Source organism: Triturus cristatus, chromosome 6 (genome assembly GCF_964204655.1).
Source record: "Triturus cristatus chromosome 6, aTriCri1.1, whole genome shotgun sequence".
Taxonomy (NCBI): Eukaryota; Metazoa; Chordata; class Amphibia; order Caudata; family Salamandridae; genus Triturus; species Triturus cristatus.
The window spans coordinates 336,662,672-336,806,850 of record NC_140589.1 but is presented as its reverse complement, the minus strand read 5'-3'; the positions used below and the strand labels follow the sequence as shown (position 1 = coordinate 336,806,850).

The 144,179-nt window shown below is 44.6% G+C and overlaps 1 protein-coding gene across 1 annotated transcript; it reads right to left on the bottom strand.

Annotated features, from left to right (window-relative positions):
* Positions 1-35,789: 35,789 nt before the first annotated feature.
* Positions 35,790-99,724, bottom strand: LOC146817143 (phospholipase A2 inhibitor and Ly6/PLAUR domain-containing protein-like). Its single transcript, XM_085609584.1, has 5 exons — positions 99,682-99,724; positions 94,749-94,868; positions 87,150-87,299; positions 61,379-61,525; positions 35,790-35,914 (listed from the first exon to the last, which is right to left on the bottom strand). Exons 1-5 carry the CDS (start codon positions 99,722-99,724, stop codon positions 35,790-35,792), a joined length of 585 nt encoding a protein of 194 aa, XP_085465710.1.
* Between the last annotated feature and the right edge of the window lie 44,455 nt (positions 99,725-144,179).

The following is a 144,179-nucleotide window of genomic DNA, read 5'->3' as shown; positions in this document are numbered from 1 at the left end:
ATCCAGTTATCTATGGTCGTTCACATATCAATGTATTAGGTTTTGTAGTCATGAAAGTTGAGTTTAAGGATAGACAAACCTTTGGAAAAATGCATGTAGCAGAGAGAGGTTACAATCGTTTGGGGTGGAGGTCCCAACGTGATTTGGGAATCATTTTAAATCCCACTGCTTGCAATCCTAGAGACCAAGTTGTGCTTGTTGACAACTTGGATTATGGGGAACATTTTTCAAAGAGTTTCCTGGGCTGTTTTGTGACAAATTAGGTCCGCTTAGAAATTTTGAGCATAGTATTACATTGAAGAGTGGAGTGAAACCATGTGTGCATAAAGTGCGGATAGTACCTAACCTGATGATTGAACCATTGAAAGAGGAAAGAAAGAGACTTTTAGACATGGAAATAATAGAGGAAATCGAGGCATCCGAGTGGTTGGTGCCTGTGGTTTTGTCACTTAAGGATGGGGGTAAAGCTATCAGGATGTGTGTGGACTTGCGTAGTCTCAATCAATGGATCTGGGTAGAAAGACAACTGCTCCCCAACATTTTGGAATCTATCAGCATGCTGAATGGGGCTAAGATTGTTTGTGTCTTGGATCTCTCATCTGCCTATCACCAGGTGAAGTTACATCGAGATTCATGACAATTGACCTCCTCTGTGACTGCCTTGGGTGCCTACTGTTTTATAAGGATGCCGTTAGGTTTGGCCTCAGTGGCAGCCTGTTTCCACCCAATAACGATGCTAGAGCTTGGTGACAAAGTAAATGTCATTTTCTTCCAAGATGACATAATAGTTTATGGCAAGGATGAATGTGAGCATGAGAATGTATTGAGAAGTGTGTTGAAGAGACTGGGAGAGAAAGGACTCACTATAAAGAAGCTGAAATGTCGCATTGGGGTGACGTCTCTTACTTACCTTGGACATGTGCTTTCTGGTGAGGGTGTACATCCTAAATTAGAGTTGGCTCAGTGTATTGTACAAGCTTCCACTCCTGGTTATAAAGAGCAGGTCAGATCGTTCCTGAGACTTGCTGAGTTTTACTCAAAGTTTGTAAAGAATTTTGTAAGTGTGGTGGAGCCCCTCAGATCGTTACTTAAAAAAAGAGTGCATTTTAATTGGACAAATGAGTGTAATGCAGCGTTTGCAATTATAAAGATATAGATTGGTAAAATGCATACAGTGGGGCATTTTGACACTAAGTTTAAGACAATTCTCACTACAGATGCCAGTATCACAAGTTTAGCGGCTGTTTTGTCTCAGATGGGAGAGGGTGAAGAAAGAGTGGTTGTGTTCGCTTCAAGAGCACTCAAAGGTGCAGAGGAATACTATTCTTGCATACAAAGAGAGGCTTTGAGGATATTTTAGGCCGTGAGACATTTTAACTTCTATTTATGGGATATTCCCTTTTTAGTGAGAACTGATGAACAACCTTTGATGCAAGTTTTCTCATGTCAACCGAGCGAGCGCCTTACTCCCAGACTCCAGCATTGGTCGGAGGGTCTTGAGGAATTCACCTTTCAGGTGCAGTACCTTCAAGATCAGTGAATAAATGAGCCAACTGCTTGTCACGTTTACCATTGGAGTATACAAATTTTGACATAGGGGCTGAAGTGGTCAGTTGGGATATAGGACCCACACTATTGGAAGAAGAGTGGCCCAAGAGTATGGAGGAGGATGTTTTGTTTCCCATGCTAAAGTCTTTGGAGCTGAAAGGTTGGCCAGGGTACAAGTCATCAGATCAGGATTTGAAGCCATACTGGCCAGTATGAGATGAGCTTACTTGTGCTATGGGAACCTCATGAGAAGAGACAGGATCATTCCCCCATGCGAGTTAGGAAACAGATTGGTTAACAATGGACATGAAGGACATCTTGGGAGGAGTCTCACGAAAGGTTGAGTGAGGGAAAGGTATTGGTGGCCAGGCATGGACAGGATGATGGAAGGGAAGGTCATGGAGTGTCATCTCTGTGCTGTCAATGACAAGACATGTGTAACCGGTTCAGCCCATCTTTCACCAGTTGCAGTACCAGATGAACCTTGGTTTAAGCTATGACTGGATATTATGGGTCCTTTCAAGTTACTGTCATCGACTGAGAGATTTGTAATTCTCTTAGTTGATTACACATGTAAGTGGGTGCAGACCAAGTGTGTGAGTACAGTCAGTACTGGAACATTGTTGGAGGTTCTTACGGATGTATTTGTGAGTGAAGGGGTGCCCAAGAATCTTGCTACTAACAATGGGGTAAAGTGTGCTTCACAGGGGATGCCAGAATTTCTGGAGGAACTGGGAATTGTGCATCAAAGGACAGCTTCTATGTCCCACTGGCCAACGGTTTGGCATAGAGGATGAAAAGAGTATTGAAGGCATTGGAAACCAGAGTTTCTTTTAGGAGCATTCTTAGAGAGACATGGTGTGAACACTGTGTGACTCCTAATTCCATAAAGCAGAGGCCCCCTTTTGAGACACTGAGGGGCAGAGTAGCTAACGTTGAACCATGTTTGGTTGCCATTCAGAAAACTCAAGGTTCTGGATGAGAACAAGAGAAGAGCAAATTTCAGGTCTTACCAGCAGAAATATAAGGAGAGGTATGATGAGAAGATTTCAGTCAGATATAAGAAATGGGTCTGGTGAAAAACCAGGGTGGGGGAAAAGGGGATGTCCAAGTGTATGGGCCCTTTCATCGTTACTGCTATTAAGAGAAATGTAGTGATGTTGAATTCTGGTGGCACGTGGAGTATGCCCAGATACGTGAAATACTCCAAGGGCACCCAGGAAACCATATGCCCAGTGTTGGGACATCTGATAATTGTTCCTTAGAGAATGCCACCAAGAATGAGTCCCTGAGACCTTGTTCGACAAGACCTTAAAAAGTACCTGCACATTTCCATGATTATGTTTACGTCAATGATCCCTTGTTTTTGTTAATATTTTCAACACCTTCATTTATTGTTAATAAGTTTGCTATTTTATTTTTAAGTAGAGGTGGATTTGTTGTGTTCCTCTCTTTCTTTTACTTTTAAGATACAAGCAGCACCCTCCAAGAATGTTAAGAGACTTCCAAAAATGGTAAGAGTCTTCTGGTTGAGAACTTGTGGTGGGTCAGTTGTGGTCCCTGTACTATTCTGGTATGTCATTGATGTTGATGGTGCTTAGTGTAGAACAATAAACAATTTTGACTACAAGAAGACTGGCAATTTGATAGCCCTGTTGTTCGATGTGCAGGGCTGCCTGCCTGCTTGCTTTTGGCTGGCATCAGACTTGGGCATTAAGACATGACACTATTGCCCTTGGCCAAGGTCAAAACAATGTTATATGAAAGGCTAGAGGTACAGACATGGCCTTAGACATGGCTGTAGGGAACAGAGTATGGAGGCAGTAGGTAAGGCCAAATGGACCTAATAGGGTGGTCGGAAGACCATCACAGCTGCCCCCCTGCCAGTCTGTCGATCCGTGGATCGGCAAACTCATAAAAAGACCCTTAGACATTACTGACCCCATTCCCTTGAATCATAACAAATCTAAAGTTTTTTCACAGAACTGCAATGGATACTTGTGAGAAAGAAATGCCCTTTTTGCAGTGCAGTGCAGGTGCGAACTATCCATGTTGGTGTAGCAGAGTTGCACTTTCTGTCAGTGGCCTCAGAGTGTTCATCTTTTTATGGATCCTATTTTCAATTTTTAATTGTGCTATTATGACTTTATCCAATGTGCTATTCTTCACTTTAGTGTGCATACTTTGATCCTAAAATGGCACTAGTTTTACCCAATTGGTCTATTTAACATTCCTGTAAGATGGCATAGATGTTGCACTAGTAGAGTTAAGTTTGATATCTGAGCTGCAGAGTGTATATATATGGCCTCCAAGCATTAAAATCAACTGTCCCTGCTGCAATTCACCACGAAAACACAAAGAAACTGAAAAGTGTATTTTCTGTGTAGGTAAAACTAATTTATATATTAATAAGCCAGACCAAAGTGAGACTTGTAAGATAACAGGCCTGGTTACCTTATGTATATATAGATAAGTGCCACTTGACATATATGTAATAATGTGCTCTCAGAGTTACTAAGTGCCTGATTACAATGCCGGTCGTCTGACTTCTGTGGTCCTGTCGTAGGTGTTCGTACTGCTGTTGTCTTGTTGCCGAGATTCTGCGGAGTCACAGAACTATGCTTGGGATCATGGAAGAGGAAGAACTGTTCGAAGAAAAAGTGTCTTGATCAAATTAGTAACCAGAAGAGCTCAGCTGAAACAATGGAGGTTGAGAGTCTGGACCCAGAACAACTGCTTGCAGGTCCTCAGGGCTCTCAACAAGTGAATCAGAAGCAATTTACATTGTAGAATGCGTGGGAGGTAAAACTGACAATTGGTCAACCAAGGACTCGATATCCCCCTCTGGCAGCCAGGGAGAATCAGAACGAGGCTTACATGTTGTAAAGAGGTATCCTGTTGTGGGACACTCCTAGGCATACTATTTAGAATTGGCCATATGGTGCAACTTTACATGTTCAATAGAGACGAAGCGATACTCTTTGTATCCTGGTAGGAAAGGTAAAATCACAGTTTCGTGCCCTAAAGACCAAGCACTGGGACAGGAGCACAATACGAGGGACCGATTTATTTCTTGATCGCCACCTTTTCACGAACCAGATCACCAACTTTAGGGAGCCAGTCAGAACTGCTACATCCACCAGTGAAGTTGAAGTCAAGTGGGTTTTTGCCAGAGCGTCACAACTCTTTTATAGATCTTTTTATACAGAACTGTGGTTATCTACATCATATGTTGTGGCAGCTGCCACAACGTCTAGAACATCAAGGTCAGGTGCAAACATCTTAATGCCAAAGAGCATTTCATATGGGGAGATTATTAAGAGCATGTTGAACCATATAAAGGTGAACTAACCAGCCACTGCCCGTACCTAATACCCTTGCTGTTAAAGACTGCTATTAGTCACGGTTCATCCGCTTCATTAAAGAATTGCTCACAGCCCTACATAAGGACAATAAATGCACCTTCACTCCTATGAACTTCATTGAATTACAGTACGTCTAAGAGGCAAATGCCAGACCTTGATCTGAATGAAAAGTGCCATAGGCATAAGCCCAGACAAAGACATGCAAATCCTTTATAACAGTACGAACGTCAGCAGAGCGTTGTGGCCAAACCCAGAGGAACCTAGTGCATGAATCCACTGCAACCAAAATATATGTGAAAGCATTATCAGATGTTATTGGACCTCATTGATCAAGATCAATACACCCAAATGGATGGATACAAATGAAAAGATGAGTCTGAGGTGGATACAACACAGTAGAACTCTTAATTTGTTGACAAACATCACAACAAATCACATATTCACAAGTCTACTGGTATAAATCGCACCACCAGTAGCGTTGTTGTTAAAGGGAAGCTGTAGCCGTCACTCCTGTATGAGCAGAAGCCAAACCTTCATGGGCGGCCACAATGAGCGATAGTTTGTGATCATCATTGGGAATCAAATGATCACCCACGGTAGAAATTGTCACAAAAGATATTTTCTCAGTAGTCATTTGATAAGTATAACGGGAAGGGAAACCCTGAAGTAAAGGAGTACCGTCCCTAGCTGCGGCTATAGCTGCTAGAATGTAATCGTCAGTGATTGCTGCTACTTCAACTGTGGCCGCTGCAGATTTGGCTGCTTCATCAGCCATTGAATTACAAGCAGCGCGCGCTCTCGAACGTTGAAGTCCTAATGTATGGACAACATGTGTAAGTGGCAAACAGTCTTTCAGAGCTGCCACTCAGATCCAAAGCATTTTATGCTTGATTGTGCTACCTTCAGAATCCCGAAAATCATTGTGTTTCAAGAAAAACAAATTGTCATTAAAAGACTGTACATAATAAAAAGAGTCACTCACAACTAGGGTGGGTAACTCTGGATCAGCAAACTCAAGGGCTAAGAGCTCGTAACTCAGCCAACTGGGCCCTGCAGTCCCCAAGGGACTGTGAGTGAACCAACGTAGAACAAAAAACTCCATTGCACCTACTACAATAGAACAAGCTGATGAATTAGCTTGTTTAGAGCCAATAGCCTGTTAAGCTGACCCATCCTTGTAAATGATGCATTGATACTGATCAAGAGGAAGAACCAACAAAGGGAGAGGGTGAACATGTTCATACTGAAGAAACTCTTGAGTTTGTAACAAGGGGTCAAAAACAAAATTGAAATCAGCCAATGTCAGGGACTTAGCCCATTGCATCCAATGAGGATGTAGGGCTTTAGAGTTAGGAACACTAGCTTTTGTGACTGCCTGTAAGGAAGGCACTGGAGAAACAACAAATTTGTGTTTGCCTTGTGCAAGAAGATGCTCTCTCAGAATCGCCATCTGCACAGCAGAAAGAATTTCCTCAGTGGAAGAAAAATGCAACTCTACAATAGTATACAGATGCGATTTGTAGGCAATAAGAACTGGGTCACCCTCATAAAAAAGTCAAGTAAGTGAAACTGATTGCTCCGGGTAGAATCCGGATGACCAATTTGGTAATATTCAACCTAGTTTGCAAATATTGTGTCACAAGTAAGTCTGATTGTAATGTGCACAACACTATGGTGTGCTCCTAAAGCCAAGAGCAAACAGTAAAGGAAGAGTGTATCAATGCATAGAGTGGCTTGATACGCTGAGCATAGTCAGCAATGTAAGTTCTGCCGAAATTTAAAAAAATGAGCAGAGACTGTGATTTCTCAAGGATAGATGTAGGTTGCAATCGAGCACACATCTCTAGAAAGTGGGATGCCAAACCCCTACCCTCATTTTGAAGTTTATAGCCTAGAAAAAGAATGGCAAAAAAGGTTGGATGTGATTTCGCAAAATTGAATTTGTTCCCTAAGGTTGCAAAACGAGTGTTTATGTGATCCACTCACGTAAAATGTGGATTTAATTCATCATCTGTCAGGTAAATGTCATCGACATATGAGAAAGCATCAGAGTCAATTTCATTTGAAAGGGACACTATACGTGCCGCAAAAACCCCGGGGCTATTCTTATACCCTATGGGCAATCTCGCATAGCGCTTCTGAGAGCCGAGGGTGCGGAATGCGGATAAGTCATGGCTCTCGGGAGCCAAATTGTGACTAAAATCCATTTGAAATATCCAAAGTAGTTTTAGACGTTTTACGCACAAACTTATTGATTACTGCTTTACCGCATGTTTTCTGTATGGCAAAGATACGTGTATGACTATTCAAATGTCTATAATCCAAAACAATGTGATACAAACCATCTGGTTTTAAAATCGGAAAAAGAGGATCATTCATCGCAGAAAGACAGGGTTCAATCACACACTGATTTTCCAATTGAGTGGAAATTTCGTTAACAGATGCTTTCATGTCACGCTTAATTGGATATTGAGATTGGGGCTGAGGAGTAGAGCAAGCAGGCTCAACATGAAAAGGTGAATCCTTATCCCAACCTGCCTGGTTGTGGTATAAGGCAAGAGCCCACTCTGAAGCATTTGCATGCTTAGTTTCATCAGGGTCATATTGCGAAAAACGAAGGAATTATCACCTCCTCGCCACGAGGACAAGCACGAGGAGGCTAGTCCACCTCCGCTAGTAAAATGTCATAAGAAGATGTTAAGTTGTCCCAAAAAATAGCATTTATAGTGCGCTTAATGTCACCCTCAATCTGAAGGTCTACATGATAAAATCTATCACGGGGAGCTGCGCGGGTATTTGCGGTTTTGACAGTTACAAATGTTTTAGTTTCTTTCGCCTCCAGAAACTGGTGCAGTGTCTGCTGCACTACAGTAATGTCTGCCGCGCTGTCGAGGAGAGTCAACACCCAACACTTGTCCAGGAGGAGGGTTCTCACCATCTGGAGCAACTTTTATCTACTGAAATGGGGCTCGATACAAAGGTGGTTCCTCCCATTTGACTTTCAAGTCAAACAAGCGCTGCGGGTCCCTCCAAGGTTGCGCAGACTTTCCATGTCTGCGATCCTTTAATCTTTCTCTGCCAAATTGTTGATCCGACAATTCCTGAAAGGAACGAGGAGAAAGAGGATCAGGAATCTGAAACTTCTCAGGAGTTTTAATTTTAGAGTGATCACGTAAATCATATCTAAGTTCAGAATCATCAGGTGGTGGTAAACCAACACGAGACATAGGCTTCTCGGTGCTGTTTATTTTTGTCGTCTTAGGAAAAACAGGATGCCCCTCCTTTTCAGGGGGTGGTTTTCCCTGGAACTGAGTAGAAGGTCTGAATCCCAAATTATTGCAAACCAAGGATGTATAAACATCAGCAATAATAATCTGTAACTGATGTTCCTGATCAATGTTAGCCACCGCCGAAAGGCGTGGGCGAACTTGAAGGCAAACTGCCTCACCCTTAATATTAGAAAGAATCATTTCAGAGACAGCTGGAAAAAAAACCACAAGTTTCATCCCCAAATCCAGGACAGGACCTGCCCTGTGTTCATTCTGTACTTGTTTTAAAATGCTCAGAAGACACTCATGGAGGGGGTGCCAAAACAAGTGTATACACCAAAGCAAACACCGTCCCCCAGGTGTTGCATTCTGCCAAAGGAGGAATCAGACCACTTAGTAAACACATAGTAAGGATCCTGTGTTTCTCAACATGACCAGTGTGAGGGAAAACAACATCAAGCTGTTCAATCTTCAGAGAAATTCAAAGCGGAAGGTCCTCACAAGCCTGAGGATGTTAGTCCATTACAGAATTAATAAGAACAGGGCTAATCACAAGACCCCCACCATGCGCCTGCACCAGAGGTGGAGCTCCAGGCTGAACCACCAAAAAGGCACATAAAATAAACTGAATCAGGCGTCTATACAGCAGACATATCTTTCCATGCAGTAAACAAACCTCCGCTAAATTAGCATTAAGATAATTGGGATGCAGAGTAAGCCGGGCCAATACAGGCCATGTGGCCCAGTCAATACTTAAGAGGCCCATTTGAATGAAGAAAGAGTGTGTGGAAGGGTGCCATTACACCAAATCTGGTATTCCCAGGCCGTAAGAGCAACTTCAACCACTGCGTAAGGACATATGCTGCTGGAACCTCAGCAGCGTATAAGCATGAAAGGAATTGTCATTCGCATCCACTGCAGGAAACGTAACCCAGGAATAAAAAACCTCAAAGCCATAAGCTAAATCCGCTTTATCTACAAAAACAACAGGGCACCCAGTATTGGGAACTCCATTGTGTAACATATGTTGTGTAACCACAGCATGGCATTGTGCTGGAATTGCAACCGGTTGTGCCATAATGAAAACCAAAAAAGGGATCTATCGGTAGCACAAAAGCGGTTCAAAAATCTTTACAGAATTCAAACTTGAATAACCTACAGCAATACGTGTACCATACCGACTGAGGAGGCAAAGCCCTCTCACAACAGACATCTCCGGGAACCGGTGTGAGGGTAATGTGGACCAGCACAAGCAATGCTCACTACTCAGGGGTCCCATGAACAAGTACCATACCAAACGTTGGCAATGCCATGTTGCAGGGCTTCTGGAACCTTAGTAGGCAGGGAGTCATCCTACCACCTGAGTATCCATGAGCCCGGGGGCCGACTAGCTATAGTCTCTCTTGCCCTTCTACTCACTCACAGAAGAACCAGTGATTAATCACCCCAGAACAGAACACACCTGACCCTCCCAGGATTTGCGATTGTAGGTCACACCCTTTTGCTCTCACTCTCATACCAGTCCACATTAAGATTTGACAGACACGAGAAAAGTTTAAAATGTTAATTTTAACTAACGTGGTCTAGTATTTAGTATTTGTGTTAAAACAAGTAGAAAAATGACTAACACAAATACGGTTAGCATAGCAAGTAGTCCGTAACTCATAAAAGGTGCTGTCATTGTACAGTGTAGCCTAACCTCCCTGCCCTTCTACGAAGCAAAATTATTATATATTAGAAGATCTGTGGGTGTTCGTAGCAGACCCCATACCTCAGTATATACAAGGAAGATCTATATCACAGATGCTGTCACACTCCCTTCTCTGGAAAGATCCCTCTCCAAGTGAGTGTCACCCAACTATGTATATCTATATAACCAAAGAACATGTTCCCAAACAGCTGCATCTGCATGTTTTGTGTAGGTGCTAGGGCCGTACCAGAACAAAAAATAACAAGGGGCATTGTTGTTCAACATTGTCAGCAATTTTCAGACTAAATCCCAGGAGAGAGCAGAACGCAGTAACAACAGTATGTTCTGTGTGAAAGTTGCAGAATGGCACAAAGCATAATACGTTAGTATAGTAACGTGTGCAAAGCAGTCTGCCACAGGCTCATGCTAACATAGGGAAAACGACAATGGCCACCTGAACCACATGACAGTCTTGTTGGAAGCAGCCAGTCTGACCACTGGATCACGATGCATGCATCCTGTATTCCGACCAACTGCTGAAAGACCACTGACCCCGAGATCCTTTCTCCGACTGCCAATATGGCAGTCGGTGAAAAACAGCATCCATAGAGCATTGCAGGGATCTCCGACCACCATCCTGATTACAATGTTGGTTTCTAATGACCTGACTGGAGCGGGTCAACCGACTGCCACGAGTCATCTGAAACAATGGATATGGGGTGCAGATTCACCCAAATCCACTTCTCTCCAGCAGTCTGCACCATGGATCCCTCCCTACAGGACTCCCTACACCTAAGTAGCTGCACCCTGAGGACTACGATCCTGTGAGGGCTGGAATCAGGTAAATCCTTATACGGTATGTATCCCCATTGACTGGACTGTGCACATTCCACCACACTCTAGAAACGGGGTACATGGTGCACAAGGCATATCCCCACAAATGTAATGCATGCATGTACAATTCTCATGATTTCTGTGATTTTGTATGCATTTGCAATGTCATATTCAGGAATATATGCTTTGCTGTAGATACGAAAGCTGCGGTAGCACAGTAATACAGTGGGGGAAACCTTCCCAGCCTCAGGGGTCGGAAAGGGCCTGCAAAGACAACGGTTGGACGGTCGGTCCAGCAGGCATGGTAATCAGGCTCTAAATGTTAAAAAAAACTGTAGGTTCAATTAGATTATCAATGAACAGGCTTGTCTAAGAATAAGAACCCTAAATTATTATTTTCATCAGGGAAACCACTAGGAAAAAATATTCAAACTTATTTTTTTTTTAATTGATAAAGAAGATTTTATCTAACTTTTATGGAAAAGTAATCTGAGACACAACAGGCGTAAAACAAGGGCTGCGCAGAACTTGTGGAGTTTGAGTATGCAGAATTCCAGAGTTACTAAAACATTAGTTAAATTCCATGGAGTTCCACCAACGGGCAGAAAGTATGCAGCTTGCGCTACAATTTAGCACCGATAGCATAAGCAGCGCTGAAAATAAGCAAAAACTGCACCATGCATTGAGCAAGAGCGTAAGGCCATTTGTACTGATTTTGCTGCTGCTAGAGTATAAGATTGACTCAAGCAGCAGCAAATCTATTCAAACTGCAGCCCTCTGACCACAATTGCCAGCGACCGCCTGTGACCGACCACGTTAGAAAATTGCGCTAGGAGATGCCAAATCTCACTCACGCTCACCAGCTTGCATTTTCTGGAGCCTTGTGGGAGAAAAATTGTGTCATGCGGCGATTGGCAGAATTTGTCCAGAACTTAGTATTAAAGAGTAACGCAGAATGACCAAAAGTCTGCCAATTCCACAGGTGGAATACATTTTTTTCCACCCCTTTTACCTCACTTCCAGATGCTCCATACTCCTGGCTGGAGGTAACATCTGTGCACTAACAATGACAATGAATTTGCCTCTAGGCTCTGGAACGCAAGAGTGTTGTCACCAACCGGTCAATCAACAGGGTTTAGCAATCTGAGAAGGGGAGAGGATCAGCTGACAGGACCTAGAATGGCCCAAACACTACAACTTTTAACTCTGAAAAGATAAGTGGAGTTTTTAGGATCAGATCCCTTTCGACATTCTTGCTTCAGTCGCAGCAAAGGGAAAACCAGTTCTTTACCTCTGAAAAAGGAAGAAGACCTCTTTTAAATAGGGGAGTGGTTTAGGGGGCTACAGATCCACTCCAGATGGGTGAACAGTTAATTTTTTTGTATATAGGGCTGCTAGCATGTTTTACAGTGAAGCAACTAGGAAGTGCTGCAAAAAAGGAGGTCATAGTGCGAGGAAGTACAAAGGCTGGGGTAGGGAAAATCTGCAGTCACTGGCTAGTGTAATAGATAAGAAGCCATCTCACCACCACTTGCTCATAAGAAACCTAGACCATGGAAAACTACAGTTAAAAAGACTCTGTGTTATGATGCTGGGACACAGCAGGCATGGTTTGCTTACCCGAAGGTGAAAGATCTGTCAGAGGGGCAGAATGAGAATGCATCAAGAATGGAGACTGATGGAGTGAAGCTGGGTCTTCCAGGTGAGACTGAGGTCTCTTCATGTTTATGAGGTTTAGTTACACCTTTACTTTTTCTACCATTCACTCTTGTGTTTCTTTTATTCTTCCTTTGTATGCCTCAGAAGATCTACCTCCATTAACTTTCATCAGCTACAACCACTTCTCAGCATCTCATGGTACTACCTAGCTCAAGGAACGTAACAGGGACTTCCTGGGTTGATTATCAGATTTTCTCACGGAACATCGGGTAAGAGCAAGAGGGTTGGGGACTGTTATATGTAGTGTACTTTTATCACTACTATTACTTATCATCTGCCTGTTTCAATTGAGAAATACAATCTATTAGAGTTGAAGAACGAGTGTCTATTCAGGATAAGATATCACAACTTCCAAGCCACATCTCCTGACAGAATCAGTAGTGGCAGTTGAACTGTCCAAAGACAATGGAACATGCTAGCAATCAGGGAAGAGAATGGGGATCAGGTAAGGGGAAAGGGACCATGGAATAATAATAAAAGTACTTAAATGTATATATATAATTATTGCAGTGTATGCAGATACATAGAATAAAATGATATGCCATATTTACAACACTTCTCCATACTATATATATTTTAACGAATTGTGGGCCCGATTCACAGAACAAACTTAAGACAAAATCCTAAACTTACTACTATTTTGGTAGTCACAGAAGGCACTTTCTCATTTTGGTTTTCACAGAAGGCACATACTCATTGATGAGTAAGTGCCTTCTATGAATACCAAAATGAGTAACTTCCTCATTTTGGATAACTTACTCCAATCCAATCAGCTTTATTCGACAAAAGTCATAAAAGCGATACAGAACAGCACAGGTACAAAATACACAATAAAACAATCTAAAAATGTTACTATTAAAATATGTACATATTTTTAAAAAGCAATTAATATACACAGAAATCATTAAGGGTAACATCCAAGGTATCTAACGCTACTAGCTAGAGCGCTTAAATCTAATTACCCATGCCCACCCCAGGAATTTGGCCAAGGCCACAACAATGACTGGGTCTGTGCAGGTGCGAAGGAGTCTTAAAGCTTCTACACTCCGTCTTGTGCCCAGTAATTTGCAAACGGGTCTCAACCATATGCGCCTCGGGGCCGCATAAGCAGGGCAGGCAAAAAACATATGTGCAAGGGTTTCTACCTGAGATTCACAATAAGAACATAGATTGGTACTTATAGGCTTCCATCTGGCTGAAAAGCACTTTAAGGGCAACACTCCCACCCGCATCTGAAAAAATAATTTTCTATCGAGCACTTTAGTAATAAGATCCCAAAAGTGTTCTAACCTTGGGACTGGTTTAATACTCAGAAATTCATCAGTTAATGAGAGGGATTTAGTTTCATGGAAAACCTTGGCATTTACCAACTCCCAATATTTTTCTTTCATGTGGACTTTAGATGGAAAGGTAGCAGCCAGGGGGTTCTCCCAGAGATCACTCATCCCAAGTGCCACGAGGGATTTTCTAGTCTCGTTGAGCCAAACAATCTTCCGGGAGCCCACCAAAGACATTATATCCAGAAAACCCTCCGCATAATGGGCTAACTCCGGAGTAGTCCACAGGCGACGCCAATATAAAATAGGACGAAGCCTGGCTATATCGGCTATTGAATTTTTCCCAAGGTCGTATCTTAAAGGAACAATGGGCGTGCTCTGGGGGAGGGAGGTAATGCTACGCAAGAACCTGTTTTCCGAGGTAACTAAAGGAGACAGGTTCTCGTAGCCCCACAGCTCAGCTCCGTAGAGGGCCGAGCTCACCGCTTTTGCACTATACACCTGGAGCACTGGTCGGATAGGCTTCGAGGGGGACTTTTTAAATTCGCCAACAAGAGCTCCAGCAATTTGCCTGAGTTTTAAGGTAGACATATCACGCTGTAGTTTCCACGAAAAGTTATTTTGGATGTTAACACCTAAGTAGTTAAAAGCCTGTACTTGTTCAAGTGGATTTTTAGATAAAACAAAACTATTTTTAAAAAGTTTGTGAGGCCTGAATACCATAAGCTTGGTTTTTTTAATGTTCACCTCAAGGCCTCGATCAACACAAAAGGTCTCGAATATATCCAATGAACGCTGAAGGCCGCAGGGTGTTTTAGCAATTAAAAGCGTGTCGTCAGCGAACATTAGGATAGGGACCTTAGTGTTGCCAAGAATGGGTGCGTCTACATGGGCCTCCAAAAGTCGTTCCGCTATGTTGTTAATAAATAATGAAAATAGCGTTGGGGCCATAGCACAACCTTGCCTGACGCCTCTTTGAACGGGGAAATCCTCAGTGGTTATACCCTGCCCTCCCCATCTGATTCTGGCAGAGTTGTCCGCGTGGAGCCTCTGGATCAAGGACAACAAGCCGCCATGTATCCCTAAATCTTTTAATGTCAACCAAAGTTTGGGACGCGGTACCAGATCGAAGGCAGCCCTGAGATCCACAAACACCGCATACAAACTCCCCTTGCCCAGAACAACCGTCTTCCAATAGAGGAGTACAAAGCGGAATACTTGGTCGATAGTACTAGTGTACTGACGGAAACCCGCCTGAAAAGAAGATAAGATATTGTTTGACGCCATCCAGAGATGGACACGGTTAAGGATCAACCTACCCGTGATCTTCTGGATGGCGTCAATCAAACTAATAGGCCGGTAATTCTCCGGGAGTGAGCGATCCCCCTTTTTGTACACCGGGATTATTTCCGCGGCTTTCCAAGAATTAGGGATAGGGGCACCGTGAGCCAGCGCATTAGCAATCAGCTGGATGTATCTCCCCCATCTAGGCTTATCATACAGGAAGATAACTTACTCATTTTGGTATTCACAGAAGGCACTTACTTATTGATGAGTAAGTGCCTTCTGTGAATACCAAAATGAGTAAGTGCCTTCTGTGAATACCAAAATGGAAGTAAGTTTAGGATTTTGTCTTAAGTTAGTTCTGTGAATCTGGCCCATCGTCTCTGAGATTTGAGATCTGACTCTAATGTTAAAGGATTTTCAAGTCTATATCTTCCCTCCATGACAGCATTATTGCAATAAGATATCTTGGGCCCGATTCACAGAACTAACTTAAGACAAAATCCTAAACTTACTACCATTTTGGTATTCACAGAAGGCACTTACTCATTTCGGTATTCACAGAAGTTAGAATTTTTCTCAGTTTAGGAGTCCTAAAGTTAGGAGTCCTAACTTTGCTACTCCTAAACTGAGAAAAATCCTAATTTCAAGACTTTCGGTATTCACAGAAGGCATTTAGGAGTCCTAACCAAAATGAGTAAGTGCCTTCTGTGAATACCAAAATGGTAGTAAGTTTAGGATTTTGTCTTAAGTTAGTTCTGTTTACCCTAGTTACTCTGAAAGGTTTTAAAAATCTGTGAAACCTCCTTTGTGGGAATCAGGAACTTTAACAACTAACCAAACTTTCACCTTCCATTTTCTGATTTTGACACCATGTTTACTATCACACTTTCATTTCTAGTTTTTCTGATAACATTTGACCAGTTCACTCACACTGTGTTGGTGCACCCCTCTTGGTTCACCAACGCGCAACCAATTAGGGAATAACTTAGTACCAGGAAGTCTGCCTTTAAGTATTAAGAAAGGAGGTATCCCGGAGAAAGAATTGGGAGCTGTATGATATGACCATAACAATATTTTGATGGCTATGTCAAATGGTACACCAGACACTTGTGCCGATTGTATGCATTCTTTTATAATCCAATTTCCTCTCTCTACTAACCCATTTTCCTTGGTATAGTATAAAGCAGTGTGGAATAGACATATCCTTTAATAACTCTTTCATTTTCTCAGAGGTAAACTGGACTTTATTGTCAGTTATGACAGAACTGGAAACACCGTCCGACATAAATGTGTCCGAAAGGAAGTTTATTAGGTCTTGTGCTGTAATGTCATTCACTACTGGAAATGATAATCCACCAACACAATTATGAATTTTCTTGCGCACAGGGACACGTTCAAAGGACCTATAATGTCTAAACCTACTTTAACCCATGGCTTGGATGGAACACTCACTGGGAATAATAGGATTCTTTTTGTCCTTTTGCTTTTATCACTCATGAAACATATTAGGCACTCTTTGACTTTGGTCTTCACAATGCTGTCCAACCCTGGGAACCAATATGTGGCTCTAAACTTGGATTTGGTGACACTACCCCCTGTGTCACCTGCATGGACTAACTCAACAATTGTCTTCCATAGGTCCTTGGGAGGCATTAATTTATCTCCTCTTATTACCATGCAACTATATATGCACATTTGATGTCTAACTTTCCAAAAAACTTCACATTTTGTTTTGTACTCCATCGGGTTTAGCTAACCTACCCTGGACTATCTTGTCTGTTATCACATTGATGATTGCATCTTTACCTGAACCTTTCAACCACTCCTCTTTTGTAATGCCTGGGAGAGTAACCTGCAGAATGGGGTCTTCTTGCTTAAACACCTCTAAGGCATCCCCCTTTTCCAAGGTAGCTTGGAAAAGCAGTCCTCATCAATATTTATGTTACCTGGGAAAAATTCAATTTTGAAGTTATATCCCTCCAAACCCATGACCCATTTAGCTATGCGAGAAGTGGATTGTTCTATCCCTTTAGTAGTAAATTGACCTCTGCATTTTTTGAAGTCCTTGATGCAAAAACTGCAATTCTCTCCTGACTATGCACAATCTATGCTAAAGAGGCTCCAAATCCCTTCCTATGAAGGGAAAGAATGACCTTTCATTCGGTATCAACATTGGTGAAGATGACTCTGCAGTACCTTGTTTTACCAGTTCAAACAACTTTTTGCATATTTCATTCCATTCAATAGATGCTTTGTGATCGGTAAAATTCTTCACAAATTTTGCCATATATTCCACTATACCAAAAAAGGATGTCAATTCTTACTTTGTTGTGGGCGGAGGTGCCTCACTGACTACAATTACTAGATATAGTTTTGCCTTTACATTGTCCCTGGAAATGGCGTGACCCAGATAACAATCTGATTCTACACAAAAATTGCATTTTTCTTATTTGATTGTTAACCCTACATCTTTAAGGACTGTGAGGACTACTTTAATGCATCATCATTTCTATCAACAGAGTTAGCATATATCAGGATATTATATCATCTTGGAAATACAGTATGTCTTTTATCCCCTTTCATACTTGATGCATTACTCTTTGAAATACAGCTGCAGCAGACACCAGACTAAAAGGCTTCCTGGGGAACCTGAAGGCTCCAAAATTGGTGATGAATGAGGAAAGAGATTTGGAATCCGGGTGTAACTTGATTTGGTGGTGTTCCAAAAAAAGTCTATAAAGCTAAAATACTAAAATAGCCTGCATATCCAATCAGGCTAATCATTTATTTTGTCCTTGGTAGGGTGTCAACCCAAATGTTATTTTTAAGGTCTCTCAAATCTACACATAAGCGTAGACCCCTTCTTCCAGGTGTTTAGGCAACTACAATTGGAGCAAGCCAAAGTGAACTTTCAATAGGTTCTATGACCCATTGGCTTACTAACTTATCCATTTCTTGTTTCAATGGTCCTCGCATTAAGTGGGGAATTGGACTCATTCTATGTACATCAGGTACCGCATTGGCCTTTAATTTGATCTTATGCTTGAAATTCCTCAAACGACCTAAGTCTTCAGTGAACACTTCTTCAAATTTACACAAGATTGTTGTATTGCCATAACTAGTTCAATGCTAGATTTAATTTTATACCCAATTCTCTTTGATGGTTCTAACCCAGCAGACTTGAACCCTTTACAGCAATATCCTTAACATTCACACTAAAGATATGAGTTCTTGGTTATACCCTTGAGGTTTATGTCTGCACATTGTACAGTTTAATCTTTGTTCTCAAACATTTCTTTGAATGTATTGCAATCAATAAGAGTATAGGGCGAACAAGAACCTCCAACTCATCTCGCAAAATATTGCATGTGGGATAATCATATCAGGCTTCTAACTCTTTGGTCATGACTTGGAAAACAAATTTGCTTGTGTTGCCTTCAGTATCTTCTACTACATGTCCTTGTTTGTTCTCTGCTTCTCCATTTCTGCATGTACGAGCATGGTTTCCTCTTTTGTTACACTTCCTACGTGCACATAAATGTGCAGGACAATTGGGACTGTTTGCTAAGTGATTATAATTACCACAATGATAACATTTGCCTCTCTCCTTGCCTTTTCCAGTATCTAAATTTCTTTTTTTGCTTTGTGCTGTATGACCTCCATTGGTATTACCCACCTCTTTGTTCAGATCTTCACTGTTGGAATGATTTTCACACTACATGTATAGATTCCGATACATTTCTCTGTTTCATTTCTTTCATACCCTGTGACGTGTGTTTAATACTCTCAGCCAAACCAAAAGATTCCGTCAGGTGTGGATTGTGTGCTAATTTTTCTTGAACGGGGGATTATTTGTGCATTTCACAAATTAGTCCCTAATGAGGGTGTCACATAAAGGACCAAGGGGCATATTTACAAGCCCCTATCGCCATAGGAACATCACTTTTTTAGACGTTCCAGTGGCGATAGGAGTCATGCCTTATTCACACGTCACCCTGTGAATAAGGCACAGTTTCATGCTATTCTTTGCGTGAAAAGGGTGGACAATGGGTGTTGTGGTGGGTGTTCCACCGCAATACCCATTGATTTTGATGCTGCCCCATATTTACAAGGGTGGCGTAAATATGGGGCAGAGCCAAAATTAAGATCATGGAAAACCTGATCATAAACAGGCGAAATGAGGAGAAATGCTTTAATTCTCCTCGTTTTGCTCTTTCTCTGTGTTCCGCAAATTGCCATGATTGATTGTTTATGTGCAGGAAGGTCCTTCTTGCACATAAACAATCATTTGGAAAATGGCGAGTTGCACAAGCAGCACACATAGCAGTTGCAAATAGCCATTTATGATTGTTTATGAGCAGGAAGGGATACCTTCCTGCACTTAAACAATCCTTCCCAAAACACAGACACCCTTGACTATGGTGCAAGTGTGTGTGCATTGGCACTAGGCAGCAACATTTAGCGCTAGCACAGGGAGAAACACAGGGCTCCACCGTATTGTTGTAAATGCGGCGCAACTCTGCGTTTCTATTGTGATGGAGTGAGGCATTACCCTTCTTGGCTTAACGCGGCGTTCTGCCTCTTTAGTTATAAACATGCCCCCAAAATCGCACGCCCTGGCCATTCCTTTCAAACAATCTATATAACTTGTGACCTTTTCATCATTACCCTAAACCCTGCAAAATAATTTATGGCTTTCAAGAACTATATTAACTTGTTTAACAAATGCTCTTTGAGCTTGCGAAAAGTCATTGTGTCAAAATCTTCATGGCCTTCATCTTCCTCACCTTATACCGCTGTAGGAGTTATATTTTCACACACCCTCCTGCCATTGAGCCCCTAATTATGTAGCAATATGTGCTGTTTTCTCAATGAGGAAAACCTTTCCCTCCAATTGCAGTTAAATAAGACTGAAATGATTTTCTATCTCCTTCCAAGGCAGAAAAAGTTCTTCCACCTCATTAAGAAAGGGTGGTGGCTGTGTCATACTAGATGCTGCCATGGTATATAAGAACAATGGGGCATATCAACAACAACCGGCGATAATTATCTCTAAGCGCACTTAGCGCTAGGATAATTATCGCCGGCTAGCGTGAATTTTTATCGCTGAGATAGCGTGCTATTAGCAACGCTTATCTCAATAGCGATAAAAATTCTCACGCTAACAGGCTAACGTGAGATCATCGCTGGAAACCCAGCGATAATCTCACGTTACCTTGTTGATAGGGACAGGCAAACTTAGTCATGATATCCTCCTGCCATAGGATATCATGGCTAAGTCAGAAAAATACCAGACGTAAAAAAGCAGCGTTAACCGCGGTTAGCGCTGCTTTTTTTTGTCTCTAACAGGGTTAGCGACATTCTTGATAATAGGAGAAATGTCGCTAAGCGACATTTCTCCTATTTTTTTACTCTGGGACGCCCCCTTTGCATCTCATTAGAGATGCAAGGGGAAGTGTAGAATAAAAGGGTGCTAACATGCAAATTTGCATGTTAGCACCCTGTTGTTGATAGGGCTCTAGTTTTATCTCTCCTTTTTTGGCTTTTAAAGCCAAAAAAGCAGAGATAAAGCCCTTGTTGATATGCCCCAATTATATCACAAAAAGAAATCAAAAAGTGTCTGATGTGACAATTGGTGAACTAGACAACAACATGTCAAATTCAAACGAAAAAAGTCAATGACATAAATGTCTCTGTCCTTTTCTGGGTTTCCACTATAACTCACAGTGGGGCATATTATCAAGCCAGGCGATAAAATTATCGCTGCTTTACCGCCAGAAAACTGCCGCTAAAACGGCGATAATGGGCTTGATAATATGCTCTATGGAATTCCAATTGAAGTTCAGGTTAGACGTCCTTCACATTTAACATGGGCTTCAATTGGAATTCCATAGACCATATTACCAAGCCCATTATCGCCGTTTTAGCGGCAGTTTTCTGCCGCTAAAGCGGCGATAATTTTATCGCCTGGCTTGATAATATGCCCCAGTGTCTTTTCATTCTATGGTTATAGTGGACCTGGAAACATAGAAAGAAAAAACACTGCGAGTTATAGTGGAAACCCAGAAAAGGACAGATACATTTATGTCATTGTCTTTTCATTTCTTCTTGTGACAGCTCATGTGATTCACTAAATTATTACATGAAATCGAATATTCGTTCATTGTATACTTTATTGTGTGTGCTCCATATGTTTATGGCAACTATTGTAAATAATTGCATTCAATAACCTTTGTCTCCACAAAATAATTATTGCTTCTAAAAAACGTATTTTTTTGGCTTTACCCAACAGAACCATTTGTAGTTCTTTATCATTATTACCAAAGTTCTGAGGGACACAGGGTCGCCCCATTGTTCTTAATGGTGCCATGGTGTATAATAGCAGATCAATGTGTATATAAATCACCAGAACACAGACAATCAGGGTTATTTAACTATTGCAGTAAGGAATAACAAGAAACAGCACAAAATATTGCAGTAAGGACTAATCATTAAAAGCTGAATCAATACTAGTTTTACTTGTAACGCAATTCTGTCCTGTATAATAAATAGTTTCCCTGCATAAGACACAAGAAGCCCTTCCTATAGCAGGCTGAATACTATGCTTTCATTGATACGATCAGCCTAGACAGTGAAAGCACCTCATGTGCAGCAAGAGTATGTCTAATCAGGGTTGTCGGCGTCAATGTGGTCCTGGCTCAGCTTCATTGATGACCTTGCCTCGAGTAGGTAACCCTGCCTAGAGGCATAGCTGTTCCTGTTGCCAGCAATGAGAATGCCAGTAGGCCCCCGAGGGGCATCTTGCCCTGACGAAGCCTCCAGTGAAGAAAGGAAACCTAGCCTGGGCTACGTCACAGGACAGCACGGAGTACGGGGCAGAAGATTAAACTGCTCACAGTGCAGCGTCCCAGTCAGGCTGACTGCCCCAGGCAGCAGAGATGACCATGGCTGATGGTCGATAGGGCAGCACAATTGATGCTCTCCTTCACAATGGTGCTAGCAGAAAAAGAGGAGCGGTGCAGCGCAGCCCGGCGCTTCCAGTGTCCTGCTGGCTGCCAATGCCTAGATAGGTGCGAGGGGAGAGTGACTGAAGCAGCTCTCGAGGAACACCTGCACAGAACAGCAGCCCTGCGCTGCTGGTACCCTGGAAATGGAGGCTGCCTGAGTGTAAACTGTAACTACCTCACCTCAAGTGTACAATACCAAGGGTAAGAATCTGGCCTAAGTCACCATCAGATGGTGAAGAGAGCCACTGCCTTTGGTTCCGACAGAGCTTGGGCACTAGCTCATATCATAGGTGTGACGAGCTGGAGATCAAGATATGGCTGGTCTTCCTGCTTTACGGCTATGAGGAGAGCAACAGTCATTTCATGTGTGCTCTCCACCCCCCTCGCTGCTCACCGAATACATCAGAAGCAATGGTAGAGATGAGCTATGACGGTAGAAAAGGCACAGTGACTGGAGAAGGAGTCACCTCAGGTAGGCTCTTCCCGGCACCCCATTCCCCACAGGAGCTGAAGCAGGAAAGCTAGAGGGTCGGCAGGTAGGTCACTCTTCTTAGTAATGTGGTGAGGCTTTAGCCACATAATTAGATGTGGCAGAAACCGTAATTACTCAAGTGACCAAGAAGAGCTTGTCATGCAGACACAAGTCCCAGGGTGGAAGGTGCTGCTCTACTGTGGCTATCAGATATACACAGGAGAGAGGTTGTTATGGCTGTCCCCTGCACAGGTTAAACAGATCCTATCCTCGACACCAGTATTTCAATGAAGAAAAACGTTCTGTTACAGTTGGAGAACGAGTGTTTATTCAGGATAAGCTATCACAACCTCCAAGTCACAGCACCTGACAGAATCAGAAGTGGCAGTTGAACTGTCCAAAGACAATGGAATGCACAATCAATCAGGGAAGGGAGGGGGGTCAGGTGAGGGAGAAGGGAACATAGAATAATATTAAAGGTACTTAAATATATATATATTCACTGTAAGGGATGCAGATACATACCATAAAATGATATGTCATATTTACAATACTGTCTTTGTCATTAAAGTTAATCAATCAATCAAGGGTTTGTTGAGCATGACTACTCACCCGTAAGGGTCTCAAGGCGCTGGGGGGCGGGGGGAGGAGCCGAATCCAGTTCATCAAGGAGGAGGTCTAACGAAGAGCCATGTTTTGAGGTTTCTCGTGAAAATGGGGAGTGATGTCGTCTGTCTGAGGTGGAGCGGTAGGGTGTTCCAGGCTCTGGCCGCCAGGAAGAAGAAGGAGCGGCCTTCCGATCTGGACTTCCTGGTGCGGGGGACCACGGTGTAGGAGAGCTGGGCTGATCGAAGGGTCCTTTGGGGTGTGTGGAACTCGAGTCGGCTGTTCAGGTATGCTGGTCGGGTGTTATGGAGGGCTTTCTGTGCATGGGTGAGAATCTTGAAAGTGATTCTAGCCTCGCTGGGGAGCCAGTGGAGTATGCGCAGGTGCTTTGAGATTTGGCAGTGTCTTGACAGGTTGAGGACCAGTCTTGCGGCGGCGTTCTGGATGTTTTGTAGCTTGCGGGTGAGGTTTTTGATTATTCCGGCGTAGAGTGCGTTGCCGTAGTTAAGTCTGCTGGTGTCGAGGGCGTGGGTGATGGTCTTTCTGTGTTTGAGGAGGATCCATTTGAAGATCTTGCGTAGGAGGCAGAGGGTGTGGAATGAGGAGGCTGCGATGGAGTTGATCTGGCTGTCCATTTTGAGTTCGGGTCCAGGATGATTCTGAGGTTGCGTGTGTGGTCCGTGGGGGTGGGCGGGCTCCGAGGGCGGGAAGCCACCAGGTGTCGTTTCAGGCATTGGGGTGTGGGCCCATGATGAGTACTTCTGTTTTGTCTGTATTGAGTTGTAGGCAGCTGCTTTTCATCCATTTGGCGACTGCTTCCATGCCTTCTTGAAAGTTGTGTTTGGCTGTGTTCGGTTCGTTTGATAGGGAGAGGATGAGTTGGGTGTCGCCTGCGTACGAAACAATGTTGAGACTGTGGGTTTTGACGATGGGGGTGAGCGGAGCCATGTAGACGTTGAACAGCATGGGGCTGAGGGAGGATCCCTGGGGGATTCCGCAGGTGGTTGGTGTAGGGTCCGAGAGGAAAGGAGGGAGTCCAGTCCAGGGCCTTGTCCCGGATCCCTGCTTTGTGAAGTCTGCGAGTTAGGGTGTGGTGAGAGACTTTGTCAGAGGCCGCTGAGAGGTCGAGGAGGATGAGGGCTACTGTCTCTCCTCTGTCCAGGAGGGAGCAGATATTGTCAGTTTTGGTGAGGAGGGCGGTTTCTCTGCTGTGGTTTTTTATGAAGCCATATTGGGAGGAGTCGAGGATGTTGAGGGCTTTGACCCTGTCTCCAGGCAGGTCGCTCCCCACGCCGCGCAGCTCCACTTGACTGCGCACTGTGTCTCTGCCCAGCTGCTGCTGTGAGTTCGAGGCTCACCTCCACCCGCAGGCTCCCACCTGCGCCCCATTCCTGGTGGCCAGTGGTAGGCCTTAGGTTTGCTTTTTCACTGTGCCACTGTTGTTTGTTTTTTACTCTGTTGCCTGTATTTCATTGTGATTTCTTTAGGTGCCTTTTTCATTCCCCCTGACTGCCCATTTTTTGCTTGTTGCCTGCACTGTACTGTTGTTTCCTCCGTGCCTCTCCCATTCCCCCCTGACTGTTATGCCTGTTTTTTGCTTTGTGTCCTGCACTGTACCAGTATTTCCTCTATGCCTCTTATTCCCCCCCCTGACTGCTTGTCTGCTTTTGCCTCCTGTCCCTCGCCGATCCCACTTTCCTGCCGCTGTGTCCCCTGTGGCCCTGCCCCCCGCTCCCATTCGTCCATTACCCCCCTCAAAGCTGCTACTCCCTCCCACCTCCCCTTCTTATGGTGACCGCTGTGCGGCCGAGCCACTGGCATGCCAAAGGCGCGCCTAAGGCAAGACCGTCTGCGCCCGTCCGCGCCCAGCACCAGAACCCCATGGCCCCTGCGAACGCCACACCGCCCGACTCCACTACGATGCCAGCACACCTGCTACCTTGCCACCCCGAAGCGCACCCAAGGCCCCTTCACCTGCTGGAACTACAGCTTCATCAGCATCCGGCCCGCCAAACCTCCTACCAAAGAACCCAACCACCTCAGATGCATCCTCCTCAACACCCACTCCGCCCGCAAACATGCCGTCGAACTCTGGGACCTTCTCAACTCAACCTCCCCAGACGTTGCCTTCCTGATGGAGACCTGGCTGAACCCCACCTCAGCACCCGACATCGCCATTGCCAGCCCGGAAGGCTACAAACTTTCTTGCAGAGACCGTACCAATGGAGTAGGAGGAGGAATCACCATCATCCACAGGAACACCCTCAGAGTCTCGACTAACACCGACAACACCCTCAGCACCGCCGAACACATGCACTTCCAGATCCACACCGACCCCAACACCACCCTCAGAGGAACCCTCATCGACAGACCACCCTGACCGCAGTTCAGCGACTCCATCGCTGACTTTGTCAGCAAACACACCCTCGCCTCCATGGACTACATCCTCCTTGGGGACCTGAACTTCCACCTCGAGAACAACAATGACACCAACTCCACCACCCTGATCGCCAACCTCACCAACCTCGGACTTAGACAGATCGTGACAGCGCCCACCCACGCCGCCGGCCACACGCTTGACCCCATCTTCTCCGCAAGCCCCCATGTCTCCTTCAACCACACCACCGAACCCCACTGGACCGACCACCACTGCATCCACTTCACCTTCAGGAAGCCCACCACGCATCACCGCACCCAACAGATGCCTCGGCACTGCTGGAGCAAAGTCACCGTAGACCAGCTAACCACCACCCTCGCCCTGAGCCTACCTGCTGACCGGACCGACCCTGACACCACCACCCGCAACCTCAGACAGTTGATCGATGACTGCGCTAACACCCTCGCACCGCTCAAGAAACCCTCCAACAGCCACACCAGCAAGAAAGCCACCTCGTTCACCGAAGACCTCCAGGCCTCCAAACGAACATGTCGAAAACTGGAGAAGAACTGGCTCCGCGAACGAACACCTGACAGCTACGCCGCCCACAAGAACACCACCCGCAGACACCATCACCTCATCAGATCCGCTAAAAGGGCCTAATTCAAAAACCACCTAGATAACAACGCATACAACAGCAAAGAGCTCTTCAGCATCGTGAAGGAACTCTTCAACCCCAGCTCCAACAACATCCCGCCTTCACAAGACCTGTGCGACTCACTGGCCACCTTCTTTCACCGCATGATAACCGACATCCACGACAGCTTCAACACCATGACCACCCTGACAACCACCGAGACCACCACCCCCACGACCACCACCCGCACCAACCACCTGCTGTCCTGGACCAACATCAACGATGAGGACACCAGCGTGATCATGAACACCATCCACTCCGGATCACCGCTAGACCCAGGCCATCACCACATCTTCAACAAAGCCAGCACAGCCATTGCACCCCATCTCCGGAAAGTAATCAATACCTCCTTCGAGACAGCAACCTTCCCGGAAAGCTGGAAGCATGCCGAGATCAAGGTCTTACTCAAGAAACCCAAGGCGGACCCTAAGAACCTCAAGAACTTCCGACCCATCTCCCTGCTCCCGTTCCCGGCGAAGGTCACTGAGAAAATCGTCAACAAACAACTGACCCGCTACCTCGAGGAGAACAGCATCCAGGACCCTTCCCAATCCAGATTCTGCAGCAACCACAGCACCGAAACCGCCATCATCGCCGCCACTGATAACATCAGGGCCCTGCTGGACAACGGAGAAACAGCAGCCCTGATCCTCCTGGACCTGTCAGCCGCCTTCGACACGGTCTGCCACCGCACACTACGAACACGCCTACACGACGCCGGGATCCAAGAGAAGGCCCTGGACTGGACCACATCCTTCCTCTCCGGCAGAACTCAGAGCGTCCGCCTCCCCCCTTCCGCTCCAATGCCCCCAAGATCATCTGTGGTGTACCTCAGGGCTCCTCCCTCAGCCCGACGCTGTTCAACATCTACATGGCACCCCTCGCCCACGTCGCCCGACAGCACGACCTCAACATCATCTCCTACGTCGACGACACCCAGCTGATCCTCTCCCTCACCAAAGACCCTCACACCACCAAAACCAACCTCCACGAAGGAATGAAGGACGTCTCCGACTGGATGAGGAACAGCCGACTGAAGCTGAACTCGGACAAGGTCCTCATCCTCGGTTCCACCCCCTCAGCCTGGGACGACTCCTGGTGGCCGCCAACACTGGGAACAGCCCCAACACCCACCGACCACGCACACAACCTAGGGGTCATCCTCGACTCCACCCTTTCCATGACTAAGCAGGTCAACGCCGTCTCCTCATCCTGTTTCAACACCCTCCGAATGCTCCGCAGGATCTTCAAGTGGATCCCCACCGAAACGAGAAGAACAGTCACCCAGGCCCTTGTCACCAGCAGGATGGACTGCGAAAACGCCCTCTACGCAGGAACGTCGGCCAAGCTCCTGAGACAGCTGCAACGCATCCAGAACGCCTCTGCACATCTCATCCTCGACATCCCCTGCCGCAGCCACATCACACCCCACCTGAGAGACCTGCACTGGCTCCCGGTCAACAAGAGAATAACGTTCAAGCTCCTCATCCACGCACACAAAGCACTCCACAACACCGGACCAGCATACCTCAACAGACAAATCAGCTTCTACACCCCCACCCACCACCTCCGCTCCACCGGCCTCGCCCTCGCCACAGTCCACCGCATCCGGAAAATGACAGCCGGCGGCCGATCTTTCTCCCACCTCACCGCCAAGACCTGGAACACCCTCCCCACCAACCTACGGCAGACCCAAGACCTACTGGCCTTCAGAAGACTCCTCAAGACTTGGCTCTTCGATCAGTAGCAGCACCCCCTCCCCCCAGAGCCTTGGGACCCTCACAGGTATGTAGTGCGCTCTACAAATGACTTGATTGATTGATTGATTGATTGATTGATTGTGCTCTCCTATATGAAGGTGGCGAGTTGGCTGTTGATGGCTCGCTCGATGACATTTGCTGGGAACAGGAGCAGGGAGATAGGTCTGTAGTTTTTGAGGTCCGCTGAGGGCTTCTTAAGGAGGGGGTTGATCTCGGCGTACTTCCAGTCGTCGGGGAAGGAGGCGTTCGCTAGAGAGAAGTTGATGGTGTGGCGAAGCATGGGTGCAATGGTGTCGGCGGCTCTGTTCCGTGGGGGCCCCAGAGTGGATTGACTTCATTGTCTTCAGTGTGTCTTCAGTGGCGAGGGCTGTCCAGCTGTCGATCGTTGGCTTCAGGGGGTTGGGGGTGGTTGGTGAGGGTTCAGTGTGTTGGCTGTTTTTGTCAAAGTTGTAGTAAATGTTCTTGATTTTGTGGGGGAACAAGGTGGTGAGTTTGTCACAGAGGTCTTGTGAGGGAGGGATGTCTGTAGACTCGCTGGTGGGTTAGGGGAACTCCTTAATGATGCTAAAGAGTTCTTTGCTGTTGTGCGCATGTGTGGAGATTCTGTCTTTGATCGCTGTTTTTCTCATGGTTTTGATGAGTTGGTGGTGGGCGTTGGTGGCGACTCTGAAGTTGTTGTGGGCTTCAGTAGATTTGGAGTTCCTCCAGGCCTTTTTGATGTGGCGGCATGTAGGTATGGACTCTCAAAGTTCCGGTTTATGTTCCCTTTGGGTTCTTTTTCACTTGGGAGATTTTATATTGTGTATATGTCTTTTAACAATATATATGAAGTATCATAGCAACAATTTTTTTTGTATCATTATTTCAGGGTGTTCTCAGTGTTAAGTCTTTTTTGTCCGAATCATCCTAATGTCTATTTTCATTCATACGATTGTGCTTTTGTTTATTCAAGTATACAAGAATTTTCCTGAAAGGAACTATGTGTTATGTTAAAACAAAAATGGCCAAACCCAAACATGTCATGTCTGGCCCAAGCATGGTAAATTAGGATGCTGTGGAGTGTAGTCATGTCTTGCATAGTCCTTGCGTGGCAAAATGGGACGCTGCAGAGAGCAAACATTTCATGCGTGGCCATTGCATTGTAAAATAGGATGCTGCAGAGCACAAACATGTCTTGCAAGGTAAAAAAATGATGATGCTACAAGCAAACATGTCTTGCTTGGTAAAATATGAAGCGACGATGCACAAATTGGGTCGAAACCCCAGGGAATGACACAACGGCTGTGACTACATTCCAGAAAGAGTTTTACTTTCTCTTTGCCCTAGGTGCTTGCTGGAGATGTGGATACTTGCTTGGTTATATTGAGAGTATTGTATATTATGTGGCTTGTTGGATTTCTTTAGTTTGTGATAAGTATTGTCTGTTTGCTTTCCTGTGTGATATGTGTGGGTCTATAGGGGTTTGTCTTGTTAAACATCGGTTTGGGGTAACTTAGGGCTTTAGTTGTTTAGAAGTGGTCAGCGGTGTTTGGGATTATTTAATTTCTAGTTAGGTATAGTGTGGCTTATTTACAAGCCCCTTGCGTCACAGGTCAAATTTTGTGGTGCACCGGTGGCGCATTTTGCTGCCCCATATTTACGAGGACAGAAAATCCTGCCCTTGTAAATACAGCCCCTTTACACTCAGCACTTTGCGTGAAAGGGGCGTTCCATGGGTTTTGCACTGGGTGTTTCCGTGCAACACCCATGGAACCTGACACATTTCCAGATTTCATTTTGTGTGGACGAAGCACCTTGAAACAAGAAAAACAGAATCCACTGCCACCACCCTCTGATATCACTCAATTATAAAAAGTAGAAACCTGCCAAAAGTTTCCATCATGAACCCAGAGAGAGAAAAGAATTACAAGTTTATGGATCCTGAGCAGGTGGTCCTGGCCAAAGGGGTGGTAAGACACCATGACTATATGGTGTGCCATTTAAGGATGAAGATGCCATGAAGAAAAAAAAACGCACATGTTGAAGGCGATATTGGCCGAAATCAATACTAAATCAACATATCGATTTGATGTTGAGTACATTAAAACAGATTCTAAACCTTGAACCACCAGCTCCCCCTGCTGGAGCTCCTTGAGACACTGCACTGCCTATTCCTGACTCCTGTGTGTAACTCATTGCACTCAGAAATGGCTTACCTTATTGTTTCAGTCTGATTGTTATGTGCCCTGCATATTCTGCTTGATTGTTTTGTTCCCCACATACTCGTGCTATTGCTGCCGAATTGTTACAGTTTTCCTCTGTTTTACATTGTTGTTACAGTTTTCCACTGTTTTGCCTTGTTTTTTTCCTCATTTGCCGCTGTATTTTCCTGCCGTCTCTTGTGTCTCCTCCTGCCTGCCCCGCCCTCTGCCTTAGTGCATCTCCCATAAGAGTAACATATGAACCAAACAGTTGAACTCCACCGTCACTTGTCAATTCATGGAAGCAAAACACAACATTAGCCAATTGAAATTCCTCATCTTGGAAATTGGTGAGAAAATTGAAGGAAGAGACAATCATAATCACCTATTACAAGGCAAACATTTTTGGATAAGACATCTTGAAGCGCTCAAGCCATTTGGAATGAATGAGAGAATGGAATTCCTGTGCTATTTATGATCGAGAGTTGGATTTCACCTTGGTTGACAAACTGACAGACTCTTAATTAATGCTTAATGTTCATGTTCTTACATCATTTTTTATCTCATTTCTGTGAATCTTTACACTTTAGCTGTCACATGCCTGTTTACTTGTTTGTTTCTTTACCATATACTTTAAACAGCCTGTTGTTTTTCTCTTTTTGTATGCATTTATCTTCACAGCTTGTTGTTGAACTTTATTTGCACATGAGAAGATGTCCGCTATCCTGTCTTTGATACACCTAACATGCATCCATAAGAAAGTCTCTTCTTTACTTTTACTTCTGGTTCTTCCGGGCGATCGTTGATAACTCACGTATTCTCAAACTTGGTGTGAACGCTTACGGAGCTGTGATTATGACCACACGCCTGTTCCTGAACTAACCTACACGACTATCCGAGTGTGTATGCACTATCGGCTTAATTAATTGTATACGCAGCATGACTTTACGCAAGGTGTACTCTCTCTCTTACGGGTTGTTCAGTCTTTGTGTACCATTTGTTCGAGATTCTTTGGGTCTTTAGTCCCCACCTAATCTTTCTTCTACATCACCCGGGATTATTGAGATGACGCACACATCACCGCATTTAACAATGATCACCCAGCATGTTTTTTTCACAGCACGTGTTATTTACTTTGTCACTTCATTGTTGACACATTGAGACCGTTCCGTGAAATCTATTTTCGATCACGTATTTATCCGTATCCAACTATTCTAAGTGATTTTCTATCATTCACCTCACATCGCCTTTTTTATTGTAGCACATTTCTTTTTTATCGCCTTGATTTAAGAATTGATACTCTACAACAGTGTTACGCATGAACGAATTTCACTTATAGGTTTCTCCAGATAACCACTCAGGTTTCCTCACTGTATGTTCTTTAACAATTGCAGATTTATCCCCTGATGAAGAGGGTTATGCTCGAAATGCATAGAGATATGTAAAAAACTCAGATAATTCAATCCATGCTTCAAACAGAGGATCGTGCTGCAATGCATTTTGGATATTGTAGTCGTTTGGTTTGATACCATGATTTGAAATGAAAATCATTTGATTTAAGATGAAAATAAATTCAAGAATTCATTGAATGAAGAACCCAAGATCACTGTTATCATTAATAACCTACAACAAACACCATCCTTGATTTTATCAAGGGTCTTATTTTGTGCCTGTGGGGACACATCCCTATTTCAGGGGGTGCTACAGATTTCACTATTCATTTATGCTCTGGTCCGGAGGGCGATTCCCGTGGAGCACAATATACATGAATTAACGTATACATTTTGAGTTTAAATTGATTTACTCTCAGCTGTGCACGTACTCCAATCCATCATAATGCATTGCAAATTCAGGCCCGTCCATGCCCAGCTCCAGGAACCCTGGATCTCCCACCCCCGCAGTTACTTCTCTACTGAGCTCTGAGCCCTGGACCCCAGACTCCGCAACAACAACTGCTACTGCACCTCTTCCCAGTCGATGGTGGGACCATTCACCTTCAGGTACTACATCTGCTCGTGTAACACTGAAGCTACCACATGCTCCACATGCACCACCACAAGATCATGACCACCTCTGAATAACTCCACTGCTCCTGCTCAATGGACAATCTTTCTACAAATATGACACCGAAATCTAGGATGCCATACCCTCTCTTACCCCCCATGTCATGTTCCTCACCAAGACCTGGCTCATCACAGCATCTGCGCACAATATCACCTCTGCTACGCCCGTTGGCTACAAGAAAAACACACCATGACCGCATCAACAAACATAGAGGTGGAATACTCATCATCCACAAGGAAACCAACCACTGCACCACCATCGCAGACGAGGCCACCCTGATCATGGAACACCTCAACTTCCAACTTGAGGAAAACCTTCACCTACAGACCTCCAGGACCTCACCCCTGTTTCTGCGAGGCCATCCCCAAATTAATTGCACCACTCACCATTGACTCCAAATGCTACATCTTCTTCGGCGACCTAAATTTTCACCTCATTGACCTCAATGATACCGATACTGCCTTCCTTAACAGCATGGACAACATCTGTCTTACCTAACTAGACCCCAACTTCACGACCAGTGACATAGTCAGGTACATCCACATCACTGAGTTCACCTGGACGGACCCTCCATCATCTATTTCACAATCTTGGGAGCTTCCAACACCACCCCCAAGCTGCCCAGCACTTCCCACTGCAGCTGGACAACGTCTCAGAGAGCCAGTGGACCGACACCCTCAACACCTCCTGCCCACACACCATAACCAACGTAGAACAAGCTCTCAATATCTACCTGGATAACTAACTGTGCTGACAGGGTCTCCCATGTAAAGCCCTCCAAACTCAAGAGGTCACCACAGAACTAAAAACCATAAAAGGCAACTGCAAATGACTTGAAAGGAGATGGCACACTAGCAAGGAGCCCACAGACCGAGCCACATTCAAAACATCTCTTAACCAATACCACCATCTCCTGAAGGAGATGAAAAAGAGCGCCCATGTTGAACGCATCGAAGACGTTCCAACCACAGCAAAGAAATCTTCAACATCATCAGAGAGTTCTCCAACCTCTTTAGCCACCAGAAATATCATCAACCCCTCCCAGGAACTCTGAAAAACCCTAGCAGACTTCTTCAAAGACAAGATCTCCACCAAATACAGAAACGTTGAACCCCCAACCCAACATCACCAGCAACATTCTCAGCCTTCTCGCTCCCAAGAATGATAAACCTGACAACCGCCTCACTACCTGGGACTCAGCTCACCACACGCGACACTACAGCCATCATAAACTCTGTCCACTCAGGAGCACCTATGAACCCATGTCCCCACCTCACCTTCAACCTTGGGAGCAAGATGATCAGCAACAAACTCACCACCACTTTCAGCACACCCATCACTGCAGCCACCTTCCCTGAAAAATGAAAACATGAAGAAGTGAAACCCCTATGCAAGAAGCCTTCCGCCGACCCCATCAAACTCAAGAACTACCTTCCCATCTCACTGCTGCCCTTCCCTGCCAAGTTTCTCAAAAAGGCCATCAACCACCAACTCACAGAACACTTGGAGAACAAAAATCTTCTGGACAATTCTAAATCCGGTTTTCACACCAACCACAGCACCAAAACCACCCTCATTGCAACCATAGACTAAATCAGATCTCTTCTTAACCAGGAAAAATCGGCATCCCTGATCCCCCTCAGCTTCTCAGCAGTGTTTGACACAACATCTCACCACATCCTCATCAAAAGGCATCACTATATTGGCATCCAAGGAGACACCCTCAAATGGATTACATCCTTCATCATCAGAAGAACCCAGAGAATCTACCTACCTTCATCTCTCTTCGGAAATCATGAACACTTGTGGCGTCCCTCAAGGCTCATCCTTCAAACTTACCTTGTTCAACACCGACATGACTCACTTGGGCAACTTCGTCAAAGCACATGAAGTTAACATCATCTCCTACTCCAACGACACCAAGCTCATCCTCCCGCTATTAGAAGACCCCTTCACCATACTGACCAACTTCTGAAGGTGCATGATTAGCGTCGCCGACGGGATGAAAGACAACTGCCAAAAACTCAACACAGAAAAGACAGATGTGCTGATCTTCAGGAATTACACCTTTCAATGGAAAGACTTCTGGTAGCCTCTCAAACTAGGAGCCTCGCCCACTCTGACTGACCATGTCCACAACCTTGGCATCATCCTGGACAGTAAGCTCACCATGAAAAGGCACATCAGTGCAGGCTCATCCACCTTCTTCCTCACCCTTGGCATGCTCCGTAAGACATTTAAGTGGCTCCCCATCGACACCAGATGGGCCATCACCCAACCCCTTGTCACTAGCCGACTGGACTATGGCAAAACACTCCACAAGAGATTGCAGACCATACAGAATTCAGTGTCAAGACTCATTGTTGACTTCCCAAAGCAGTCCCACATCACCCCCCACCTCATTATGCTCCACTGGTTCCTTTTTCAGAAGGGAAGTCAGTTGATCCACACCTTCAAAGCTCTATACAACCAGGGGTCAGCATACATCTATCACAGCCTGAATTTCCACCAGAAGCGCACAGTAACGTTTAGACTTGGGCAAATAAGAGATCAAATTTTTCGAGGGCTTGCATTGTCTACGCTTCACCTTGCGCGGCTCTGCCTGGCATATTAGATCTGGAAAGCAAGTTGCCGTCTTGTGTTAATCTACACGGGGAGTCAATTTATTGGTGAAACGTAGGTGTTCCTACACATTCAGCCATGGTTTTTGCCACGTTCCGAGATATACTAACACTAGTAAACCTGAGAATGCGCAGAAATGGTGCGCCTTGCCAGAGAAGGCGTAACACTCCTTCCATTTTCGTTCTTCTATTCTGTAGCACACGCAGAAAGAGGAAAAAACCCTATAGGATTGTTTTTGTGCAGGAAGGTGTCTCTTCCTGCACAGAAACAACTCTGGCTGTCACGCAGACAGCCTTGCACCATGGAGGAAAGGTGGCTGCGTTGGCGCCTGGCACCCACAAGTGTGCACAGAGGGACAGCAGAAGTGCATCATATCTTTTTAGATATGTCACATTCCTGCCATTCTATGTGACGCAGCACAGGAAGTTGTCTTGCTGTGTTAAGTATTGGCAAATATTAGTAATTCTGCCCCTCTATATATTGCTGTAACTCCTTACGTGGTACTGAGGGCACCTCCAGAAGCGAACAGAAAGGCAGATTGGAATTTTTCAAGAAGATAGTTTTTTTATGCAAGAATATCGGATTTACCACACCCTGACTTCTTTTACCCTTTTGTAGACTTTGAAATTTGGCCGTCCTTTACCTCACAATTACTGCGGTTTGGCTCATTTATTGTGCAAGTTCTCAGTTTTGCCAGTTTGGGCACCAAGGCTGTTCTGTGCCACTCTTAGTCTAGGACAGAGACAATAACAGATAACGACAACTTTCAAGAAGTGAATAAGTTTATTTTGTACTTTGGAATGCATAAAAAGAAAAATTGATTGTGGGAAATCAAACGAGATAAAAAAAAAACTGCAGCACACATGCCAAACATTGTTTGTTGAACCCTGTAAAGAAGCTTTTTAGGTAAGGGTAGAGAGGTTTTTCAGGATTAGGAGCAAAATGGATCCTTGTTTAAGAGCCTTGTTGTCAAAACGGATCCTTGTTTAAGAGCCTTGTTGTCGAAACGTCTTCTTCAAAGGCCTTTGCTGACTATCGCTATCACAGCGTCTCGAATTGTGTCTGCGGGAGGCACGGGGAGCTGTTCCCTAGTCCCTGCGCTGGTGCAGCCACGGAATGCACCCGGGATCCCAGGCGCCTCTGTGGAAAGGAGATGGAGAGGTCACAGGCATGTGTGAAGTTTCATATGTGAATTTTCAGACTCAAGACAAGGTGACAAGCCCCGCCGCTAAGGTCACTCACAGAAGAATACATCACATGTCAAACAGATTGAGATCGTGACTTTACAGTCAACCAGGACGTGGTGCACATTTGGTTCAAAGAGATCACACAAGGGCAGACCAAGGGCTCCCAGAATCCCCAAGGTGCTCAGTTTGTGGCTGCATAGTAAACTCAAGACTTAAGGCTTTAGTGGAGATCAAAGGCCAGATGTGCAACGTTTTTTTTGCGTGCGCAAATGGGTTTTAGACCCGTTCGCGCACGCAAAAAAACTGTGGCAAATGAACTAACCCTATTTTGTGAGTCGCAAATTAAAGAGCGACTCACAAAATAGGGTTAGCGACTCGCTATTAGGAAGGGGCGTTCCAAGGGCGTCCCTTCCTGAAAGCGAGTCCTACACCCATGTAAGAATGTTTTGCAACCGCAATTTCGGTCGCAAAACACTAGCAGTTTACCACCCTCTTCAAGAGGGTGGTAAACCATTCCAAACAGGAAAGGGTCCCCAGAGGACCCCTTCCCGTTTGTGAATGCATGCACAAACATTTTTTTCAGAGCAGGCAGGGGTCACAGGGACCACTACCTGCCTTTAAAAAATTAAACAAAAACGTTCTTTTTTTTTTAAATGCATCCCGTTTTCTTTTAAGGAAAACAGGCTGCAAAAAAAACTGCTTTATTTAAAAGCAGTAGCAGACATGGTGGTCTGCTGACCCCAGAAGGCCAACATCCCTGGGAGTGCTAGCTAAAGGAGTCGCAAATTGCGATATCCTCATTAATATGCATGAGGCATGCAATTTGCGACCCCATTGGAAATCGCACAGTGTCTCAGTCATTGTTGTACATTGGAAATTGCGACTCGCAATGTGATTTGCAATTTCTAATGGTCGAAGATCTTGCCCCAAGTGTTAAACTTTGTGGAAAATAAGAATGGAAATCATTCTTTAACTGCTCCACCTGAAAAATTGAAAATTTACAACTACTGTTTTAAATTATGTTTATTACTATATACGAACATATGAGTATGAGATGTGGGGGGGGGCAGGTCTTTTTGCATGCCTAACTGTAACAGTTCGTATGCACAGAATGGGAGCCAGGACGAACAAAGACTAGGGCCGAGAATTACGACGGTGTCACTCAACAAAGTTCCTCAGCCAAAAATGCTGAGCTGTGTTGGTTGATAGGGAGGGAGCAACCAAGCAGCACATCAACAGAAATATGGTATTCTCCTCTCCCTTCCGCTGGTACAGAAAATGTTACTTCCAAGCCTCACGCACACACATTTGTGCCATAGTGCAAGAGTATGTGCATGTGTCTACCATAGAATTTGTATTGAAAGGATATCCTTTGAGTACAAAATACTATGCCTAGACAACTTTTACAACTTTTCCCGCTTTGCATGTGTGCTGTACAGTGCAAAGTCAGAAAAAAGAGATATCAAAACCTTTTAAAGCCTGCTTTCAAGTGGTGTTAATTTTTGATGCATAACCCTGTCTACTATTGTTAGTACATAGGTATTTTCGTCAAAAACCATCCCCATAAGATGTTTGTCCTCATATGAGAATACATTTAACAGGTAGTTTATAATGTCAGTGGTGCATGCAATAAATATACAGTTTTTTTTAGGTCTGGCAAGACAATGCATCAGTCACCAGACTTAAGGTGATGACCAGAAAAAGAGCATTAGGATGCAGTGCCCACATAATAATCTTCCCATCTATAGCCTTCTAATTGGGCAGAAGAATGGCTTCTGAAAAAATAGTGCTTGTATTGTACTTTTTGTATGAGGAAAGGTTATACTCAATACAGTAAGCCTGAGTTTGTTACAGAGTGAACAATGCTAGAAACTTGATTGGTTCATTGCAAGTTTCCATGGGTCTAATCTGTTTATTAGGAAAAGGTATGGCAAATGCAGTATCCCTATGTCTCCAACAAATGTATTCTGAAGAATATATTTAAAAGCTAATACTCAATGAAGGGTGGATTGTTAGTATAACGACTGCATACCTGATGGTTGCCTTGTGGCAAAGGTTATACTGAATACTGTAGGCCTAAATTGGTTATGATGACACGTAAAAGAAAAAAAGGTGAATGGCCTGATTGGTCACTTATGAAAATTTATGACAAAACTAATAGGCCTAAATTACTTATTGAGAAAAACTATGTTGAATCAACTAGGTGTTTGATGGTGGTTAGAACAATGTGTTAAAGACTGTGGGCAAATATTTTGTTAAATCGATTCTCACATATTACCATAGTAGTCAACAGTTTTGGAGTTAGTTCCACTCTTACAAACTCTGCGGGTAGAAGATTTGCACCTTTAAAATCCTTGCTATACCCTCTCATGAGTAGTTAGTCGTCTATTGTTTTGCTAACTGTGCGTTTGTGGATATTTGTAATCATTTGCATAGTATTTATGTTTTTTTATTAACCTTGTTTTTAGGTCATACATGACATGTTTAGCTACCAACTAAGGGGCATATTATCAAGGTCCGGCGTTAAAATTATCGCCGCTTTATCGGCAGAAAACTGCAGAGAATTCCCATAGAAGCCCATGTTCTTGGTGTGAACATGGGCTTCTATTGGAATTCTCAAGGGCATATTATCAAGCCCGTTATCGCCGTTTAAGTTTTCTGATAATTTTATCGCCTGGCTTGATAATATGCCCCCAAGGTTTTGTGATAAAAAAAGAAAAACAAAAGAATCATAAAGTAATACCATCTATGGCAGTACAAAGCTTGAGGCAATGGGTTAGCCCACTTCCTACTCTGTTATCCTGAATAACGGCATTTCATATGTGCATATTTACCCGACATTATCTGTGCTTTTATTTGGTTGCTTTCTTTAGAATGCCCGTTATATCACAATGGGGTCGCCCAAAAGTAACCCAAAGGATGTCGGTGAATTGCGATACATAACCACAGTGGTCCAATCGGAGACACCAGCAGAAAGCAACAAAAAAAAATTAACTTATCCTACTTTCATTTATCCAACCACCCTTCTCTTACTCTGAGGAAGGGGGTGAAAAATAGCTTTTATCGATCTGGGAGATCATATGTAACATTAGGACTTCTTAGCACATATAAAGAAGTCAGTGCAATAATTTTTAATATGTGTGAAAACTAACGGTATAAATATGATATTTACACATGGTCTCTCCAAAGAAAAAATAAGAAAATATTGTCCTCAAAATGAGTGCCCGTGTGTGGAATTTCAGCAGTGAAAAGAAGGAGGAAATAGATCTTTTACATATATCATAACTTTTACAGAGAGGTCTGGCAGTTACATTTATTATAAAGCATTAAACGGGATCTCGTTGATTAAAGGGTAATTGTTTCAAGCATAATTACCCCTTTGTGGACCAAATATCCAGTACAGGCAGTGTAAAGTGTCGACTTTTTTACTCGGCAAAAGGGAGAAGGGCCAATTTAAGCCTCACCAGGAGGCCGTCCTCACGACTGGGTGGCTAAATAGAAGGGGAGCAACCTGGAGATATCAATCATCCAATGAGTGATCTGCAGAATTAATCATATAAATGACGGAGGCCAGCAGGCTCCCCATCTGCAGAGAATTAAATCATTGCCCTTATATAAAGAGGCCCCAGTGAATAATCCTGCCGATTATCACAGTAGGTCTACATGCACATGGTATAGGTAGATGCCTCTTAATACAAAAAATCCCTCCAGTTTTACGTCTACTGGCAAGTACTATTCTGACTGAAGGGGGATGCGGCAAAAAAAAAAAGTAGGATAAAAATAGGATAAGTTAACTTTGTCCTTTCTGTACTCTTCCGATTGGACCACGGTTCTTTAGAGAACCCATCATCTCTTCAGATAGTGTTTCTGGCCACTCATTTCATCTCCAGTGCACCACATACTACTTGGCCCCTGTTTAATAACTGTGGACCTATCTTGGAATGGTTTTGCCCACATTGCATCATTGTTTTGGCATTCAAAAATGGCAAATAGATTAGATTTAACATGTTGGTCATTTTGGATCAGTAAAAGGATGACACATTATGCATAATGACACACCAGATGGTCACCCATTATGATGTTTACAGAGCAAGCCACAATCCATTTGCATTGTGCTTATTATGTTATTGTTTTCACAGTTCCATGGTGGCTGACCCATTGCTTCTAAAAGTGCTACCCAGCCTTGCTCTTCCACGCAGTCTACCATTATGCACAATAACATTCCACTATGACTGCTCCCCGCGATCTTTAATTATTTTACAAATTTCTTCTTGCAAACATATGCCCAACACCTATAGGTCTTGTTTTTTCTATTTTTATACTTTGAATTTATTTTATATATGCTTACCAAATGTGTGTGTGGTTGCATGTGTGTGTAAGTGTTTTATTGCCGTTGGTTGGGTGGATGCATTATCAGTTACATAGGGGCATATCAACAACAACCGGCGATAATTATCTCTAAGCGCACTTAGCGCTAGGATAATTATCGCCAGCTAGCGTGAATTTTTATCGCTGAGATAGCGTGCTATTAGCAACGCTTATCTCAATAGCGATAAAAATCCTCACGCTAACAGGCTAACGTGAGATTATCGCTGGAAACCCAGCGATTATCTCACGTTACCTTGTTGATAGGGACAGGCAAACTTAGCCATGATATCCTCCTTCCATGGCTAAGTCTGAAAAATACCAGACGTAAAAAAGCAGCGTTAACCGCGGTTAGCGCTGCTTTTTTTGTCTCTAACAGGGTTAGCGACATTCTTGATAATAGGAGAAATGTCACTTAGCGACATTTCTCCTATTATTTTACTCTGGAACGCCCCCTTTGCATCTCATTAGAGATGCAAGGGGAAGCGTAGAGTAAAAGGGTGCTAACATGCAAATTTGCATGTTAGCACCCTGTTGTTGATAGGGCGCTAGTTTTATCTCTCCTTTTTTGGCTTTTAAAGCCAAAAAAGCAGAGATAAAGCCCTTGTTGATATACCCCTAAGTGCCTAAACGCATCAACTACTAAACAGGCAATTTCAGGTTGTCACATTGTTAACAACAAAGGGGCATATTAACAAGCATGGCGTCAAAATTAATGCCGCTTTAGTGGCAGAAAACTGCCGCTAAAGCGGCGATAATGGGCTTGATAATATGCCGCAGAGAATTCCAATAGAAGCCGATGTTGACACCAGAACATGGGCTTCTATTGGAATTCTCAAGAGCATGTTATCAAGCCCATTATCGCGGCTTTAGCGGCAGTTTTTTGCCGCTAAAGCGGCAATAATTTTAATGCCGTTTCTTGATCATTTGCCCCCAAGTATTTTCATCTCTTCTGTCTCAGAAATTGTATAAGCTACTTAAGAGTTGAGTGACTGTAAGAAATATCCTATTCAATCTTCAAAGTGGAGGTTGATCATGAAATCATGATCAATCTTTATATAGACATAAGTATTGCTCCTGAAGTTTTGCCTTGTTGGGAGGGCAGGTACTGCTTCTTCTGTTTGCAGCAAAATGCATCCCGTCTGTCCTTCTTTGAATTTTTTGTTGAGTTCAGATTTTGTTAATAGATGATCTACTTAGTCGAGGTATTTCTACATTAAATATTTAGAGCCTTAAGAAGTAAGGGGCATATTATCAAGAAACAGTGTTAAAATTATCGCCGCTTTAGCGGCAGAAAACTGCCGTTAAAGCGGCGATAATGGGCTTGATAATATGCCGCAGAGAATTCCAATAGAAGCCTTTGTTGACACCAGAACATGGGCTTCTATAGGAATTCTCAAGGGCATATTATCAAGCCCATTATCGCCGCTTTAGCAGCAGTTTTGTGCCACTAAAGCGGCGATAATTTTAACGCCGTTTCTTGATAATATGCCCCATAGGGGCATATTACAGCGTTAAAATTATCGCCGCTTTAGGGGCAGAAAACTGCTGCTAAAGCGGCGATAATGGGCTTGATAATATGCCGCAGAGAATGCCCATAGAAGCCCAGGTTCACACCAGAACATGGACTTCTATAGGAATTCTCAAGGGCATATTATCAAGCCCCTTATCGGCGCTTTAGCGGCAGTTTTCTGTCGCTAAAGTGGCGATAATTTTAACGCCGTTTCTTGATAATATGCCCCATAGGGGCATATTACAGCGTTAAAATTATCGCCGCTTTAGCGGCAGAAAATTGCCGCTAAACGGCGATAATTTTAATGCTGTGCTTGATAATATGCACCTAAATTCTTCTGATCCAGCTAGTTTTCATTTTTCAGCCACAATGTCCTATTTCTAAAGATCTGGTTTGAGATCTATGACCTTTTCAGCTTGGCAACTGTGGATTTTTATTACATAGCTGAGATGTTTATTGTTCAGTCTTTTTCAAAAATGTTGCAGATTTTGCCACATATCCTTGTGTCAACAAATAGAATTAATGAGCAATCAGTGGGAATGTCCTCCTCCTGCCAATATGAGGAGGTCTTATCCTGTGTGCTCTTTGGATTTTAATGGTGATCACAATGACACATTTAGTAAGGGTGAAGAGTTTACCAGGGTTTGTGAGGATATTATCTCTCTCCAAAAACACTATTCAATATTGTATTATCAATGTATTTAATCTTTTTTTTATTTTTATTTTTTTATTGAGTTTTACATATCTCCACAGGCACATTCTATGGCACGATCTGCCCCAAAGTACACACAGGTCATTTAAAAAGAGCATCACTGCATATGATATAAGTATAGTAGCTCGGCTGCATACGAAATTCCAATCCCCCTACCCACAATGTAGGAATCACGTGCACAGCAATAATCACGTGGTGCGCATTTCATCAGCATCCTGTATTCTAAAATAGTCCTACACTTCTAAATCCTCCCTGCACCCAACCCATCCACTAGGCGTGTCACATAATCAGCCGTTGATCTACAGACTGGGGTTACTGCAGGTTAGTTCCACAAATGTAAATAAAGTAATGCTTGGGAACCCAACCCGTAACAGGAGCGGGGGCGCCTCGTATTCAGTGTCTAGTTCTGCCTTGTCATACAGTGCACAGGGGTGAACTATCTAATCCGGCTCACCAGTAGCTTCAGCTGTGGGATCCTTGTCGCTATCATTGTCCGGGATCTTTAAGAGCAACACCAATGTTTTCCATGCCCTCGCTGCCTCCAGTGCCCTCTCACTCCCCGCTCGTTTGAACTATTCCTTTAAACTCCGCCCATTTGATTAATTCCGTCTTCGACCTTTTTACGTTTGGGCGCCTTTTTGCTTTCTAATGCAAAGTGATATCTCGTTTAGTTAATTATAGACCCAGATCCAGGAATTTGCTTGTAATCTTATTTTTGGCTGTGTGGGGGAACCAATGTAAGAGGCAGGGTCCCATGTTTGGTTCCAGTTCCCTGTCAGTGATCTCGGTCAATAATAGGCCACATCTACCTAATAGCTCTCCAGATGTGGGCAATACCAAAACATATGTCAAAGTCTGCCCCATCCCTATTACAGCATGGGCATGCTGCCGTTCTAAAGTCAAAATATTTGTTAATCTTCGCCGGGGTGAGATATGCTTTGTGTAAAAAATAAAAATGCAACAGTTGGAATCAAGCATTCCTAGAACTCTTCCACGTCCATTCCACATGATCAGCCCAGGTCTTTTCTGGAATCTCGTCCCCCGGATCCTCTTCCCATTTTAACCTCAGCGCATTCAAGGGAACCAGCATTTCCTGTGTCATCTGCTTACATAGACAGGTGACCGCTTTAAAGGTTCCTTCAGCCGTCACTATGTATTGACACCCCATTGATGTCTATGGTTCCTTTAGGCCCTCCCTCCAATGCTTCTGGATAGCCGCAGCAAGTTCAGAGTGAACTAAAAAGTCCCCTCTGGGCAGGTCATATCGTTCCTGTAAGTCATTAAAGGGAATCATAGTATTGCCCTCATATAAGTCTCTTATAGTGGCCAGTCCCCGCTCTCTCCAGGTTGCCAGTCCTTGCCAGTTACCCCCATGTGGCAATGCATCACACAGCACGCAAACAGCAATCGCGAAGAGGAAAAAAGCATCGCGAACAAGCAATTCCGCATGTTCGCAGAATTTCTGCGTGTTCGCAGAGATTTTTTACCATTTCGTGGCGCTTTGCGTAGCGCGACTACGCAAATTTCGCCCACCCATAGTAATAGGTCTCAAAGTCAGGCACTGCCAGACCCCCCTCTGATCTTGATCTCATAAGGACTTCCAGTTTCACCCTCTGCCTGCCAGTTTCCCTTATAAACCCCGGTATCCAAATAAGCAAGGTCTCAAAATAGTACAGCAGTCTCGAGAGGGTCACCATTTTAAGTAAGGCCACCCAGCCAGCTACTGACATAGGCAGCGCCCCACAAAAATCAAAGTTACCTTTAATTCCCCTAATTGCTCTACCGATATTGCCCTCCAGTAAATCGCCCTGTGTGTGATATGTCAAACATCTACACTCCCCCTTCACTCCGTCAATGTCTTGCGGGCCAGTGGTAACTTTGGTTGTTGGGAATAAGCAAGACTTTACCCAATTTACTTTGAGCCCTGCTACTCTACCAAGGTCACGGAGTAAGTCCTTCGCTCCACTAAGTGCTTCTCCCGAGTTCGCTAAAAACATCAGTAAGTCGTCCGCATAGAGCACAATGTGATGAGTCTGTCCATAAACATGAAGACCACAATAATGTAGACCCGTCCTGGCCTGAGCCGCAAGTGTCTCCATGGCCAGGACAAGCAAGAGGGGGGATAATGGGCATCCCTGTCTCGTTCCCCGGACTACTTCCCAGGTGTCAGAGATCAACCCACCCGTTCTAACCCTTACAGTGGAATTTTTACATAACAGATCTATCCAAGCTACAAATGTGTCCCTTAGTCCAAACCTATGCATGGCTTGGAACAAGTATGGCCATTCCAGACTATCGAATGCCTTTTCTATGTCCACTGGAAAAACAGTTGCGGCATCTTTCTGATAAGAATCAGCCTCTAAGACCCGTAAGAGGAGCCGTACGTTAATAGCCGTGTTCCTGGTTGGTGTTAGACCTGGCACCTTGGCATCGGTCTCCCTTCCACTTTTTGTTGCTCTTGCCTCATGTGTTTTGATGGTGTTAGCCGCTCAGGGCACTGTGCCACTGCCAATCAGTGCCACAGTGCAAGTGCTCCCTTGATAAAATGTATCCATTGATTGAATTCTATGATTGGCTCATTTGGTTTACTGTCAGGTCCCAGCAAAGTGCACTAGGAGTGCCCAGGGCTTGTAAATCCAAATACTGCTAGTGGACCTGCAGCACCGGTTGTGCCACCCACAGACGCAGCCTTGTAAAATGTGTCTAAGGTCTGCCATTGCAGAACCTGCGTGCAGTCTGGTACTGTCATGCTGACTGGGCAAGGACACCCCCTTGCCAGTCCCTAAACCTTCCCATAACTTCATATAAGCACCCCTATAGTAGGCCCAAGGGCAGGGTGCATTGTAAGTGAAAGGCAGGACAAGCCCTGATGTGTGTGGCATGTCCTAATAGTGAATTACAGCCATTTTCATTTTCACTATTGTAAGGCTACCTGTTCTCATAGGCCAGAATGGGCTGCTGGAATTATTACACTCTATAATCCTAGCAGACTCAGGGAACATGGTAGAAACTCGAGTTTGATATGCCTGAACTCAGAATAATAAAATACATCTTGTAGCAAAGTTTATTTTAATGTTCTGTGTTTGCAAATACCACTTTTAGAAAGGTTGTATTTGATTGCTTAACCATTTCAGCCCGCCTCTGCTCTGATGTGTATCTGCTGTCTGGTTTGTGTGGGTGACAGGGCTGGGGGATTCCAGGAGACAGTCTGGGCAGCCAGGTGGTGGCTATAAAGATTACACCAGGATGGGTGGGAGGAGTACACCTGGACTAGGCTGTGCTCTGCCACCACAATGCTGGCTCCCCCTCCTGGGGAGCGTCTGATGTCTCTGCCCTGCACACTGAAAAGACAACCCAGAGTCACCACAACAAAGTGCTCAGAAACCGGATTGAACTAGGCAAAGGCCCCCTGGCCGCAAAGAACAAAAGAAATGTAGTATAAATATAGGAGCCCTGCTCCTAAGAAATCAGATCCTGCTAGAACTACGAAGAACCTCTGCCCGACTAGAAGGACCTGGGAAAGCTGAAGGAGGAGTACTGTCCCTGACCTGGGGGATTGGCCTGCAGTGGGTGCCTTGCTAAGAAAGGAGAGGAAAAGACTGAAAGAGACTTTGTAGAACTTGTGCTTCAACCTAAATCTCCAAGGGCTTGTGGGTGAGCTTGCCCCCTGAACGGAGTCCCAGGAATATTGGACTTTTCCTGCCTCAAGAGCCGCTGGACATTGCCTTGAAACTTGCCCCGCCGCTGGAGCCGCGATCAAAGTGTGACCCCAAACACTGTTCGTTCTGCAGCCGTGTCCGTGGCCGCCCCGCACTGCTCGCCTCGTCGCCACTGCCGCTGGCAGCTAAGGACCGGAGCGCCCCGCCGGGAGAGTCTGCCCCGTACGCCGAAGTGTACCGACTGCCCTGTACTGCGCCGCTGGGTTTGAATTGGCATTCCCGCTCCAAGGCAAGACGCGCATTCCCGCGCCGCACTATGAAGCCGCTACAACCCGGACCGTCCGCTCCGCCCTGCAGCCCCGCACAGACGCCCCGAACCGGGGTACCTAACCAAGCCGGGCCGCACCGGAGGAGAGCCAACGCACGATCCTGGAGCCCTTCACCTGCAGTATCATCCGCGTCGACCCCTACGAACTGCAAAGGTACTGTGAGAGTCGCCTTGACTATGTGCGCATCGGACCCGCATGTCCGCAATGTTAACTAACTCTTTTGGGATACGATCTTCCCCGAAACGAACCGCATGAAGCACACGATACACTAAGATACGCATATCATTAACCAGAAACGCTCCTTCCTACAATAGTATTGTGGCCTCCTGTTACGAAACATTATTTGGGTCTGGTACTAAGCCTTTTTATATAAAGAATACTTATTTTTATACAACCCTGGTGTGATGTTGTCACTGAGTTGCTGTGTGTATTTACAAATGCTTAACCCATAACGCTCTGAGATTAGTCTTTTCTGCTCGCGCCACGCAACATAGAGGGTGAGCAGGGGTTATTTTAAGGAGTAAGTCCCTTGCTCTGACTGGAGGAGAGGGTCCCTGCTTGTCACAAGTATTTACCTGTGCCAACCAGAGACCCCCGATTCTAACATTGGAGGCAGCGGTGAGGATTTTCGAATTTGCATTTGTGATCGATACACAGTAATTGGTGAGCACCACATAGTGAGTTCAGACCATTAACGCAGCCACATACTTGTGATTTTTGTTTTGCTGAGAAATCTCAATTTTTAAAGAAAAGTCATGCCTGGTTCACTCAGTGGAGGAAAGGCAGCATCTATCATCCCTGACATTGAAGGAATAGAATGGGAATAAGAGAGGCTGAAGAGCTACACCGTAGCCCAACTGAAGGGCTTCTGTCTCAAGTTTAGAGTTTCACAGTCTGGATGCAAAAACAAGTCCCACTACCAAAAGGCGCTGAGGACCTGGATGGAGTCAAGGGCACCTGAGAATGCGGTGGAAATTGAATTAGCAGAAAGCCTCCATGATTTTAGCAGAGTCCTGTCTCCAGAGGAGTTGGCAGACAGGAGGGAAACACGGGCACATGAAATGGAGATAGCAAAACTTAATGGACAGCTGGCAATGGAAAGCAAAAGGCTGGCTATGGAAGAGAGAAAAAGGTAAATGGAGCATGAGATGAAATTGAGGGAGTTGAAGCTGAAAGCTAAAAGTTTGGACAATCCTCCCTCTGGTGGCAGCACAACGCCAGTGCAGGTAGTCAAGGGTGTACATACCTAAAGAGGTGGTAAAATAGTTTTTTTAAAATAATGACATAGGGCAGTGGTTCAAAGCCTATGAGGTAGCCATGTCTTCCCACCGGGTCCCTGAGAGAGATTGGGGAGCAGGGTTTTGGGGGCGGCTCCTTAGCGAGGGGCGGGACACACTGCTAGATTTGCCTTCTGACGTTCATAACTCTTACCCCCACATGAAGGATGCTTTGATGGCCAGGTATGGGTTAACTCCTGAATTGCATAGACAGAGGTTCAGGGGTTGTGCAAAGATTCCTAATAGTACCTATGTGGAGTATGTAACTTTTTTCTTCAGCGCACTGGATGGTTGGGTGAAGGGTAGCAAAGTGAATGATTTTTAAGGTCTCTTTCATTTAATTGCATGGGAGCACTTGTCTAGTAATTGTTTTCCTGAGCTACGCCAGCACCTGGTAGATAGCAAGCTGACTAACCCTAGGAAGCTTGCTGAGGAGGCGGACCGCTGGGTCAGAACCAGGGTCCACAAGGGTCAAGTGGGAGACTCCGCCAAGGGTGGGCAGGGTCCCCAGCAGAGGAGTGGGGGGACAAGGGTAACCAGAGGGAGTTTCAGAAGAGGCCCCAAAGTAATACACAAGGGAACCAATGGAAGGGTTCTCAGCCTCCCCCGCCCCAGAAACCACCCGGGGCCCCAACAGGTACCCCTGTTCAAAGAGGGCCCTTCAAGTGTTCCAAGTGTGGTGAGTTGGGTCATTTTGCTAATGATCCAAAGTGTCCCCAGTTTGGTAAACCTGCACCCCCGAGTGCAGCCCCCCGGCAGATGGCTAGTGTAGCCCTGGGTGATGAATGGGTTGTCCAAGGGAGGGAAGGTCCCGCAGAGATGCCCCTTGTCTCATTAGGAGACTATGATATGGTCCAGGAAAACCAACTGCCCAACAACTCTAAGAAATATGGGCAGTGGGTAACCATCAATGGCAAAAAGGTGGGGGCTCTTAGAGATACAGGAGCCAGTGTGACAGCTGTCAAGCATCACCTGGTGTCTCAAGAGCAGGTGGTCCCACATGCATTCTGCCGAGTCGTGAACGCCGACAACACTGAGACCCAGTGTCCCATGGCTCAGGTTCCCTTTGAGTGAGAGGGGGTCTCTTGGGGAATGACTTGGAGAGCTCACCTTAGGAGAAGGTGGAGAAACGCACTCACCTGCAGATGGTGGGTCTGCCTGACTGGGCGTGCGTGACCACCCGGTCAATGGCAGCCAGTAGGGGTGCTCAAGAGGTCCTGGAGCCTGAGGGAGAGGCCCAGGAACCGGCCTTAGAGAGAAGGAACAGGAGGCGTGGGAAACTGGCCCCTGAAGTTCCCACAGCCCAGGAAGGAGCAGACCCTGAGGGGGATGCCCTGGAGCCTACCGGGGAACAAATAGCTGAACTGGGGGACCTGCCTGAGCTTATCCATTGGCAGCAAGAAGGAGCCCCTCCAGGGAGGAATTCTGCAGGGCGCAGAAAGAATGTCCTTCTCTCATAGGTCTGCGGCAGCAGGCTGCAGACCAGGCCAACGGTGATCAGTCCGGAACACATTTCATTTATTGGGAGAATGACCTCCTGTATTCAGAGCCTAAGGTTGCTGAGCCTGGGTCAGCCCGTGCGCTGGTGGTACCCCAGCGCTTCAGAGCCTTCCTACTGGGGCTGGCTCACGATGTGCTATTGGCAGGGCATTTGGGGCAGGACAAGACCTATGAAAGGCTTGTCACCCAAATGTATTGCCCTCAAATGCACAGGAACTCAGATGCTCACTGTAGGACCTGCCAGACTTGCCAGGCAAGTGGAAAGAGTGGGAGGAAGCAGAAGGCTCCTCTCCAGCCATTCCCTGTGGTCAGTACCCCATTCCAGCGAGTGGGGATTGACATTGTGGGGCCACTGGACCCCAGGACAGCAATGGGCAAAAGGTTCATCCAGATCGTGGTGGACCATGCCACCCGGTACCCGGAAGCCATCCCTCTGAGGACAGTGACCGCCCCCGTGGTGGGACGTGCACTGATGGGAATTTTCTCCCGAGTGGGATTCCCTCTAGAGGTGGTGTCTGACCGGGATACCAATTTCATATCCAAGTATATGAAATCCCTTTGGCAAGAGTGTGGTGTAACCTACAAATTCGCCACACCTTACCACCCCCAAGGAAATGGGTTGGTTGAGGGATTCAACCGTACCCTCAAGGGCATGATTATGGGTCTGGAAGAACCCATGAGGCGTAAGTGGGACGTCCTCTTGCCATGCCTTCTCTTTGCTTACCGTGAGGTGCCACAGAAGTCTCTAGGGTTCAGCCCCTTTGAGCTCCTGTGTGGCCACCCAGTAAGAGGACCTCTAAGTCTGGTCAAAGAAGGCTGGGAGCATTCTCCCAGGAAACCTCCCCAGAATGTATATAGCTACATGCTGGCCTTCAGGAAACAGACTAGGCGTTTCAGGCAACTTGCTGAGGCAAATCTGGAAGCCAGCCAGGAGAAGATGAAGCTGTGGTACGACCAGAATGCCACTCTGGCAGAGCTTCAGCCTGGACAGAAGGTGTGGGTCTTGGCCCCAGTGGAACCTTGTGCGATCCAGGATAAGTGGACCGGCCCCTTTGAGGTGGTGGAGCGCAAGAGTCCTGTCACCTACTTGGTGGACTTGCAGTCGCCCAGGAACCCCTTGAGGGTCCTGCACGTCAACCACCTGAAGCCCCACTTAGAGAGGTCTGAAGTCGGCATGCTCTTGGCAACAGATGATGGAAGTGAGGAGGAGACTGAGCCTCTTCCTGACCTCCTGGTAGCCACCGAGCAAGATGGGTCAGTGGATGGAGTTAACCTCTCTCCCACCCTGACCCCTGAGCAACAGAATGACTGTCGCCAGCTGCTGGGACAGTTTTCTGACCTGTTATCCCTGATTCCTAGTGTCACAAATTGGTGCGTCCATGATTTAGATACAGGAGACAGCTTACCTGTGAAGCACAAGGCTTACAGAGTAACTGACAGGGTCAGGGCCTGCATCAAAGAGGAGGTCTCAAAGATGCTTGCTCTTGGGGTGGTTGAGTCCTCCAGCAGTCCTTGGGTCAGCCCAGTGATCTTGGTCCCGAAGGCTGCAGCGCCGGGAGCCACACCCGAACTCCGGTTCTGTGTGGACTACAGAGGACTCAATTCAGTCACCAAGACTGACGCGCACCCCATCCCCAGAGCCAATGAGCTCATTGATCAGTTAGGGGCTGCCCTGTACCTCAGCACGTTTGACTTGACGTCTGGGTACTGGCAGATCACCTTGACTGATGGGGCCAAAGAGAGGTCAGCATTCTCCACACCAGATGGGCATTACCAGTTCCGGGTTATACCATTTGGGATGAAGAATGCCCCTGCCACCTTTCAGAGGTTGGTCAACCAAGTGTTGGTTGGGCTGGATGATTTCAGCGCCGCCTACCTGGTTGACATCGCAGTGTTCAGCTTCACATGGGAAGAACACCTGCGCCACCTATGGGAAGGGTTGATGGCACTGCGCAAGGCAGGCTTCACGATCAAGGCAAGCAAGTGTCAGATCGGGCAGGGTTCAGTGGTGTACTTGGGACACCAAGTTGGGAGCGGCCAGATGGCGCCCCTGCAGCCCAAGATTGAGACCATCCTGGCTTGGGAACCCCCCAAAACCCAGAAAGAGGTGAGAGCTTTTTTAGGACTCACAGGGTACTACAGGAGGTTTGTCAAGGGTTATGGCAACATTGTTGCGCCCTTGACAGAGCTGACTTCCAAGAAGCATCCAAAGAAAGTGATCTGGACTGACACCTGTCAGAAAGCATTTGACACCCTGAAGACTGCCATGTGTACGGCGCCCGTGCTCCTGGCACCCGACTTCTGTAAAGAGTTCCTTGTACAGACGCTTCAGAGCATGGTGTAGGGGCGGTTCTTTCACAAGTGACTGAGGAGGGCTTTGACCAACCTGTAGCCTTCATCAGTAGGAGGTTACTTCCCCGGGAACAAAGGTGGAGTGCAATTGAGCAGGAAGCATTTGCTGTGGTCTGGGCACTGAAGAAGCTAAGGCTCTACCAGTTTGGGACTCACTTCCGGGTTCAGAGAGGCCACAGGCCCCACAGATGGTTGATGCAAATGAGGGGTGAGAATCCAAAGCAGTTAAGGTGGTCCATTTCCCTACAGGGTATGGACTTCACAGTGGAACATCGCCCTGGCACAGATCACGCCAATGCTGACGGTCTGTCCAGATTTTTCCGCCTTAGTGATGAGAACTCCCTGGGGTAGGGTAGTTCTCCCCACATTTCAGCTGGAGGGGACACGTGTTAGACCTTGCACCTTGGCGTGGGTCTCCCTTCCACTTTTTGTTGCTGTTGCCTCATGTGTTTTGCTGCTGTTAGCCGCTCAGGGCACTGTGCCACTGCCAATCAGTGCCACAGTGCAAGTGCTCCCTTGATAAAATGTATCCATTGATTGAATTCCATGATTGGCTCATTTGGTTTACTGTCAGGTCCCAGTAAATTGCACTAGGAGTGCCCAGTGCTTGTAAATCCAAATACTGCTAGTGGGCCTGCAGCACCGGTTGTGCCACCCACAGACGCAGCCTTGTAAAATGTGTCTAAGGTCTTCCATTGCAGAACCTGCGTGCAGTCTGGTACTGTAATGCTAACTCGGCAGGGGCACCCCTTTGCCAGTCCCTAAACCTTCCCTTAACTTCGTATTAGTAACCCCTATGGTAGGCCCAAGGGCAGGGTGCATTGTAAGTGTAAGGTAGGACAAGCCCTGATGTGTGTGGCATGTCCTAATAGTGAATTACAGCCATTTTTGTTTTCACTATTGTAAGGCTACCTGTTCTCATAGGCCAGAATGGGCTGCTGGAATTATTACACTCTATAATCCTAGCAGACTCAGGGAACATGGTAGAAACTCGAGTTTGATATGCCTGAACTCAGAATAATAAAATACGTCTTGTAGCAAAGTTTATTTTAATGTTCTGTCTTTGCAAATACCACTTTTAGAAAGTTGGTATTTGCTTGCTTAACCATTTCAGCCCGCCTCTGCTCTGATGTGTATCTGCAGTCTGGTTTGTGTGGGTGACAGGGCTGGGGGATTCCAGGAGACAGTCTGGGCAGCCAGGTGGTGAATATAAAGATTACACCAGGATGGGTAGGAGAAGTACACCTGGACTCTGAATAGGGCTGTGCTCTGCCACCACAATGCTGGCTCCCCCTCCTGGGGAGCGTCTGATGTCTCTGCCCTGCACACTGAAAAGACAACCCAGAGTCCCCACAACAAAGTGCTCAGAAACCGGACTGAACTAGGCAAAGGCCTCCTGGCCGCAAAGAACAAAAGAAATGTAGTATAAATATAGGAGCCCTGCTCCTAAGAAATCAGATCCTGCTTGAACCACGAAGAACCTCTGCCCGACTAGAAGGACCTGGGAAAGCTGAAAGAGGAGTACTGTCCCTGACCTGGGGGATTGGCCTGCAGTGGGTGCCTTGCTAAGAAAGGAGAGGAAAAGACTGAAAGAGACTTTGTAGAACTTGTGCTTCAACCTAAATCTCCAAGGGCTTGTGAGTGAGCTTGCCCCCTGAACGGAGTCCCAGGAATATTGGACTCCTCCTGCCTCAAGAGCCGCTGGACATTGCCTTGAAACTTGCCCCGCCGCTGCAGCCGCGATCGAAGTGCGACCCAAAACCCTGTTTGTTCTGCAGCCGTGTCCGTGGCCGCCCCACACCGTGTGGCTCTACTCTGCACGAGCCGTACCCGCACTGTCCACTGCCGGGCCGCCCTCACCCGCTGTACCCTCCCCCCATGAGCCGCACTGCTCGCCTCGTTGCCCCTGCCGTTGGCAGCTAAGGACTGGAGCGCCCCGCTGGGAGAGTCTGCCCCGTACGCCGAAGCGTACCGACTGCCCCTTACTGCGCCGCTGGGTTCGAATTGGCATCCCCGCTCCAAGGCAAGACGCGCATCCCGTGCCGCACCGTGAAGCCGCTACAACCCAGACCGTCCGCTCCGCCCTGCAGCCCCGCCCAGATACCCCAAACCGGGGTACCTAACCAAGCCGGGCCGCACTGGAGGAGAGCCAACGCACGCTCCTGGAGCCCTTCACCTGCAGCATCATCCGCGTCGACCCCTACGAACTGCAAAGGTACTGTGAGAGTCGCCTTGACTATGTGCGCATCGGACCTGCGTGTCCGCAACGTTAACTAATTCTTTTGGGATACGATCTTCCCCGAAACGAACTGCACAGTCAGCACGAAGCGCACAATACACAAAGATACGCATATCATTAACCAGAAACGCTCCTTCCTACGATAGTATTGTGGCCTCCTGTTAAGAAACGTTATTTGGGTCTTGTACTAAGCCTTTTTATATAAAGAATACTTATTTTTATATAACCCTGGTGTGATGTTGTCACTGAGTTGCTGTGTGTATTTACAAATGCTTAACCCATAACGCTCTGAGATTAGCCTTGTCTGCTCACGCCACGCAACCTAGAGGGTGAGCAGGGGTTATTTTAAGGAGTAAGTCCCTTGCCCTGACTGGAGGAGAGGGTCCCTGCTTGTCACAAGTATTTACCTGTGCCAACCAGAGACCCCCGATTCTAACAGTTGGTATAAACCCAGATTGATCCCTGTGTATTAGTGTTGTCATATAGGGAAGGAGACGGGCAGCTTAAATATGACTCAGGATCTTATAATCCGTATTAGCATTGAAAGTGGGTGAAAGGAGGATCTTTCCCAGGGTGTTTTCCCGGGTTTTAATTGCGGAATAATGATTGCCTCCTGAGTTGTTGCGGGCAGCTGTCCTGCCTGTTTTGCATCATTATAAAGTTTTACCAGTCTAGGGGCCAACAGGTCAATGTGTGCTAAGTAAAATTCAATTGGTAGGCCATTTTTCCCAGGTGTCTTGTTCCTAGCCATGTGTTTTATAGCCCCCCTCACTTCTCCGAGTGTGATATCCCGACCCAGTACATCCACCTGTTCCCCATGGAGGTGCCGCAGGTCTTTTGCAGTCACAAACCTATTGATGTCGTATTCGGCTAGGGTCAATTTACTCTGATACAAATCCACATAGTAAGCAAGGAACCAGTCACTAATGCCTTGTTGGGTATAGCAGACCTCCCCATTTTGGTCTTTGAGCTCCAAAATTACCGGTCCCCTCCTGGCCGGGTTAGCCAGCCAAGCCAAGAGTGCGCGAGTGATGTACTTTTTATAATCAAAGCAGCGGAGACGCTCCACCTGTACAGCAACTTCCTCTTTCACCAATACAAGTTCCCCCTGCTTATCAGGCCTCTCAGGACGTTCCGGCTCTACCTCTCGTAGGCGCAGATCTGCTTCCTGTATGTCCTGCAAAAGCATTTTACGCACTCCCAGCATCTCTGAGATGCAGTATCCTCTTATGACTACTTTAAAGGCGTCCCATTCCACAGAGGAAGCCATCGCTGTGTCAGCGTTTTCTTGAAAATATTGCGCAATGCCTGTGCTCACTGCTTCAAGGAAAACCTGATCCTCCAAGGCTTCAGGGTGTAGACGCCATGTAGGTGTTTTAGGCCTTGTGCAAGACCACTGCACCCTTAGCAGGATCGGGTTATGATCCGATATAGTCCTAGTGAGATATTCATTACACTGTCCCCCCTCGTGCACATCAGGTTAGCACGAAACAGCATCCAGCCGAACATGAAGGTCATGGAGAGCAGAGAAAAAGGAGTAATCCCGTACCCCTGGGTGGTTCGCTCTCCAAGAGTCCACTAAACCCCATCGTTGTTGCCATTCTCTCCTAGCTTCCGCTATTTTATGGATGGGTGTATCAGGGAGTGGAGGATGGGAGCGGTCAAGGACAACATCAGGAATACAATTGAAATCCCACCAGTATTACTGATCTTGTTAGTATGGGTGCCAACTTCCCAGAAAGCTGTGATAAAAAGGCAGGTTGCTCCGAATTGGGGGCATAAATGTTTCCCAATACTGTATCGTTACCATCTAGTTTTCCAGAAACTACAACATAGCGGCCTTCTGGGTCTGTGAATTGCTTCGTGCATTGAAAGGGTACCCCTGCCCTTATCCAAATCAATACCCCCCTGGCAAATGCCGAGTAATTGGTGTAAAACGCTTGACCTCGCCATCGGCGCTATAGGGCCGCCCCTTCCTGTGCCATCATGTGAGTCTCCTGGAGCAGCGCAATTTGAACCCCCCTGTGGACTAAGTATGCATGTATTTTATGGCACCGCAATATTGAATACATCCCCACACATTCCATGAAATACATTTTAATTCAAACGGGGTACCCATCCTTTTAAGTGAAACATTCTCCCAGTCATTGTTTCCAGTATGACAAGCCTGTTCCCAACTAACAACCCATCAAGTAAACTAAACCCCCAACTCCCCCTCTCCAGGAGAGGTACCGCAAAACTAGTCACCATCCAAACTGTGTTGAAACACACAAAGTCCTCTAGTGGCAACAGAGGTGCAAGGGGGCGCAGTTGCCACCAAAGGTGTTCTTACAGTGGTTCTGGCAGTAGCCCAAAGTGCATCGGCCCTGGATGGTCGATTCCACCCTCACCCGGGGGCACACCCAACCGCCCCATCTATTATCTCTAGTGCCCCTCAGTTAAAACAAAGAGAAGAGGAATTCTATACTGAGGGCAAGCACATAAAGGCGAGAGAGGGTAGAAAAGGAAGGAGTAAGGCAAAATGAAAGATCAGCAAGAGACCAATCATGAAATCCCATCAGCAGTGCCTGCGGTCTCAAGTGGCATCTTAACACTGCCGCTTTGGGATGTGTCCGAGTCCAATCCACCAGACACTTTCTTTGATCCAGGGCCTCCCTCCGTTGGCATTCTGTGTCCCTGCAGCATGATTGCAACTGCCTGCAGAGCCTCTGCTCTGTCTCTCTGTCTGCAAGGAACTCGGCTTCTCTGAAGGCCCTCGTCACAGTCGTCTCCGCCATCTCTTCTCCGATTCCTGCCCTCCGGGAGGAGTCGTTTGATTTTGCGTTGCGGGCAGGCTAACAGTTTTGTAGTTTTCAATCCAATCCCACACTGCTTTGGGATCATCACAGAAGTGTGTCTGCCCATCTAGAATTATCCATAGTCGGCCCGGGAACATCAACAAATACTGAATTCCTTCATCTCCCAAAGCTTTCTTAACCTCGAGGAAGGACGTGCGACGCCGCTGAACGTCTAAGGTGTAGTCAGGGAACAGCGACACCTTACTGTTGTCCACAATGAAGGGCCGAGCAGGAACTCAAAGGGCCCTCTCAAGAGTGTAAAACTGGGATAGACCCTCTGGCGCCACCACATCACAGAGCCAATCTTCTAGGTATGCAATCATGCAGGTGCCCTCTACTCCATCCGGCAAGCCCAGGACCCTAACATTGTTACTTCGGTTTTGCCCTTCGGCGTCTTCGGCTCTCTTTTCCAAGACATGGACTCTGTGGGATAGGTCCCCCATCTGTTTAGACAAGGTCAGTTGCGCCGGCGCAATCTCTGCCAGTGTCTCAGTCTGTGTCACTCTTTCTGCCAGAATTGTGTGCTCTGCTCTTAGGAGACCCAGGCCCACCGCCCCATTACTTATGTCTTGATGGAGCGTCAGCAATGGTGAACACCCTAAATATCGATTCCAAAATATCGACTGCCCAGAATATTGAAGTTAAAATATAGAGTGGACAGAATATCGAATTATCAAAATATAGATAGGTCAGAATATCGAAATTGGGGTACGAAATATCGATTTCCTTAATATCGAATTTTAAAATATAGATTACCATAATATCGAATTAAAAAATATAGATATCTATAATATCGATTTTTTTTTAGTGTTATTTATGGTAGTATATGTGTAAAAATTACGTATTATTTTTGTAATGTATGTTTAATTTATTTAAACTAATGAATGTTATGTAATTTAATTTTTGCGTAATTTAATTCCGTAGCGGGTTGTGGGTTTATAGGGGAATAGGGTGGGAAGTAATTTAATCATGGTTAATTAAATATTAATGATATGTATATGTTTTGATAATTAATTGATTGATAATTAATTATTAATTGGCAATTAATTTATATTAATTGATTAATTGAATATTATGTTAATTGTATTTTTTATTATTAGGAGCGGGTTTTGGGTTTGTAGGGGAATTGGGTGGGAAGTAATTTAATTGTAAAAAAGTAAATAATTATTTTTTTATTTATGTGTATTGATAATTAATTGTTAATTAATTATGAATTGGTAATTGATTTGTATTAATGGGTAAATAATAGGTATGAATTGCTAATTAATTTTTATTAATTGCAAAATTATATTTATTAATGGATTAATTGATAATAATGTTAATTGTATTTTTTATTATTGGGAGTGGGTTGTGGGTTTATAGGGGAATTGGGTGGGAAGTAAATTAAGTGTAATAAAGTAAATATTACTTTTTTATTTATGTGTATTGATAATTGATAATTAATTATTAATTGGTAATTAATTTGTATTAATTGGTAAATAATTTTTATTAATTGCTAATTTATTTTTTTCAATGGTAATTAATTGTTATTATTTGGTAATTATTTTTAATTAACTTTTTATTGGTATTGATAATTAATGTAATCTTATTTTAAAAATAAATCATTACTTTCCCTACTTTTGGACTTTCAGGAGTGGGAATAGTATTTTTTACCCTCCCGCTTTCCAACTCTTTCCCTACTGTTGCACTCACTGGAGTGGGAATAGTAATTTTTACCCTCCTGCTATCCAACGCTTTCCCTACTGTTACACTCTTTGGAGTGGGAATAGTAATTTTTACCCCTACACTATCCAGCGTTTTCCCTACTGTTGCATTCACTGGAATGGGAATAGTAATTTGTACCCCTACGCTATCCAACGCTTTCCCTACTGTTGCACTCACTGGAGTGGGAAAATAATTTTTCCCTTCTTGCTATCCAACGCTTTCCCTGCTGTTGCACTCTCTGGAGTGGGAATAGTAAATTGTATCCTCCCGCTATCCAACGCTTTCCTTACTGTTGCACTCTTTGGAGTGGGAATAGTAATTTTTACTCCTACGCTATCCAACGTTTTCCCTACTGTTGCACTCACTGGAGTGGGAATAGTAATTTTTACCCCTACGCTATCCAACGCTTTCCCTACTGTTGCACTCACTGGAGTGGGAATAGTAATTTTTACGCTCTCACTATCCAACAAAATCTCAACTTTTTTTTACATTAGTTTTATTATGTTTACATTTTAAGCTTTTTTATATTATATTATGTATGTTTTATTTAATTGTTTTGAATATTTAATAACTTTGATATTATTTTTAATACATTTAAAAAATTCGATATTTTAGCTAACTATATTTTAACATTCTATATTTTGGAATCGATATTTTAGTACTTACCTGTTTGTAGATAGGGAGTCGATATTCTGTCCTTCTATATTTTGGCGTCGATATTTTGTGTAGTCGATATTTTGTCTCTCGATATTAAGTCACTGAACCGTCAGCAATAGCCTCCAGGATTTGGGCCAACTGCTGTTGGACTGGGTTTTACAAGGCCACCTGGCTAGGCTCTAACTGCCTCTGATCTGGTACAGTCGCCTCATGTTCTGGGGGGACTACCGGCTGTTTACCTCTGGGATTCCCCATCTTCGTGTGGAAGCAGTGTCCTTCTTAGAGTTTAAAGCCCCTCTTACCAGACCACCAGGGATAAATTGAAAGGATTGCAGCTCGATTCTATTCTTCTCACCCCTTTGAGCTAAGCCTGCACAGCTCCACAATGCCTTGGCGCGTTTACTCCACCTATCTCATTTATTCAGACACCTCCGGTGCCTCTACAAGGGTCCCGCCGAGTCCTGCTGTCAATGTCCCACCACAATGGCTCATGTGGACAGCACCTGGACCTTGACTCTAGTTTCCCAGCCGGACATATCTCCTCCAGTGGGATGCAAGGCCGGCACACTACTGCAGCGCCGTTCGGACCCGCCCAACACCGTTCCGTAACAAGCACCTGGTCAAGCCACGGCCCACAAGTCCAGAAATGAACTCCTGCTGGCCGTCCTCAATCACCTGGGCCCGCTGGGTATCACAGAGCCCCCTCATGTGCTAGGGTCTGCTAAGGTGGTCACTCCAGTCTTTCAGTAGTGGGATATTGCAACCCACTCCAGGAGCAAGAAGATCGGAGGGTGTGCGTCCCCATAGCAGCGTCTGCAGGCACAAACCAGCTCATCTGGTGCTTAAAGAGCTGTACGGCGCACCTGTTGTTAAATGTCATAATCAGGGCCAATCCCCTTGTCTCTCCAAACTCAGTTTCATGCCCAACAGTGCCGCAGGACCCAACCTTCGCACCTCCTTCCCCTGAGTTACCTCTTCAGGCAGCAGCTCTTCGTGGCTCAGGCCCGAGTCATCTCCGCTGCCTCCAAGCCACCGAGATCACAAGCTGCCATCTTAAGCAGGGCTCAACACCCCCAAGACATGCGGCTCCGCTTCTTCGTCGTCGGGGAAGTAGGATCATGACGCGGGTAATCTCCGGTCAGCAGAGCTGGGGCCAAGGCCCCCCGGAGGCAACCAGCACAGGGACAGCACCGGAAGGGCACCCCAGGATGGTACGACAATGCCATATTATCAAAGTTATTAAATAGTCCTCACAACCCCATAGTTTAAGAGCATCCAATGAAAGAGATAATACGGCAAATCCCCACCAGCAAAGGGCCACAAATCATTCAGGTGCCGGTGAGCACCACGAAAGCTATCCGCCGTGAATCTCTCCAGACATGCCTGGGCTCACTCGGTCACCGATCAGCAGGGTGGGTCTCCGACTCACAGGTCCGCCTCTCGGAGCGATCCTCCACACTTTCAGCTCTAGCTCGGGATCACTCGGTAATCCAGACCTCCAAGGCTGCACGTCTCTCTGCCTCATTTAGACCATTCGTGGATGCCCAATTGCTACTCCTCACCTCCTCCAGCAGGGTCTCGGAGCTTTAGGGTGTCATCTGGCTCCGATCCTGCCAGTACTCCACTCCAAAATATTTTGGTCGCCACAGCACTCCAAACACTCGGAGGCACCCAGAGATGTTCAAGGACACTTCCAGAGCTCAGGGTCACCTCGGCGTGCCCCTGTGTTCAGACGGACACGGTAGTAATCAGGATAAATTATCAGGCCAGCGCGGAGCTCTCGGCTCACAGGCCATGCCCCCCATCAATGTATTTAATCATGTAAGTCAGCCTCAGTTTTATTATGAAAGGCAGACGCATTTGAAGACCACAGGTTTCCTTCAGCAGGAACAAGTGTAGAGTTGAGGGATCTGCAGGCTTGCCGATGGCCAGCATTCTTGAGGCACTATAACATAAAATATTTCATGTACACATTGTCACCTTTATAGACCAAGCTCTTCAAGCCTACATTTTAGGCAAAATCCACGTAAGGTTGCCTGTGTGGTAGAGACACATTCACAGTTTGAGTGATATACAGAAACTATCTATAGGTGGTACTTCTCACTTAAGTGGCCTTCAATAATATCTTGGAAGGTTAGGGATGAGATGGTGACTATGTGAGGATGGGGGGTGTGAATGTATACATATCTCACTAAAGTGCGGGCGATTATTGGCAACATATTGAGATCAAGAGGAAAGGAATATAAAAAACACTTCCATTCAGAGGCACCTACCAGAGACACGAAAGTTTGCTGCAATGTAGATGCAGCTGGTCATCTCCCCAACACATTCAAGAATGTCATTGGCATCACAGCTCAGCTCACCGTCCACAGAACAGGTGGGACACCTCACTCCGTTCAGAGTTGTAGCTTTTGGTGGAACTGTGCAATACATAAAGGAAAAGCAGATCTTTGTTGATTCTGATGATTTGCAAACACATGCCTCAATACGCAATATATGCCAAAGAGCAGCATTCCCCAAACTGTGGGTCACAAGCCGATTGTTGGCAGGTCACAAAAGTCCTGGTATATGTCAGATTTAAAGAGTGTGCTTGATTTGTACCTCACTCCTCCGCAGTGCTAATGGTCAAGATACTTTGTTTACATAGTAAATGCAACATGATATCAGCTGATAGACATGCTAATCTTCCTAGTCCTGTGTGTATTCACAGCACTGCCCTATTTAAATGATATCATAGCATATCAACCACTGACATAGTTTGATATTTTTTTCATACCCCCATCTTCGAAAAGATCAGAAATTGTTAAGGATTATGGCCATAATGACTTGTGGGAGTGAGCTGCAAATTAAACACATTCTTTCATTGTGAGTGATTCTGACTCAGTCCTACTGGCCTTCCAGAAGGACTGGCCTGCAATTAGTTTCATTAAATTGCCTTTCATAGCTTCAGTCCCCTCTGGCCCTGAACAGAGGTGTGTGTAGATGACAAGACCAAGACACCGCAGGCTGCAGCCCAAACTCGGGTTGAGACAACTGATCTGCAAAAACAAAGGAAAAGCTTAACCTGCAAATTTGTCAAGGTCAGGAATTATTTGTATCACCTATTGATGGAGCTCTATTTTAGCTTCTGTGCTACCAGGAGTCATAAGCAAACTATACAGCATTTAATTATCTGTAACACAAGCTGAAGAAAGTCCATGAAGCTGAAAAACCTGATTATGTTCTGCCAGACTGCGCATGCTCAGACCATACCGCAACTCCTGTCGTTACTGCAGGCAGCAGATTCCTTTCTTTACAGTAAAAATCACCCCTGCCTCACGTACACTAAAGCTAGGTGGGTCCCAAATGTCTGTTGTTTTAAAAATGTGGTCATGGCTCTCCAAAGTTTGGGGAGCACTGCCATTGAGGAAGGAAAGAGAGCTCTAAATGAGCTGTACAAAGACTGGAAGGTAAATGTGAGAAAAACTGGCTTTTTGCAGCTTTACCCTCACTTTTTGCCCCCCTATTTGACTGATACTGGTGTTTTCTGACTCTGATTGTTCCCTGGGTGCTGCTAACCAAGCCCAGGGTCAGTGCTCCATGTAAAAGTTATATGGTAATTAAGTTTAATTACAATTGGTACTGAAGACCTACTTGTAAGTCCCTAGTCTGTGTGTTGGCATGTAGGTTTAGAGGCCCAGTAGGTTTAATGCACTTACGTTTGCACTACTGTGGTGCTTGCTGTCATTTTAAAAGCCAGCCCTTCCTTGTAGGCTGCTTTTAAAATGAAAGTATATCTAAATTCGACTTTAGAATTAAAGGTCCTTCCAAAGCCTTTAACAACCTTATTTTCACATATAATTCACCCCTAAGGTCTACCTTAGGTGCCGCAAGAGTAGAGTGCCATGTTAAAAAAAGCAGGAACACTATAAAAGCTTCGCTGTATCCCTGCTCTGCCCTACCTGTTGTCACCGTTGCTGTGGACTTCGTAGCCCAGGAGGCTTTTGCAGGGCTGGTAATTGGCTGCACCTGAGCTGGAGTAAGGGCTATAAGACTCCTCGCCGCTCCCACTGCGCGGGAGCCGCTTCGCTGTATCCCTGCTCTGCCCTACCTGTTGTCACCGTTGCTGTGGACTTCGTAGCCCAGGAGGCTTTGCGGGGCTGGTAATTGGCTGCACCTGAGCTGGTGTAAGGACTATAAGACTTCTCGCCGCTCCCGCAGCGTGGGACGCGCGCGGACGAGCCGGGCGAAGCCCGGGCCAAGGGCAGGCCCGTTTGAGCCTGTTAGAGACTGGTAGGGGCTGGGCTGGGCCACCCCTTGCATTTTGGTGTTCAGCTAGAGGGTCCCTTACACAAGCCAAGCCCGAACGGATGACCCAGGGTTGCTAGATTAGTGGGACGTCTACAACTGCAAATACGCTCTTCATTCCGCATTGTGTACCTAGCCTTGGGTAATCGCTTCCTCCTTCATTATGAATCTGCGGGATGGTATAACCACCAAATGTCTTGCGGGAGGGAGTGTTGCGGGGACTTTGGGCAACTTTATAGTAAGGGCAGCTTCCTTATTAGAGCGGGAAATAAATTTAACTGAGCGGTGGATGTCCCTGGATCCCCAAGGTAACAGAAGATCTTCCTTGGGTCCTCTAACGACTTCCAGAACTCCTGATAGACCAACCATTTTTTCAGGAGTTGCTCACCAACCCTTGGGGGTAAGTCTACCTGTCTCATTGCACTCTCCTCGACCTGAAGCAGTGGATGTCGCTGTTGTTCCCTGTTCAAATGTATGTACATTACCATCTAGGAATTCCGATTTATCCTCTGCCCAAACATTGTCTTCGAGGACAACGTCCCAAAAAAAGCCAGTGCCACCAAGTTCCCGTAAGGACCCTGTTGTTGTTAAAAGGAAACGCGGGGGAAACAACATTTAGGAAAAGCAGCCAAAATTCCTAGGTCTGCTAAAATTGTAGACGGATCAACTATGCTTTCCCTCTCTCCCCCGCAAGTTGATAGCTCTTATGTGACTACCAACGTTCCCGAACCTCTAACGTTGAGTGTTAATCTGCCAAGTGCCAATGAGGAGTATTTCTTAACAAAAATAAGGGAAATGCTAACTCTTTCGTTGAATCCAATTTTGGATAAACTGGTAAAGATCGAGCAGAAACTCTTATTTTGCGATCATTGTGTTAAGGTTAAGACAGCACTTGGGTCTGCAAAGTCAGTAGGTCTTCAAACTACCCCCGAGTTTCCCCTTGTTCCAATCAATAGTATTCCTAGTGGAATCGTCTCCCCTAGCCCCCTTGCACCTTCTCCTTTTACTGTTTCCCCACTAACGAGCAACCTATTAGAGGGACCGAATTTCAGTCCTTTGGTTAATTGTGTACAAGGTGAGGGTATGGAACTTGCAAACTCGTCAGGGGAATCAGCGTTGTTTATTCCTTGCTCTCCTCCCAAAATTGTGGATGACTGTCCAAGAAGGTCAATACGAGATCAAGTCGATAGGCAATCACGGATAAGGGGGAATATTGCTCAAGCAAGTATGTCTAAAAGTTTGGGCCAAGCTAGGTTTGGCCGTGGTCCTGTGCTGGGAGCCCTTGATTTACCCCCGGTAGCAGCCCCGCTGGTGGTAATACTCAGACAAGTGCCCCCAGTGCAGGAGGGACAAACAGAAACGACTGACCAGTTAATGTTGAAGGTGATGCATTGGCTTAATACTCAAATGAAAAAATAGTAAGCAGGGAGTGGGACATTAGTGAGTATCTCATAATGGTGAGGTGGTGTTCTTGGCTGGGCCCGACAGCGAAAACAGAGAGTGGAGACTGTGTTGTGGCTAATTTTAATAACCCCGGAGTAGCTAGTATGATCTTAGATTACTTAAGCCAAAACACTGGGGGCTGCCTTCCGTCAAAAATAACTGTTTGCCCCCTAAGCTTCTTTTATCCTCCCTTTAGTAAATCGACGTCAGGCTATAGAAGGCAGGGTGTTTATTCAAGAGCCAGTGGGGGGACACAGGCATGACTTCTCGGGGATCTAACCACAAACCGGTTTGCACCACTATCAGGGCTTGAAGACTGTGACTGACTTTCTCAGGAGGGGTTGGGGGCTGTGAAGTTAAAGCCGTCGACCATTATCCTGGGTGAACCTACCGAGAATACAGCCGTTGATTATGTCAACTCCAGCGTTTCTTCGGCTGTTGAGAGAGTTGGTAGCCCAGGGTTAACTAGTTCATCTGAGCCTCATCCACTTAAAATATTCTCGTGGAATATAGCGGGTCTAAGTTCCAAAGTTGCCTCAGAGGATTGGTCCTCCTTTATAGAAGAGGCTGATGTAGTAATCTTTCAAGAAACCTGGGCTAGGGAAATGTACTTTAGGCCAGGCTACTTGTCCTTTGGGAAATTAGCTATTCCAGCACCTAGAAATAAGGGCAGATTTATGGGAGGGCTCTTAATATGGGTGCGACAATGGGCTGATATTTCAGTAAAGGAGGTGGAAATAGAAGATCTGGATATTCTGGCTCTATCCATATCTGTAGGATCTGGTTTCAATTGTATCCTAGAGAATGTCTATGCCAGAGGCCAGGTGGGCGGAAGAATTTCTTCGATAGTGGTTGCTCTCGATATCTTCCTGCAGTCTCTACATTATCCTAGGAACATTATTATTGCTGGACATCAACTGCACCTACCACCTACGAACCCCTTGGTTTTGAAGATGGGAATCTCACGTGTGATGAGGACTTAGTTTGGGGTATCCCGACTTTGTCATTTGAACCCGTTAAAATCTGGTCAGCAGCCGCACGACAGCTAAAGACACTTACAATGGAATATGGGCTCCGGGCAGCCAATGGTAGGTCTAAGTCAGACCCCCAGGGTATGCCTACATATAATATGGGTACAAAACATTGTAGGATAGACTATTTTATTTTAAATGCTGAATTGTGGTCCAAATTGATAGATATGGAGGTACGAGTTAGGATTGAGAGTGATCATGATCCCCTTTTAGTACAGTTGGAAGTGCTCGCTAAAGAGAGAGTAGAAACTCAGAAAGTTGGTGTTCCGTCTTCTATTTTGGTCACCAATAATTGTCGAAGAGTAAAGTGGGACCACATTGTAAATGATGAGGTAAGATGCTCTAAGATGAGGCAAACTTTAGTAGATACCATTGCTGCTGTTACCCAGTTAAATTTAGATGTTACTGGAGTTAATGTTGATGGGATAACAGTGCAGCACATAGTAATGGTTAAGAAGCTGAGGTCAATTCTTTTTAAATCAGGCCCACACCCCAATTGTGCCAATAAAATAAAATATAAGTCGGCCAAGTGGTACAATGGGGATTGTAAGAGGGCATTCAGGGATTTGTCTTGTGCAATCAGGGTGGGGCAAGTTCCAGAAATTAGGAGATGTCGAGCTGCATATAAGCAAACCCAATATTTGGCAAAGAGGATGTTTGATGAGGCACGTTGGAGGGATTTGTTGTCATCCTGTCGGGATAAGAATTGGTGTAAATGTTGGCACTTAATTAAATGGGGAAGTGGCACTGATAACCCTAATCCGGTAAATCATGAATCCACAGAAGACTGGGTTGTCTTTTTTGAGACTCAGTTTGCCTGCACTAATCCGGAGATCCCGTTTTTTTTATTGTCCTATTCAAGAGTGGGGGCATTATCTTTTTCCCATGCAGAGGTGGAGCATGTATTGGAAGGCCTACCGGCCGGGAAGGCACAAGGGCCAGATGGAATTCCATCTGATATCTTTAAAATCGATCGTGCAAATTGGGTAAAATATATCCATATATTGGCTAATGGTATTGCAGGCGGAGCCCCCATACCCGATTCATGGCGTGGGGCTGAAATCATCCCAATATATAAAAAGGATGATCGGGCCCTGCCATCTAATTATAGGCCTATCAGCCTGATTGATACCACCCAGAAGCTGGTGGCTAAAATAGTACTAAATCGGGTATTAGGGTGGATAGATGATAATGACATATTATCAGATTACCAGGCTGGTTTCCGGAGCCATGTTAGCACCATTGACCAGGTATTCGGATTCATGATGCTGTATTGGAACACAGTAGTGCTGGGTGGCGGTGTTCTTAATGCAGCATTCATGGACCTTAAATCTGCCTTTGATTTGGTTCCACGGAATAAGCTTTGGAAATCTTTGGAAAGGGCTGGGATGCCACTAGAAATCTTATCATTCATTGTTAGGCTCCATGAAAATAACTCTGCCTGTGTGAGATGGGGAGGGCAAGGGGAGGCTACCAATAGTTTTAAAGTGGTTAAAGGAGTGCGTCAGGGGTGCATGCTTGCTCCCACTCTTTTCTCCCTTTTTATTAACAATGTCGTCCCCTATTTCACTGATTACCCAACGGATGCCCCCACACTCGCTGGATCTAGAATACCGATATTAATGTTTGCGGACGATACTCTTTTATTGTCCAAAACTAAAAATGGCCTCCAACGTGCCCTGGATCGCTTCCAACTTTTTTGTAGTGATAATGAGTTGGAGGTTAATGTTGGGAAGACTAAATTTATGGTCCTTCATAAGAGGAAAAAAATTAGTACATCTCTTAGAATGAATAATGCCCCTATTGCACAAACAGATTTTTTTGCTTATTTAGGGGTGACCTTGGGACGGAGACTTAATTGGAACCACCAGTTGGATCTCTCGGTAATTAAACATAACCAATTAGCGGGAGCACTCCTAAAAGAACACAGATACTCTTTAACTAAACCTATAGCTCCAGTAATGAAGATGTATCACGGGAAGGTTAGAGCGTCAATACTCTATGGTGCGGAACTTTGGGGTTTTGAAAACCTGCAACCCCTGGTACTTGCCCAAAATAAGTTCCTTCGTTCCCTGACTGGCCTACCTCAATCTACACCCCTAAAACCATTGCTGCAGGACCTAGGGAGTGTATCATTTGACGAGATAGCAGGTTTTAGACCACTGGCTTATTGGAGACGCTTGTGGACCACCCCAGAGCTTGCATCTTATGCTTTGGCTCTTAAACATCTTATAGGGGTGGACAAGTCTCGCCAAATCCCTTGGCTCTTTAAAATTAGAGCTGTCCTTCTGGCAATGAACCTTGGACAACTTTGGTTAGACCCAGTAGGGAATCCCTTCCCGTCGAAGATAGAGCTTAAGAGACTGTATGTTGAGATGTTCCAACTTAAATCTTACGCCCAGATCACTGGGGGCTCATTAACTGACCTCTTTATGGACCACAAGCTTGATTACTGTCTGGAACCCTATTGGGACATTATCATTGGAACTGGAGATAGGAAGTTGTATCATTAATTCAGAGTCGGATCCCTACCTTTAAAATCATTTATCAAAAAATGGGGTCAGAATTTGGGTTCAAATATGGATACCTCCTGTCATTGTTGCCCAGGGATTCCAGAGACTATTCCACATGCTCATTTTGTTTGTCCTGCATATAGAGTCCCACGTATGAAGTGGATCAAGCCCTTGTGTAATCAGATAGGTATAAGATCTGCGCAAACAGCCCTGTGCATTTTTAAGTGCGACACAAAGGAAGTTATTGTAGTTGCAGTGGTGAAGTTTTGGTCTTCGTGTTGGGTCATAAGAAGAAAATTTCTTCAGACTTAAAAATTTAACATTAGGATCTTATGGATTATTGATTTGTATTGTTTTTATTGTTATTACATTAGTCTTGGAATATTTAATATCTTTTTAACGTAACTTATTGATGATGGGTTTTTTCTTTTTAATTGTATTCTATGATATAGTATTGTATATCTTGTTGATGTTGTGTCTTTTATGATTTTTTTAATCGAATAAAGACTAATGAAATGAAATGATGTTTAATCTGCCCGGTTGAGGAAAAAACAATCAATTTTGGTTTCCCTATTGTAGCTCCATAGGCTAACATGGGAAGGCTTAATCTAATATTAAAAAAGTCTAACTATTGACAGGAGTGAGCTACAATATTAATTTACCTGACAACTTGCCAAGGTTGGATTTATTAGGACAGAAAAGAAGTTATAGAATTTGATTTCCTATTGTGCCTGAATCTAGCTCTAGAGATGCCTTTCCTGAGTGGCCAGCTTTTGACAGAATGACCCAAACTGCTCTGATGAAATATGAAGTGGCCTGCAAAGAAACAAAGACATCTGGTGGGAGGAGATCTGAAGCTGCATAGCAAAATGCAGGAAGGAGTCTGGGTAGCCAAACTGGTCTTCAAAGTGTGGTAAATAATTTAATTACCGGAACTTAATTTGATGCGGAAAATTAATAATAATAGCTCAGAAAAATAAGAGGCAGAATCCGTGGTATTAGAGGTTCGGAACGGGTTTTATTCCAAAATCAATTCGAATTGATGGACTCCATATTCCATCACCACGAAGGTTCAGGAAGTGAAGGACCATACTTTATTGACAAGTAATCATTTTTATACAATAGGCATTACAGTGAAACAGATGCAGGAGGCGTAACAATTGATAACAAAGATAAAACATACATGCGTAACTAAAGTGGGTGTAACTGGGCGTAACTTAAAGAACGTCATCAGGTATGATGTCACAATAGGGTGGTTCCATGAAAGAATTTCGCAATGTCAGCAGAAATACTTGGCAGAGATGCGCGCGCAGCAGCATGACGTGTGATTGACGTGCAACTAGGGGGTGAAGAGGACTTGACTTTTAGCTCTACATGTGGAGACAGAAGTCTGGGGGGTCAAGTCAACCTAATCCCAAATCATATCTAACATCCTATGTTTAAAGAACTATGTTATCCAAAAAGAAAGGTCTTTCGAACAAAATCTATTCTATACTGACTGTGAGTGCGTGTACAAGCGTCTAAGTGTCTACACTAGATGCGAGGGCAGAAATCTTCCATAGTAACAGGGCTATGAATTACTTGCATAAAGACAGAGAAACCGGGCTTTTTGCTCGGTAGCTGGAAGAATGTTTACTTAAACTACTAGACAGGAATGCATTGGATAGGGAGCGGAGCAGATAATCTCGAAGGTGAAATACAGTTTTTTGGCAGGCAACAGGCTGGAGTCAGGCACCGTTAGCCGCGCGGGGAGTAGGACAAAGTTCATGGATACAGATGCGAGCTCAGACTGGAGCTTTCAGAGGCAGAAGGCAGGAAAAGGCTTAATGGCAGAATCAGGGCCTACTCGCCTGGACTGTAAAATGGGATAAATGAACCATATAAAGCCGGTGGCCTTTCATACTTAGGAATAGCATATCCGGCCCATTCATGGCGGATCTGAAAGAGGACATGTTGACGGTGGACGCACATGTGTTTGCGTCTTCATAACTGGAACTGGAGGAAACATACATGTACTCGTGATTTATACATGAAACCGTTGGGGTCCAAGATAGGGGACATAACTGACCATAAAAATCCATATTTCCACAAAAGGGAGAATCACAGTGCGGACAGAAACCAGGCCCACCCCTACTGCTTGCACCTTCAGTCAGATTGTAATTGAATTATGGGATGAGCTGAAATGTAGGTGTAGGGAAAAGTGGGTTGGGTTAGTCACATGTGGGGTGGGTTAGTCGGACCTGAGGCTTCAGGAGAGATTTTCTCCAATTAGAGTTTTGTGTAACAGTGCTTTCTGGGACAAACAAATATGCCACATTTCAGAAGAGGAGGCCATCACAGAGGGTGGCACACAGAACCCCATTGATTATGAGTACTCAGCCCAGAAACCTGTATAAATATGGGAGAGCTGACCAGCAACTCGGATCCATGCCTGGAAACAGGTAGAGATCCCATCATGCTCTGTGGCTGAGCTCACTTCTGTGGAGAAAGCAAGATGGCCAGTGGATAGTGTTGCGAGTGCCTCATGGTCTGGGACATGCAAAAATATAGGGGGTAGATGCAGATAGATGACAAGAAATAGACGTCGAGAGGCCAGAGATGACAAATACCAAGGAACTGAAAAGGCTGACAACAGCATACTGCAACTTGCGGTCGCCACCCTGTCACTGCATTGTCAGAGGTCTCGTACAACTTTTGTCAGCTGAGTGCTTTCCTGCTTGTTGGCAATGGGAGCGGCAGCGGGGGCAGGAAACTCTGTTGGACTCCCAGATAGTCTGGATTGGATCAAGGTCTGCGACCTCCTGAACTCTTGAGGTCCAGAAAGTAGCAGGGGTGTCGGGGGGGGGGAGAAATGCCTTTTTTGCATTGAGTCGTGTCATGTTAGTCATGTTAACCCATGAGGCGGTTGCTTTTTTTTTTGTCCCTGAAGTGCTTGAACTTGCTTTTATACAAGGTGTGGAATGAGTGCCAGTGGGTACAGGGAGTCTACGAAAATTTTTAAATGGAGGTGTGCGGGAGAGACTTCCTGAATGAGGGACTGTGCTCTTTGCAAAGATTTTCCCTATTAGCATTGAATATGGTTAATCACCCACATTTGGCCCACTTGAACAAGCGGAACCGTTTTTTTTCTCCATAACAGTTAGCATAAGACTTTCCTCTTAGTGAACCTTCGAGATTGAGCTACAGGAGACTGACACTAACTAAAACAACGATGGTCATTGTGAAAAGGGAAACCCTATAACCTCTTGTGGAAGATTAGAACCTAACCCAGATCCAACTCAGACCTAACTTTGCACCTGGACAAAGGAGGAGGGGTAGTAGCAGCTTGGGGTGAGTCTCTAGGCTCCTTCTCAAGTGGACAAAGAGGCCAATGGTTGCAGAAGCAATCTGTGTAGCACAGATGCGATTTGCGGCTACCTTGCAATAACCACATTTCTGTTCATCAGGCGCCTCAATGGAAGGTATTTTGAGAGGTTCTTCAATGAAAACTCTCACGGCCAGGAAAAACCAACAGCCAAAAAAACAAACTGGCCAGAGTTATTCTCAGGCACTAAGTCAATTGACTGATTCCCCTGAGAGATTTTGACAAGATATTTCACAGGAAACAGATGACAGGATGGAGTCCATTCTAATCCCAGATAGCATCTCATTCTCATCTTCGCTGCAGTGAAAATTGACCGTCCAACTGGTCAGGTTAGTATTTGTTCTGAAGAGCCAATTAAACAAAATGAAAAACAGACATATGCACTGTTTGAGCTGGGGGGTCCCAGGGGAGGGAAAAATGAAAATATTACGGATTTGGGCAATGAAAGGGCGTATACCCAAATCAGAATCAATACATTGACTGCTCTGGAAAAATAACTTTATCCAGCTAATATCTTGAATCAACTAGGACACTTGGCTGTCGCTACTCTGAACCCAGGCCAACCTTCTTCGATTGATATAACATTAAATCCGTTCTTATGCGAACTTTGCGAAATGAAGTTCTCACAAGAATCCACTTATCTTCAAACTAATGAACAGCTTGGGCAGAGTATTGAAAATATTCAACTGCTTGCCACTCGTATGACCCAGGTGAAACTGAAGGTATCTACTTTGGAAGATACCTTCAACAAACAAGACAGAAGCTTTGCTAAGAAGCAAATTGAATTGGAAGATCTTCAACTAAAATTAGATGATGTGAAAATCGAGCTCGGCGTACTAATTTAAGATTTGTGGGTATACCCGAGGATCGTAAAGCTGGGAATTTGTCCACAAAAATGATATCAGATCTGATTCATAAATTTGTGCTCCCAGAGAAAACAGCTGAACACAGAGATTTAACCATCACTACAGCTTATCAGGTTCCAGTGGTTAGATCCACAAATGCTAAATATCCTCGACCAATCTTGGTCAACTTCAGGGATGTCAGGATTAAAGAAAAAATCCTGACTCAAGTAATCAAGAAGAAATCCTTCTCTACTCTGGAAAATTTCTCATTTGGAATATATTCGGACATGTCAATTCTAGCAGCACGAAGACGTCGAAAATTTGCCAAATGGGTTGAGGAATTCAAACAAAATGGTGCTCATATATTTCAGTCGATTGATTGGGCTAAAGATTTTTTGCTTACAGGGGGAAGGTGATGAAGAGGCAGTAATCCTGTGTGAAAAGCCCTCAAGGCAGATGACGATAAGATGATAATTGTTGTATATTGATTATAAATGTCTAGCGAAATTGATCTAACTCAACTTGGATAATTTAAGGGTCAGGTACATATCCTAGGAGGACTAGATTTTGCAAGCATCAAGGCTATCTAGCAACACCTCCCTGGTAAGACCTCATAGAATACCATCCTAAAGGAACTCCTCTAAGGGGAAAATGGGGGGTGGTATGGGTGGTGGGATGGGGTACAGGTACGGTGCAAGCCCATGATGGCTAGGGCTCCAAGTATGGGGAGGGGAGGGCAAGGGCACATGGAGAGTAGATGGGATAAAGAGGAGGAAAAGATCTCAGGTAGAAGGGATGAAGAGAATTTCAGAATTTCCAAGATATAGGTCCACTTATACTGAAATTAAGTGCTTCGAGAGGACTGGTTGGCGAAATGTTTGGGGAAAGAAAGTATAGGTATGGAGAAAATCAAATTGAATGCCAATGTCTGATAATCAAGTAGTTCGGATAGCCTTTTGTAACATCAATTGGGCTAATAACCAAACTGAATTGAATTCCACACTTCAGTGGCATATGACAACACAGATAGATGTAATTTTGCTTCAGGAAACAGATTTTAAAGCACATTTCACACCACCTAGAGTGGCAAGTTTTATTTCTCAAGCCTTTTTTGCATCTGCAGTGGCCGTAGTCAGAGGAGTAGCAGTTTTACTCATGAGACATTGTCAGGTGGAAGTATTGCAGACTATTAGGGATCCTAGAGCTAGATGGATAGTTGTACGTCTGAAGATTGGTAATCAGATCCTTCAGATAGTCAGTTTTTATGGCCCAACTGAGGATGAATCAACTGCTCTTGATGTGCTCAAAAATGCTCTACATTTATTACCAGGACTAATAGTCATAGGAGGTTATTTTAATATCATGCAAAAACTAAGTTTAGATTCCACTCATAGGAATGAAGCGTAAAACAAACCTTATTTATATAGGATGTACGATGGTTTTGGAGTCTTAGACCCGTTTGCACATGCTAAAAACCATGGGCCCATGTACAAACAGTATTTTGCGAGTCGCAAGTAAATTGCAACTTACAAAATACTGTTTTTCGACTCGGTATTTGGAAGGGGCGTTCCCTTCCAAATAGCAACTCTATAGCCATGTACTAATGTCATGCGATCGCAATTGCGGTTGCAAAACACTCACAAATTACCACCTACTTCAAGTAGGAGGTAATGCATTCGCAAATGGGTAGGTGTCCCCAGGAGACCCGTTTCCCTTTGCAAATGCATGCAAAATTATTTTTTAAGGGCAGGCAGTGGTCAGAGGGACCACTGCCTGCCCTTAAAAAAATGAAAGGAAAATGTTTTTTTTTATTTTTTTTAAATGCATCCTGTTTTCCTTTATGGAAAACAGTCTGCATTTAAAAAAAAAGCTGCTTTATTTAAAAGCAGTCCCAGACATGGTGGTCTGCTGAGCCCAGCAGGCCACCATCCCTGGGAGGCCACAGCCATTCAAAATGAGGTTGCAAAATGCGAGTCGCTCATTAATATTCAAGAGCCTCGCATTTTGCGACCTCATTGGGAATCGCAAACAGTGTCCAAGACACTGTTGTACATGCCAAATAGCGAGTCGTAAATTGCAAGTCGTAAAAGCGACGCAATTTGTGAGTCTCTATTTGGCAGGTCATACATCTGGCCCATAGACATCTGGCCAGAATTAGTCAAGACCTAGCATTAATTGATTCCTGGAAATCTCAACATCCGCTATATCTGGCGTCAAGAATAGATTTTTTTTTAATTTCCCATCAATGGGATAAAGGGAAATCTCAGATTTTCCCAAATCCATTTTCAGATTCTTCTGTCCCTGTGACCGAAATTAGAATTAGGATTAATCCGGTTGAGCATCCTTGGTGGACATTAGATAAGACTCGTCTCACCAAAGATGGATGGGTTATGATCATGTGAACCAGTCTTACTGAATTTCTTGACAGGAATAGTGGATCAGCCCAAATGTTTTCTGTTTGTGACTCATGCAAGGTCTTTATTAGAGGAGAGGCAATATCTTGTAAAGCTAATGTACTCAAGCTTAGGAAGGAGACAGCTATGACACTGCAGCGGACGCTAGATCAGGCAACTCAGTTGCATTTGACACATGATTTGCAAGCAACTGAATCCAGGCTAAGGAAAGATAGACAAAATTTTAAGAAACATTATGACTCCCAGACAGTAGTCAATCGGATTAGATCTTGTCAATAGCTCTACGAGGAAAGTGAGCATGCAAAGAAATCTTTGGCCTAGTCAGTTAAAAAAAGACACAATAATGCCACCATCAAGTCTATTTTTAACAATAATAGAGCACAAACAGTAGATCAGATGGCTGAAATAGATCGTCGGTATCAGAACTCCCCCCCCCCCACATTGATTTTTTCCTTTATACAGCTTCTTAACTTTGTGCGAAATTCCCAACTTTCAAATGGCATTCTTAATAGTGTTCAGCCAAGCATTCTATGTAAATAAGACAAAGGGGTAGGGAATTGGTACAGAATACTCCAAGCAACAACTTTATGGAAGGATAATCCTGATTGCCCGTCAAAATATTCAGGTCTCCACAGGATGCAGAATAGAAGCACATTTATGGGAAACATGTAACGAATGGTGATACAAAGCCATGAGAGGGGCTAATTTTAGTTGCAAGGCTTTCTTTTTCAAATGGCACCTTTATTACACCCTATCTCGTTCACAAAAAAAAATTCATCTGCTTCTGGGCTGTGCTTCAGATGTAGTTACCAAATAGGGGACTGGATGAATGTTTGTTTTACTTGTCTGGTTCTGTTAGAATTTTGCAGTCAGGTTTTTCAGCGGGTAAGTAGAAAATTGTTGATACTCCTAGCTCCTGACCCTTTTGACGCTTTGTTTGGAATTGTTTGCCTTAACCTAACAATTCCTCAAAAAACAATTCATGTTTATTGCATCTTTAGTCGCCAAATCTCTGAAGGGCATGTTAACAAGGGCTTTAAAAGCCAAATAAGCGGAGATAAAAATATCGCCTTATCAACAACAGGGTGCTAACATGCAAAATCGCATGTTAGCACCCTTTTTCACTACGCTTCCCTTTGCATCTCTAATGAGATGCAAAGTAGGCATTCCAGAGCAAAATAGTAGGAGAAATTTTGCTAAGCGACATTTCTCCTATTATCAAGCTTCACGCTGTTAGAGACAAAAAAAGCAGCGCTAACCACGGTTAACGCTGCTTTTTTATGTCTGCTAATTTTCAGACTTAGCCATGTAATCCAATGGGAGGTGGATTACATGGCTAAATCCACCATGGGCTATCAACAAGGATATCCCTATCCTTGTAGTTTTATTGCTGCATTACCAGCGATAACCTCCCAAAATGCCGCTATCGCTGGATTTTTTATCGCCTAGGCCGTTAGTGTTGTTAATAACGCGATAACCAGGCAATATTATACAGCGATAGCGGGCTTTTAAAAAATTAACGCTAAGCGCCCTTAGCGTTCATTTTCCCTGTTTCTTGTTAATATACCCCTGATTCTCCAAAATTAGAAAATGGTGGAAGCTCCTGTCTTTAGTCAATGAGAACACAAGATGACTCAAGTTAAGCACAAGGAAAAATTGTACTCCCAAAGAATATGGACCACCACAAAATTTCATAAAATTTGGGGTGAAGAGTAGGGACTGTCCTTGTTGAAGAGAGAAACTGATGTTTTTTTCGATCCCAAATTTAGTGAGAGGATTGTATTTAGAATTTGTAATCAGAATTTTAAGCTTTGGGAATGTCAATTATGAATTGTATTTATCTATTAATGTTTTCTCATAATGATGAAATTATCTAGATGAAATACTATCTTTATTTATATCTCCTTCCTATCTGCGGTTATAAATAGAAGAAGGACTGCCCTGTTGAACCTTGGTCTGCACCAAGAAGGACTACACCTGTTGCACACTTTTGGGCTTCAAAATAGAGGATATTGCCTTACTTTAAAGTTTAAGGAGTAGATTCCCTGAAAGCAACAGGTATAAAAGAGCTTTAAGAGGTCAACTGCATCAACTCCAACAAGAAAATGCCAGCTGACCAGATTTAGTGTCTACTAAACAGGTGCATAGTGGGAAGTGTAGTCCCAAATCTCCAAAGAGCAAAATGGAGCTTCTGGACCCTTGGCTGGTGTTGTGGACCCTCAAAGAACTAAAAGAAGCATCTGGAGAAGAAGGCCTGTGCTGCTGGACCCTTGTACTGCACAATAGAAGACTACATTTCATAAGGACTGCACTTGTTGCACTCAGAAGGCTTCACAACAAAATAACTGTGTCCGTCCTAAAGGATAAGGAGTGGAATCTCTGATCATCAACAGGAAGAAAAGTGCTGGAAGGGCTACCTGCAATATCTAAAGCAAGGACAACTGCAGCTGACAAGCTTCACCTGTATTTTTCTTGGATTGACAAGGTGCATTGTGGGAGTTGTAGTCCCAGACCCCAAGAGACAAACCAACGCTACTGAACCCTTGGCTAGTGCTATGGACCACTTTCCTGCATCAGGAAACACTTCTGGAAGTGGGGGGCATGGCCTGCTGAGCTGCAAAATGGCCACTCTCTGCGCGAGCTCCGCTTGCCGAGAACTAATCTTAAATGTATCCGTATGCTTTGAGAGCTGCTGCCGCACTGAACACATCCACAAGAACCGCATAAACTAACCTCTGTCCCTGCATTCGGCTTCTGAGCCGAGAGGTGTGCCCAATCGGAGGGGATCCGGCCCTGCACGCTCGTTCCACTGGTGTGCGAGTGGGCTGCTCGGGAAATTGAGCCTGCGGCGCTCCATGCAGAGAAGGCTGCCCCCGGAGCAGGAGAAGGCTGGCCGCTTCCGTGACCAGGAAGTCAAGAACTGAGCACCGGAGCTGAGATGGTGAGGTGCAGGCCCGCTTGAGAACATCGGATCGCACTGCAGTGGCCCCGGTGGTGAGGCGCAGTCGGGGAGGCGGCGCTGCGGAGCAGAAAGAGGCAGCACTGACCTAGAATCCAGGAGTGTGGGTGGCTGAGCTTTCGCCTCTTAGAGAAGACCGGCGGGATGGTGCTGTTGCCCCGGACCGACCGAAGCGCAGGTGGAGACATTGCTAAAAGTGGCCCAGGGGCTGGTTGCGAGACCTGAGCGCCATTTTGTGTCCCTGAGGCGATGAGTTCAGCGGCCCTGGAGGCAATACTGCTCTGTGTGCAATGAGGTGTCCAGAGTAAGAGTGCACCATTGGACTGGCACGGGTGTGCGGGACACATAAGCAAGGCAATCTGTGGGTCCAACCTGGATTCTGCTGAGCCTGGCCAGTGTGCTTTACCCACTGGGGGTGCTCGCTATCTGAGGTCCACACTCGACCCAACATACGTATCAGAATCATAAATTCTGAGGCGGTTGGTTCCCCTAAATGTATCTGTAGGCAGATGATGTCCACTGGACCCCCTAGTCTACGGCTTGAAGGTGGACGAGCAATCGGAGCATGGGATTGGAGGTGGACCCACTGCGCATGTACTGCCAACGTCGCGTCCAGCCAGATGGCCCTGAAAGGAACGCCAGCGGCACCCGAGTGAGCCATGGGTAAACAGGACGCAAAGCAGCCGAAGCTGAACTTCGACCAGAGGAGAACCACAAGACTAATGGAGTCAGATCCAGAAGTGGGCACGGCGAGGCCTCCGGAGTCACAGACGGGAGACCGAGGGGAGGATCTACGCACCCTGATGCTCGAGATGAGATCTAGCCTGCGGAATATCGATACCATCTGGATGCGTTGACTACCCAACTGGATGCCGTTAAAACACAGGTGGGATCGCACAAGACCAGACTTGATGTGCTCGAAAACAGGGCCTCAGACTTCCACAAGTTCCAAGTTGAAACCAAGGAACAGCTCTAACATATGGACAAAGTGTTAGGCATCATCCATGCCAAGAATGAGGATTTGGAGGCTAGGTCACGCCGCAATAACCTGCAAATCACAGGCATACCGGAGACAACAGCAATTGCCAAGATGGAGACCTACATAGCTGACTTACTCCGTGAGCTCTTTGACACCCATCTATCCGCGGTATTCACAGAAGAGAGAGAGCATTGTGCATTGGGTCCCAAATCCCCAGTCGGAGCAACACCCAGACCCATCCTGGCCAGGATCTTGAACTACCAGGACCCCGATTTTATCCTGCTCCTGGCCCGAGAGAAGAGAACTATCACACACAAGGGCAATCAGATTTCATTTTATCCAAACTTCACGCCCGTGGTGCAGTCGGCGAGGCGTGAGAACTTGCCTGCTAAATGTCTCCTGCTGAAGGCTCAAATTCCCTATTCACTATTATAACCTGCCAAGCTTAAAGTCACTCACGACGGAACTGCACATTTCTTCAGGGATGCCAAGTCCGCCCTGAAATTTGCTAAACACATTGGCGGAAAGAAGTCAAAACAAGGTTCCAATTCTGCGGACTCAGCCGAGGCCAGGCTGAGTGACAATGACTATGGTGACTCCAGTCTAGCTACATCCCTCGCTTGAGCTGCTACGCACTATGACGGGGGGCATGAGATTTCTACAGTGCTGGGAAGGGAACTTTTCACACAATAGTTGTGTCCCACCTACCTCTGAAATAGGGGTTGATGTTACTTAAAATGCTTGCGAGTTAGATGTGGCTGGGTACACAGCAGGCTGGATTGTGCTAGGACCTGCAAGTCTCATATCGTTTTGGGATGTACAAACTGTCTATGCTCCTGAACGACTAGTTACGATATCATTCAAATTTATCGAGTAACTGTCACAGCTCTCTGCAGTTCTCTTGGCCATCCTGTATTAGCAGGGGAGTACATTGGTGGTACTGCGCCCCTATGGGAGAACTCCCTACTGTTGACTTCTTCTTTAAGATGTTGGGGGCAGATTCTCTACAACTTGATTGGGGGGTTGGAGTGGGATGTGGGTTGGGGGGGGGTTCGATGTTCTGTTCTTGGCCAGTAAATTGCTCTACAGTTCAACAGACCACAACTGGGTGCCACTGAATATGCTGCGGTGCTTCGATCCTACTGTAATTTTACACTATATTATGTTAGTCATCATATGACCAGTTTGAATTTCTTAACGTGGAACCTCCGTGGGCTGAATGACGGTAGGAAGTCCAGGCTTGTCCATGTATATCTGCTAAGGCATCACATAGACGTATGCGTGTTACAGGAAATGCATCTAAATGTTGTACCCTCTCCCAGGCTGAAGCATAGTAGATGGGGTTCGGTGTACTCATCCATCTATTCAACTTACTCTCGAGGGGTTGCCGTGTTGATCAGGCAGGGTCTAGACTGGAAGGAAAGGAAACTACAAACTGACTCAGAGGGTAGATTCATCATAATCATGGGCACTCTGGGTGGGATCCCAGTTTTGATAGTTGCAATATATGGCCCCAATGTCGATTCTCCTAGCTTTTTCCAAGATATATGGGCCAGAGTCAAGGCGACAAACTGTGACACCATTATCTGGGGTGGGGACTTTAATGCAATATTAAATGACAAATTGGATAGGGAAGGGACATCTCGAACGTTACACCCCTCAGCTAGTGCTGCATTGCATGCCATCATCTCAGACAGAAACTTGGTGGACATTTGGAGATGTAGTCACCCAATGACCAAAGAGGGGACATGTCTATCTGAGCACCATAGAGCATGGTCAAGATTGGATTTCTGGTTGGTGTCACAGGATGTGGCTAATTGGATTAGTGAGGTCTCACATATTTCCAGATCCCTGTCGGACCACGCGCCTTACCTTTTGCAATTAGTACTTTCCAACTCAGTTCCACGTCTATTTACTTGGCGGTTACCACCGAATGCCCTCTTAGATGAAGCTTTTAAAGAAGAAATCAGAGAAGACATTACTGACTATTTTACCCTTAACACTGGCTCGGTTGACACTGAGGCCTCTTTATGTTAGGCTTTCAAGACGGTTATCAGAGGCAAATGCATCGCCCAGCAGGCTGGGGTGTTGGAGGCAATTCGCGGCACGCCCGCATCTCTAGAAAACCAGATCAAAGAACCGGAAACAAGGTTTAACTCCTCTAATAATCTCACAACGCTGGCCCTCTTGAAAGAGAAGCTGCTTGACTTTGAGGAGGAGGCGCAGCGCGAAGTTACATTTTTGGGGAAATACGCTCAGGCCTGGAGATACGGAGAGGGTGACCAACCTGGGAGGACTCTGGAGGCAATGATTCGTGCCCCACGGTGCACTGCTTATATAACTGAGCTGAAATGTACACAACATGTCTGTTATTAGAGGCCAGACAGGAATTTTTTTTCCTGCTTTAACTCTGAACTATACACTACTACCCAGGAGTCGAGTCTAAAGGGCCTGTTACCCTTTCTTGATCCACTGGAACTGCTCTGGTTGAGTCAGAGACATAGGGATTATCTAGACTTCCCGTTCACGGTGGAGGACATCACTCAGGTAATCAAAAGCTTGCCGCTGGACAAGGCCCCTGGGTCGGACGGTCTGACCACAGCCTTCTGTAGAGGTGCTGGCGCTGCTCTTAATAGCGCTATACAAGGAGGCCCCAAGCCTCGGGCATATTGCCGCCGTCCATGTGTGAAGCAATATTATTAACCTTGCTGAAACCCGGGAAGCTCGAAAACAAATTGGACTCATATAGACCGTTGTCATTAATAAACGTAGATGTGAAAATATTGGTGATGCTGATCGCAATTCGGTTGCTGCCCCTGCTTTCCTTTGTCGCCCGCCCAGACCAATCGGAATTTATCCCAGGGAGATCTACCTCCCACAATCTCAGGACCTTGTTTTCAGTACTGCATTATCTGCACCCTGACTTGCAAGCTGATACTGTCTTCTTCAGCGCTACAAAAGCGTTCAATACGCTTGAATGGCCATATCTATTTGCCATCCTGGGTCGCATGGGGTTTAGGCCGCTGTATATAAATTTGATTTGTCTTCTCTACACATTGCCAACGGCTCGGATCCGAGTGAACGGTCTCATGTTGGCACCATTTGGTATCTCTTGAGGTACAAGGCAGGGATGCCCGCTGTCCCCACTGCTCATCGTGATAGCGATGGAGCGTTGGAAGCATGAATTAGGCAACATCACACTAACAGGGGGATTGGGTTTAGCACAAGGAGTCTTTTAATTTCATTATATGCAGACGAAGTCACATTGTACGTGATCGACCCGGCGTCGCACCTAGATCCATTACTTTGGGAATTTTTTTTTAATTCGGTGGCCTCTCTGGCTTCTCCATTAACTGGGCTAAATCTGTTATTTTTCCTTTAACAGATGCCACTATCCCGGCCCCCTCCGAGATCCCTCTGAAATGGGCAGACAAACCTTTGAAGTATCGGGACATATGGCTCAGTAGAAATATGCAAGAAATATTGGACATGAATTACGGACTTGCGATAACACGGCTAGAAGAGAAAGTCACAGCGTGGGCCAAGCTCCCGCTCTCCCTAGCCAGGAAAATAGCTCTAGTCAAGATGGTGGTACTGCCGAAATTTCTTTATTTATTCGCAAACATTCCCATTACTCTCACGCAAGCCTTCTTTAAATCTCTCAGATCCCTGCTGGTCTCGCTGGTCTGGGCAGGCGGACAGGCGCGTGTTTCGTGGGACCTACTGACGCTTCCACTACGTCATGGTGGCCTGGGAGCCCCAGATATGCAATTATATGCATGGAGCGCTCATGCTCAGTTTCTCCTCCACTGAGTACACCCGACTCCCTTTCAACCCCACGTGGCTGTAGAAACAGATGCTGCGGCACCTGGCCCTCCACATGTAACTTTATATCAGACTTACAAGCACCCCAGGGATGGTATAGACATGGTAGAGACCTTGTGGTGGGCGTGGAATGAGTTAAGGAAAAGAGCTGGTACTCCTATACTGTATGCCCTGTCCATACCCCTGGCACACAACCCTATGCTACCCAACATAAGCAAGACCGTAGCACAAAAGAGGAGCTTACAAACTTTTGCAGATCTTTATCTAGAGGAGACATTTCGGACGCCCCGGTCCCAGTAGAGGGTCAAACAGTGCCATTTTCCGAACTCTTTGTATATTATAAACTTCGGGCCGCATGTAGGTCTTTACATGACACTTTCCTGAGCCCCCCGCCAACCCTGCTCGCATTGGAGAACGTGCTTAAATCAGCTACACCACGCAGACTAATCACATGGTTCTATAATCACATGCAAACCTAGGCCCCTCTGACACAGCCACTGGCATTCCAGGCATGGAATGAAAAACTTTAAATTCCGCTCACGGAGGAGCAGTGGCCATATTGTTATTGCCAGCTCACGGCTTTGTCCCCTAACTATAAACTTCATTTAATACACTTTAAGTTCTTACACAGTTTTTATAGGACACCAGCAGGTCTGCACCGCATGGGACTGAAAGATGATGACAGCAGTTGGAGATGCGGTTTCACTCCAACAACCTTTTTACATATGGCATGGAGCTGTCCACAGCTGGCATTATTCTGGTCCAATATATTTACCGTGATCCACCAGATAATAGACACACCTGTAGATCCCAACCCCCTGCTGGGCCTATTGAGTTACGTGAAGGATACACCAGTTAAGGTCCGTAAACGACATGCAATGCTACTTCGATTTACTAAGCTCCAAATTGCCATACATTGGGGGCGGAAGGGCGCTCCTTCTCTAAACGAGTGGATCCGAGATGTCACATATGAGCACTCACAACTGTCCACCTTTTGGGAATTAATGCCTACAACATCCAGGCCCAGAGACATGTGGGAACCATTTGTTACGTGGGCCTGTGAGCGTAGGAAGGATGTTGGAGATATGCAGACGGAATCAGTGTCTTTGTGAATTAACGTAGGCAGCCTGGGGGAGGTCAAAAGCTGGGGAAGGTGGATGAATACGAGAAGAAGGTAAAAAGGGGGGAAAAGATACTGTTTTTATGCCAAGGAGACTAATCTGATATGCATAACCTTGGGGGTGATGTTGTGGATTCCTTGTCAAACTGTCACCTGGGCTTTCGCAGGCATTTTTTGTAGAAAGACAAATCTAATCTCCTTCCTGTATCCAACAGAGGATCGTGCACGCAGGAAATAACATTTGTAATTGACATGATATGCGGTTGTGCAGATAACTATGTATTGATAAGCTACTGGCTAGTTGTTTGCAATGTTTATGGCATTGTTTTAAAATGCCAATTAAAAGAATGTAAAAGAAAAAAGAAACACTCTGGAAGTAAGTGTAAAAGTGTTGCATTGTCGGTGGCCTGAACTCTTGACTTTTTCCTAGTCCAGCATAGCCTTTTTTTAACCGTTTGAGCGTTATTTGCTTCTAAGCGCTATTTTTACTTTTAATCTTTAAAAATTCATGCCTCCTCTTCCCCACATTGGAGCTTTATCATTTTGGTGTCATATTAATCATAAAAAGATTTCCTATTTGTATAAATTTGTTTTAGATTTTTATTGTGTGTCGTGTCCTACTTATTTACTGTATTGGTGTTTTTAAATGCCTTACGGTTGAGCAATGATTAATTTATTGGGAACTTGGCTGGACCTAATCTGTGATTGTTGTGTTATTACTAGCTATAGGTACCTACCTGCACCTTCTTATAAACCACCTTCCAACAATTATCTCCACACAGATATCACAATACTGACATGCCTAGGACAAATCTCGGTCACACACTTACTGCATACAGTTGAAACACTAGTGTTGCAGCTCTGTTGGAGCAGCCATGGATAACTTAATCAAAATAGGGCTCATCCCTAAGCACTACTCTCCTAAGTGACTAGCAATATCCATTTCCACTTTTATTCACTCACTCTCTATTGAGAAATTGGGTTGTTGGTTGAGTGGGGTGTTAACCGTTCTCAAGCAGCCACACTCCCTGTCAGGGTGAACCACAAAAGTGACCAAATTAACCTGTGTTGAACCTTCAGGTAGCTTTTCACAAAAGTAGTCAGGCTTAACTTAGAGGCAATGTGTAAAGTATTTATGACGCACACACACTCTAATAAAGTAATAACACAACACAAGAATTCTACACCAATTTTAAAAAAGTTTGACATCAAAACAATAAAAATCCAATTAGTAGAACAGGGGCAATGCATTTTTAAAGTTTAAGGTAGACTCTAGCTCCTAAAAGATCAAAGCTCGAACCACAGACATCTAGTTGTGCGAAGAGGGGTCAAAGTTGAAAATTATGGCTGACCACGATGGAACGTAAGTTGAAAACAAATACTGATTGAGCCTGGTTGGTGCTTACCTTCAGTCTGAAAAGAAATTTGAAGAAAAAGTCTCTGAGAAAGTAGAAGTTCAATGGGGAAAAGCTGCTGGAGATGTCCGATGAAGAGGCGTCATCATCGGGGAGCTGCTGGATGAAGTCATGGTGAAGATTTCTACATTGGGACTTAGTCTCTTTCTTGGAAGTTGAAAATCTTCACTGGGATGAAGCTGGAGGCTATAGCGGATAAGAGTTCCATGAGGCCGGATATCCCTTTGGTGAAGGACAGCTGAACAGGATTTTCTGCTGCCCAGAAGAACATAGCAAGACCATCCCCAAAGTGAGCCTGACTGCTGATGCACCTTGGCCAGATAGAGGAGCAGGATGGTCTTGGTCTCCTCTAGATTCTTATAACATGTTCTGGTCTAAAACTATTTAAGCCCTAATTTTTGGATTTTGGTTATCTGGGCACCTTTAACAGTGCCTCGAAGGGTCTACGACTGGAGGGGCAACACTTGGGGTGTTAGGACTCACATAGGATGGGTCTATATGTGGGTTCAAAATGGTTGGAATCTTTTCTGTCCCTGACACTCTAATCAGGAGGCCAGACAACTAGCTCTTGAAGTCACTCTTGCAGTCCTGGGATCAAGAGGTGGAGATGGCTCAAGCAGTTGGGCAGGCCTATAAGGGTTCAAGACATGTTTCAGTTCAGGCAGCAGTGCAGTACTTCCGGGTGCAGCAAAGCGGTGTGCTGAAATATACAGCAGGCTACAGCATCAGGCAGCCCTCTGAGAGTATTTCTGTAGGTCCAGAAAGTGAACTGAAGAGTGGGTCTGCGGGTCATATTTTTATACCTGGTGACTTCTTTAAAGTAGGAAAAGGTTCTAGTAAATTCTCTGTGATGTTCTTAAAGTTGTTTGCTTCTCCTGCCCTGGCTCCTTGCTGTGTGCATGAACAGAGCAGGTGTGACAGGTCATTTGCCTGCACATATAAGTAAACTAAATATGCCAATCAGGTGTAAGCCAACTTTACCATGTTTTAGGGAGAGAGCACAAGCACTTTAGTACTGGTTATTTGAGATAAAGTGAACAGAATTCTAAAGTCAGGAAAAGCACATTGAGCAAAATAGCAGGGGGAAGGGAAACATTTTGGCGGTGATCCTTCCGAGAAGCCCAAGTCAAACATCTCCCACCTCGGATTTCCCCTTTTCACCCCATCACAATCCCTCACTGCTTGTAAAGCAACAACTAACAGTTTCCTGACTATCTCCATTTCTGAACCAGTTCCTTTCTAAAATATTTAACGTTTTCAATCTTGACTTTAGTAACTTTGCTCTCATCACCTCTTAACTTCTTAACCAATATCATACTTCTCCCCCTCACGTTTCCACACCTCAGAATCACAGGATGACATGTTTGTTGAGGGCTGAAAACATTAGGAACAGAAATGTCCACATTCAAGTAGCAGAAGACACTTGTAAGTGCAGCAGAATAGCTGTCTGCTGAGACACCATTATGTTACCAAAGCCTTATCTATAAATCCACACAGCAACAACTACAAAACTGCAAAGCTTTGGCAATAAGGCAAGACAACAAAGCATTATTGAATTAAACTGCTCTGGTTTAAATTCAAGAAAGAAAAAGAGAGCACAAGAGAGTTAGAGAGATGGCAAAGATAGTTGGAAATAGAGATTGCTGGAAGGTACTTTGCTGACAGATACTTTGAGGCTAATAAGTAACATAAAACCAGCGATCATAGCCAGGAGCCAGGAAAACTTGTTGAGGGGTGCTTGAAGACAGTGATAGGACATTGAAAAGTTGGGGGCAGAGATAAAGGGAAAGGAAAGAGACGGAAAAGGTAAAATATTGGGAAGAGAGCATCATGAAGATGAAAGACTCACATTGAAGAGGTCCTTTGTTGCAGCCATTTGTTTTGCAGACTTCAATTCTCAGGTAATAAGAGCTGAATTTTTCTGCACTCCTGTACAAAGTGTTCTTGGATATCACACTTGAGCAATTCTTGAAGACATTATAAATTGAGTCCACACCCTCTGGATATGAAAAGAAGAACACAAATAGCATTTGTTTATAACTCAGACTGACCAAAGTAACTGCATGGCCATCATGACAGGCAGACTCGTCCTGATATCGACACACAAACCCCAAGATGAGACCAGAACAGGATGATCTATCACCGGCAGAGATTTTCCTTTTTATTAATGCAAAACCTTTTTAGGGTGAACAATCCTCTTCGGGGTTGTGCTCATTCTTAAATGTCATTGCTCATTCAAAACACCCAAATGTATAGTTCTCTTGAGTGTATTTTGGGAACAGACGATGTTGAGCATGATATTTTCTGTGACACGGGCCACTTTTCTTTCTATACACATTGGTTGTCTTCTTTTACCTTCTTCTATCTTCTTCCTTTAACTGTGAGGTTCTCCCACATTGGAGCCACTTTGTGAAAAGTTGATGTAGTGTAATGATGCTGTCTTGAAAGACAACAAAAATTTAATTCTGTACACTTAGGACTCAGAGAGGTTTTCCTGGTCAACCTGCCCTGTAGTTGTTGTCATCAACATTAGTACGTTTTTACCATCCTACAATGTTTCGTTGATGAGATTGTTTGCCGATAGCTAAGGGGCTACATACTACACAGCCCCATCTCACATAGATGGTGCATATGATCACCAGCAAATGTCCCTCATTGCCAAAAATAGCAGACTGGGAACACTGTTTACCTAAAACAACAAAAAAGGATGTTTAAAATGTTCTGAGATAATTTTACCATCTCCTATAAATATTTTTCTAAATCAAACATAACTGAAAACACATAAGCAGTAATCCCATGAATAAATGCACTTCTATTGTGCAATATAAACTAGATGTACTCCTTTGCTCTCTAGATTTCTATCAAGAGCATTTGAGAAAGCAGACAAAATACCACAATAGGATTCAGTTTTTGTGCTCCTATTGGATAGGGGATCAAAAGACAGCATCTTAGATCAAAAAGAACATTGCATCGTCCACGTACTATGATGTCCAGATGTTACTATTGTGAAAAAATGGTTTGAATTAGAAAAATAGTACTTTACATAGGTTGGCTTCAGTTATCATAACTAGAACTAGGCTTAGGGGGCATCATAATGAGACCCGGTTTTAGCGAACCTAAAATGAAACTCTGAATAGACCTTTTCCACAATGCGAAATCAGTAATTTGACATGGGCCTATAACAGTAGAGTTGTGACCTATTACAAGACTTGGAGAAGCAGTTTGGTCTCAAAACACTCTTCAAAATTCAGAGGTATATACACCCTTTTCTAACTTGAGTGGTTGCATTAAAAGCAAAACAAAAAGCAGGTCCCTTCTTGCTGCACAACTGAAAATGTTTGAAGATTAGTCCACAGTTCCACTTATGATGACAGCAATACTCATTGCACAGAGTATGCTGAATGTTTTAAAATGTTTCCTTTTTTCATTTTGGATTTGACTCTCGAATTATGACCTGAAGAGACTCCTGCAGCTGAAGAGGCGTTCCTACCCAATCCTAGGCTACCAATTGGCTAAGTATGGCTTCACTATTATTGAGCCAGCAAAATTATGGTTGAGGAAATTTGGAAGGCATTAAGGATATGCTTTCCGGTAAAGCTGCTGCAGATGATGATACCACAGCGAATTCAACAAGGCAGCTAAGGCACAACTCACTCCACTGCTGTACAAGTTTTTAGGTTGAGCTAGACAGCGCTTGCGCTGTCTCTTCGAGACCTGCTGTGATCAGTCTGTATGCTTAGAGTCCATCCCCTTTCGTCCATTCCTTTTCATTTGTCTTTCTCAGTGTCCTTTAAAAGTACTTGCTTGCTGGTGGTCAGTCCTGCCTTTTTGGCCCTCCTTTCTCTCTTCTTTTCCTTCCACAGAGCAGGAACTTAGTACTGTCTCATTACGCTATGGTTCTTCATCTGTTCTTTGGGGGGCTATTTTTTCTTGGTTTCCTGCTCTGTTACTGTTTGCCTGTGTTTAGCGTCAGCGACCTAGCTGTATATATTTAAATATAACATTCTTCCTCCCACTTCCTCTTAATGCCACAGTTGTGTTACTGCTGCCTTTTTACTGCTGCCTCCCCCATCAAGGCTCCTGCTGCATTGCTTGCATTTTTTTATTAGGCTTTTTGCACTTTTCAATCTCCTCCATTAGTTGGCTTTTTCTAGTAGTATATTCTACAATAGTAGACAAATTAGGAATGCTAAAAATATTGAAGGCCCTATGGGGAGATTTTCTCCTCCCCCTGATGGGTCGGAGTACAGGGTCTGCTAAATAAAAATCTTTTGCAAGTCCTAGGGGTGTTGGTGCAGTTCAGGTTGGTAAAGATTGTAAGCAGATGAGACCCCGGGTGTTATACCTAAAAGCGCAACCCAGAATGAATAAAATACAGGCAGCTGAGCAGCCCCTCAATAGGTGAGAACTGTTATAGGTATTTGCTAACATCAAATGTTTGAGGAATGTCTTCACAAAGGATTTAGCACTGGTTAGCTTCAAAGAGGTAATTGGGGAAGAGATAACTAGAGTTTTGTTTACTTCAAATGAAACAAAGAATTTTAGTTGGAGCAGCGGGTTCAGTCCTGGTGTCACGGTATCTGTCTCTGTAAAGAAAAGGAAGAAATGTGGTTAATCCCCTTTCTATGTGATCATAGCGTAATTAAACAGAACCAGGTTTACCTTGCTGGGCCTCCTGACCGGAAACAGAGAGCAGGTGTTGGGAGGAGTTGGTAGGAACATGACGGTTCACAAGAAAGGATAGTTCCTATAAACTTCACTAATGATAGAGCTCAGTATTTATTGAGGAACAGGAATAGGTTCAACCGTTGGCAGCCTGATGAGCGACCGAAGGAAAGCGACCATAGTTCTTAGGGGCAGGTTCCATTGAGGTGAGAGAGCTGTTCTTTTAAAAATGTTCAGGACAATTACTTTCCTTCATGGACCAGTGGAGAGGTAGTTAAGTTTGATTGGTAGGAGTCAGGGCATCCGCAGTCGGTTAAGGTCCTGGTATGGGACATTCATGGATTTGAAAAGTTTATAGACATGGAAAACCATGGAGAGATCTTGAAGAACTATTCCATTCTGTTTCTTCAAGAAACCTGGCTGTTGGAGTGCTCCGCATTAGAGGGGTTTGTTGCCATAGCTCAAAATGCTGGGGCTTAGTTATGATAAAGATTGGTGTGTGGATTACTCACATTGGTTTCAGTCTTCTGTGGGAGAAAGATAAGAAAGCTCCAAACCACTTGCTTATGGGTTCTTACTTGTTTAACAACATGTATGTCAATACGGAGGGCCGAAAGCAAATGATATGTCTAAATGTGTATGTGCCACCTTCTCCCTGAGTGTGGGCTGCAGAATTTGGTCAATGATGTATAAAGAAATTGTGTTGTAATCATCCCAATGACCTGTTATTGGTAGTGGAGGATTTTAATGAAAAATCATTTTTTAAAGATCTTGATTTACGAGGTTATGAAACAATTGCGATAAGCATTAAATATCCCAAAATTATTTTTTTCTGAAAACCCTAGAGAAGTAAATGCAAAGTATTAAATTGTCTACTGGAACTGGATTTGATCAATGCAAATTATAGGTGTCAAGTTCATATTCCAGCTGGGAAAACATTTAAGTATGGTAACAGTAAACTCCCTATCGATTATGTGATGGTCTCAGTTCACCAGTTCCACCGGGGACAAAACTTTAGAGTCATATACATAGTCATAGGTGCCCAGAAATCATCTTGCCCTTAGTCTGGAGAGTAAAGAGGCATTTTGTACACTGCCATGTGCTGTAACCCTTTTGGAGGTGGTTCACCACAAAAGAATAAGGCGCTTATTTACAAGCCCCTTGCGCCACTTTTGTGTCACTTTTCCCATGTTAAAAATGGCGCAAAAGTGGTGCAAGGGACTTGTAAATAAGCCCCTAAGAGTCCAGATTATGGAAGATGTGCTGCTACAGGACAGGAATTTGCAGAGGGCAACGGGAGTAGAGTTAACAGAAATGAGCCACAATGTGGGTAGGTTTAGCAAGCTCTTTTGGGTGCCACCCAGCATTTCATTGGACAGAGGTGTCCCCCTGCTTGACACCTCAGAACACCGAATAAATATGTGATAGCCGCTTTTTTCTCATATCTGCTGCTTGAAACTAAAAGGAGAAGGACTGCCCTGCTGGAATCTAGATTTGCAGCCAAAGGCCAGCACTCTGACAGACTGTGTCTGCTGCACAATCTGGTACTATAGCCCTGGGGACTTTACCGTGCTTCAAGGAGGATTAGGGAGTGGACTCTCTGCAAGCTCTAGGTTAACAGAGCCCACCTGCATCATATTCACCATGATTCCCCATCCTGGAATGCTACCAATGGACTTTTAAAGATTTAACCTGGTGTATTGTAGGAATTGTAGTCCAGACTTCCCAGAGACAAGATAGGAGATGCCAGACCTTTGGATTGGTGTTTTGGACACTTTGAACCTACAAGGATACCTTCAGTAAGCACCACTTTAAGTTTGGAGAACTTTGGAGAACTTTTGTGAAAAAGTTCCATGAGGTGACCGACCAAATGTCGAGTCAAGCCAACTTCCTTCAACCGTGACTCGGCCTGGATTTCAGGTTCATTCCACTGAAAGCTCTGGAATTCCAGACGTCCAGAATTTGAACAGGGCCTCACAGAAAGTATAGCCGGTGAACCCTCACCGAATCTGGCCTGCTGTAGAGGGTCAGGTCAATTGTCGTCAGAAGAAAAATCTCCAGAAAAGGTTCTAAGTGTGAAGGTAAAATATGGAATGGGCCTCCCGCTTAGGGTCTGATTATGAGTCTGGTGGCCTGAGACCGCCAGACTCTTGGTGGTGTGGCAGTGGCGGTCCAGTCACTGCTGCACCGGTGGTCCAACCACCCCATTATGAGTTGAGCAGTTCGACCACCCTGGGACCACTGACACCGCCAGGGAACAAATGTTCCCTATTTGTTCATTGGAGGTGGCGCTGCATTCAGAGACAGCAATATGCTTAGTGGGATCGCAGTGGTCCCACCAAGCATATTACGAGTTTCCTCCCTGCCAGTGGTGACATGAAGTTCCTCCTCGGAGAGGAGCAAAGGGGGATCCTCCTCTGCTTGTGCATACGCAAAGAGGGGCATAACATGTGCTCTCCTGTGTGCATGCCAACAGTTCCTAAAAGGCATGGACTTTTCAGTCCATGACGTGCAGGAACCTTATGAGGCATTCTCATTGCGCTGCCTTTTTCGAAGGCACCGTGGCCTTTGAAAGCGGCACTGCCTCGGGAACACCATGCCGCCTGCCCTCCAGACTAAATATAACTTCTAATCTGGCAGACGGGCAGAGGCGAGTCTCATCAGTGGGGGGCACAGCAGTGGAGTGCTGCCTGCCCTGGCACTGCTGAAACTCGTATTGGGCCCTAAGTGTATTCGACCAGAGCTCCATCACAGTCGTCCTCAAACTTTGACTTTGCCCCAGTCAAGTGCGGCCAGATGTCCCAGAGTAACGCTAAATGTTTTTAAGCACTATAAAGTGGTTAATCTTTAAAATTCATATCTCTGGTTCCTACCATGGATGTTTGTTGTTTTGGTGTCATTTTAAGATATAAATATTTCCTATGTTTATAAATTGATGTGGGATATTTATTTTGAGTTATGTCTTACTTGTTTGATGTATTGATGTTTTTAAGTGCTTTACATAGCTGTCTCCTAGGTTAGAGCTGACTGCTTGTTGTCGGCTACCAAGGATTGAACAAGGGACTCATTTCCTGAGACCTTTACTGGACCTTATATTGGGATGGTGGCCTTACTGTCAGTGGTAAGTGCATATTTATCCTTGCCAATACCCCTCTTTCCAACATCCAAGAATTTGTCTGAAAAGCAAAATTGCTGTACATGTGTATGTAGCGTTCTTCTGCAATTTGTTTGTGATTCAAAGAGTTGCATGTTGATTCATAAGTGGTGATATTTTAATTTAGTGAATTGGTTACACTACACCCGATACATTATTCTACCAGAGTTTGGAGACAAGGTAACAGTAAAAAATGATGACACATTGATTTAAAATGACTAAATGTTACAGGTTTAAGGTGGAAGCAAAGAGCTTTATTGCAAATAAATTATTATATAATAATATTATTAATAATAATATTTAACATGCAGCTGAGAACCACTGGACATTCTAGATAAAACACAGTCATCGTGGCAGAGTGATGCACATTATACATTAGTTAGCAAAAGATTTTCACAACAGGCCCGTGCTTCTGAGAGGTGGCTAGGTTCAGTATTAACATGTAGCAATTGAGTAAACCTCACCTACAACTTAGCAAAAAGGGAGGCTAACATGATGTAGCAGTTGCCAAACATGGGTTTAAATCTGCCTCAGCTCTTCACTTCTTTCAGCAGCCCTGAAGTACAAACTCCACATTCCTGCTAATTTCCTGTTCACCACTGATTAGTAACCTGACCATTTGTCCAAGAGCTAATTTTGAGACTTTGGGCCAAAATTCTGAAACTAAACCAATTCAGTCTTGTATCACATGAGTTCATTGCTGCAACACTTAACATCTGGCCTGGCAGTTCGGGCTGGACTGTTCCCATAGGGAAAAGGGTCAAGACTGATTTTCATATGGCCTCGTCTGAACTGGAATGGCATGCGGAGCAAAAAAACAATGGAATTAGGCCCAGATCTCTGTACTGGGGTGAATATATGACATTGCTCTGCATTTTGTCCATCAAATGTTCTTTTTGTATCTGTCATCCCGAGTGGGACGTGTGTGCCCAGACATGGGTCCCATGCTCTCCATGCCACTGGAGTCAAGCTAGCTTGACTGATGAGGGGTGATACCCCGAAACCGGTCCTAGGATGCTTGTTTCCAGTTCAGGGAGGACCTGGCCTGGTGGTTCAGGCTGGACTCTTCCCTTGGGGAACAGGGTTAAGACTGATTTCCAGATGGCTGGGTCGAAACTAGAATTGCATGGGGAGCAAACAAACAATGGATTCAGGCCCCTATCTCTGTACTGGGGTGAATGTATGACATTGTTCTACATTCTGACCATCAATTGTTCTTTTTGCAACACTTAACACATGCATATGCCTCATCTTGACCATTAGTTAAAACCATGTTTTTGCAGAGCTCAGCTACTGACAGCATGGAAATATGATGATGTTTTTATTGGCAGTGTTTCTCAAGGTTGTTCCTGCTCTGGGAAGAATACGCTGTTTTCCTGACATTATTGATTGTATCAGCAGGCAGTTGTTACATGTTTAGTGCCTGCACCACTGTCTTCCTTGCTGGGAAAGGGTGTATCCATCTGTTCTTAGAGTGTATGTGTCAGACATTGTATGATCATCAGCTTGGCGTGCATCATTCAGCTGACTGAACTTTGCTCTCAAAGAACAATGCTGATAATGAATTTTAGTTAAGAACTGAGCATATACATGATTCCAGGAAGACCCCTCCAGCTATCTAGCACCTACCAAAGGTGTACTCAGCGATTGCAGTCTGGCAGCTCTCCACAGACTGGTCACAGGTCACCAGCTTACCAGAGCAGTCCATACCGCCTCGGTCGCTGCAGACTTCACACTCAATAGCATTTCCTGAAAAATATAACAATAATACAAACACATATTAATAATACAATTCAATATAAAATGCACTTTGACAAGTCATATATGAGATATGAGAGTCATACATTTAAAAGGCTTGATATCATGAAGGGACTCTTTGTCAGGTGGATCAGGAGGAGGGCATGTTGCATAGCATTGTGATGGGCTTATATAAGATCCTTACCTGAAGAGAAACCCTTTTTAGGACATTATAAAACCTAACAGTACAGAATGCTTCTGATCTTTAGAACAGTCACATAATAGGTATATTTATAAAGCACATGTCCACCCCTTGGAGCGCTATGGTGGTGAGTAGCCGATGTTTATTGTTACCCAACTTGATGGCACTCATTTATCGACCTCAGAAGGATCAGTATGATTCTGCAGTGCCCTAAAATGTATTTTTACTACCAGCAGTGGCCCGTTCGTATGGATTGAGGGGCTGGGCCCTACACCTTTTTCCCAGCAAGAAGAACTTCTGTCAGCCTGAAAGACACTCTTCTTGTTCAGGTCAGGCAGCAAGGAGCTAGACATGCGCTAAATGTGCATACTCCAGGCTGCTTGACCTGAACTTTGCCAGGCTGAGGATTTCACAGCTTTGTGGTCGTGACCTCCTGAGTCTGGCAGGAGTGCCTTGAGGCCCTCCCCTTCATGACGAGGGGGAGCATCACTGTTGGCTCATATCTGGGTGCTTCAGTTTTAAGCACTAATGTGCATAGTGCCAAGTGTCAATCAGTGACATCTCGTCACAGAGTGGGGTGGGGTCATCAGCCTCACTGACTCCATCCAGCTCTGTGACGAGTATGGGACTGCTGCCTTCCCTGATTAATGAGGAAAGACAGCATTCCCAATCCTCATGGGACCTCTGAGTCTTCCCTCTCTACAGTGAAAGTAACCTTTATGTTTTTTTGTATGTTTGGTGCATGTGTGTGTGTGTATGAATGAATGTATGTATATTGTATATTGAGTTTTATGAATGGGTGTGTGTGCGTGTGTGTGTGTATGCATGTGTGAATGCGAGGTGTGAGTAAATGTGTATGTGTGTCCCCCTTACCTCCTGCATGGTAACATTACTAGCTGCCACTGCTTATTACATTTTCAAGCAAAGGACACAAACAAGAGAACATATTATTATCACCTTCCTCTCCCATCTTTCCAAAGCTCCACGGATCTGCAGCCCCTGTAACTGTCCAGAGCCCTTTAGTCCCCAAAGCTACCCACACCTTCCTCCATACATCTCTAGAGCTCATGCCACTCTCCGCATCCCTTCAGTTCTCACAGTCACACCACCTCAAATTTCAAAACTGCAGATGAAATCAATGGCATAGAGATTCACTTATTTTAGAGGTTAGAGGGTGTTTAATATGACAGAGATAAACTGAACTGACCTTTAAACACTGTAAACCTGTAAGTTTGTAATGGTGAGGTTTGCCTGTGCATGGAGTCTCCACTACCCTGTGGGGTCCTGGTGCCATGGAGCATCTTTAAAACAGGCCATGTGCTCAAAAGTATGTTATAGCCAGCAGTGCCTGTGTACACTCTCCATTCTGAGCAACAAACGGGCATTGGTGTGCTCTGGAGATGTTGGCACACAGGCTTTCTGTACATTCATAAGTGACTCTCAAGGGGCAATGGCCACAAACATTTGCAGGGCCCACACAAACAACAATACTCAGAGGGCAGATCTGAAAAGTTGTCACATTGCAGAAACCACAGTTGTTGAACCTAATTGCATGAGACAGAGACCTGGAAAGTGCCATAAATACTAAGGTATGGTGCTGCGGACGTGGCCATGCTACCGGACAAGATGGCTGCATAGCGCTACAGCTCCTCCATCCAACCCGACATCCTGAGTCCTATCCGTATCAAATACCCAGCCATACTACCTTAGGACGACAGATTTGAACGCCGCAAGGCACCCCATCGCGAATGAAGGCACTGCGACCCCCTGTGGCTGACGCAGGAGTAGGTTGACCAACCGTCCGTAAATTTCACGGACCGTCTGTAACTTGGACCTCACGTCCGTTGTCCGTGAGGATCCCTTTTACGGACGCCTTTTGTCTGTAATTTTGGGCTTTCAGGGAACAGAGCTGTTCCCCTGCGAAAGGTCTCAGCTCCATGATGGTGCACCTCGCGCTCTTCCTCTGAGCACAAGAGCAGCCCCTCCCCGCCCATTGTCATTCTGTGTGGGGCTGATTTCCACATACAGAATGACAATGGGTCAGTCTGGGCTGGCACAGCATGTGGTGGCCTCCTCCAGCCTTGGTCCAGGGCAGGGCATTCTGTCACATGGAAGTGCAAAAACGCCCATGCTGCTGCTAGGTGAGAATCCAGTTAACAAAAGGAAGGCAGTGAAAGAAGTTCAAAGGAAAGGATTTTTAGTTCTTTCAGAGTCCCATCATTTTAGAACTGAAGCATTTTCAATACTATATTCAAGAAAGCCATGGTTGCTGCTTTTTTATTTTATGCAACTAACAACCTTTGTCAAAGCCAATAGTTCTGGCTTGTTGTAGGAGTAACGTTACTTGTTCTAGGTGTAACGTTACTTCTTGTATTATATATCTGGATGCAATGACAAAAGCAACACAAATACCAGTCGGGTGGCACATTATACTAAGCACAGATTTTTAGCTTAGGTGTTTTAATCCACACCCTTAATTACATCAAACACCCTTTTGGAGAGACCCCCCTAGTTTTTTCATCCCACTTAAAGATCTGGAAACAACACCATGTCACAGTCACCCCACGTCCAGGCACTGTGCATCATGCATGACTCATGCCTTCCACTTTTTCAGATTGCCTATGTGCAGCGGCATAGTGAACCCTGCTCCACCCCACCCCTTACTTTAGGAACTACAGCGAGGGTGGAGTTCTTGTTGGGTCACTTCTACCAGCAACTCTGCAGACAAAGGCTCAGCTCACAATTATTGTGAAAAGGTGAGTGAGTGAGTGAGTGAGTAAGTAAGTGAAAGGATGGGTGGATGGATGGCTGGATGGATGAGTGAAATGATGGACAGATGGATGAGTGAAAGGGTGGATGATGGGCGAGTGAATGAGTGAAAGCGTGAATGGATGGACGGATGAGTGAAAGGGTGGATGTAAGGCTGGATGAGTGAGTGAAAGGGCGAGTAGATGGACAAAAGGATGGATAAATGAGTGAAGGAGTGAAAGGCTGGATGGATGAGAGAAAGGATGGATGAGTGAAAGGATGTATGAGTGATCGGTTCAATGGATGGATTCATGAGTGGATGAGTAGATGGATGGGTGGGTGGATGGAAGGCTGGATGGATGGCTAAATGAAAGGGGAATGGAGAGAGAAAGGGAGGATGGGTGAATAGATGACTGAACGGTTGGAAGGATGAGTGACTGGGTGGATGAATGAGTGAAATGCTGGCTGGATGGGTAAATGGCTGGATGGATGAGTGTACGGATGGATAGGGTGAAAGGGTGGATGGATGGATAATGGATGGAGGTAAAAGGGTGGATGGAGGGATGGATGAGTGAAATGATGGATGGAAGGATATGTGATGGATAGGTTTGTAAATGGTTGAATTTGGACATGGATGGGCACAGATGGAAGGACAGAATGAATGGTGAAAGACTGAATGATGGATGAAAGTATGATTACACATTGTAAGCCCCATTATCTTAAGTAACATTTCCTATACATTGACTTTCACATTTATAAGAGTGATTGTCTCTATATAATATGTGTGTGGTGTAACTCACTCCGACACTCTGCCCTACATACTTGGTATGAGTAGCACTATAAAAGAAATTAAATACACATGAGAGAGGGTCTATGTGAAGATGAGGGGCGTCATTGGTGGGTGGTAGCAAGGCCAGACTGGCCGGACCGTGCATCGGGCGTTTGCTCTGGGAGCTGGAAAGGTGGGGTGGGGGCGGCGGTTTTGTTACAACAAAGAGACCTGCACATTTGCTTAAAGCTGCACGCATACTGAAAAACCATGAAGGGCACAATTGTCTCAACCTAATATAAACTTATTTTCTCTTGTACTCAAGTGGTTGTCTATTTACTTACTTATATAATATTGCGCAACCTCCTCTGATGTGTCTGTAAAACTTACCTTTTGTCCTGAATTTTGATCTCCTGTCCTGAAATTTTGTCCTGAATTTTGACCCTTTGTCCTGAATGTTTACACTCACTGTCCTGAATTTGCACCCATGCCAGTTGGTCACCCTACGCAGGAGCCGCGATCGAGTGAGCAGCATTTGGACGGGCGTGAGCTCAGGCCAGGCCAGCATACTGAGATCCAGAATCCTGAGCTGATGCGCGTACTCCGGCGACCCAGGGAGAGCTCACCTTGCGGCCTGCAGTGAAGAAGAAGGGGGCTGCGAGAAAAGACAACGCTACAAAGACAAGTTCCTGCATGGCGACTGCCGGCTCCCGGGCCCGCAGGTAAGCCGGCTGAATAGCTCCCGGAGGCCCCGCACGAGAGGGGCCGCGGGTGAGCCTGGGGGCGGGTCGCTTGACTGGCAGGACTGGCCTGTGTGGGCTGGGAGCCGGGGGCGTGCGATAGAAGAGGGGATTTCGAGTGCGTTATGAACTGCGTGAGTGATGCTGGAAGCCTGTGCCGCACTGTGCTCAGTTTGCTCACTGGGCCTGGGTTAATTGGGTGCCGGTCAGAGCGTTGTGAATGGCAGACCCTGAGGGCGTCTCGATGTGCACAGCTACGCAGGGGGCCCAGACCGCACTAGGCTCAGCTTGAACACCGGGCTTCTGCAGAACACTTGACGGCACGGTTGTGATCCTGGCTCCCCACTAACTTGCCATAATACTCACCTGCACCGGATGATGTGACTGTGAGTTCTCCGGGGATAGTCATGCAGCAGCCAGCATAGATTGTATCTACTGGGGGCCTTTGGACATAAACGAAGGCACAGAATAAACGGTTGGAAGGGAACTGCACATCACCTCCCAAATCGGCAGTACATCACCTGAGGCTGCCATATTCCATTGCCACAGTGCGGTCATGGTACGGAAAGACCCTAAACAAAGGGTATTACAGTTCACCGCGCCAAGTGGAGTACAGACAGACCGGGCCACAGAAATGGCAGAGAAGGGAGCGGAAGCAGCCAGACAGGAGGGGGACCCGAGGGCAGGATTTAAGGCTATAGACAGACGCTTTGATTCTCTGGAAAAGTGCTTGGACACTATGGGGGCTAAATTAGATGTGCATGAACGGCGCTTGGATACAGTTGAAGGTAGATTGTCAGATTTAGAGGATGGGGCAACGCAATTCTTTAAACGCCTAGAAAGAGTCGAGAAAATCCTGAAGAATGTCGCTATGAGAAATAAAGACTTAGAAGCTAGGAGTAAGCGTATTCTTGGAGTCCTGGAGACCACAAGCAACGGTAGGATGGACACCTTTGTGTAGTCACTCCTAACGGATTTATTTGGAAGAGAGCCCTTTACCTCCACCTTTGTTGTAGAGCAAGCGCACCACACAACTGGGCCTCGCCCCATCCCAGGCGTCCAGCCAAGCCCTATCTTGGCCCGACTATTACATTTCCGGGATAGGGATACAGCACTGCGGCTGGCAAGGGAAAATGGTACCCTATTCTGTCAGGGTTCTATTATCATGCTGTTCCCGGACTTCACAACCATGGTCCAAGAGGCAAGAAGGAAGTACACCGGCGTAAAAGCTACGCTCCGAATCTAGGCCTAAAGTACGGCATGATCTACCCCGCTCACCTGCTTGTTGACGTGGGAGGGAAAACTAGTGTATTGGATACCCCCTCGGAGGTTCAAGTTTTTTGCTGCAAGTACAGAGGAACTGAAGGATCCCACCAGAAAAACCCTGCTGGAGCCTCCCCCCCTCTCAGTGGCTTGGTGGCCAGCGTGGAGCTATTCTCCACAGAGTGAAGCTAAATGCTACCCCTTCAGAACATTTGTCAGAGTTGTCCTGTGTTTTTTTAATTTTGCTAATGGGTATATTCATGGACTGGATTTAACATATTTCGTTTTTTCATTTTTCTAATTATCCTATCAAAGTTGGGTGGGATGGCGAGGCGTTGCCACACCCCAAGTGTGTATCACGTTGGGGGCGTGGCCAAGCAGCGTTGCATGGCGGCTGCTGGTTAGACTAGCTCCATCCTAAAACCCCTTCACCACGACTATCCGGCACATCTATCTGATCTCGGAGCTCCAAAACTGCAACCGGAGCCTCTGCTGACTCTGTCGATACCGGAATCGCGGCTGTACACCCCCGTAATCCAGAGATCCGATGACCGAGGTCTGCGGCCTCCACACAAACTGCAACCAGGCAGTGGATTAGCTGCAGCAGCCGACGACGTAACGACGCATGGCGGAGCCGGCCGTGTGCCGCCAAAGGGCCTCGGTGGTCAGGACGATCCTTTCACCGGGAGTTCCGCACACGGCGAGAGGGCTCACTCGCACTCTTATTTGCTAATGAAGTTCATCGCACTTGTTGCCAAATCCTGCATCCCGAGGCTATGCCTCTACTGGGGACGACCGGCCCACAGTGCCTCACCCAGGCATGTTTTCTTGGCCTGGCATCCAGTCTTTGTGACCAACCAGGACTATTGGCATACTCCTACCTGGAGTCGTGGTGGCAAGTGCAAAATTTAGCCTGCGCACGCTGAACTGGTGGGACAGTGGCACGGCGGTGGGGTGTGTCGGTGCTGACATGACGGGGCGGTGAACCCCCAGCGGCTTTCTCCAGCCCTGGGCCTGGAACTGGATGCCCTGAAGGGCCTGTGTGGGCTGGCAACATAACCTCCATGACTAGGAGTACCAACCTGTCGTGATTAGCCGCTGCGGCCCCCACCCCAACTGAGTCACTGGTGACAAGGGCGCTGGTGGGTGTTGCATCCACCAACTGACGGGACGCCGCCAGGGTGTCCCGAAGACTGTGAGTGGTACGATTGTACCAAAACTAGGGGCGACACCGGCACCATCCAAAATGTCGGACCCGAAGGGATCCAGAATGGTCCAGCAAAACAAATTGGACCGTTACATGTTTACGAAGGCCTCACCCCAAGACCAGCGGACCAGAGACAAGGCAGGCATTGGAACTTATGAAAACCCTATGGAACTCACGCTCAAAGACGTCATGGAGGCTATTTCTGGAGTGAGGTCGTCTCTGGAACAGAGAATGGACGTGATATCCACAGATGTCACATTGATACGGGCAGAACTGCCGAAGATTAACGAAAAGGTCAAACACCTGGAGATCACCGTCACGAGCCTGGTGGACGACACCTCCAAACTGCAGACCAAGATACATGAGTTGCAGTCCTTTCGGAAGTTTGCTGAGAGTAAGCTCGACAAATATGAGGGTCGCACCCGCCGCAATACCGTACGCTTTTTGGGAGTGCCGGAGCGAGTGAAGGGACAGGCACCAGACCTCTTTTTTTAGGACCTTATACTTACTCACATCCAACCTAAAGGCCTTTCAAAAATTTTCGTGATAGAAAGGGTGCACAGAGTCCCGGGGGGACGGCCGAAACCTGGAGCTCCCCCGTGACCGATGTTGGCACGAGTATTAAACTACCGCGACGGAGACATAATTCTTCAAAATGCCCGGGCAGGCCCACCACTCAAGTACGAAAATGCTATGATCTCTTTTTTCCCTGACTTCACGCAGGCAGTCCAGAGGCAAAGCAGATCCTTTCTGGCAGTAAAGAAGATGCTCCGAGACAAGGGATTGAAGTACGCCAACCTGTTCCCCGTGCACCTAAGTGTGGAGACCGATGGTAAAACCTGGTTCTTTGACACCCTGGAATCGGCATCAGACTGGCAAGAGAGTTGACGTGGGGTCAAGGAACGTAATCTCGGCTTAGAAGACTAGCAAACTTGTCTGGACACAAAAGGTCGAAAGACTGGGGCGCATTGAACCTTGCTGCGCAATGTATGGCTCCCTGCATCGGCGAGGGCCTCAGGTATCAGGGCATGGGGGTTGCCATTGACTTAGGGGCCTAACTGCGTTTGAGGAGGCATGACTCTTGGGACTCACCCTCTCGAGGAGCAGAAGAGACACAAATCGTTTTTTGGGGGGGATGTAGCGACTCTTTCACACCCACATTTCTACTTTTAGTTTCCAAGTTGGGCGACAGGCACTCAGCAAGTTAGATTCATGGCCAGTTTAAGGCCCAAAGTGCAGGGGGGCAGGGAGGGAGGTGTTGGGTTAATGTTGATCGTTTTGTTTGTCATAAGTCAGCACGGAAAAGCATTCTTAGGTGAGAGGAGCTAATGACTTTCGCTCACTTACATACACATGCACGGGGACTGCAATCTTAAGCTTTTGAGCTGGAATGTGAACGGGTTAAGGGACAGGGTCAAGTGCTGTGTTGTGCTTCAATACATCAGGAGACATGCACCGGATGTGGTCCTCCTCCATGAGACCCATCTGGTGTGCAATACTTGCAAGGCACTGAACAGATGGGGCTACAAATGAGTGGCACACACAGGTTTCACTACTGGTTCCCGAGGTGTGGGATTAATGATGCGGAACTCCCTTCCATTTACGATCCAATCCACATAGGCAGATGGAACGAGGGGAGTTGCTGCTTGACCAGCAGATAGCCACAATTTCCACTGTACGTCCTCTAGACCCATCTCCCTCCTAAACGCGGAGCCCAAAATTCTCGCTAAACTACTTGCCAACCGCCTTGTTAAAGTGATCGGCGACCTGGTACACCCAGACCAGTCGGGCTTCATGCCTCGACGTAACACAGCCCTGAACCTCCAGAGAGTGCATGGCGTGATGGGACGGCTGGGCACGCTACAAGAACCAGCAATTATAGTCTCATCGGACACCACAATGGCATTCAACACCATAGAATGGCCCTACCTTTTTGCCGTGCTTACGAAGATGGGATTTGGGGAGGGGTTTATCCAGTGGGTCAGGCTCCTTTCCTCCAAACCCCTGGCGCAGGTCGTAGTGAACAACAGAAAGTCTACGCTTTTCTCGTTGGGGCGAGGTACCCAAGGGTGTCCACTTTCCCCCCTCCTTTTTGCCCTAGTGCTGGAACCCCTGGCAGCGTGGATCCGGAGGGACCCGGTCATACGTGGATTGAAGTGGGCTCCATCATGGGAAGACCTCATCTCGCTATATGCAGATGATATTCTGTTATTCTTAGCCACTCCCAAGAGGTCGTTGATTGCTGTGTTTGATATACTTGCAATTTTCGGGAGGTTCTCCGGTTATTCCATTAACAGGGGCAAATCCCTTATATACGTTCTGCATGGGGGCCGCCCCGCTGTCCCCAAAGGCTGTCCAAGCCAAATCACCATTGAGGGCTTTAAATACTTAGGAATATATGTGACGTCTGACCCCCAGGTCTGCTACAACCATAACCTATACCTGCCACTGCAAAGACTGAAGCGGAATGCTACCGCGTGGAAGGCACTCCCTCTAACACTGCTGGGCAGGGCGGCGCTCTTCAAGATGATGTCCCTGCCTCGCTTCCTATATGTACTACAAAATTTCCCAGACCCAGTGCCTACCAGTTATTTTAAAGAAATCGAGGGCATGCAGAGGGATTTTATTATCGGGAGGGAAGCCTAGGATAGCACTCCACAAACTTGCCCTTAACTGGTACGATGGTGGAATCAGTCTCCCCGACCTCAAGAAATATTACTGGGCGGCACACCTCGCGGCTATAAATCATGGTACGTACCGAAGTATGGATGACCCGGGTTACACAATGGACCGGTGGCTTCTCCCAGGCGGGAACTACTACAGAGCACTTTATTCCAGACCAAAACGCTTCCCCCTGACTGGGCCGACGAAACACTCGGTACAGGTGTGGCACACTGCCACTAGGGGTTTGGGTTGGGAACAGAAACCGACGTCAGCCGCACCTCTCTGGGATTCCGAGATCCTAGGTGATCTTTGGAAGTCAAAGGGATTTTACAAATGGGACCTTATAGGGATCTCGACCATCGGGGATGTGTGGGTAAAGGGGGCAGTGCTGCCCTTTGCCTATTTACAGCAGAAGTATGAACTCGCCAACACAGAATACTTCCGTTACCTTCAGGTCCACCATACATTGCAGACACACATACCCCCAGGCTCCTCTCTCCCAGATTACACTCCTCTTTAGGACAGACTGCTTGACGGCTACCTACCAGAAAAAATGATATACCTCACTTACAAAAAACTCATTAATAATGTAGCTGAACCCCTCCAGGGAATCAGGGCAAAGTGGGAGAGTGATGGCCTCGAATTAGACGATGAGGAATGGCAAGAGGCATTGTCCTCCCCGAAGGAAGTGGCTATATCGGCCAGGGTGCGACTAGTTCAGCTTAAAATCCTCCACAGAGTGTACGTCACTGGGCCCTGTCTGATCCGAATGGGGAGGGCTGAGGGGAGTGAATGCGGATGTCAATGTGGCTCTGAGGGAACGTTCATGCATATAATATGGGAATGTGACCTCATTCAGCGATACTGGCGCCAAATACACACAGTGCTAAGCGAAATATTGAGACTTGATATCCGCCTCAAAGCAAAGAGGTGCCTTTTGAACGTGTGGGAACCTACAGATCTGGGGCGAATGGGCAGGATCTGGGTAACACTGGGACTCATGTTGGCAAAACGAAACATAGATCAGTAGTGGGGAGCCACTCACCCCCCTACACTCACGGAATGGAAGAAAAGCATGGACTGGTGCATGTTCCGGGAAAAGACTGTCTATGTTGCAAGGGGATGCCAGAAGAAATGGTCCTTAATTTGGGGGCCTTGAACACGTACCGTGGGGAGATTTGTAGTCCGCCACGTAGTGTTGGCCTGGATGACCTGTCCACACCATAACTTGTACCAACTGAACTCTAGGGTTTTATTCTGATTGCTGCTCTGTATTATCAAAATTTCATTGAATGAACTCCTCCTACTGGTAAAATTAACCATATGCCTTTTGTTTGAATGCTGATTTTTGTTTGTTATATATCAATAAAAATAATTTATTTAAAAAAAAAGTGTGTATCACGTTAGGTTGGATTATACCACTTTGAGTGTATAATGTTCTACTCTACCTTTCATCACGTTTGGGTAAAGTTATGGTGCACTCTGTGTATTAGGCAACAGGGGATTTCCCTGCAGTTGTGGGTGCAGGGATGGGTGGGGCGTTTTTTTGTTTATATTGTTTACCATTCTTTTTATGTCTACTACTCATAGTGGCAGTTGTACTGATGTTTCGCAATGCACAAACAGTCCTAGTGCTAGGCCAGGCATATGACAGCAGGATTAATTTGACCTTCCACACCAGCTTAACATTAATCACATGGAACGTCAGGGGCTTAAATAACGCTAAGAAGGGTAAGCAAGTTTTAAACTACCTGCAGCACCACCAGGTTGATGTTGTGTTTCTTCAAGAAACACACCTGCCCAAATCAGCACATAAACATTTTGCCACAGCATGGGAACCTCACAGATACTTTACCAATTATAGTTCGTATGCAAGAGGTACTGCTATACTGATACACAAGCGATTACCCTTTCAACTCTCCAGTGTTCGATCCGATAACGGAGGCAGGTATACAATGGCAGTGGGCAGACAAATAGCGCTTATATGTGTGTATGCGCCTAATACAGATGACAAGGAGTTCTCCCAGGACATACACGCGCAGATTCTACAGTTAGACGCGGACTATGTCTGCATGGGTGTGGAATTTAACCCCTTACTAAAACCTGCACGAGATAACACATCAGACTCCCCCGCCACAAAACCTCATGCTTGGCGTGCGCTGTTGGACCAATGTGATGAACTTGGATTGTTAGATGTATGGCGACATTGCCGGCCAGGTGACAGTGCATACACCCATTACTCTGCACAGCACAACACATGGACATGACTGGACTTCTGGCTGGTGTCCCCTAACTTGGTTGCCTGGTACGAAGCTACCCAGCACCTGCCTAGAACAGTCTCTGACCACTCCCCAGTTACAATGACACTTAGAGTCCCACGCCCGGAAGGTAGCGAAAGACAGTGGAGATTTCCCAGCCAGGCTCTGCTTGATGAGGTCTTCGGTGCTGAGATGCTTGAGGCAATTATTGAATATTTTGAGCTAAATGAGGGATCGGTCCAGTCCTGGGCTATGCTCTGGGAGGCATTTAAGGCGTATGCAAGGGGGGATCTGTATTTCTAAGCATGCCGGGGTGTTGAGAGACCTACAGCATACACTTACGAGTATTGAACAACAGCTAAGCGTACTAGACCAGGAACAGGCCAGAAACCCCCGATCAGGCCACAGGTAGTCGCCATCTGGTGCTATTGACGGAATTTAGGGAGGCAGCAGTACGGGAGGCACACTTCTTAAGCAAGTACTCCATTGCGCATCGATATAGAGTAGGGCAGAGACCAGGTCGCAAATTGGCGTGAATCCTAAGGCCCCCTTCAGGGCGGGCGTACATTGCCAGTCTCCGCTCCTCACAGGGTAAGATACTGACTGGTATCCCTGATATCCAAGACGAGTTCCTAGATTATTACTCCAGTTTGTACTCGACGCGAGATATACATAGCGATGAAACCCGCACTGCATATTTGGAAGAAATTGCATTAGTATGGCTGACTAAGGTTATGCAGCAGTTCTTAGTGGAACCTTTCTCCGCTGTGGAAATTATCAGTGCCATTGATGCCGTGAATGGCTCAACTGCCCCTGGCCTTGATTGTTTCAAAGGAAATTTCTACAAGGCCTACAAACGTATCTTAGCTCCCTACCTACTTGAGGTTTAAAACAAAGCTCTCGAATGGCAAGTACTTCCCCTCACGCTGCGGGAAGCTGTAATTATATTGCTCCCCAAGCCCAGAAAGAACCCGCTTCTTTGCAGATCGTACAGGCCACTGTCCTTGTTAAATCTTGATTACAAGATCTTGGCAAAAATGCTAGCACTCAGACTGGTGCTGGATAAGATTATTTCACCCACTCAGTCGGGATTTGTCCCGCACCGGTCGACTGCCCTCAACCTCCAAATGCTATTTGCTGTCATTCACAGGATAGCCCCGGAGGTGCCGGCGGCAGCTGTGCTACTTGATGCTGAAAAGGCCTTTGACTCTTTGGAGTGGCCTTTTTTTCTCGCTGTCATGCAAAGGATGAGCATGCCAAAGGGGTGTGTCAATCTCACAGCACTACTATATGCATCGCCAATGGCAAGACTTCGGCTAAACAGTACTTTGTCTGCCCAATTCCAACTCTTTCGCGGCACTAGGTAAGGCTGCCCTTTGTTACTGCTACTTTTTATTATAGCGCTGGATCCCTTGGTTAGGCATCTACAGGAAAGACACTTACACAGGGGACTCCAATTCAATACAGGCCCCCTACTTATGTCCCTCTATGCTGACGACATTGTGCTGTATGTGCATCACCCTCAGGAAAATCTAGATCCACTAATCAGAGAGGTCATCCGGTTTGGGGGATTCTCAGGATTGGACAGAAATTGTGGAAAATCTGAAATTTTCACGCTGACACCATGCACTGCTAGGTGGTAATGCGCATTCCCCTTGACGTGGTGTGATGAGTACACCAGATACTTGGGAATACAGCTCCATAGGGAGGTTGACCAGATCATTTTACGGAACTACGGGCCTGCGCTTAACACGCTGGAGCAACAGGTCGAACAGTTTTTTTTCCGCACAGTACGGTCCCATTTGATCAGATTGGCATGGGATGGCGGCAGAGCGAGGATTAGCTGGGACACACTGACCCTGCTGTGCGAGATGGGTGGGCTGGGGGTCCCCAATTTCCACATTTATTATCTAGTCGCGCAATGTAGCTTTGCGCACTCCTGGTATCACCCAGAGCAAGAATACCTTACTCTAGACCGGAGACTGATTTAGTGCTCCCTGTCCAACTCAGAATCTTGGAAGAAACTGGTGCGAGTGACTGGGCATCATACTTTATACTCCTCAGCCCTACCAGTTGTCAGGACCGGACTGAGAACCAAATCCGGCCCGGGCAAAGTGCTCGGCCTACCACCCCTCCTCCTCCCGGGAGGATGGGGGTTCGGCCAAGCTGTTTGCCAGGGCCGGTTTCGGCCGATTTTGTTACAGGGGTCGATTTTGCAGCAATGCAAAATCGACCCCCCAGGGGCCCAAAACCGGCCCCCACCCTGGTGGCCCACCGGGGAAATACCCAGTGCCCGATGCAGCCAGTCCGGCCCTGCCGGTTGTCAACAGCCTATGGCTGCCCATTATAGAAAAAATGTTAGTACAGCATACACTCAGCACATATTCATTAGATAAGTTTGGGGATTTATTTCCGGGAGGTCATGTTTTGTCCAGCACAGAGGAAGACAGGTTTAGTGAAGCCTCGTTCATGGATCATTTCGTATTCAGCAAACTCCGTGGCGCACTGAGGGCACAGATAACTGAGTTCCCGCTAGAGCCAGTTTCCTTTACATCATTGACCCTATTGATCACAAATCAAGATGGAGCCCACCTCATTTCCAAACTGTATAGGGCCTCTATAGCATTAATTCCCAGCAGAGAAACCAAGATACGAGAGACCTGGGAGCGGGACCTAGGCCACCCAATAGAAGATGCACATTATGCCTTCTGTTGTACCCAGACTAAAGAAGTCTCCTTGAACAGTAAACACAAACTAATCCACTTTAAATTCCTATGGAGGGCATAAACTCCATTCCATAGACCCCTCGCGATCACATTCGTGCCCCAAGTGTGGATGACAGCAAGCAGTTCACATGACTTGGACCTGGGTGAAAGTGGGGGGATACTGGAAGGCAGTGTACACAATTCTGTCATGTATGATACATCTTGATATTAGCCCTATGCCAGAGGTAGCCCTACTGGGGTATGTCCGTAATGTTCTCATATGGGTGCTCAGATTCGTAGCCACTGCCTTGCTATTAGCCAAGCGAGAACTAGCATTACAGTGGGGTAATGAATTCACCCCAACAACTAATGCCTGGCTTAACAGTCTCATTTATTGCAATACAAATTGGGACCTATTTGCTATCACGATACCATTGACATCGAGGCCCAGGGACATTTGGAACGCTTTAAAGAGCTATTTGCTGAAGGAGGGGTCTGCCTCAATACAGCAGCTCCCTGACGGGATTGTCCCCACCGGGGTGGGTTGACCCACAGTGGCAGCACAATGTATGAATATAAGATACACAAAGAGGGAGTAGCCACAGATCTTTTACAGTGTGAAATATGATTTTCTGATTAATGTGCTTAGTGTGCGAGACACCCCCTGGTAAGATGTATTTATAAGACATTGCTATTCATTATGGAAGGTTACTGTAATGATGCATTGAGTAATTGTTACTTACGTTTGTCAACTTAACATAAAAATGGTCAATTAAGTTTAAAAAAAAAGGTATGGTGCTGCTTTCCTAGTGCCAGCACACAATCAGGCTGCGTAGTGTCATGCACAAACCTTTGCACAAGAGTGCAAAGTTGTGTGTGTGATTTCAGATTGTATTTAATTTGTAGAGTACAGAACAGATGACAAATCTGAATAGTTTGGAGAAATAAACATATTGCTCCTTTTTAACACCAGCCTCAAACAGGCCTTATTTATGGCACAAGCTGTTTCTACAAATGGAGGGGCATATTTACAAGCCCCTATCGCCACCAAAACGTCACTTTCAATGACGTTGTGGTGGCGATAGGGGTTTCGCCTTATTCGTAAGGCAGCGTTAAGACACTTAACAGGATTGTGTCAGATCACATTAGGACCCCTGACATTATTGCTACACTGCTGATGACAGGGTGTGCTACAGATGTTGTACGTGACTTGTGTTGTCCTTGCAGCTTTATACTAGATATAGCATTTCTGACCCCAGTACGTTTGAAGAGGAAGAAAGTCTGGTCATGGGCATGTTGGTTATTGGTATTATGACCAATGCCATAAATTAGTTTAATTTTCATGAGTACCCATTCAGAATTGCTTAAAACTTGTAGCCTTTTAGCTGATTTCCTTAGAGAAAAGTTACATAAAATGGACCATTTTACAGATCTACTGTTGAGGCTCGTCACAGGGAAGAATCCCATAAACCCCTATTTGAGCTTGCATGCATCACTCACTAACCCCATCATATTTGAGGCAGGTTTTTATGCCCCACAACTTTAAAATGTCACTAGCTCCCACTGTTTTCATCATTCCATACCACTGGGTGACTGCTTCGAATGGAAGCCAAAACTTGCTTCCTGGGAACCTATGATCAGTTCATGGTCTCCTACTTGATGTCAGAGGCGTAGGCCCCCCTATGGCAGGCCCTATCCATCCTGAGGGCAAGGTGCGTGGTTTACAATGTGAGGGGGTGCCTTTGCCTGAGCAGGGCCCCTCTGCAGTTACCAGAGTCTATTCTCAATGGCTGTTTGTGGATGCGGTTAAACCATATACTCTTAAGTGCATTAAAATGCTAACTTTGGAATGACTGCATCAAAACATGTCGTGTTTGGTGTCAAACAACTTGGAATCATACCCCCCACATCAGTCCATGATGTGGGAGCATGATCCCACCCTTCTAGATGGGACGACATGTAAAACGATAGAAATCCTATAGAGCCCTGGCATCACAAAATGGATGCCACCAGCACAGACACTGGGCTGCCCTCCTGCTGCGGAATGAAACTCGCAGTGGAGGAAGCCCAACAATAGGCATCCTATCACAATAGGCATCCTGTCACAGGGAGGTGTCACCACCTTCCAGACAGGATTTAGTGTATTGGGGCTGGGTGGGTGCACTTCTAGAGTGCTTTGAAGTCCTGCACTGGGGGAGCAGTAGGCTCCTCTGTGCATATGCCAGCTCAAACCGGTTCAGGGGCTACCTGTCCCTGCTCTGGCGTGAAACTGGACAAAGGGAAGTGGGTGTAACCACCCCAAACCCTGACCCTCCTAGAGGAGTGGTCATAGACCTAGTCCCTCCCCTATCTTCAGTATAAGATAGCCAACCTTGCCATTGTAAAGTAGATAACCCTGGACGACACTCTACAAAGAAGAATCCTGGCCCTTCGACGTTCCACTACCTTTGGAAGACAGAAGAATCTCCCTTGGAGTCAAGGAGTGACTCCCCTGCTTGGCAGGCACCAAAAACTTGAATCAACAGTCGCAAACTTTCCCGCCGGAGTCTGAAGTTCCTGCAGCCCCAGAAGTAGATTTCCTGGTTTCTTGATGGCCATTGTGAGCAAAGCTGAGGCGAGTGGACCCCACGAGTGATGAGGAACTGCAATACCTGGGAACCATGCACTATTGTCGAGTGTAACCCTTTCTCGATGTTCTACGAACTTGTGCGTTGGACCACTTGTGGCCCACGCCTCCAGCAGGCTGTGCAGCGAAAATCAGAGGCCTACCCCATCCCGAGTGACCGTGGGCTTCTGTGAAGCATTTCCTCAAGAGGTGTCTTTGCAATCCCTTGCCCGTTGGCTTGTGGGGCTCCCGAAGACTTTCTTATCAACTCAAAGGCCTCCCCTGGTTACTCCAGGCCTGCCCTCACTTACCCTCACTGGGTGAGTCCCTCAGACCTTGCTGGTCTGCACCATCAACTTTCTTCACTCTACACAAGACTTGCAGTTGCCAAGGCTTGTTGACTCCAATCCGGTTGTCAATACCGCCATCAGCTGCAGACATTATGGGACACTCCGAATCCAGCTGCTGGTCATCGTCGAGTCTTCCTGGACCTCGTGAGCGAAGAGTCAAAACACCATCGACGACCTGAAATCACCCGACATCTGTGGTCATCCATCTTTCTGGCCACCGGTCACTGGCAAGTGACTTTGAACACTGTCCCTTCAATTTTCAGGTCTTCAGCATCTTGAATCCATCCTTGGATTCCACCGGACACTTCTTCAGTCAACGCAAGCAGCAAGTCTTCTTTGGTCTCCATAGAAAACAGCGACGCGACCCGACACCAAAAGACACCTATGCACCTGGCTTCCCTGGGTGAGGTAACTTGTGCACTCCAGTGCCCTAGTGTGTGTTGGCCCTCGAATTACTTACCTTGTAAGTGGCTTGCTTGTAGACTTCCTCGAAGTACCCTAGAACTTTAAAAATCAAACCGCGACTTGCACCATTTTAATCAATAGGGAACCCGCGGCTGTGTTCACACACTGCACGCGTCTCCCATGGGCCTGTTACTTACCTGCTAACACTGCAGTAGTGGAGCCCCAGCGATTCCCCAGGCCCTAGGCCTTGTCATTTTGCAAGTCAACATTCTTATACCATTTTTTTAGTATATGGTCTTGTACGCCCCTACGGCTCCAGTCATATTTGTGCTTAATTTATTGTGAAACATTGACAGTTGAATGTGTATCTGGCTTCTAATCTCATAAAGAGGTTAGCAGAGTGTGTCTAGAAATAAATACATATATATTTGATATATATACCTATGTGGTGTCCCTTCATTTGGTAATTCAAGAGATTATAAGGTAAAACAAGCTGCTTTACATTCCTCTGAGACTTAGCCTGAAGGCTGCTTTCCACAGCTACCACTAGGACAGCTTTCTTTAAAAGGTTGTCTTAAACCTATCTACCAAAAGAGTCGAATTGGACTGGTGCAAGGTGGCCACTATAACTAGTGACCAGCATATGCCAGGCCAACTTCTCACACTTGTTATTTGTAACCTTTTGATTTCAGAGGGTTCGCTGGCTGTCCATCGCTAGGGCCTTCCGCTGGCGGAGGTGTGGAATGGAGCCTGTGACCAAAGCGTCCTATAAGGTGGCCAGAAGCTGCCCCTTTGGTGGTGTGGGTCTGCTTATACTCCCTCAAGAATAATTATATGGCTGTGAGGTTCACTCCAGCAGGGATGACATGAAAAAGGAGGACATTGTATTCTGGATAGGTTCCATGTATTTACAAGAGAAACTCTAGCTACAGCACAGTGTATTACCACAGCCAAAGACCCTCCACACAGATCTCTCAACTCCCAGTTTCTTGAACATAAACATTCCATTAGGGAATGCTATGGAATTAGAATACAAGACAAATAGGGGAGAAAGGAAGATACCAATTGAAGCAGAAATAAACAATACCACACACCTCCTACCTAACCCAATCAAATATAATTTAAACTTCAAAAAATAGAAATAAATATACATCAACATAAACACATATCAAGATTACATTTTAGACCATGAATTATGTAGAATAGATACAAGCATGCAATCCTCCTGTCATCCACTTTAACTGCTCCCTTCAACACCATGGTCACTTTACAAGTGTTACTAAAATGTGAGGAAGTAACACCAGAACCTTTCAGTAGTTTCATTTTCACCACTTCCCCCACCACAATGCCCATATGTTTGACAGCCTTAGGAAGAACATACCTCTGTTTACTTTCTTCCAGAACAGTATAAATGGACTCATCCCAGTGATAGTATGAGGCGTGTACCTACATTCTTCCACCCTACACTTCACCATTTCAATCTACTTTACACCTTTCTGTTTAACAACTTGAATTGTTTCCTTCGGTGCTCTGTTATATCTCGACCATGCCATTTGTTTCTGGATAGTATAGGGCACATTTCTTATGCTTAATGACTATGACTTCCAAAAAGTCTTCCATGACCTTAGAGGTCAACTGCACCCCATTATCGGTTAGAATGCTCTTTGGATTACCCTCCACAGCAAACACCCTAAACAAAAACTTGAGAACAGCTGCTGTTTTGATTTCTGTCGTAACCATCACCTCTGCTTGCCTGGAGAGAGTATCTACCAACACCAATAGATACCTTGCTGTTGATTCACCACTAATGGGTCCTACTGTGTCAATAGCAATATCATCTCACCTACCTCATCATTCTCACATTTCTGACACCCAGTCACTCTCAGAAATAATACCTTTGACGTCATCTTCCATCCACCATGCTTCTGCGTTACCTCCTTTTTCTAGCGCATGATTTCTCAATCTCGATTAACAACCCCCCAATTGATTATTCTCACCAAGTATTTACTTAACTACAAATTGAAAGTCCTGCAATCCAACTATCCATGTATGTATGAATGAAGAATCACTGTCCAATCCTTTTTTCTCAAAGATTTTTCGCAAGGGATTGTTATTTGAATATACAACAAAACGAACACCCCACAAAAACATTTCTTCAGTGATCAAAATACTGCTAACTCTTCCTTTTCAATCATAGAATAACATGCTTCTGCCCCTTTTAGTGAAACTTGATGCAAATGCTATTGTGACCTCCTCGCTATTTTGCATCACCTTCAGAACACCACTAAGACATTTGTCACTGGAAGCCATGATTGCACAACACAGCAAACCTGGTTTAAAACTGTTAAGAGATTGTGCTAATTCCAATGCAAATTTGGTATCCTCAATTCCTTCTGACATTTGTTCAACCAGTTGTCCAACCATTTGTTGCATTAGGTAGTTACTGAAGATGGGAATCTTCAGTAACTATCTAATGCAACAGAAATGTTTGGCAAAATTGGGAACATATCTGTCATTAAACTCTGCCATGCCTAAGCAGGCTTATACTTCCTTTTTGTGGTGAGCTGCATGTGTTTTTGAACAGAATTAACCAATTCTTCCTTTGGCTTGAGCCCTGTCCCTATGATATGTTATTTTTGGACAAGAAAATTTACACCTCCCACTTTTGAGAGTGATGCCTTTAGAGCAGAAAAATATTCAAGACCTCTCTCACCTTGTTTAAGTGAGCCTGTGAAAATGAGAACATTGTCCTGAAAGAATTTTACCTGAGAGATATTCCACAACAAACTTGTTATAAGCCTCTGAAAAAACGAAGCCACAGAACACAGACCGAATGGCATTCTTTTAAACCTGAAAACTTCGAAAGGGGTTATAAATGTGGTATGGTACTTACATTCATCACACAGTTAAAACTTGGTGGTAAGCTGAACTTCGGCCAAGCGTGGTTTGCATTGCCTAACACACCTATCATCTCCATTATGTTGAGTAAGTGGAATTTATCTTCAATAACTTCTTCATTAAGATGTCTAACATCAACACACAGCTTGATATCTCTAAAGCTCTTTGTGGCAATCACAACTGGTGCAACCCATTGCGAAGCCTCAACTGCTTCAATGATGCACTCTGATTGGAGTCTGTTTAACTCTGTTTCCATGGGTCCATGAAAGCTGAATAGAAAGCTCCTAACCTTACATGTGACAGATATTGCTCCCTCCTTCAAACAGATACGAAGTTTTTACCCTTTAACATACCCAACATTTATAGAAAAAACCTCAAGAAATTTCTTTTGATAAGATTTCTTCAATATTATCCATCTTCCAGATCTGAAATTGGGCATTTGAATTAGAATCAAGGAAAATCCCTAAAGGTTTTTGATGGGACCAGCTGAACACCATATCTACCTTCAGTGGAACCAAAATTTACCGAATGCCTCATTTCCTCGAAATTACATATTCCCCTCAAAATACCCTATTAGTTCAATACCCATTGATGTAGGGAGTGATACCAGGATTGAGTAATTTGACTTTCCCATCAAACTAACTAGTTAAATCAGTTTCTGATACTAAGGATAACCTAGCCCCGGAGTCCATCATCATTGATACCACTGAGTTCAACTGTATTAGACGGGTATTAATAACAAAAGTGTGAAACACAATTCACATCATTTACGATCTAAAGAACAACACCTGGTTCATCACATAATGACACCCCACTAACTTTGTCTTTAGGTTTCTCCACAGATCTACAGCATTTGACGTAATGTTCTTTCTTCCCACACAAGTTACAAATGATACGTAGTGCAAGACAGTCTTTATAACCACCAAATGGTTAGATGAGGTACCCCTAAAATGCAACAGATTACCTCTACCCTAACATAGAGATTTTTGTTTTGGTTTTGTAGCAATAGAATGTACAGAAGACATTGTGTCTTTGGATCTCTGCAGTCAGAAACACAGGACATGGAGTATTCCTCCCGTTTAGCAATGATTCGCACCTCTGTAAATATCTTTGTAAAATAATTGAAACCTTAGGTAAGAAATGTTTGTTTATTTTCTTATTTGTAGACTCAAATTCATTAAGTGAGGCATCCCCTTCTCCCTCCGTATCTACATCTGGTAGGGTGCCAAGAATGTCTTATGCCCCTGCGCCTAAACAATGCAATAGTAAGGACACTTTTTTTCAGGGGATAAACTTGTACCACAATCACGTAAGTAGATTCCTTTTTCTATTTTGCCCATGAAAGGAGTCAACAGGGGTTGGTAGTAAAAATGGCAGAGGTGCTATATTTTGCATGGTTAAAACACACTAGAAAAGAATAATGTGAAAGGAGAAGAGGATACAAAGTAAAGAAGCAAGGAGCTGAAAAGAGAAGGAAAAAAATATATAAACATAAAATAAAAAAAATACAATGGAAAGAAGGAAGAAAATTACAAGTCCTCTAAGAAGTACACAAAATCCACCTCGCAGGGTTTAAAAATAATTAAGCAGGTAATAATGGCAATGTGAGAAATACCCATGCAGAAGTTCTGAATAGTCCTGTTTCCATGTTCAATGCACAAGTGAAGTTCTTCCTGTTTATGCAGTGCTTCTTGTTTAGTTGCCACACAGAAGGATATACAGTCTGGTGAGAAGGTTCTGTCAGGTGAAGAATATGCTACTGGCGAGGAGGTGCTGCTCAGTGAGAAGTCTTTCAAGGTGAGTATTCACTGTTGAAGTACAACACTAGGAAAGATAGCATGTGAAGAAACACTCCAGTTATCTCTTGCTGCTAGGAGTATGCAGGCTAAGCAACATGAGTGGAAGATCATTATTGGCACTGTAGAGCAAGTGCACTGAAGAGTGTGTGCACAGGGCATCACGTGGAACACCAGTGCAAATATTTGAAGGGTAGGTGGAGTAGCTTGTGTTCTTCCCATAAAGGAACCCGAGTGGGCAGAGGCATGAGCTAGAACGGACGACTGTAAAAGGCCAAGAAATCCTCTAATGAAGGTCAAATCTAATAAGGAGGGTTGAAGCTGTAAAAGAAATATATGAAAAGTCAACAAGGCTTTATGGGATAAAAGTGGACTACAATAATATAAGCACTGGAACTTAGAGGGTATTATAGTCTCTGAGGGGTATCCTAAATGTATTGAAGTTTCTCCCAGGAGGTTCAGTACCAGTCAACACCAATGTGAAGATCACTCCAGCTGGGATGTCATTAAAAATGGTAACACTGGATTCTAAATAGGTTTAATTTATTAATAAAAGATACTCCAGCCACAGCGTAGTGCATTACCACATCCAAAGACCCTCCACAGATATCTCTTAGCTCCCAGTATTTTTAACATAAACATTCCAAGAGGGAGTACTAAGGGAATAGAATACAAGAGAAATAGGGGAGGAATGATGATACCAGTTAAAGCATATATGACCAATACTACAATGCCCATTGTAACAGCTGTTCATTGGCATGGGCTATTCAAATTACTTTTTTCAAAGCCCTCATGAATCTTTTCACCTCACCATTGGATTGAGGCCAACTCGGGGTGACCGTCTTGTGCCAGGTGTCCAGCAATTGAAGGTATGTTTCCATCTCTTGCCCATGAAACAGTGGACCACTGTTAGTCCGGATTTCCTTTAAGAGTCAGTGGTTTGCCATAATTTTTTCTAACTTTGGAAGTAAATCTCCATGGATACTTGGCTGTTGACAAGCTCTACCTAAGGATACTTCAATTAGTCTTCTATGAGGACAAGGGTATCTCGCCCATCGAGGATGCATTCAAAATCAAGACTTGTGCTGACCCATGGTTGTTTTAGTCCAGTTTCTATAAGGACTGGTGCAGGGTGGTCCGGGGTCCCAACTGATTGGCAGGCAACATGGACATGGCTGTACTGTCAGCTCTTCGAGCTTGTCCATGAGGAGGAACCATACCTTGTTGCGGACGCAGCTTTTCAACTTGACCATACCCTGATGGTCAGCCTTTCCATGGGTGGCAGTCCAGGGGCACCGTAGTAAGCACCCATCTGGGTCTATGTCCAGTTCTTGGTGTACCTAGTAGAGAGAGGGGAGGATTTTCTGGGCTTTAGGTGTCTGGTGGGTCGGATGTGCTTTTAGTGTTTCCCACTGCCCTGGCCATATTGCTGCGAGGTCCAGTTGTAAGCATAGTCTGTGTCAGCGAATCGGTAAAATGGGACTGTTCATAGACATATCGACATATTCCTCTGTTTCATTAGCCTCGTCAGCTTCCTCTGGCATGGCACTTCATGGATTTTGTGACAGGTAGTCGGCCAAAAAGCTGGTCCCTGGACAGTATTTCAGTTTGTAATTGTATTCCTGTAGTTGCAGCATCCATTTCACAATGCACCATGGTGGCTTTGAGACAGTGCCCTGGAACAGGGAAATCAGCGACTTGTAGTCAGTGTTCACCATAAAGGGATGTCTAAATTTACATGGAGGTGGAAGAGTTGGCACCACCAGTGTATGACAATCACCTCTTTTCAATCTGTGAGTAGCATTGCTCAGTGCATGTTAGCGTCCCGATGGCTTATGCCACTGATGCCCACTCTCCGCACTTTTGCTGGTGTGACAGTGTTTCCCCTAGGACTTTTGGGCTACCATCCGCTGCCAGGATTGTCTGTCTGAAAGGGTTGAAGTATGTTAGGACGGTGTTGGCTGACAGGGCATCCTTGGTAGCTTGAAAATACTGCTCCTACTCCTCACATGTCCATACAGTTGAGGATTTTGTGAGGTATCACAGATGATGCTTGAGGGTGGTTAGATCTTTTAGGAATCGGTCACAGTATGGAACCATCCCTAAAAAGCTTCTGACCTCTGAGACACTGGATGAAGGTGAGGCTTCTTTGACGTCACACAACTTGTCTGGGGCTACCCCTTTTGTGGAAAAGGAAAACCCAAAGAAACTGAACCTCCAGTTCATGAACTCACAGTTGTCCTCATGCAAATTAAGTCTGGCCTGTTTTATTTAGTGTTGCATACTTCTCAGCCTTTCATGGTTGGTGCTCTTTGACAAACGTTGCATAGACAAGAATGTTGTCACTCACGTTAACAACTCCAGGCAGCCTGGGCAACATCTCCTTTGGGGTGTTCTGTAACACCTCTGCGGCACTTGTGATGAAGACGTTATAGCGCTTATAGTGCTGTAATCCTACGTGAGTAGAGAAAATAGGTATGTACTTGGATTTTTCTGCTACTTTTAGTTGGTGGTGCCCTGCCCCGAGGTCTACTTTGGAAAACCAACTGGCTCTGATGGTGAGGGTCAACTGCCATTCTCTTTGGAAGGCTACATTCGGGAGTATCATACCCACACAGATGCAGACTTTGCCAGGTTGCTTTGGTTTCCTTATAATCACAAAGGGTGACACCCATGGGGTGGGACCGGTGACTTTCTCATTGATGCCAGCTTTCTCGAGCTTCTCCAGCTCCATCTCCACCTTTGGTCTCAGATGAAAGGCAATCTGGTGGTGCTGGAGTGCTACCGCCTTTATTAATCTATCAACATGGAGCTTAACCACTTTTTCCTTCATGCAGCTGATGCCCTCAAACAGGTTGTCGAATTCTGCAAGAATGTGGAACAGTTCATCCTTATGCACATTGAGTGGAAACATGCAATTCAGAGTGCTTCAGTGTGTGGCAGCTGGGAAGCATATTTTGGCAGGGCCATAGACAGGAGTATTTGTTTAGGGGTGCCTCGCCCCCATTATGATAATATAAAGGCTGTTGAATTCTGCATGAAGGTGGGACAGTTCTTCTGTATGCACATCGAATGGAAGCGTGCAATTCAGAGTGCTTCAGTGTGTGGCAGCTGGGAAGCATATTTTGGCTGGGCTGTAGCCAGGAGTATTTGTTTTAAGGGGCCTGGCCCCCATTCTGGTAATATAAAGGGAAGGTTCTAGAGCGAGTATTTATTTGCCTTATATATGTTAAAAAAGTACAATATCAGTGAGATTTATTAGCGCACAATGCATTTTATTATGGCATTTTTATTCTTATTGTATTCCACTCTGACGATTTTTGGAAGAATGTGTAACAAACTATGTACTATAAAATATACAGAGTCAAAGCTGGATATAATTTCGACTCAATATTACAGGGGGAACAGTGAAATAAGATTGCTGTACGCCCCAATGACTGCAGTGAAAATGCCTGCCACCACTGACTGGTTGATCAATAAAAGCAATAATTTGGGTGCAAAAGACTTCTTGACCTTTGTGTCAATGCATTTGTTGCGCTAATGGTAGTTCTGCACTTTGCGAGGAGAGAAAGGTCAGTTCATGTGATCTTCTAGAAGCACTTCTACAGAAGTGAAAGGAAGGCATGTCAGTGAGGCTAAAATACTTCTCTGGGCTGATAGAAGATGGGATTGACAATATACCAACCCAGTGGCTGAAGGCAGCTGACCCAAGCAACTGAGTTTCACCATATTTAATCAAGAACATATTTTAAATAACTTCTCAATGTGGCCTAATAAGGTCCATGAGCCTCACTTTCGCCTACATTTTTCAATTCTACCAATTCAAATCACTTTATTTCATCCTTCTGAGGTGAATTAAATTTTTATTGAGCTATGGAAATGTTAAACAATAGGGGCACCACAGAAAATACACACAATTATGTATTTAATTACAAAAAATTATGAAGGTCCAAGTGAGACTCATGGGCCTTATTAGGCCACATGGTGAAGCAACATAGTACAAAGGTATGCGTTAACACAGGTATGCAGTTATACAATTTAAACATAACTTCACTCTTTAATGACCACAGACAATTTCGCTCACAGACCAGGATCGATGCCTCATTCTCTCTCCCCTCTTCTAGCATGGAATAATCTGGTAGGATTTACCTTATTGGTTGAACTATGTTGCCATGCAATAGTGAGGTTTGCTCATCAACCAAGGCCAGTTACTGTTCGCATAGCTAACTGCCTCTGCCATCCACACTTTAACAAAATGTGTGATCCTCAATAAATGACTTGCACTCCCCAAGCATCAGTTCCTTTATCTACCAAAATTGTGGATATACATTGCTCAGGCTCACTGATTTACCTCACTAGGATGTTATTTTAGGTCATACATACAGAATACCCTCTATCACTTCTCAGAATAGCAGTAAACTGTTAATGTAACAGCCTCCTCCCACTGCCTCCTGCTATGATAACAAACCTTAATGATGAGTGCCTAATGTGTTTCCTGAAAAATACTGCCCAGGGTTTAAGAACTATCCTGAACACAACCTGGATAACATGAAAGAAAGAGTGAAAGTCTTTAGCTATGTAGTTGTGTAGTCTGATGTGAACTGCCTATAAGTGCTAGATGATTTTCAGAATTGCCGAAACATGTGACCCACAGGTTATACATGGACTCTCGAGGTAAGTGCATTGGCATTCTTCTCACCACTCTTTAACAAAGATTAAAGTCTATCATGTTCAAGTTGCACACAGATTTCTACGGAAGTGACATTATTTTAACTCTTTCTGCCTCCAGCCCCGAAAGCCTTTTACAAGTGCTTACATATCAAAGTGAGGTCTGTTGTCTCCTTGAATAGGGATAACATTGCAGTCACAGGACTAATGCAAAAACATTGAAAGTTTCAACAGGGTGGTGCTTCATCATTAGTAGGAGAAAGCAAATACAAATTTGTATTTTAAGAAAAAGAAAAAAGTAGCTTAGTCCATCACATAGTCTTACACTGCCAAGGTAGGGCATCTTTTGAAGATAAAGCAGCTGTTTCCACTGTATTCTCCCTCTTGTTTGCAGCCTACCCTCTCTAGTGCATTGGCAACAGTGGTTTGACATTGCATAATGGGTTTCTCTAAATGATATGTTGACAGACTCTGGTTAAAGCTCTCAAATATCATGTATAACCCACCTGTCCACATCAGAAAATCCCCTCAAAACCATCAGATTGTATTCAGGGAAGATAAAGATAGGGAGATATGATCTTAGAAAGTAGTTTTAAGCATTTAAAGATAGACTAGGTCACTGCGTTATAATATTTTCAAACAACTTTCTGGTGATGAGAAGTAGGTGACCACATTGCTTTGCATGTGTTGCCACTAACTACATGCCATGTAAACAGCATTGCCTGTACCCATAGAGCAAGATATGATCTCTTACACTCTCCCAAGCTTTACCGCCTAGTTTTTCTCAGATTGAGTTCATATCTCACACTCAAGTACACATCTATTCACCATGAAACATCTGCTTACTTACTGCCACACGTGCTTATAGATGTGTGCTACCACTTACACGCACTCACACATTCACTGCTCTCTCTCATATACACACGCACACGCAGTTACACATTCCAATACTGTGAGATTCCCACACATATCCTTCTCTCACAAACATTAAGTAAAATCTTTCCCATCTAGTACAAATAACAAATATTCACTCATCTCAGGCACAATTACCTATCTCAAAATCATCACACAGGGCACTCACCCACCTCAGGCAGATTCATCTCCTTCGGGCACAGTCTCCTCCATCATGCATAGTCACCCTCCACCCCTACTGATCGTCAGGCAGAGTTGAACCAAAGTGGCCCTCACTCAGTCACCCCAACTGACAAGACGACTAAGACAAGTGAAAAGATTACAGCAAAACAAATTGTCACAGACAAGGGGAGACTGAGAAGGAGAAGTAAAGGTGTGCAAGAGCGAAAGAGAAACATTATTTGATAAAGGGAGGGGAAGAAGCAGGATAGAAAGAGAGCATAAAGAAGAGACTAATGCCATGAATGTAGGACAAACAAGGAGGTGAACGCCAGACATTAAGGCTTCTCAAAGACTGAGTAACAGCAGTGTACAATACATAGCAAAAGAGGAAAGAGACTCAGCAAAAGGATGATGAAAGGTACAGGACAAATCCAAAAACGAAGATGTAAACATTAAATGGCAGTTAACAAAAGAGCCATTTAAAGGGAACAGTTAATGAGTCATGACTGATTAGTGGTAGAGTGTATGAGTTTGTATGTGTGTGACATAAGAGCAATATAGGTGAGAGAGGAGTGAGATGCTAAAAGTTTTTTTTAAAGGAAGAGATTAAGTGAAAAGAAGGAAATGAAAACTAAAGACAGAAAGAAAGAGCATGTTTGGGAGAGAAAGGGAGGGAGTGAGAAATTAGTATAAAGTGAAAATGGGGGTGTCAATGGGCAAGCGTGAACACTACTGCTTAAAGGATACGTAGGAGGGCACAAATGGGTGTTAATAGGGGAATAGCTCAGTTTAGTTTTAGTGGGAGAACAACTCAGCTTCTTATTACTAGGGGGACAGTTCAACTTGGTGTTAACAGAGAAAGAACTCACCTTGGTGCTAATAGAGGAAACTCAGCTAGGTGTTAGTAGCGAGAGAGCACAGGTTGGGAGGGGAAGACCTCAAACTGATGTTTGTCATATGCATCACTTCTCTACCTTTTGCTAGGTTCTTACTATAGAATCACGATATACATACATGCAGACATACATTTCAGTAGGAGAAAACCCAGCTTGTCAATAAGGGTAAAGGTCAGCTTGGTGTTGGTAGTAGAGAAAGGTTGAGATTGTAATTATTGCAGGAGAGTTAGCATCTAGATGTTAGCAGTAGAAGAGCTTTCTTTGGTTGCAGCAGTGGCAGAGGGGGTTAGACCCCAGTAGTTCACAAATTAGCTTAGTATTGGCTTTAGAGATGGGCACTCAGTCCGGTTTAACAGAGAGACATGGAACTAGCTGTAGCCAATTACAGAAATCAGTTCGGTGTTAATAGAACAGAGTTCAGCTTGGCTTTGGTAGCTCCATTGAGCAGGAAAACGTTTTTTGTGCAACAATTTGATGACCCAGACCATCACGAAATATAGGTTTTAGTAAGGAACTAAAAAAACACAAGGAAAGCTATACATGAAGAGTCTGTCTTACAGATAGCTATGTAGACATCACCGTATGTACTCACCTGTAGCTATGAAAACCAAGAATAGGCTGGCACCGGCAGCTAAGGACATCATGATGACCAAGAGGATGGAGTTGGCTGTGCAGATCTTGTGACTCGAGCTCTTACTGCTGTCTCTTCTCTTCTGGAGATTCTAATTATATACAGCTCTCCTCTCAGGGTGTGCTTGAGCAGGTCATGAGACTCAGTAATGTTGATCTGATTGGTCGCATTTGCCTCTCCGGAATCCTCCTCTTCTTCCTCCGCCTCCTCTTTCTACCCCTGATGTGATGCGTCAAGCAGAAGGACTCAAATGATGAGTGTTCCTGCATTTCAGGGTAGTTGCCTCAGCTACTCTTAGCTCCGGCTTCAATTATTGCAGTAGTGCTTAATATCAAAGTCTCTTAAAAACTGTCTTGCATCTGAGACTATACAAAACTCTCTTCAAAGTGAACTGTTCTCTCCAAGTCCTACAGACACAGAAGCCCTGTTAAGCTGTGCAGCGAGTGCCACTGTGCTCTGATTGAATAACAGATGCAGTCCTCATGAAGGTTTAGCCCATTTGTAGTTATGTCAGGATCAATAAAAAATTGCCAATTGACGGTGGCTCCTGTGGGACAGCTTCGAAGCAATGATAATTCTCCTTCTAATCTCCGCCTTTAGGTAACCTCTCTGGCTCATCCATGTTTAATAACTCACCTCTAACTTCTGCCAAGGAGGAAATGTTGTAATGCAATGCTCAGTCACCAAATCTCTTTCAATGCGTTTTTGTGACTGCTGAAAGGTTTCCTCTGTAACGAGCTGTACTCATAACCTTCACACTGTACAGCAGAGAGTGTTTATGGGAATGGGTAGTAGCCCTGTACAAACATAGCAACACTCATATTTGTCAACAATATATTTTAACTGTTGAAGCACTACTGATCCATTAAGAAAATTAAACATTTCAGGTAATATTTTTGCATCTGAGTGCCAATTTCTTGTTATCATCAGGTAGTAACCTGAAAGTTATCGATTTGACAGAACTGAACGTCACATCTTAAATCACCAGCAATTCAAACAGTATGCACTTGGTTAACTTACTTTTATCCATCAAACAGATGTCTGTTAGAGTTCTACATTTTTCTTTGACAATGTGTTATATCTGATTTTCAAGATTAAATACATGCATATTTAAATTAGGTGACATTGTTCACTTTGATCTGTTTGTCCGGTGGCAAGAGATTTTAAACCAGTCATCAAATTAGCAGCTGACGAGAAAACATCAGCACCGAATTGGCAGGGCTGCTTTGCTCCTGTGATCCATACCACACAGCAGCACAAGCAGCTCTAACATGGCCCATTTTACACATAGCAGCTGACTAATAAGATGCTATCAGCAAAGCATAGTATACAAAAAAAAGTGATATATATTTATAAGTGAAGGAAGTCACCAGAAAAATCCATTAAGTACCATACCCATTAAACACTCAGGTCCAGATTTATATCCCAGTGGTAAAGGTACCCGCAGTGACGACGGAGTACCTGTAGATCCAAGATAATAGTCCACCTACAGATTGTCATGTAGATGGACCATCGGGTTGGCTACGGCAGTGAGTACTCTATCACCGCCATAGCCAAACCTCTCAGACGGGCAGAGGGAGTGAGGGCCGTCGTAGGTGAAGCTATAAGTCCATCCACCCAATTTAAAGAAAAGAAAAATATAAACTGTTTGATCCATGGCTGCACCATGTTGGCGCATTCCTGCACCAAACAACAGAATGCATTGTCAGGGACTGCCATGACAGCGGTTACTCCCAATGTATTTTAAATGACCACTTGCTTAGTGGTCGTTTATAAATTTAACGGGCGGTCACTCCACCAGGGGGACGGAGTAATCTACTCCATCCTCCTTGATCATCCACCGATTTACAAATCTTCAGTCCCAACTTTTTAGTCAATTTTATGTGAATTCCAGGACTTCTCATTTAACTTTGAACTTTTTAAGTATGGCCTAAAGATCTTAGGGGCAGATTTAAAACCCCCCTGGGCCACCACTACGTCACTTTTCGTGATGGACTGGTTGCGCAGGGGGCACCTCCATATTTACAAGGAGAGGAAAAGCCACCCTGAGTGACTTTTCCTCTCCTTGTAAATATGGCCCCTTCACACGCAGCACTGTGCGTTGAAGGGGCGTTCCATGGGTGTTGCGGTGGGTGTCCCACGCAACACCCATGGAACAAAACACATCTCCAGATTTACAAGAAATTGTAAATCTGGAGATGCGTGTGAATGCTACGCCACCCTAGAGGTGGCGTAGCGAGGCGCAACGAGGAGAAATGTTTTCATTTCTCCTCGTTTTTTCCTCTTTCAATGCGTGCTGCATTCTACAGCACGCATTGAAAGAGGAAAAAGCCTCTTGTGATTGTTTTTGTGCAGGAAGGTGTCCCTCCCTGCACAAAAACAATCTCCCCACGACGCAGGCATCCTTGCACCATGGTGCAAGGGTGCCTGCGCCGGCGCATGGCTGCAGTTTGTGCGCCAGCGCCTGGCAAGCACAGAGATGCGACATATTCTTGTAAATATGTCGCATCTCTGTGCTTTCCAAGCTAACGCAGCACGGAGCAGCAAAATTACTTGCTGCACCGTGCTGCGTTAGTTTGTTGTAAATCTGCCCCTTAGTGTACACAGTGTTTTTGATTACAAAAGTCAAGACTTGCTGAAGTTATCACACATGAAAAATGGTCACTTAGCACGTAGAAATGTGCCTTTAAATTGTTATTGCGTGTGTGTGCTATTTGGAATGCAAATCAAAGTAGATCACACCTATGCGGCAAAAGTAGGTTTCAAATGCATGTCATTTGGAAACACATAAGAGGGAAATATAGAGATCAAAATGGTAAAGACTTTAATTCCCCTGTTAACTCGTATTGGAATTTAGGAATAATTAAGAAGATGAATTAATCAACTGAGACGGTCCACTAGAGAGTGGATTTGTCAACACCGTAATGTCTAGCAACAGAAGGTTTTTTAATTTAAAACGAATGAGATGGACAATGTGTCAGCACTCCTATTTGCATCTGATTTATCCTTTGGTCAACATGTTTCAGCTCTCAAAAAAAATATATTAAAAGGAGCTTTCTTCAGGACCTCTCTATACATAATGTGGTGAAAAGTGAAAAAAGTGAGTGGTAAAAATTATAACCACGTGTTAATGCATATTGTGAACACACGCTAAGGTGTACAGTTCATGGTAAGTGGACTGACAGTGTCTCCGTATCCACTGTTGTAAAAGTACGTAATTCACAATTTTTGGGTAGCCCTTCGGTTCCAGGGAGGCGTGAGCCCCTATTAGGAAATTTGTGTCTCAGTGCTCGCCCACGTATAAACCTATTCCGGCAACCTCTTAAGCTGGATGTGTGACACATAGCAGCTCAGATGTTTAATTCATTAATATACAGGGAGAAGGACAGCCTACATACTTTCCTAACTCTCTCTTTTGGTTTATAGAAGAATTAAAAAGGACAATGCTGAAATAAAACTATTTCATCTTAAAGAATGGGAAGTAATAAACATTTGATGAGCCTTATCAATATGAACACCTGAAACTCCATGTAATCAAATTATGATAATCAGAAAGGAAGAGATATACTCGCCACTATATCCAAATTCACAAATGATTTAAAGATGACCCTGAAATGTCCTTCTCCTACATAACGAAATGACACATTAGCCAGCAAATTCAGGGAATTGTGTGCCTGATAGAAAACATCAAACATACCTCAGAGCCGCCAGAGAATATTTTAAGGATTTATGTTGCCCTCTAAAAGATTTACTTTGAGGCCACGTGTTAAGAAATTTGAATTATTAACTCTCTTTAGCTCATTCAAGCCCTTGTGATCCCAAAAAATATTAAATCATATGCTAAACCTTCAGAAAATTAGGCACACAAAAAGAGCCAAAAGTTCAAGCTACCTTATGTCTGCCAAACAAATTGTGCCATAAGGAAAGTTTCAACGAGCATTGATGAAGCCATTTCTTTTTGAGCTTGGATCTATATTTTTTACTTGCAGTAGCATTTATGCAGAATTCGGTGCCTAACCAGCTCCTTTCTTCCATTGTAGATGAAACTGGCTAAGGGTGACTTGGTAGATGTTTAGCCGTCTAATGTATAATAATAAAATAAGAAATATGTGTGTAGGTATAGTTGCCTAATTTTTGTCATCACAAATATATCCACCTTCACTATCAGCATTTTACTTCAACAGTGAAATCAAGCCCTGTTATGAAGATGGGAATAGACTTTACAACGCAGTCTTTACCAAGCAATGACCTTACCACAGAGCCTTACCACGCAGGTTAGTACCATGTAGGTAAGTATGTGTGTCTTTACCACAGATGCCTTTACCAGACAAGTAAGTATTTGGAGAAGAAAAATCTCTTCCCCAACCTGGACTTTCTTTTCTTCTTTACATGTGTGCACTTCAATGGCTGGACAGTTACATGTGACCCAGCTGAGTAAGAGTAACAAGACAGAGATGTTTACTGGAGACATTAACAGAATAGTATAGTAAAATGTGAAGTTGAAGTAAAAGCCAGTGGAGATAAGGATAATGTAGAAAGATATATGAGGTAGTGAAAGAAGTAAAGTAAATTGGGAAATGTGAGGTAGTCAGAAGAAAATGTTGGGGCATATTATCAAGCCAGGCGATAAAATTATCGACGCTTTAGCGGCAGAAAACTGCCGCTAAAACGGCGATAATGGGCTTGATAATATGCTCTATGGAATTCCAATTGAAGCCCATGTTAGATGTCCTTCACATTTAACATGGGCATCAATTGGAATGCCATAGAGCATATTATCAAGCCCATTATCGCCATTTTAGCGGCAGTTTTCTGCCGCTAAAGCGGTGATAATTTTATCGCCTGGCTTGATAATATGCCCCAAAGGTAGCCAGAGGTAGAAAGAGAGAAAGGTGAGGTAGAGCAGAGAGATGGGGGCATATCAACAACAAGCGGTGATAATTATCGCTAAGCGCACTTAGCGCTAGGATAATTATCGCCGTCTAGCGTTGATTTTTATCGCTGAGATAGCGTGCTATTAGCAATGCTTATCTCAATAGCGATAAAAATCCTCACGCTAAGTGGCTAATGTGAGATTATCGCTGGAAACCCAGTGATAATCTCACGTTAGCTTGTTGATAGGGACAGACAAACTTAGCCATGATATTCTCCTTCCATAGGATATCATGGCTAAATCAGAAAAATACCAGACGTAAAAAAGCAGCGTTACCCGCGGTTAGTGCTGCTTTTTTTGTCTCTAACAGGGTTAGCGATATTCTTGATAATAGGATAAATGTCGCTTAGCGACATTTCTCCTATTATTTTACTCTGGAACGCCCCCTTTGCATCTCATTAGAGATGTAAGGGGAAGCGTAGAGTAAAAGGGTGCTAACATGCAAATATGCATGTTAGCACCCTGTTGTTGATGGGGTGCTAGTTTTATCTCTGCTTTTTTGGCTTTTAAAGCCAAAAAAGCAGAGATAAAGCCCTTGTTGATATGCCCCATGGTGAACTAATGGTGAGGTAAATCGAGAGCCAGGTAAGGGAGCGAGATCGGTGGGTAGAGAGGGTTGAGATGAGAGATAGAGAAAGAAATGAAATGTAGAGGTGAGAGGGACTGATAAGGTAGAGAAAGAGCTGAGAGAAAAGTAGAGAAAGAAAAGATAGTAGAGACATTTAGAGGCAGATCGAAAGGTGAGGTAAAGATTAGGGTGCATATTATCAAGGATGGCGTTAAAAATTATCGCCGGTTTAGCGGCAGAAAACTGCCGCTAAACCGGCGATAATGAGCTTGATAATATGCTCTATGGAATTCCCATAGAAGCCCATGTTCTGGTGTGAACATGGGCTTCTATGGGAATTCTCCAGGGCATATTATCAAGCCCATTATCGCCGGTTTAGCTGCAGTTTTCTGCCGCTAAAGCGGCGAAAATGTTAACGCCGTCCTTGATAACATGCCCCAAAGATGGGTTGTACATGGAGTGAAGTAGATAGAGGAGAGTTACAGGAAAGTTAGATGGAAAAGGAACAGGGAAATACATAGAAAGAGATACGATACAGATAGAGTTAAGATAGAAAGAGGTAGCCAAGAGTAATGTAGGTATCGAGGTAGCCACAGATAGTGATAGAGAGGCAAGGTTATTAGAGATAGATTATCAGGTGAGGTACTATGGGTATATTGCGAGAGAGAGGTGGTGTAGAGAGGGCCACAAAAGACAGGAAGTCTAAGTAAGACTTAGGGGAGGAACAGAGAATAGTCATATAGTTAAAGATGAAGTGAAGTAAGGAGAGATACACAGAAAGATTAAAACTGAACAGGCAAGGTGTGCACACTAGGGGGCATATTATCAAGCGATAAAACTATCGCCGCTTTAGCGGCAGAAAACTGCCGCTAAAACGGCGATAATGGGCTTGATAATATGCTCTATGGAATTCCAATTGAAGTCCATGTTAGACGTCCTTCACATTTAACATGGGCTTCAATTACAATTCCATAGAGCATATTATCAAGCCCATTATCGCCGTTTTAGCGGCAGTTTTCTGTCGCTAAAGCGGCGATAATTTTATTGCCTGGCTTGATAATATGCCCCTAAGTTTCTGGTAAGCATATTTATTTGTCAAATTGGAGAATTAAAAGAAGCTGTTTCCTATTGGATCTGAGTGCAGCATTCGACACTGTAGCTCATACCACCTTGCTACAGTGTCTGAACAGTGGAGGAATATCTGGAGCTGCACTCCAATGGATCCAATCGTTCCTGACTGGGAGAAGCTTCCAGGTCCGCCAGGGTGATCACTACTCCAGGGACATAGGATTGGGCCAGGGCGTTCCCCAGGGATCGTCCCTGAGCCCCACCCTTTTTAATCTTTATGTCTCCCCAGTGGCTCCAATTGCTGTGGGCCATGGGCTGCAAATTGTGTCCTACGCAGATGACACGCAGCTGGTTATCTCCCTTTCACGCGCGCCTGGCCTTGCCATGGACAGTTTCAGGGCTTGCATGCAAGATCTCGCAACCTGGATGTCCACTAATTGCCTTAAATTAAATGGCAACAAGACCGAGGTGCTCGTGGTGGGGAGGAACCCATCTGTTTGGTCGTCGGCGTGGTGGCCCCCATGCTTAGGTGAGGTCCCAACACCTCGTCAGGAAGTCAGAAACCTTGGGGTCTGGCTTGATGCTGACCTGTCTTTTGGACCCCAGATAGACCGGGTGGCGGGTGTCTGTTTTAGCGTTTTAAAAAGCCTACGGAAGGTCCTAGTTCTCCTCCCTACGTCCGCCCGTAGAACGCTGGTGCACGCCCTCGTCACATCGCGTCTAGACTATGGCAACCTATTGTACTTGGGAGCAACCTGTAAGGCAATAAATCGCCTTCAGGTGTTACAGAATGCGGCAGCCCGCCTCATTTTAAAATTCCCCAAAAGATCGGCCTCCAAAGCTGCCCTTCAGACCCTCCATTGGCTGCCAGTAAGGAGCAGAGTTGAATTTAAAGCCCTCTGTACTTGTTATCGCATCCTTACTGGGAAGGCGCCAGCACCACTCCAGAACCTAGTCACCAGGTATGTACCATCACGCGCTTTGTGCTCCTCACATGGAGGCCTATTAAAGGTCCCTAGGGTGAGAAGGGCCCGCATGGGAGGAAGATCCTTTCGCTACTTGGTGGCAAAGAGCTGAAATGCTCTACCTCTTAACCTTCGCCTGGATCCATCTGAATCTAGCTTCCGGAAGAAATTAAAAACACATCTTTTCTCTAGATAACCGGGCCCACTCCTCACTTCTGTTTCTGAGTTTTTCAGTTTCAGCGCGGGGACACGCTTCCGAACTTAACCAAGCGCTTTACAAAATTCCCTTATTATTATTATTATTATTATTATTATTTAATCAGCAACTTTAACTATCCCACTCACTTTTCCAGGTCCTCCTTTCAAACATGGCCCATGTTTTAAACAAATCTGCTTAATTTCCTTTTACCATTGTAAAAAGTAATAGCACATGCACCATTCTTGTATGCCTCCTATATACCTTAGTGAATCGACACCCAAAATGTTAAACCCCTTCTCTTAGTAAAAGTGCAAAGAGAGTACAGTTCTCTTGGGTTGTATTAATTGTATATTAATATTCCCATTTTACTCCCATTCTAGATGTTTTGGGGCCAGTTCAGAAATGAGTATGTAAAAGAGTACTACAGTGGCACCACTTTACAGTCCCAGAATGCCTTTGTGAATAGGGTTCATTACCTGCATGTGCTGTTCATTCAGCTGAAGAAGGGCAATTTCAGAGCATATATCAGGGTGGCTTCTGTGATAAAAGTATCTTTTTTGAAGGTATGTAAACATATCATATATCTGTGTGTAGATACAAAGTACACAACAGTCAGCTGCTGCTCATATAGGAGACAGAAATGCAGACAACAAATGCACAAGCACATGCAGACACAGGTGGAAGTTAGTTGGATACACGAATGGACTGATGCCCTTGTCCTATGTCCTGCTGTATAGGTGATTGGATGATTGTGGGAGCACACATTAGATGGATGCTGGTGGTTGAATGGATGCCAATGTCTGTGTGGAACAATAAATGCTTGAGTCTATCTTAATAACCATACATGTCTGTCTCTGAATGGAAGCATGAGCTCTATAGGCAGGTCTTTGGAGGATGGTACAGTTATTTCTTATGTGGTGATGCAGATTGTGTCTGATAAATTGTTTTAGGACAGTTCTGAATGCAGTTTGTGCCCTCTGAGAAAATGCAGTTTTAGGGAGTAGAGCGAGTCAGATAGAGGATTTTTATATACCATTTGCTACTAGTACTATGTCTCTCAGAGCTAAAACAAGCTGTGACAGGTTAAATCACCAGCCATGTCTGAGAGTAACTTTCAATTTCCTTTGCCCAACCTGATTCACCTGATTATAGATAGGAGAAAAGGCACTGCCCGGTGCCAAATTTGAGCCAGTGGTTGCTGGTGGGAGCCACTGGCAATGTTTTCCCTGCATCTATTTCCTGAGAACAAGACACGAACAACTCATAATCATGGACATCAGCGACTAACTGTAAGTTATCTTTTAATTATTATTAATTGGTTTGCTTTCTAGTTGTTTCTATTATTGCAGTGGTTTACTGGGTAGACATTTATTGCTTGCTACTCATTGGTGTTGTGTTTTAATGAGATTTTACGTATTTTTACGTATTTATAAAAAAAAAAACTTTTTACTTTTCTGTCTGATGATAGTCCGTTTTTTATAGGTAATTTTGACTAATCAGTACATCTCATTAGAATAATATGTATGAATGAGCTAATATGGTATATATTTGTTAGTTATAGATTTATCTTAACTTGATTTGGAATATTGGAATTTTTTCGAGTTGTGTTCTTGCTAAGCATTCCAGGTATAGTAGACCTTGGTCGTTTACAAATGTTTGTACTTTGCACTATAGTATTTGATACATTTCTTTGGCTTATTTGTACACTTTAGGTTTTTGTTGGGTACAATTTTTTCTATTCTAATTTGTTGGTACCTTTGTTCTTTTTTGCTATATCTAGGAATTGATAGAGGGTAGGGTGGCTTCAAGCTAGTGTGTTTTAGAAGGAGCTGTGCCAAACTTCCACTGCGTTGTTTGTTTTTAGCTTCATGACTTATGGTGATCTCATATACATCCCACCATGGTATTGGATGCTTTCCTTAGCATCTGTGACCGAAATAGTGCAGTATGCCAACCGAAGTATCTTTGAAATAGCCAATTAATAGACTTAGTTTGCGTTTGAGTGTTTGATAGTAGTGACGTTCTCTCAGGAGATTGTAGTGGTTTGCTACTTCTGTACCTTGTACATATCAACAAGGGCTTTATCTCTGCTTTTTTGGCTTTAAAAGCCAAAAAAGCAGAGATAAAACTAGCGCCCTATCAGCAACAGGGTGCTAACATGCAAATTTGCATGTTAGCACCCTTTTCCCCTCTAATGAAATGCAAAGGGGGCGTTCCAGAGTAAAATATTAGGAGAAATGTCGCTAAGTGACATTTCTCCTATTATCAAGGATATCGTTAACCCTGTTAGCGATAAAAAAAGCAGCGCTAACCGCGGTTAACGCTGCTTTTTTACGTCTGGTATTTTTCTGACTTAGCCATGATATCCTATGTAAGGTGGATATCATGGCTAAGTATGTCTATCCCTATCAGCAAGCTATCGCCAAACCTTGTGGGATTATCGCTGTATTTGTAGCGATAATCTCATAATTGGCAGCTTGCGCTCTGAATTTTATCGCTTTGGTGATAAGCGTTGCTGATAGCACGCTATCTCCGCGATAAAATTCGGGGTTGTCCGGCGATAATTATCCTCACGCTAAGAGTGCTGAGCGATAATTATCGCCGGCCCTTGCTGATATGTCCCTATGTTTTTTATCTTGTTGGCAAATTGGCATTTGTTACGTACTCTGGACAGCCCTATATAGCTGTATGAGGTTATGTTTTCAATATGGAACTAATATTAAGTTATTTCGATTAGCTTAAGAAATCATAAAAGTGCTATAAAAACATCAATAAATTCATGACCATAACATACAAATCAATAAAAATGCAATGCCATACATAAGCAAAATACATTAAATTAATATTGTCTAAAAATTGCAATTATAAAAGATATTGTCTTGCTTGCTGAAAATTCAAAGGCACGAGTAATGGACGATTATATTTATGTCGCAGATCGGCCTATTTAGGCCAAATTAAAACAATGTGTAAAGCGTTTAGTGCAGAGGACACATCACATGTGCAAATGGGGGCGGGGGGGTCTGATGGCTTATGCCATCCCGCTAATAATTAATAGATCATATTTAGGCAAAAGTATATTAAAAACCTTTGGTGCATAACCGGCATATCCGTTGTAAGGTAAAGTTTGATTTTTTCCATAGCTTTCCCCATAACATCATATTTATGTCAATGTTTGTGCTGTGAGACTATGCTTCTAACTTCTTGGGTAAATACCTTATATGCTGTCTTGCACCATGCAATATCTGATTTAGAAATTAGCTCTGGTGAATTATAAAGATGTGGTTTACCCATATTTATCAGTGTTGTTTTCATAGAACTTAACTAAGGTATGCGCAGGCTATAATCCTTTTTTAGTCAGTATCAATCTGTTGAACTCTAACTCGTTTTTGACCAATATCAAAAATCATAAAAGTATAGGGTGCAAATGCATGTAGTCAGCAATAAAGCCTGCACCTATCTAATCGTGCACTATTTCTGTAGGTACATTCTGCGGGATTTGTAATAGTTTTCTAAAAAAAATTATTTTCTGCCGCTCATATAGTAATGAAAGACTTGCAACCCTTGAGCTCTGCTCCAAAAGATACAGTTGGAACACACTTTGCATTCTAGAGGTGTAATACAGACTTTGTATGGCTGTAGCCTAGTTGCCTGGAAAAGGCATAAATACTATTGGCGTCTCTATTAAAAGATTGAATGCGTGATTTCGATTAGGAATCCCAAGACAATTTATCATCCAACAAGATGCCTAAGTAGCAGAACTTGTCCATCTTACCCATATCATGATCCTTTATTAAATAGGTTTTTGTTGCGGTATTTATGGGTCCCATTATCATAGTATATGATTTGAAGTAATTTATTTGTAGGCCCTGATTTTCCATAAAATCATCATAATAAAAGTTGAAAGCCATTGGCTGTACGGGAGATAAGAACAGAATAATCTGTGATTAGCAAGGTGGGGACCATTCTATGTCCTAGCTTCGGTACATCTTTACAGTGTTCCCTTAAAAACTGATCTAATTGATTAATATATAAAATAATAAGCATTGGTGCTAAAATACAGCCCTGCTTGACCCCCTTTACTGACTGTAAGTGCGCAGTGCATTCCCCCCAATGGGCCATATCGTAAAGAGGCTTCAAGTCCTATGTGCAAATCATGCAAAAACGTCACTAGGGCCTCATCCGCCCACATATCCCTCAGCACAGACCAAAATTTAGATCTCACCAATGTGTCAAAAGCTGTGCTGAGGTCCATGAAGGCTAAATGTATACTTTTCCTTTTTATCACTGTGTATTTATTAACTAAAAGATATAATAAATTCAAGTTTTGTTATATAGTGCCTCGACCGAGCCTAAACCTGCACTGAATTTCTATCAGGATATTCCTATTCTTTACCCTGTCTGTTAATAGCTTCAGCAAGACCCTACCAAAAACTTTTATTTTCACGTCTATCAAAGAGATTGGTTCCCTTTTTTAAAAATAGGTACTATAACTGATTGCTTCCATGATGATGAAATATGGCCTTGTGCTGCCCCATTCGGATGCCGGGTGATTAATGAGACCCACAGATCTACACATGATTTAAAAAGGTCACCTGGAGCCCCATCTGGGCCAGGAGCCTTCCCAAGTGTAAATTCCATAGTGCCTTCCCTCACCTTTTCCAACTCAAAATAGACATTTGTTTCTTTGGCCGGATATGCAATAAGATAAGAATCACTGTCACCTGCATATATATGACCAAAGTGAGGCAATTCTTTTTTTCCAGCATAGTAATTGCTAGTTATGGCTTATATTTGAGTTGATACTTTGCAGCATGTGGCACTTTGTTGTTAGGCAGAAGTGTATACACTAAGGGTATGTTTGGGTTGTGCTACTAACCACGTATGGTGTAAATTTATGTTAATTGTGGAGGGCATAATTTAAATGTGCCATGCACCATCGACTTTTTACTGTTTGTCAATCTTAGCAAGATGATTTCTGATGCATAGGTTCTTCTTCTTTCGTCAGTGAAGGTATCATCTTTTATTTTTTTAAGAGCTTCAGGGGTTTCAGTTGCAGTTTTTCTGGTTCATGCTGTTTTACTTTGATAGTTTTAGATAGCTAGGAGTTGCCATGTCATGTAGTCAGGAACTTTTGGTATAGTATTTTTTTAAATAACTCCTGTATGCTCTTTGAAACTAGTGCCTGCTTCCCTACGGTCTTGTAAACATTTCAAAGTTCTGTTTGCATACGGCTGGGTCCAAACTGAAATGGCATGGTGAGCAAAAAAAGCAATGGGTTGAGATGCTACCCTGCGCAATTGCCAGAAGTTAGACAAATTGGAAGAATTCCTCCCATAACCTTTTGTGTGCTTGATGTACCCAAATGGCAAGGGTAAGTCCAGAAGTGGGTCCTATGCTCACCGTGCCACTGGAACCAAGCTGTACCTGACTGATGAGCCATACTTAGGGTGAAACTGGTCTTTGGTTGCTTGTGTTCGGTTCAGGGAATACATAGCCGGACAGTTTAAGTTAGACTATTCCTAGTGGAGAATGGTCAAGAGTGATGTCAATATGGCTGGGTCCTAATATGAAACAGCCTGGTGAGAAAAAAGAATGATGGATTGGAAATCTACAGCAGGAAATTTACAGAAGTTAGACTAATTGCAAGCATTCCTCCCATCACCTTTGTGTGTGTTCAATGCTTCCTTGGCCTAACCTCTATTTACTTGTAGTTTCTGCCAAACCGCATCATACTACGTTTTGCTTACTGGATCTCAACACTCTCCAGGATTTTGGAGGCTTTACACGACCCCAATACAGCACCATACGCTCTACCCCATAATTGAAGTTAAACAAAGGTGAATGTCTAGCTGTCCGGTTATAGGTACAGACAATAGAATGCACTGACCTGGGTTCTAGAATTATCAATGCGTTCTTGAATGGACTATCTAATCTTGCTAGGACTGGTGCGCTTTCTTTCCTTTTCCAGCTTCGATTTTTGCAACCCCAAGAGACAGTGAATATCTGGAGTCATCGAGTTACTTTCTGGGGACCTCGGAGAAATCTAGGGGATCGGGCCTACTATAGCCATTGCTAACTTTTGTGCAACCATCATAACTGAAGGTGATGTAACAATACAAGAATTTGGACTATACAATGTCTCTATACTTATTCTTCGACTGTTCTTTTATGTTCAGTTACATTAGGGATAAATAGGGGGACCCTTTTAGATCTATTTTGATTTTCATTACAATATTCTCCTCTTCTTTCTCTGTTCCTTAACAATGGAGCTGTTTCTTCTTAACATACTCTGGGAGTGGACACGGACTCACAGATCCTCTTTTTCTCACCGGTTTCCAATTTTTCTTGCATAGCCACGAACACTTTTCCAGTTGGTTTGACTGTGGTACTATGTGGTATGACTGTTTCTTCCAAACCTGGAGTTTTTGTTATGCTTTTCACATTACTCCAATCTCTGCATGTCTTTTTCACTCACTTTTTGGCTCATATATTGAGGGTGACAGTATATATAGGAATCGTTTTTAAGCAGTCTTCTTGTCAATGACGTATAGTGCTCTTAATAATATTTGAATTTAAAAAAAATTTGTTTGGAAAGGGCCGTTACAGCAGCTTGTGCATCAATTTTGGGACACTTCAATGTTTGTTTTACTATTATCTTACAGCCTTGAGGAAGTCACGGTGGTGACGAAACGCGCGTTGGCTGTTTCAGAGAGAATACTCTGCGTGTCAAACCTTAGCATTTACAAGAACTGCAAGATTTGAGACATACATACTAACGAAGAAGAAAATCTTCTCTGTCTGATGTTTTGTCTGATATATGATGTAATATGCTAGATGAAGTGCTCTGTGTTTAAAAACCATTAAAACTGAACTCACAGCACTCATTTGTTCGTTTCCTGATATTCCTCATGTCAATTGGTTTTTCTCTCTATTACTTGGATCGTGCAGCGTATGTGATTAATTTCTAACAAATGTGTATTGTTTGCAATTAGATGAAGAGTGCCGGGGTCTTTCTGTTTGTCTATATTACAGGCCATGTGTGACCTGTTCAATTGATATCCTTGGTAGTGGGATACCTGACCTCGATTGGCACCTTCCTTACAGAGTGTCTTATAGTTGGATATACCTATTGTATTGAACTGCCCCATTATCTGATTCAAATTGTCTATGTGATTGTGCGACTCATTATCCACCACTACCTTGTGTATTGACTAGACTCATAGTGTGGGAGTCTGCACTCAATTCTTCAGATTGCAGGGGGATACGACCAATAGAAACTACTACACCTATTGGTTTCACTAATATAAAAATAGTCTCTTGGAATGGCGAATTTCAATGATGAGAGAGACCAATTGATTAGGGAATTATTTACAGGGACCGTGGAACATACACCAAATAGTACAAAACTCCCAGAACAAGAGGGGTTGAAACTCAAATTCATTAGACTAGAGAGACTAAGGAAGCAAGAACTTTCCAGGTGGTGGGACTTAACTATATTGAAAAGATACATTGAAATCAAACAGGTACCACGTGGCCTTAGAATTATAATTTTCCCCACCTTCGAAGATCTTGACCCAGATTTATTAAAAGAATGGGAAGAACTCATATGCTCATCATCATACAATATGATGGACATTCTGATTAGGCATGCAGAACGGAAAAGGAGTAAGTTGCTGGAGGAGATAGAAAAACTGGAGATGGAGATTAAAAATCCCAATCTGCAAGAAGCGACAGAAAAGAATTTCAAAATTCTGAAGGAGGTGCTAAGTGCACATCAGCTGTACATAAAGGATAAGAAAATGAGGAAGCTTAAGCGAGACGAGAATGATTACAAAAACAACAGGGTGTTTACGTTCGCCAAGAAATTTGACGAAGTGAAACAACCGCCCATTGAGAGAAACACCGCACGGAACACACCAAGTGTGGTGGCTTCCACCAGCGGCTCTGATATCTCAAGTGTTAATAGTGAAGCTAGTCTGGGTGGGGATGTGGAGACTAGACTCAAGAGCCTTGCACAGGACAATACATCCTCCTCTTTTTTAGAAGAAATGACCAGATACAGGAAGGGTACCAGACAAGGGTACAACAGACCAATCCCAAAAAAACAAGGAGGGGAAGAACGGATTAAACATGAGAGAAGGGGCAACTACCAGATTGGTCTCACGCAATCTGAAGAATTGAACAACGTAACACACTTATTGCCAGATAGCGCCATAACGGTAAATTCTGTACAGCAAAATGTAACAATTGTCAATCTCTCTGACTGTGAACTCACCGAATGTGACATAAATGTACTAAGTAGGGATCTCAATTTCTGTCCTACCTCATTGCCAGACTTCACACGCATTCACATCGATCTCTTCAAGTTTGTGCGTCGTCTTAAATTGAAAACATTTTTTGAAAGCAAATGCACTGATGTACAATGTATTGAAACAACTGTTACTCCCTGCAATAAAACACTCAAGGAAATACAAGACTTGCATCTTCTGTTATCACTTGATGACTGCTCTGGGACACCGCCAGCCATGTTAGATATCCTTGCAGATTTGGACATTGCTCCTAACTTGGGGCTAGATAGTGGCCTTAAACCTAAATCTAAGTTTATACCACCCCTACCATCGGATAACCTGGTTGATGCCTTTTACAAAGCTGTCACCTGTGATTTGCTTAAACTTGAGGATTCCTTTGTTCCAAATGCTGTATTCCATAAATCTAATCTAAGCAAAAGAGAAAGTGAAGCACTTAAATCCCTGGCAAAAAAGACCGATATTGTCATAAAAGAAGCTGACAAGGGCGGAAATATAGTAATCATGCGAGAAACCGAATACATTCAGGAGATTGAGAGACAACTTGCGGAAGGACCAGCAGACATAGGTCTAACACACAACCCACTAGGTGAGATTACCACACTAATTAAGACGAAACTCACCTCTTTACAGGAACAGGGTCTCATCTCAGACACCAAACACAAATACCTTTTTAACAGTTCCCCTCGAGCACCATGTATCTATATCTTACCGAAAATTCACAAACCGGGGGTGTTCCCACAGGGCAGACCCATTATCTCTGGGCTGGGTTCACCTACTGAGCGAATATCAGAATTTATTGATGTCTACCTACAACCCCTAGTACATAACTTACCGTCATACCTTAGGGATACAGGAGATCTGCTAAACAAATTGGAGGACTTTGAATGGTCTAGTGAATATACCTTTGTGACACTAGATGTCCGCTCTCTATATACCAGCATACCATTGGAAAAGGGACTCAGGGTCCTAAATGAATGTCTAGGGCAAAGGGATGCAACATTATATGAACACACAGAGATGCTCCTAGATTTAACTCGCCTAGTACTAGAGAACAACGTGTTCCTACATTTGGGTAGCTGGTATAGACAAGCTGTGGGAGTCGCAATGGGCTCTAAGTTTTTGCCGTCATATGCCAATCTGTATATGGGGAACTTTGAGCAGAGACACCTTTGGCGTGAAGGCCCCCCGGATGTGACTGAACACATCATTTACTGGTCCAGATATATAGACGACATCTTTATGATATGGTCAGGCAACGAAAGAGATCTTCTGAAATTGGTGAATCATCTCAATGCCAATACGTACAACCTGAACTTTACACATAAAGCTCATCGAACCAGAATAGACTTCTTGGATGTAGTTCTATATGTAGAGGACAACAGGATTCTATCTAAACTATATAGGAAGGGAACATCCTGTAACTCAGTCCTACATGCGAGCAGTGCACACCCTAGCTCACAGATCAATGCAATCCCTCTGGGGGAAATGACTAGGATCAGAAGAAACTGCTCAGACCCTTCAGTTTTTGCCTCGGAACTAAACATCTTAGAGGAACGTTTCGTACAGAGAGGATACTCACAAACTGTTCTGAAGAAGGCCAAAACTAAAATACTCAAGACCTCGAGAGAATCGCTGTTACACAACACACATAGGAAGAAAGGGAAAAGAAATGACAAGCTTGCACTTGTGACTAATTTCCATACACACAGCAATGTTGTTTAATCTTATTAAAGCATTGGCATCTATTACATCTAGACAAATCTTTAACTAAACACATCACCAAGAAACCAATGGTTGCCCATAGGAGGGGCATTACTTTACGTAACATCCTATGTCCCAGCTATTTGCCCCCCAAAGGTCAAACTACGACTTGGCTTCCAAACAAACCGAAGGGTTTCTTTAAATGCTCACAATGCAATGTCTGTCCCTTCGCACTGAACAAACTAATGGACTTCAAATACAACACCCAAGTCAAGTATTCGGTGCGTGAATTTATAAATTGCAACACTTGCTTTGTGGTTTATTGCCTAGTATGTATCTGTGGTCTTATCTATGTGGGTAGTACACTGCGTCCCCTTAAAGAGCGAATACAGGAACATATCAGAGCAGTCAGGAACAACAACAGAGAGTATCCCTTTGCGGTCCACTTTAATGATTCACACTTGTTAGAGAATATGAAAGATATCCGGTTTCATGGCATCACCCAAATTAAAGCACAGCAAAGAGGGGGTGACCGGGTCTTAAGGCTACGTAGAACGGAAACACAATGGATCATTAAATTGAGAGCGGTAGAACAGGGCCTAAATTTTGATAAGGAACTACATGTTTTCCTGTCTGAGTGATCCCTTATATTGCTAGCTTGTGTCACAGAGGGACTCTCTGTCTAAGAAAGAATACTATAACCTGTTTCTATATTATGGGATCAAAATCAAGAGAGTTACTGTGATGTGCAATGTGATCCTATGTTGTATACTCATGTTGTTATTTCTGTAGAATTGTGCTTAGAATGTTTTCGTTCATGTTGATACACTAACGGAGACCGAATGCAAATAATTCCATACGCAATGATGACATTGGTGTTTTCTAGTCTAACTCGCCTGTTGTGGGTGGGTTTGCCCAATTAACTGAGTCTTCCCTCTGCATTCATGTGCTATGTTGTACTGGACGGTTACTATGAATAAGTCAATACTGTTACTGTATGAACTGATTGCTCTGTTCTCCATCTACAGCATTCCCCAAACGGCCCTACCAGAAAATGTACAGGTGTTAACCGGTAGAATGGCCTATTGAACTTTAAATTAGGGCGGATGGGGGTCTAATTGTGCTCCCCTCTGAATTTGCTATGTGCTATGTTGTATTGGATGATTACCATGAATTAGTCAATACCGTTACTAAATGAATTGTAACGATTGCTCTGCTCTCTGTCTACAGCATTCTCTAAATGGCCTTGTCAGAAAATGTACAGGTGTAAACCGGTAGAATGGTCTATTGAACTCTAAAATCAAGGTGGATGGGGGTCTATTTGCACTCCCCTCCTAATCTTTGTGCACTCCCCTCTCCTTCCGCTTTTCTATTTTTGAAACTTTATCTTTTAGTGACATTTGAGGTTTATGCGTTTATGCCATCTTTAATTTATTTTAAATCAATCTCATGCACCACATCTCTTCCACTTCTCTTTTTTACTATTTTTCGGATATCCCACGACTTAAAATATCGGGTCAGTGGTGACCTTAACATATGGCTCACCAATAACTAAACGAATCTCATTTCTCTCTAATTCCCCTACTCCAATATGGCGCCTGTACCGACGAATGATAGTCCGTTTTTTAATGTACATGTTTGCTCGCTCACTCGGCACAATGCAGGGAACACTTCCGGGACATAATTGGTTTATAAACCAGA

What these genes read in the sequence shown, in the direction of transcription:
- LOC146817143 (XM_085609584.1), bottom strand. Translation starts at nt 99,724, where the DNA reads ATGACTATCCCCGGAGAACTCACAGTCACATCATCCGGTGCAG. An exon ending in AATCGCTGAGTACACCTTTG is followed by an intron (nt 87,300 to 94,748) that starts GTAGGTGCTAGA and finishes TTTCATATCCAG; the next exon opens with AGGGTGTGGACTCAATTTAT. An exon ending in CAACAAAGGACCTCTTCAAT is followed by an intron (nt 61,526 to 87,149) that starts GTGAGTCTTTCA and finishes TGTATTGCACAG; the next exon opens with TTCCACCAAAAGCTACAACT.